Source organism: Amblyomma americanum, chromosome 3 (genome assembly GCF_052857255.1).
Source record: "Amblyomma americanum isolate KBUSLIRL-KWMA chromosome 3, ASM5285725v1, whole genome shotgun sequence".
Classification (NCBI taxonomy): Eukaryota; Metazoa; Arthropoda; class Arachnida; order Ixodida; family Ixodidae; genus Amblyomma; species Amblyomma americanum.
The window spans coordinates 163,416,289-163,560,467 of record NC_135499.1 but is presented as its reverse complement, the minus strand read 5'-3'; the positions used below and the strand labels follow the sequence as shown (position 1 = coordinate 163,560,467).

Here is a 144,179-nt window from a genome sequence, read left to right as displayed (position 1 = left end):
ATGTATCTGCACTGCCTCGTGCCTTGGCTTCCTGCTGCCCTAGAGGCGCCTGCTGTGACGTTTTTCGAGTCTTATGGCGACTAAGTGACGCGGAAGAGCTGCGGCGCATGGCGACTATTGGGGCTAGAGAGGTTGTGCAGAGCTTGCCTGTGTTTTCGCCCACTGTAGGATAGCACGCAAGCTCAAGAGCAGCCTCTTGCACTAAATCTTCTTCGTCTTCTGGAACGTGCAAAGCGTCGCTCAAGCGCTCATGCTCCGCACTCTTCTTCGCTATCGTGCTGCGCGCTTAGGCGCTAGCATCTATTGGCGCAAACAAATGTTCGAAATCGCACAGCATATAAAAAACACTGACCCACACTCTGTGGCGGCATGGAAATTTATTCGATATCTATGTCTGTACTCCGTCTCACACTTTGTTTGCAGTAGAGTGGAGGCTGTCAGCGCGTTGCGACATATGCCACAAGTGTGGCGTTTGCATGCACCCGAGAACCAACCACGCAGGCAAAGGAGCCGTCGTCTGTAGACACCATTTCACTGTTCAGAAGTTGTGATGCAAAGTATGGTGCAGGACAGCCTACTTACAAACCCTAGCTAGTACAGCGCGCAAATGCCTCACCATGGTCGGGTATATATTGCCATTGAGGAGTAGAAGGAGGGAGATTAGAAAGAAGCAAGATGTAAACGCCGGGAGATTAACGAGACAAAATGTCTGTTAGCTAGCATGCAAACATGTAGAGGGATATACAGGGTGCTTCAACTAAGACTTGTTATACAACGTCGTTTCACATGTCCAGAACCTGGTTAATGCAATAAAAATCCATTTAATGAAAGTCACTCAGATACAACACACAGAAAACTTTGTCCCGCACTAACTCACACGAGCGTCCGTCGTACTCACACGCACTCCTACGACGCTGTTTCTCGCGCTCTCGCATAGTTCCGCACTCCCCTAACAGACGTGCCGCAACACTATCCCTGCAAACAATACATCACCAAAAACACTCCACACTCACATTAACACTTCAATATATGCCAAACCATTACCGAGGAACATGAACCCCCCCCCCCCCCCCCCCCCCCCCCCCCCATGACCAAGACCTCAAGGAAGGCGCGCGCGGCAGCGCTACACAAATGGTACAGGGATGAGCCCGGTACTGTTTGGGTGTATGCTGCCTGCGATGAGCCCGGAGCCACTGCTGTTATCCACAACCCCCACATAAGGTGCCTAGCTTTCGAGCTTCCTTCAGGCACCACCTGCGAGGAAGCCGAGGAGACCGATATAGCCACTGTTCTGGCATACACCGACGCCCATTACATAATTACTGATACAAAAACCGCCAGTCTAAATTTTACCAGGGGCAGGGTTCATCCCCCTGCATAATGACTGCTGCACATGCACACCGCCCTACCTCTTCCAAACGCGCTGAGCTCATCTGGGTGCCTGCGCACTCGGGAAATCCCGCCAACGAGGCCGCCGACTCCTTGGCCCGAGGGTCTAGAAATCGGGCACAGGTGGACCTCGTGGGGGATTTCTCGAAGGAGCGTGTGTACTCGTTTGCTGAGCTCACCGCAAACTCCCTCGCTGAGCCCCTCATCTACCCACCACCCTACCCACCCATCACCACCAGAGAACAGACAATCTGGCGTCGCCTGCAGACCCCAAGACCACCCTTACTCACATCCTCCTATCATGCCCGGCGATCCCTCCCTCCGCCGGGTCCGTGCCTCTCCGAACTTGGGAGGACTGGGAGACCTTACTGCGGACAGCGGACCTGGCCAGGCAGAAGATCGCCGTCAGCCGGGCCGCATACGACATGGACTCACACCACATGGACGTTTAGACCGTGAGTGGGATCGTGCGGAGACACAGGGGCTCTGCAGGCCTCGAATTTTCTTGCGAAATAAAGTTTCGCCACCACCATGCACACTACTCAACACTAGTGTCCGTTGCAGGGGGCGTCAGCAAGCGGCTAGCAAAAAAAAAGAAAGCCTACAGAACTTACACAATTTTTAAGAACAGGCTTCTTGAGTTAGAAGAGCGCTTTTGACGGCGTAGCATCGTCAGCGGTGTAGTACATCAGAATACAGCTAAGATGTGCTAACTAGCAGGCTGGTTAACTAATATAGAACAGTTAACTTTTTACCTATTAACATTAGTCTCCTTAATTATTTAGACGCCATATCAGTTTTTAGAATTTCGAAAACGGTGTTAGCCTCGGCACTGAAGCCGAACAAATATTGGCTATTTCGACGAGTTATACGTGCAATGTAGAGGTTGCTTTGCCTGCAAGCTTCTCGAAAACCGTGGGCTTTCGGTGGGCCGTATCCTTCCCTGGCCGGCGAGGCGCGCCGTAGAGACGCAGGAAAGCGGACGTTTTCCTCCTTCCCCACGGTCGAGTAGCCAGAAGGTCAGCTCGAGAGCGCTGCGCCGCCTCCTTCCTCAAATCGGTCGCAAGAGCGCACCGCTAGGCACCGCCGGAGCGGTCGCTGATTGCCGAAAGCGACAACGGGGCGCCGAGATCGCCGGGTACCGGCGGTGGCCGGAGGGAGACTTACGCGAGCCGTGACAGCGAGAGGACGTCAGGTAATTAATGGCCTCCCTTCTTCCATCTTTGATGTCGCCACCTTGCCCCGTCAGCCGCACGACCAAGCCAGACGGCAAGGGTCGCAGATCAAGCATCCAGCAGCCAGGGATTTGGGGAGAGCCCAATGAACGTTTGGGCCCCGGGCCGAGCGTCCTGTTCCGTGTTGTGTTATTTCGCATTTCCACTTCGCCGCCGTGAGAACGGCCGCGCGTGGTGTGCGATACCGGGAGCTAGTAGTTCCCTGCCTTGACCTCAGAGGAGGCTCAATGGCCTGTAGGCCTGGAGGCTCAATGGCGGTGTAGCCAAAATTTGTTGCACCACAGCACTGAGGGTAACCGAGTTTTCGAAAGATTAGAGTACTTTCGTTTCAATTTATCTAAAGTGTCGTTAGTAAATGTATGTCTACACACATTTACTTATGCGCGCCTTTGTCGCGCCAAGTTTACTCGGTGTTCGTGCTATGATTTTAGCGCTGTATGCTTGTGTCGCCTACGGCGAAGCGTGCGCGACTTGTGTTCTTGCCATGTGAAATATTTTTATGAATAGTGTTCTTGACGCCGGTGTGGTGAAACTGGATTCGCGCTCATTGAGCCGCAGCGACACCGATGCCATCTCAAAGATTACCCCCCCCCCCCCCCCGTCCCCGTGAACACACAGTGTGAGGTCTGCCACATCACCTTGCGTACTCGGAATTCAAGTGCGAGGGTGGCAGCGGAACCAGCCGCTGGCTCGGGACGGGATGTTTCGGAGGCATAGTTTACGTTTCGTGGGTACCAGGCAACCCGTCCCTGGGCTGGCCAGGCATGGTGGAGAAGGACGCGACGGGGGGAGTGTGGAATGCATCGGAGAGTAGACTGATTGAGAACTTGGAGGCGGCTGTGTGCCAGTTAGATGTGCGCGTGTGTGCAGCACCAGCCGTCCCAAATCAGCTTGTCCCAAATTGTCCTGCCAGCTAGCAACTACATCAGGGAGTCGACGTCGACAGCCCAAAGCTCAACTCGGTTCGGACCTCGGCCACTCCGACAAGCTAAGCTCTCGCCACTCCCCGATCTTGAGAAATCCCTCCTGAAATTTTCCCTTCAAAATTGTCTTGTGCTTGCATTTCCTTTCACCTACCATATCGGATGTTGTATGTTAACTCTAAAATTTCTTCCGTCTGTCTTGTGCCACTTGTCTCGTTGTTAATGCGAGAGCATTAGGTGGCTCATCGGCACGAGGACTCGGCGTCGCCCAAAAAGTGGCGGTGTAACAAACTTTGCGATTGGTCGAACCGGTGACACGTCATCAAAGGCGGGAAAATACATGTTAACCAGTAATAGTCAGTACTATTACTTGCAACTGCACCGACTACAAAATATAATTAGAATAGAATTCCAATATAATTGGAATAAAATTAGAATATAACTGCAATAGAATTGATTCGCTCTGTTAAGTAAATTACAGAAATTCTCATTCCCGACTCCTGTGTTGTGCCTCCGGTCAGCGGCTGGTCAGGGTGGCCCGATCGCCCGCTATAACCATTTGGTCCTGCATAATATTTGGTATTTTGGTGGAGATGTTTGTTTCTTGTCCCATCTTAACTGCTAATGAAGAGTGCGGGGGCCATCGACAATGGCCCCCCATTTTCTGACAATGGCGTCTGTCTCTGTCCATCATTTTGCAGGGCTTTGGCACAGAGTCTTGGCAATTTTCGCTTGAGTTATCAGACTGTGTGTGCAAAAGAAATTTTTATGTTGTATCCTTCAGCCCTGCGACCTGGCTTCGTTAGTCCTTAAAGTGACGACTAACCGATGCTTAACTAAGTGTCAACAGAACTTATTCCCAGGTTGGTTCGACAATATGTGACTACTCAATATATCGGAGAAATCTTAGAGAGTTACTGCAACTCTTTGTATCCTGTTTCTATTGCAAAAAGGCGTATTCACTCAAATTCAACGCTGTTAATGCGGTAAAAAGAATACAAACAGTGCGTATTGTAGTGGCGTCGGTTTTACAGCTAATCCTGACGCGCACAGATGCCACAAAGTTAAACAGATTCAGTTCAGCAAGAGGTCAGCAGAGTTCCGAGCAAAGAGGGCACTGTACATCTACACATAGTTCTATAGTTGTCAGTCTGATGGCATCAGTAATATCGAATAGCAAAAAACTGTTCCATACTGAGCCCATATCTCCCTCAGTACACAACATGTTAAAGTTAGTTCTATACGTCTCACGGTTCCCTATCGGTAATCTCAGAATATGAGCTTCATTCCGAAAACAACTAACGGAAATACTATTAAACTTAGTATCCTTTACGACGTCATAAAGAACATATAGTCAAAATGTTCAGGTATTCATTAGACGCTAGACACATTGTGGTTTGCGATTACGAACTCGCTATTAACTGCCCCTCTTCAACCTACCACATCGTGCGTGCAAAAATGTTTTGTCTGGTGCAAAGTAACGCACTGAATGCCGCTGTATTCGTTTTTTCGCATCTTTTTTGCTTTCACTGCATCTTCAACCGATGTGTAATCGTAGAGCTGCCGTCAGGCTTAGCCAAAAAATGCATGACATTCTTCTAGCCATTTAAAAAGAAATATAGAGCCTGTAAAGCGTAAATATCCACAGTTTTAAAGGTACAGCAACTTGTCTACCATGTACAAGGATCTGACAACGAAGGAATTAAGCTTTGTTTGCAAGAGCAACGGAAGGACTTTCAGCACGTGCTTGGTTTAAGTGTGACTGCTTTGAGTACAATGTCACACTTAAGGGCTAAGTGCCAATGGTGTAGTTGGGCGGCTGCAGTCATATTTCGCTTTGGACATGTGCGGCAGCAAATGATTCGCACCTGCACACATGTAATAACGGAGTCGAGCCATAAAGGAAGGCAGGCTTTGAGAGAAGTGCCAGACAGGCTTTTTATGGGGGATGGGCTGTCGAAGCTGTGAACAAAAGTGCGCGTCGTTTCAGGTCTGGGGACGCGGCGACTGGGGCGCACCATCCGGTCGCTGGCATGCATAGGCAGCCCTGTTCTCGCAGTCGTAGTCATTCCAGAGGTGCGCCAGAGCCTCGATCATCTCCACGCAGATCTGCGTCCCTCCGCTGTTGTTTGGTTGGCCTGCGCAGACACCAAAAAAAGATGAACCACGCGTAAGTCTTCTTGAGTATCACGTTGAACAGTTAGTTTTCAAGAGCTTGTATTTCCCTCTCGAACTAAGACAATTTTTATCAAGAATGTTGTTATTTGCTAAAAAATAAATAAATTGACCTGCTTAGATGACCAAATGTCATATTCGGAGTCTGAAAAATTACGGTCGGTAGAACGCTGTATACTTAGTTGCTCATGCGGATCAATGATGAATGTGTTTTCTATACACGCGTCGCGAATCACTTAAAAAAATTAAATTTATTTTGGAAGTGTAAGGCTAACAGTACAATTTCGCAGTAAGTTGAAAATTAAATATAAAATTGCTAGTGTTTGACTGCAACACCACTGTTTAAAAACAGACATTTCTTTAATATATACTTGCCAGTCAACGAGTTCCATGTGCTGTACAGGGTCAGATGAGACCCCCGCAATATTTCCCAAATTTAAGAACGGAAATTAAGCACAAGCGTTATTCCGTAATTCAATCGAAGACAGGCTCCTAAACAGTTATGCAGACCCAGCAATAAATTGCACCAATGGCAGTAGCAATACCTTCTTCTAGAACGAAACGCACTGTTCCGTCAGCCTCAATCTCAAAGTGTGATTTTCTTACGGAGCAACCGTTCTTCATTAAAAGTAATCAGCACACAATGCACTGTTTTACTCTTCTTTATTTTGCTAAAACAAATCAAGCTTGAAAATACTATGCAGGACATGCAAACAGCAACTTGTGGTGCTACCTACATTTAGGGCGAAACTATGAGCCCACGCCGCTACTCTGGCTAAATTAATGTGAGTATATTATACTACCTCTAGCCCTATACCACCGTGCTGTGCCGTTATAGCAGAAATGGAGTTGAGGTTGAAGTCTGCTAAACGCCCACACATGGAGACGAGGAGAAATGGATATAGTTTACGCAAGAGTGGAGAGCTGACACCCGGAAACGCAACAGGAAAAATGGTTTCACAGGCGGAATCTCCTCATTAAACCTTCTATGCAAAAATAAAACTGCTGAAAAACCGCTGAAAAAATTTGTAGCGCTGGTTCGGCTGAAATAACAGCAGCGCAACTGCTCGGCTTTTCTACCGCACTACCTCGGAGTTAAATTCAGCATGCCTTTTAAATAAGTTCAATTTTGTAACAGGCTAAAGTTCTTTGTGATTCTACCCTGGCCTGGCCATCCTAGCGTCATATTTAAGTTTATTTAAAGCTGCATATTTTTCTATTAAGCCAATGTCGCGTGTTCCGCGTGCTCGCGGTTTAAGCGTCTCTTTTATTTTTTTCTGTGACCATGTTGAAATTTATTTGAGTCGGACCGTATGCGTGCACTCAATCCCATGCAGAAAATTTGAAAAACAATAAAAATATTGTTAACAGCAACAACAGCGGAGAAAGACGAGATATACTAGCTTATTTTTCTTAGAATGAAGATGGGGTTTCCTTTTTGCAAACAGTGAAAAAAAACGTCAGCTTGGTGGAAAGCATCTTGAAACGATCACAGTGCTTATGGCATTTCTAGGGCTTGAAACAAGCAGTTTTGAACTGAATTACAAAAGGCGTTAATGGCAACTTATAGCAACAGGTTTAGGACTGCGCTTTCTTGATGTTTCGGGTACTCGGGATAACTCGGGTACCAGGATTGTAACCTCCACACGTCCGCGATTGCGCACATGTTACAAGTGATCAGGCGGTGTTGTAAATGCGGCGTTCTTTGAATATACCTTTGCCCCATCGCCGGCTGCCCTCTGGAACCTGTTGGCCGTTCATGAAAGTGGTGTTCCCCTTCGCACTCTGTTCAAGAGGAGAAAAGTTGGAAGCCATCAGGTAGAAATAAAGGGAGAAGACCTATTGACAAAGAATGAGATCAACTAGAGATTTTAGTAATAGAATTTAGAGAGCGTTCAATTATAAAACTAAGCTGCCAAACTAACGCAATGTGTGTTACTATTTCTAAGAGTAAGTGCCTGTTTTTTAAACGATATAGAACAAAAAAAAACAATAATGATACAACTTCATAATATATGTCGCTGTGTTGTGCTTTTAGATATTTTTTTAAGGAAGAATCCTTGTTACAATGCTTAAAACAAAACCAAGGGCAGGGTTGCGAAGAAATTTAGCTCAGTTTTATGAGATTTAAAGCGCATACATGTAATGCTCTGGGCAGTCCACGTGTCTCGAGTATTATGTACCTTTGCTCTATTCGGAAGAAAACATGCAGCCACCCAAGCGTAGCTGAGTACAAATTTACCAGTAGGGAATTACTTAAATTTGCTGTACCTCCCAGCCATTACATTGTTTGCAAATTGGACCCTTGGAATTAGCTGCAGTATATGTGTAGGCGCAGCCAAGACCGCCCAGCTTGTTTCCTATATGAGCTAGGTCTCGGGACACGGCGCATGCACGCGTAAACAAGTTTGAACGGTGACTGCGAAGGAGCAAAAAAAAAGTTAAAACGCAAGCTGATGCACAACGCCGCAATATTTTACAGCGACAGGTGCATATGGCATGTTCGGAGAAATCACGGCGTCGTTGCGCGCTTGCCGTACGCCGCACCCCTCCCCCTCCCCCCCCCCCTCCCCCTCCATGACTGATGACTGCACCAGGCTAATCCAACGCTGTCACCAAAAGTAATTCACTAGAGCTTAACTGTAGCGCTAGTATGAATTTAACGCCATAAACTTAATAGACATCCCACACTCTGCCCAAAGTTACTAAAGGCTCCACTGGCCTCAGCGTTTCGCACCTACCACTGAAATTCCCATGACCGCAACGATAAACGTCTGGTGAATTTTCTGAGGAAAGTAAAAGCTGCGAAGATATCACGTTTTTTTTCTCGGTCAAAAGCTGCGAGATAAGAAACGCATGGTATAGGTAACAGTGCAAGAAAATACGAAGGACAATTAAGGCACCACAAAGGGGGGACGAGCGCTAACTCGCAACTTAAGGTTTATTCCTGGACGTACAGGTATTAAAAGGAAGTGTCGACGGAATATGACAAAAAAACACCAAACCGTCACACTGCACCAATCGTGTCCCGCCGCGGTGGCTCAGTGGTTAGGGCGCTCGACTACTGATCCGGAGTTCCCGGGTTCGAACCCGACCGCGGCGGCTGCGTTTTTATGGAGGAAAAACGCTAAGGCGCCCGTGTGCTGTGCGATGTCAGTGCACGTTAAAGATCCCCAGGTGGTCGAAATTATTCCGGAGCCCTCCACTACGGCACCTCTTCTTCCTTTCTTCTTTCACTCCCTCCTTTATCCCTTCCCTTACGGCGTGGTTCAGGTGTCCAACGATATATGAGACAGATACTGCGCCATTTACTTTCCCCCAAAACCAATTATTATTATTATTATTCACCAATCGTCAGCGAAACATATCACCAACCGGCACGAGTCAAAAGAAACACCGAAGGTGCCGCAGGGCAGATTTTCTCATTGATACCCTGGTGAAGTGGCTAGGAAATCAAACTCCCTATCAGTCAAATTGATCGACGGTTGACTGGTGCAAGATTCCTTGCACATGCGTTTGTGGAAAGTCTTCATTAATTCACGAACCAACTTGTGCTAATGTATAGGCAAATGATTAAATGAGCCCCCTCCAACAATCTGCAATGGTCCCCCCATCTCTCATTTATACATCGGGCCAGTATGGCCAATGTACGAGGCACCACATGACAGGGGCAACTTATAGACAACCCCGACGCCGCATGTGACGAACGGGCCCTATGATTGATACTGCACCCGTTTGTTCTTTTTCTTTTTCCATCTTCGCCGTGCAGCCTCCCTACTTGCGAACAAATTCTAGGCAATTTTTCTGGTGCGGAATCGACAATAGGCACGTTATACCGACCTGTGACATTTTTTAGTTCTTGTGGCATTCTATGCACATAAGGAACCGTTGCAAATCTGCGCCCTTCTCTTAGAGTATATTTTGAGTTAGACAAACCCTTGTCCCATTTAGTCAGCTTCCCGCAGGCTTGAACAATCACGTGCCTCGGGTATCCGCTGCCTCTAAGTCTGTCTACCGGCGAATCAACACTCCTTTGTAAAGAATCCTTGTCCCTGTGATTGATTCTTTGTTCTTCGTCTTTTCTTGCGCTATTACCAGTCATGAATTTCAGCCAACCCGCCCAACTTTCTGCTATAATCAGAGATAAGAAAGCAGGACTGGGAGTGAGTTGCCCACCCGCTGGACGCCTATCCACAGCCGGGGCGCCCTGTTGCGACGCATCAGGTTCACCAGGGTGGCGTGGTCCTGGGCGCTGACTGGCATGGCGAGCGCCAGGCCTTCGTCCGAGCAGGCCCGCTGTGCTGCCTCGAACGTCGTGGGACCGCGGCGGAACACGAACGTCGCTGGAAGCAGTGCGAGCAGAAACAACAGAACGTCATACTTCGCCTGTTGACTCTATTAACGCTATCGAGGGGACACACTTCGGAAAAAAGTTCACTTCGGGCTCCTAATAATAGTTAGAGCATTTTAAAGTAACACGGACGACGGTAATTCATCAAATTATTATATATGAAACCATTCATGTACAGGACGCATCAAAAGTTCCCATGCCACAGGGTTTGTTTTTTCGGCTGTGTATTAGAGCATTGATAACATCAACGAAATCTCTGCAGACGATAGGAGAACTATAACTCTCACCTCTGAGGACCTCAATAGCGTCATGGCATTTAAGCGTTAGAATATCCTGCTAAAAGACAGATCTTGCGGCTTGGTATTTTTTGATGCACCATATACGCTCTGCAAAAGGTTACGATTCGGTCTCAGAAATCTGGCCAACTGTACAGCGTAACCTGTCAGGGAAGCTCTATTCGTAGTCCTTGGTATTTTTTTTAAATCCTGTTGCTGGTTCCCTGTTGTGGCTCTTGTATCTTTGTTTTATCTTTTCTTACCTTAGGAGCAGTACTGAGCTCACTGCCCTCTGGGTTTTTGAAACTCTTCCCTTACACAAGCATGTTTTTGATTGCAGCCTCCTCTATGATCTGATGTGAGCAGTACACTTATTACTTTGTTCATTTATTACAAACACCTCAAGAGCCCTTGAGTGAGGGCCTTACATGAGGGCTGAGGGCATGGGTGAGCGCTTGTCACAACACCAGCTTGTGCTGGAAACGAACGGTAAATATTAGTCCCCTGCTATCATTACAGGACTCAGAGCCTCATGACGAATGGCAGAGCCAAACCAATTCCTATTTTTTTTTCGATCGGGAGATTACGATATCGTGGGTAGGTTATTTAACCAGTCCCATCAAACTAAAAGCTTAATCTTTAGGGCTGGAAGTGAGGACGATGGAAGTCCATAAAGGGAATGGCGGTTCCCTTTCAGTGTCACTGTGGAAGCCATATAAGAACAGAGCAGAGGCGCGCCTCGCTTCCACGCCACTCTGAAATAGTTGGTATGAAATAATTGTACGACATTTTGTTGACTATCTCTTTTGTACTCCGCTGGAAAAGAGCGCTTGCGTGCTATTTTAGATATTTCTCACTGTTTGTTATGAGATGAAGGTAGTTTAGACATTAAAATGTGTCCATGTTAAATGGGTGCTAGAGAATGAAAAATGAATCAAGTTCAATAGCTTGTAAAAAAAATAGCCATGACTTGTGTTGTGAGCCTCCGCAGTAAACTGCAGATATGCGTGCAGCCCGAAGAGCCTGGTATAATGCTCATCAAAAAGGTCTGCAGATATTTTTATATTTTCGAATTCGCCCTTATATCCTTCGACAGAGCATGAAGCTCGTCACAGCTGGCTTTAAATCGTCTGTTACTCCGAAGGCTCACAGGGTTGCCTCGAAGCAGTGCTTCCCAAACTTTCAAAGCGACAGTAATCTGTGTATATATGATCTGATTTGAAGTTCTGTGAAAATATGAAACATGTGATCTTTTCATACAGCGCCTTGAAGCAGTGCATGAAAAATTTCCACAACAAGCCACAAAAGTTCATGTCACTGTGTGCTAGTGACCGGTCAGAGAACGTGGCGTAGAGAAAATTTCGTGACTCGAACTGCTCTGAGGCGCATTCAAGTGAGCCGGAATTTTCTGCACCTCCTATTGGAGAGGTCGGCTCCATGCTTATCTGAGCGAACCAGGTGACATAATAACTACAGTTATTTTACTGTCTAATTTTAAGATGTCAGTCGCACAAGGCCGTTCGTGTATAGTTAATGTAGGGCTCTTGAGCATCTGCCCACATAGCATTATCGTCCAATAAGTGGCATTTTACTGGACAGTAGTCATGCTAAGAACAAGATTCAAGCCGCCGAGCTGCAAACGGATTGATTATCGTTTACAAAGCTAATTAGAAGCAAGATTTCGTTTCTTTTCCTCGTAACTCCACCGTTCTCCGAAACCTCAACAAGATTTCAGGAGTCAACGGAAGTCTTATCTCGCCGGTACCTATTACAACTGAAGTTTGGGAAGCAAGCTACAACAGGTCTGTCTACGATGAAAGTGTGAGTGTAGTACCTCCGTCTTGATGCTCTGATGTCAGGTCATACAAAGCTTGGGTCCCAGCTGCGTCGTCCGCCGCGAGGGGCGTGGCCAAGCCTCCAAACTCATACGTCACATCATGCAACGTAGAGCTTCTGACTGCGTCACCACTTGTGCCCGGGTCTTGATTTACAGAAACATCGAAGTACGTGACGAAGGTGGTATTAGGTATACAGTGTCGAATGATAAGATGGTTGTCGTACAACGCTCTGTGAATTGTAGCGCTAAGTGAGTAAAAGTGCATAAGTTGAAACTTTGTTAAGAATGTGCTACAGAGTGAATTTCTGGTCTCGGCGACGAAACAAAAGACGAAAGAGAAGGAGACAGGAAAGATATTGACCTTATTTATTCTATCTGGTCCTTTGTTTATTTTCGCTGTACGAAAAGTGCATTCTATTTTGAAGCACTCACTTGACCGCTAGTCAGTGTCAAAAATCCGAACTCGGCATGTTCAGCTTGACTTGTAAATAGTGTATATATGCCCTCACCCCTATCTCTTTCCTGCTATCCCCTCACCTCTTTTGTTTCACTTCTTCAAACTGCCTGCTATCCTATATTTCCGCTACCCCAGCTCAGGTGCCGCCGTTTAGTGATGGCAGATGCCGGGGTGAGCAAACATCTTTTACCTTCCTTTTTGTTATTTTAAATAAATAATCACTATATATATATATGTTCAGCGGCAGCAGGGTGAATTTGAAACTGTGCAGTAGATAAAATGTCGAGTTCTCACTTCTGAGATGTTCTTGTTTACTTTTTTACGAGACTTGATTAGTGCTCTTTTCCTTTATTCTGAACAGTTTAACACTGCACCAGCTGCATCAGAAACAGGATAGTGCCTGGTAAATACGCAGGAGCTGTTATCCGTTGAGATACGCGTCAATATTTACGGCACATTACTAAGGATTTCCTGAACTTTATTGTTGACACTTGTGTCTATGTTCGCACACCTTGGTAGCGTGTTTTAAATTTCATGCAGAGGTGTTCTATGGATTTTGTTTTACACAAAGTGAGTACTTCTAAAAGCTAATTTTTAACAGCTCATGCAATGTTTCAGCTAAAACTGCGTTCATTCATGGGCATTTCTGGTCGACCAACAACAAAGCTCAAGTCCAGGATTCATGGACAGAAATTTGAATATTGAAATATTGTAAGTTACTGTCATGGAAGTATTAAAGGTAATGGCTGGTTTTTCCGATGCGTACCTTTCATCTAAAGTTTCTCGATCGCTCGCATTAAACATTTAAGACTGCCAAAAAAAACCAATGGCAGGCTTGCAAAAAATGCAGATCGGGGGGAAATCTGCCGGTATATTGATTGTTATAGTGAAATGCTACATTAGATGACAAAACTGCGTTCATAAACTACTTTTCGTTGAAAAATACTTTTGTCCAGAATTTCTGGGCGTGTTTATGAACTATATAAACGTGGCAACGCGGTTCCGTAACAAACACTAATGCAAAATGCTATGAGTCGTACGTACTTAGTTTTTCCACCATTTTAGTTTCTTATTTAACGCTGTATCACCATGCCATGCATAAATAGGTTGATTATCATTTAACTATTTCAACTCATTGCGCTATCACGCGGGAAAACAACACTGAGTTGAGTTGCGGCAGTCTAGGTGATGACATGTTGGTATTACGCGTTCATTGTCTTCCAAAACGAAATGAAAATCGCGAGAAAAGGTTTCTTGAGAACAGTAATCTCAGGCTTGCTGCCTACGTGATGAGAGGGAGGCACCATGCTGTCATCGACAAACTACGCGAGTACTTGATGTGGGAAGGCAATGAACCACAATGCTCAGTAAGAATTGTTACTGCGGCGTGATATATCGATTAGAATCTGCAATATCCGTGAACATTCGATGTTGCTGTGTAGCTCAAGATGCAGTGAAAAGGTGTGCAGGACCATTCATACATTATGCGAAGCACTCTAATAATGCAATCCATATAGGTGTAGCCATGATTAATGCATACTTGCTGCAATTATGTTTTGTTCAACCTATATACACACAGCATCTCACACTTCTGAAAAAATGCAATAATGATTGAACACTTCTCCAGGTTCTTGTTACATGGAGAAAAAATATCATACTGCTTAACAGAGTACGCTTGTGTTCAGCATGTGTAATGGAAACATTGTAGGATCAGTGCATGAAGCCATATTCTATTCGACTCTTTAACACTGGTCTGAGGCACTTAAGAGATAAAGCTGGGGTAAGCTTTTACATCAAGCAAATTCCACGCATCACTATGTATTGAAATGCATGAATCTTATTCCAGTGCTAGGCAAATAGCTCGCAGTGCATTTTATTCTACTCTGATTACGATACAGTCTGCAGCTCTCGAGGGCATAGGGGAAAATAAGCTTCGATTCAAAGTTAAAGAAGATTAGCAAACGTTTAATTTCAGCACCAAACGAATGACAGACAAAACTAAAATATGTGTCATAACATGCTGTCTTGGCCTTTTCATTTCTTACACAACAAAGTAAATCTCTTTCTTGAGGTTACAGTCAAGCCTCGGCTGTTAAGTAACTATCTCAACATATTGACCAGACAAGTGTAGGAAAATGAGCGGCTCGTTATGACGACATTGAAGGGAGCCAAGTCATCGAAACCTAGGAGAACATTAAGGAATGTTTCTGCTTCTTAATTTTTGTTGTTAATGAATGGGTAATAATACTGTAATTATTGTATGGCTGAAAGATAACTGACTATCTATTCAATTATTTTCATCGATAAAATAGTTACACTATTAATTTCCCATTGATCAACAACACAAACAAAAAATATGGAAATATTCCTTCATGTTTTTCTTGATTCCTGTGACTGTTGGCTTCCTTCATATGTATCTAAACATAAGAATCTTTAATTCTTTGCGGGCTTATGTTCATGATTTCCTGTGCAGAGCCTTTTTTTTTTTCGCCCGTGCTACAGCATGGATATGCATCATAGGCGGCGCTGCTGAAATCGCTCTTGGTCTGCATAAGTATTGTCTGCAGTCCTCTGCTGGTCTAGCACAAGAGGTGTTAAGTAATTGTGGAACTGTTAACGAGGAGTTCTATTTGTATGTTTTTGCAGCATATGGATATTTCAATTTGCCTGTTCAAACTTGACGCCAGGGGCGCTTTTCTTGTGTAAAGGAAGCGCTATCATGTTTATGAAAGAGTGACTGAATTAAACATTACTGAAAGAAAGTGTTGAGTTTGGTTCCTTTCTGCTTTAGTGACTGGGTGAATGCCTCGTAATTATCTCATATTATCTTATTTATTCTGAACTCAACAAACAAGTAAATATACCGCCATTTTTGTGACTATATTGCGATTACATTGCGATTGAAATCTAAGGTTTGACGACATCTCGTCTGGTCGAGTAGTTAATTCATGTCAAAAGAAAAAAGGAAAGACGATTAAAGGTTGTTCAAAATTCAGAAGAAAACTAAGTGCGCCGTTACGTCAAAGGCCATCCCGTAAAGTAAAGGTTTGGGTCACATGGGGTCACACGCCTCCTGCGCACCATTCATGCACAGGCGTACCAGGGCACCCCACAATGCAGATGTAAAACACCTCACGTTGGTGGTTATTGCTGAACCTTGAAGCTTTGCGGTGCTCAAGATTTATATAAAATATGACTGCTACTCTGATGGCCGTGCCAAGTAGATTCGCTGTTTTAAGTGTCAAGCTTGTATACGTAGTCATAAGAATTCAGCCTATATATGCGCTATATTAGATGGCTAGCTGTCAATAATTTTTGTAAAGTGTCATGCATATGCAAAATACCTCAGATGTGTACTTCATCTGACCAGCATGGATGCTTTGCATATGAATCTGCCCCTTATGATGATTATGGGGGTTACATGTTTGTATATCATATGACCTGGGATGAATTTTACCGATGTCACATAATTTCATAAAATACGTCTTGAATGTTTGTTTGAAGTGATATGTTACCTGCTGTCCCCTAACGCACACGAGCTCAAACAATCGCATGGATACCAGTGCGCATAAGCAGCTGCGAACGAATAACTGTGTCAGACAAACGAACAGCTATGTCTCTACGTGAATCGATGCATTACGTGCTTGTTTAACACGGCGAAAATTTGTGATGGCCAACTTACTCGTTTCCAACGGCTATATAGTAATTTTGGAAATTATTATGGTCTGAATGGTCAACCGCCTCTCATTTATAACGCGCCTTAGATTTCACAACGCAGCTACCGATGGAATTTTCTTGGTTCTATATTGGCACCCAGCACTGCTTTTATATAAGATTCGCATAATTACTTGTCGCTTCCTATTTAAAAACAATAACCCCACTTACAATGAAAAAAAAAACCACAACAACAACAACAACAACCGCAAACAGCATTTCTGTAAGCATAGACTGACTAAAGGATAAGAAAAGAGTGTCTTATTGAAAGATGACGTCTGAGCTTACGTCCTGGCTTCTTGCCTTCTGTGGGGGTGACCGATGGCGGCGCGGTGGTCTGCACCGTGCTGGAGTAGTCGGTAGAGGTGGTGGGTGCGCAGTCCGGTGAATCCCCTTTGTTCAGCTGTGAAATGGCGCGCCGCGACACTTCCTCACTGACAGGTCGATATCGACTACAATCATCTGTCTTGGCACTGTGATCTTTCTTGGGATATTGAGACACACACGCTTCCTCACATGTCCCCAAGACCCATGCTTTTGCTGTTCAACCCAGCAAGTGGGCATTTACGACACTTGCGGCTCCTGCGAAGCTCCATGGCTCCAGAAGGGATATTTTTTTTCAATTCCGAGAGACTTGCCACAGTACTGGTGCCGTAAGTGTCCAACTGCAGGGGTGAATGGCGAATTCTCGGTACTTTTGATGAAGGCGGTACGTATTGCGAAAGATGCTTCTTTTATCTAAGTTACAAACACTATGACTCAAACGACATCAATACAGATACTTTCAAAACTCTTTACAGACAGATTCCTGCTACTGTTGTAGTTCTGGTCTAGAGAAATGCGTATCCAGGCGCTTATATGTTAAAAAATCAGATCGAACTTTTACGACGCACGCGCCAGCAGTATACGAGTACACAGCAAGCATCTCAGAGCGCTTTCTGGCCCTCGTTCGGGCGTACGTTGGGGTGATTTTAGTATCCGGACCACTGGCTTCAACGAAGGAGTAGGGAAGCTAACAATAGCATAACTACTGAACTATTTTATATTGTTATAACTAGTCTACGCTTTTATTGTCACTTTAGCCAAGTTGTAGCCTGCGAAGCAAAATTATTGTTTTGGACGAACCTACGTGCACGCACTGGAAACCTACCAGTAGCCGGTCCCTGGTGAGCACGTCGTAGTGTGCGAAGCCAGGTGCGTCGCGCATGGGCCTCCGCGAGTCGCAGGGCGAACGCTGCAGGAGGTCGCAGCTGCGGTTGCCGAAGGCGAACGCTTTGCAGCGAGGAGACTTGAGGAGGCACGCCGCTAGGCAATGCACGGGACTGGCGAGGCTGGAGAGGACCTCCAGAGGCTCCATGTCGGGCATTGCGCCTCGCCGCGACTTGCAGCTTGCGAAGCCGGTGTTGCCACCCTGCGAATGTTTGGAACGGTGACACCACATGCCCGGGGATGTTTGACAACCTCGTCATCTTGTGCGTAAAGAACTTGCCAGAAGATGCAAGAAGCGTTTCTGCATTGTGAAGTACTACCCTAGATGAGTCACTTGTTGAAAAGACGCACATAACGAAGCTTTAGTGAAAGAGACTAAGAATATGATGCATAGACGCCTGTCACGTCGGAATAAACATGGTTTGGCCCTACGTGCTAACAGAGCGTTTTATAAATTACATCAGTGGGCTCTCGAAAACGGTCTAACAATCAACACTGAAAAAAAACCAAAGCCTGACTCTTTCATTCAAAAAAATATGAATGTCGCATTATCTGGATATATTTTGCTTAACACCTGTACAATTGAAGTTGTACGATCAATCCAATGTTTGGGTGTGCACTTTGATCATGACATGTCCTGGCATTGCCGCTTACTGTCAACCTACAGAAAACAAGTAAAAATTTTTGGCGTTCTCAGCTCTCTCGCCAATCTCGCAAAACACACAGCCCCTTACACAACTCTAGCTCCCGAGACTTGGTATGTTCCTCACCTACGCACTAATTATGGTCAGCAAATGTTATTCCACCAGCTGCCCAGTTTACTGAATGACATTTCCAGATGTAATATCGATGCGCTTACTTGTTCCGCTAGAAATCTTATGAAGTGTTTTTGCGCTCATGGCTGCGCACGGTTGTGCTTGTACTTTTTTTTTCCTTTCCTTTCCTTTCTACATTTTTTTTATGAATTTCTGCATAGTTCAAATTGTTATATGAATTTTACCTTTGGTCTTTCGTTCTTCTTTTTCGTTGTTGTTTAACAAATTTCTCTCCTGCCCTGCTGCTGCCATTGTAAACGAAACTTGGGGCCAGTCAAGCTGCCTTCCTTGCAGCTTTTTCCCCTTGTTTTCCACCACAACCTTGTACCTGCTTGTTTGTGGAAATAAATAAATCAAAATCAAAATCAAATATTGCCTAGTATTTCTGCTCAGATTTCGTCGGTAATGGCATAGTAAGAGGAGAGTTAAACGCAGTCGTCTCAGGAAGAAATTCTGCTTCTCCAGAAAGTGTTCCTCCAGAAAGTGTTTCTCCAGAAAATAACCTATGGCTGTTCAGTATTACAGTGTGAAGGGTTCCGTATAGGGTCGGGAATATGTGGGTTTTAGAGGTTGGATGGTTTCGAGGTGGCAAGATACCTCCATGAGGTTCTTGGAACATTCCAAGAACAGGCTTCCCGTCAGCCACATTGAGGTTAGGGCTGCTATACTCGGGACACTAAAAGCTGTAAGACAACTAGCGCCAGTATGCAAATAGGAGGCACCGGATTGCTTACAGCTGGCCGGCGGGGACCCCTTGTGGTCGTGACTCGGCCCACCGTCGGAGCCGGCTTCTTGCTGGAGCTCGCGACTATCGGCCCACTGCCGCTGCTGGTAAGGAATATGGCCGTCGTCTTGTCCTCTCCCTGGCCGATCAGTGCGCCCGAGGGACAGGCGGCGGCTCCAAGGAGCAGCCACCTCAGCAGCACCTGGTAGCCTCGCATGTCCTGCACGTAGCGCAGCGCGTACGAGCACGCACAAGTAAATAAAACACGTCTGATGTTCTTTTAAAAACCCCTAGACACAACATCTCGACCAAATCATTACGCTAAAAATGAAAGAAAAAATTCAGCTTTTACAAACGCTAAAATCAAGGTCACTTTTTCTAGGTGGTACTATGATAGTATATTATGATGCCCACTACTGCGGACGCACGGTCATTGAGAAAAGTTTGTGAGATGCGGATTCGCGGAAAACAAATCCTTTCTCTGTTCCCTGACTAGCCAGTCAGCAGCTATTCATTCCAGCGGATAGAGCAACTATGTCTACTAATGCGTCTATGTCAAGGCGCTTTCGAAGGTCTTAAAAGATTCAGGGGTGTTATGTTATAAACTTTGAATGTGTGCCCTAGTAATGGCCTACGGACACGTGTAAAATGATCTTCCATTCCTCTCTCTCTCTCTCCATTCCCCTTCCCACGTGTAGGGTAGAATACTGGGCGTCGCCAAGTAAACCTCGCTACCCCTTTCCGTTATTCTCTCTCTCCCTCTCTCTCTTTCTCTCTCTCGCTTTAGGCTTTTCATTGACCGGCGTTTTCTGATCGCGCAGAAAGAATTGTTTTAACGCGGTATCACGCAAACTTCAGTCCATGACTATACATTCAGGTTGCGATTTGGGCAAGTTGGTATTCATTCATGATCACACATAACTGCTTGTGTTGTGTGTTCTGCGTCTTGTCTTTCTATTTCTAACAGAAAAGCACGAATACGGACGTACAGTCAGTGTCAAACTTGTGTATTAAGCTCCAGCAGTGCACGGCAGACAACAATATAGCGAAATCAAACAGGAACTGACTGTTTCCGCATAACATGATGGTGCCTCGTGTCGTTTGGTTCTGTATGCCTTAATTTTATCCTAGAACCCCATATCAGCGGTGACACTTGTTTTGCTTACATGGAGGCACGCCGATCAAGCGCTCTGCACAAGCTATTTGCCTAAATGCACATCGTAAAACCGGGAGAAAAAATAGTAATAATAATAATTGCTTTTTGGGGAAAGGAAATGGCGCAGTATCTGTCTCATATATCGTTGGACACCTGAACCGCGCCGTAAGGGAAGGGATAAAGGAGGGAGTGAAAGAAGAAAGGAAGAAAGAGGTGCCGTAATGGAGGGCTCCGGAGTAATTTCGACCACCTGGGGATCTTTAACGTGCACTGACATCGCACAGCACACGGGCGCCTTAGCGTTTTTCCTCCATAAAAACGCAGCCGCCGCGGTCGGGTTCGAACAAACCACTATCTGCCGCAGTCTTACGATGTCTGTTATTTGGGATCAGTGTGTTCAGCAGCCATTTTTTTTCTCTCTCTTTGTTAACTCTCAGTCCTCATTTTCTGAAGTCGGCTCCTATTCCCCGCCTATTCTTTTTCAATAGGATACGCAAAAAATTACTATAAGAAGGAGAATTAAATCCTGAATTTGGTTCAATCAGCGATTGTTGCCACAGCGTATTTACGGATGGTGTTGATTTATTTGGTGGACTGATATGGCATATTACAGGATTTCTCTGAAGAGGCGGTGGTGAAAACATTTATTGGAAGAGATAGGGAAAAGGTGTCGAAGATTGGTAGGGCCCTGAGTCCAGGGCTCCAATGCTGAAGGCCAACAGGGTAGTACAGTGCCCAGTCATAAAGGAGAAATGGCAACGTTTCAAGATGCCACAATGAAAATGTTAGCCAGGGTTAATTTGTGCAAAACGGAAGCGTCTCCTTTGCATTATTAGCAACTTTTCTACCAGTTTCAGCGCGACGTGAAAGGCAGCTCGTCCAAGTAAAAGAAAGCATTGCAGTCAGTGAATGTTACTGAATAGATGCATTTTTTTTTGCACTTGACGCCTATTGCCGCGTTTTCGCGACAAACCTACAAAATGCACGCAATTAAGTCAAATTGTCTGAAGCTTTTTTTTAATGTTCCCAGAACACAAACAAAAATTAGGTACAAATCAATTTTTATTAAAATAAAAAAAATTCAGGTCATAAGAGGTTAAAAGAACAGTTTAAGGGTGTGGAGCACTCAACTAGCAGGCATCAACGCCGAGACGCGTATCACGTCGCGTCGATTCCAACAGTGTTCGATTATTATTCGAGGCCTATTTCTTGCAAAAAACCTAAAACACCCGAAAGAAAGCGCTATCGGTTACATCGTGATATATTAGCGCTTCAAAAGCGAAGCTGTAATGTATGTTCTGCACTCAGGAGGTCGGTTACAAATTTTCGTCCTCATTTTATCTACCATGTCCAACGTTCTCGAAATTTTTTTTTTTTAAATTGAAAAATTCTAAGATAATCTTATGGGAATATTGTGGGTAAAGGCCCATTCTTCTGATATGTGGCAAAATATTTCTTTTGAAGTGTTTCCATCGATCGCACCGAACAGTTAACACTGCCATAGAAAACCAATGGGGAACGATTATTACGATAGCAACAACGTTAATAGAAACAAAAATTCAAAACTGCAGCCGAGTGATCTGTGGATATGCGATTGTTATTATGAAACCTTACTTTATACTAAAAAATTGAATTCATAAGCGGTTTCCCGCTCAAAAATGCTTTTGTCTAAAATCGTTGGGTATGAGCGTGCTGAAACTAGCCGTAGGGGATCTCTGGGGAACTTTGCCGAATACTCTGCATCACGAGACAAATAACGTTTTTCGAGAAGCACGGTATAACATGTTAGGCTTTCTGTTTTGTTTTGGCGTGACTTGTGTTTCAGGTCTTTGGGATGAAATATTCATGGGTACCGCTGCGTCTCGGCGCACGTGCCTGGGGTTGACCTTTCGAGCACTGTTTGAGCAAAGCATTGACGGGAACCTCTCTGCCATTGCGAGACTTTTGGGTGTTTGGCAGTGAATGTAGGTACGAAGTATCACGCACAATTCATGCTCATTGGTCCCTGCATTTTTCTTGTCATTTGCCCCGAAACACTTCGGTTACATTTCCTTGATCCTAAACTTCATAGCGATATGCCCTTATGAGGATACGGCTTTGCATAAGAAAGCTCAGTCCGGGCACCCGCTTTCACCAGCAACATACTGCGAGGCTGTCATTTTCCTTAATCGTGCCACTATCTGAGAGACTTCTACTGTCCTACATACGCCAACCGTCACCGTCATCGTCAACACGTGGTCCCTCCTGGAACTAGTCATTGGGCCTACAAGCTTTGACAGCCTATAGGCTATGGGAATTAGTCCTGAGCGAAATCCAGGTTTGAAAAGAAGGCCTCCTAAAAGTAGTAGTCAGCGAGAATCTAACGCGATTTATGAACGGGTCATTGCTCTGTCGTTCCCACTGTCTTCCCTGTCAGTGATTTTAACGTTCGCAATAAAGAAAGGCGCTTTATGATAGCGAAGTTACACATACTTGGCAAAAAGAAGCGAAAGGTCGCGCTTACCTCAGGTGCAGTGAAAAGGGCAGGCCGTGGATATGGGAGCTGCTGCCGCACGAGGCCGTCGGTAGCAGCCCGGCCGCCTCCAATGGCTGAGCCCGGAGTGCGGCCAAGCGGTGCGCTTACCGTGACGTCGACGGTCACGCCTCGCTTAGCCTTGGCCGCGGTCCGGACCCGCCGTTCCGCAACCGCGACTCAGCCCCGACGTGGACTGGTGCGCTATGGTGCGCGCGGTCGATGTGCCTTCTCCGCTCCGGTGGTTAAATTGCTCCTCCCTAAGCCTTTCTAATTACGAAGCAGGCGCGTCAAACGGTATAGCGAACCTCCAAACGCGAATTTCAGAGGCACGCCCCATACATTTCTCCACATTACTGCCGAAAGTATATGTACACACTCACGTCTGAACCATCAAAACTGTGACGAACCGCTACACCCCGCGCTAAGAGTCCAACACCGAACAGATACTGCGGAAGCGCTTTCCGAATACGCCTGGTGTGTCGCAGTCTCTCACTATCAGGGGACGCGCGCGTCAGATGAATGCAGGACACGGCGGGCCCGTCTTTGCGCTTGCGTGTGCGTACTTTGCGCCCCCTATACTTACAGTCAGGTGCCGCAGCTTCAGTATGACGACGATGCGGCTTCGCATGAAGGCGGTCTTGTGAATATGTGAGCGTCCTTTATGCAATCGAGCGCTCGTAGGGAAGATTAGCAATTACGGCAATGCGGTGGAAAAGATAACGAAAGTAGGTAGAATTGCGAGATTCGCGTAGCCTGCGAACAATTTCCGCGAGCTCTAAGCTCTGAACTGTTATAATGCTAAAGTACGACAGCAAAAGTAAAACACCTTCATTAAATTCCAGCCTGGCGTCTTTCACCACGTAGCAAAGAGATGTATATGTCGGACGTATCATCCAGGTTTGGACGGCTCTATAAAGCCGTACCAAGAAAACTGATATAAAACTGGAATAAATTTTCTAGTAGTTTTACGTGCCAAAAAGATACATTTATTGTCAGAGCTTTGCTCAGAAGCTCTAAGGCGTCCTCTAGAATGATTGGTCAGAACTTCGGCAGTGATACGTTCCAAGAAGGGGGTCTCAGGTGAAGGAGGAAGGTATGATAGTCACGTAATTTGTGGTTGTACAAAAAGGCGCTGATACACAGCTTGTGCTCCTAGCGATGTCAGCATTTTTACGGCTACCGCAGCGATGGCCTGTGGTTTCAATACCCGCCTCGCATGCCCGAGGTGCGGGGTTCGATCCCCAATTCCCCACCCGGCACCCGCCAGTGATACAATTGGTATAAGCTTTCCCCCGACCTGCTGTTCAGCTTCTTCGGGTGATATGCTTGGGAAATGGGTCTTTGATCCCACTTTGAGTATACGAAAACACCTTGTGCCATAGCGCTGTTTGGCCACGGATGCATTGTGTTTATGGCTTTGCCTAGAGCTTTGAAGGTCTCTGATTCGATACCCAGCGACCAGGTTGGCCCTATGGCCCAAGCTTTGATGACACCGTCAGTGGTTGGTGCATAACGGGGGGTCCATATACCGGGCACTGTGCAAAATTGTTCCTATGGCCCAAGCTTGGATGAAGCCGTCAGTGGTTGGTGCTTATACGGGTCCATAGTCGGTATCCAATTTCGTTCATGAGCAACCCAAAAATTAAAAAAATGAAACTGCTAGTTGCGTACGTCCATAGCTGTCATAGTTCATGCACCTATAACTAAGGCAGCAAAGAAATTAATGGACATACCACTATGCAAGACAGAAGTATAATTTACTTAATGAAGAAGATGTTACTAGGAGCGTCGTGAGCTTTCTTTTCGGTGAGACTTGTCAAGGTGCACATATGCAGCGGTCGTGTTTTACTGGTAACAAGATCGCTGGACAAGCAAAACCCTTAGCTATTTTTTTTTAATATGCACATAAAGGCCTCAATTTACACACTGTTTTGTGTTCTCCACTGTGAATTTGTTCATACAGTCAAGAACACCACACAGTTTTGTTGAATTCTGGTTGCAAACCACTGCTCGCGGACCAGCAATTCTTTTGTCTGTTGTCCTGACAAGTTTGTGGCTCCTTAGAGCCCGCTGACGCAGGTCCTCATGTGATGTGTATGGGAAACTCGACACAGGCGAGCACATCTCCTTCTTTCCCGCTCACTTGGAAGACTGCGAGAATTTCCATCTGCAGAAATAAGAGAAGAAAACTAAAGTTTGCGAAGCCTGGAGTTTTGTACTTTTAAAAGGTGATCGCGTAAATATGAGCGTACGTATGATTTTGCTTAAATTTAGCGGTAAAACTGCAAGAAATTGTTCACTTGAAGCTCATTTAATAAATAACGTTCTGCAGTGAGGTTTGACTCAAAAACTAAAACATGATATATAAGTTTTCACGGTGCAAGGAGACTCGTAGCCGCCAACCGACTTTTAACGCTGCCCGCGTCGTGCCAACACTAACCTCTGGGCGGCGTGTTAAGCTCACTCATCTCCCTTCACTCCTAAATCACTTTACATGTAAACTTCGCATCAACCCATATCGGTCCGTTTTTTGTGAACAGTGTAAGATCTTAGATCTCTCACGTCACACAAATAAAAGTATTCAAGCTTTGTAGCCGTCGAAGAAACAATTACAGAGGGTCCTCTGACTACTTATGTTCCTTGAAGGCGAAAACATCAATTTTTAATTTATATTTTTTGCTTCCTTTCTAATGACAAATCTACTCATTAGCAATCACTAGTAAGGCAGCGCACACACTAGGTTCACCTTTATTTGTGGTCGATGGGTTTTGTGGTATATTGGTTGCGTATTTGCCTCGCAATCTGAAGGCTTGGTTCAATACCCGCACCTTCGGAAGAATTTTTTTTCTTCGCTGAAGACGTCATTGGGGGTTTTCTGTACCAATTTTTCTGCACGCCGACAATGACGCCGGGTTTCATTGCTATTGGGCCATACAAAGCGTTCGCCATAATAAAAAAAAAGTACTGTCCAGGTCTCGGATCTGAGATTTGCAGTCAGAGTGCTTAGGTTAGACACCGGCACCGTCAGAGTTTATGAGGGCGAATCTGGCGTTCCTTACTGGAGAACAGAACAGATATCTGCGGTCAAAATTCCAAGGCGGGCCAACTTGACTTACCTTGGGGTAGATCCGGTAGACCTTGACTGCGCGTGTGACAGTGTAGTTCCGGCCGGCTTGTAGGGGACAGTCGAGGCCCGAGCTGATGCAGCCGTTCTTCTGGTTGAACGGTAGCGGTAGCAGCACTCCGCCCGCCTTGCCCATGATGGCTACGCTCACTCGAGACTGGTTGTTGACTGCGTGTGCAAGAGTCATTCCAACAGAAGTCGCACCGCTGTAAAGCAGCAGGCAGATTGGACGGGGTGTGAAATGCAAACACGCTCTCTATGCAATGCCAGTGCACGTTAAGGAGCCCAGAAAAGTTGAAATGAATCCGCGGCCCTCCACTACGGCGTATTTCTCAACCCGTTTGCAGCTTTGAAACGTTAAACATAACCTAACATTACATAACATGACATGACATGACATAACATAACATAGCCGTCTCCAACGTTCTTGCACAAAAATTTTGAATATTAGAAAACTGTAAGGTTTTAATATAGAAATATTGAAGGTAATGGTTTTATGGGGGTTTAACTTCCCAAAGCGACTCAGGCTTTGAGAGACGAACGTAGTGAAGGGCTCCAGAAATTTCGACCACCTGGGGTTCCTTAACGTGCACTGACATCGCGCAGAACACGGGCCTCTAGTATTTCGCCTCCACCGAAATTCGACCGCCGCGGCCGGGATCGAACCCGCGTCTTTCGGGCCAGCAGCCGAACGCCATAACCACTGATCCACCGCGGCGGCTGAAGGTAACCGTCCACTCTTCCGATAGGTGGCAAAATATTTCTTTTATAGTGTTTCCATCGCTCGCATCGAACAGTTAACACATGCCTTAGAAAACCAATAGGGAATGCTTTTAACGATAGCAAAAACGTTAATAGCAAAAAAGAACTCAAGCCTGCCGACGGCGAATCTGCGGGTATATTGACACTTATAGGAAAATTTTACAATATATGAAAAAATTTCGCTCACAAACTCTTTCTCGCTCAGAAATGATTTTGTCCAGAATTTTTTGGGTATGCATAACATAAATAACATAACATATATTAAGGTAACGATGTACCTTAATATAAGATAACGAATCGTAACATTACATAACATAACATAAGAATTTGACGTAGCATAACACACCATAATATAACATAAGATAACGTAACATAGCATACCATAGATTCAACTAACATACCAAAACGAATGTCATGTATGTCATAACGAGCCCCTCTTGTTCCTTCCCATGTCTGTTCAACATACCATGAGATAACGTAACGTAACATAACATACCAAAACATAGCATAAGATAACGTAACATGACGCAGCATAACATAAGATAACGTAACGTAACATAACTAGTTGGACATAAGGTAACGGATAGGCACTCAACTCGACAAGTATTAACACTGCTTATCATAGCTTTTCAGAACCACTCAAGAAAAAATTCATGGGGCACTTTGGCGATCTGAGGTGCGCGAGGCGAAAGCCTTTACCGCACCACTTTGACTGCCTCTGTTTGGCGAATGAAAACAACGCATTTGCTTGTAAATTCTTTGACCGTTTATTTGATCCGGATGCGTTGACTGGTTGACTGCTTCTGTTGCTGATTTTGGGAGTGGGTAGGACAAATTTGGCGGCGACCCGGGCTAAATTTGGGGGTCATCACGGTGTTCGCCTTAGTCTAATTAGGCTGGACATCGATTTGGTGCAAGTCGGCCAGGGAAAAATTTCGGGGGTGACCCGGGCTAAATTTGGGAGTCATCACGGTGTTCGCCGTAGTCGAATTAGGCTGGATATCAATTTTCGGGCAAATCGGCTGAGGTCAAATTTCGGGGGTGACCCGGGCCAAACTTGGGGGTCACCATGGTGTTCGACGTAGTCGAATTAGGCTGGACATCGATTTTGGTGCAAATCATCATCATCATCGTCATCATCAGCCTTAGTACACCCACTGCAGTGCAAAGGCCTCTCCCATGTCTCGCCAATTAACCCTGTCCTTTGCCAGCTGCATCCACCCTTTGCCTGCAAACTTCTTAATCTCATCCGCCCACCTAGCCTTCTGCCGCCTCCTGCTACGCTTACTTTCTCTTGGAATCCACTCCGTTGCCCTTAAGGACCAGCGGCTATCTTGCCTTCGCATTACATGCCCTGCCCAAGCCCATTTCTTCCTCTTGATTTCGACTAGGATGTCATTAACCCGCATTTGTTCGCTCACCCACTCTGCCCGCTTCCGGTCTCTTATCGTTAGACCTATCATTTTTCTTTTCATGGCTCGCTGCGTTGTTCTTAACTTAAGCTGAACTCTTTTCGTTAGCCTCCACGTTTCTGCCCCGTAGGTGAGTACCGGTAAGATGAAGCTGTTGTACACTTTTCTCTTGAGGGAAATTGGTAAAATGCCACTCATGATCTGAGAGAACCTGTCATATGCGCTCCACTCCGTTCTTCTCCTTCTAGTTATTTCCCTCTCCTGATCCGGATCAGCTGTCACTACCTACCCTATCCTTTACAACTTCCAGGCTCTCGCTGCCAATTGTGAACTGCTGTTCCCTTGCTAGACTGTTGAACATCACCTCGGTTTTCTACATGTTAATTTTTAGACCCAGCGTTCTGCTCTTCCTCTCTAACTCATTGGTCATGATTTGCAGTTCACCTCCTGAGTGACTCAGCAAGGCAATGTCATCAGCGAATCACAGATTATTTAGGTATTCTCCATTTACTCTTATTCCCAACTGTTCCCAATTCATGCCTCGGAATACCTCCAGCAAACAGGCGGTGAATAGCATTGGCGAATCGGCCAAGGTCAAATTTCGGGGGTGACCCGGGCCAAATTTGGGGGTCACCATGGTGTTCGACGTAGTCGAATTATTCTGGACATTGATATTGGTGCAAATCGGCCATGGTCAAAGTGTGGGTATGACGTCACTTCCGTTGTCGTGACTTCCGGCTTGCGATCTAACGGACGGACAGGATCTCGAACGGGGGTATAAGCCATTAAAAGCTTTCGCCTTAAAAAGACCTATACAAGCGCTCCTCCTTTTACGCGCTGCTGAAGTTATCAGGGACCCGAAGGGCCCCGGGGCAGCTGATCACGGGATGTATTCTTATTTTAAACGACGGCACTTTCTTCGGAGTAAATTGTGTTGCCACCGTATGTCGTTCCTGAAAACTACAGCGTTCACATCTAACAACGTTGTGGCAATGTGCTCGAAGTGGGCGTGGTGGTACGCGCACTAATAAAGGAAGGTGGGTACCCCCCGATAATATACTACCTAATGGTGTCACTTCGTGCCTGCGAGACTGGGAGAGGCGTGGAAATCCCCCCTCCCCCCCCCCTCTCCCCCCCCTCCTTTGATTTTGCAATGATATTAGGCTATGCTGGTCAGCAACTAGCCGTGATCTGCAGCGATTTATAATGCTCAGTATTTTCCAAAAGTGACCAGACTGAATGCTTTGCTTCTCAATCGTACAGTAGATCACTTATACCACATCCCAAGCTCTGAATATCTCTAGGGTGCTGAGCAACAGGAACAGTACAGCAGGGTCCTTGTCCTCACTGTTCAAGACCTTTAGATCTTTAGGGACTCCGTAAGGGCTCCACTATAAGCTCCGGAAGCAAACCATTTGGCTTGGTTACCTTCGGCAAAGACGCTACTACTATTTCGTGGCACCACGAAACAGCGCAGCGAAAACACTCGGGTGTTCAGTACTCTGCATACAGTTCCAGCAACCTGCTTTTTTAGTTATTCTGTAAAAGCTATATATGTTATTTGAAAATTTGCGGACTGTGCTGAAAAATTAAACGCAAAAGAGGGGTAATACGTTTGCTGTACTCAACTTTACCGTGCGGGCCGGGATCATGCAAGCGTAAAAATAGTTCGCGGACAAACTTACCACTGTGAAAGTCCATCTCAATCTTTGCCGACCGGCCTTTCCTGAATGTGCACGGCAGTTTATCGCAGGGGTCTACGCGGACTTGCAGCACTTCGCCACCTGCGCCGGAATCAGCCGTAGCAAGAGACAGTGAAATGAGGAGGTGAATAATGTTCAATACCGAAATAATAAATTCTGTGGAAAAATATAAAAAATTACTCTGCTGGTTAAACCATGCCACTGTTAGGTGAAACATTCGGAGAGACACATCATGTTTAACTAAGCCAGTACCTTGTTTAACCAGTAATTTTTCTTTTATTTTCGTTTATAGTCCGCCATCTTCTTATCTACTTTCCCTTCTTTCTTCGTTCTTTCCCCTTGGCTTAACTGTGGTTTGAATTGCCTTAGTTTGTTGCCGTTTCGGTTGGGCAACAAGGCAAGCTAATAATAATAATAAAAATAATAATAATAATAATAATAATAATAATAATAATAATAATAATAATAATAATAATAATAATAATAATAATTGGCTTTTTGGGGAAAGGAAATGGCGCAGTATCTGTCTCACATATCGGTGGACACCTGAACCGCGCCGTAAGGGAAGGGATAAAGGAGGGAGTGAAAGAAGAAAGGAAGAAGAGGTGCCGTAGTGGAGGGCTCCGGAATAATTTCTACCACCTGGGGATCTTTAAAGTGCACTGACATCGCACAGCACACGGGTGCCTTAGCGTTTTTCCTCCATAAAAACGCAGCCGCCGCGGTCGCGTTCGAACCCGGGAACTCCGGATCAGTAGTCGAGCGCCCTAACCGCTGAGCCACCGCTGCGGGTTGGGCAAGCTAAGCCAAGGAAGAAGAAAAACTACAACTACAAAGGCCTTCAGTTACACGACGATTCAGGGTGGTCTCCCATTAACAGCTCTCGCCGTTAAAGGGTCGTTTTTGATTGTGATGCAAGCTACCGACATCACTGGTAGATGGGTTTCTTGACAGCATAAAGTGAACAAGGGAGGTGCAAGCGCCCTGGAGCTTTCCCCTTCCTTGTTCACTTTGCGTTGACATTAAACTGGCTGGAGGCGTACGCAGTATAGCTCGATATTATGGCCCCGAAATATTTACAGAGAAAGCGAGAGTTCTGAGCCTGTGGCTGATCAGATTCCTAGGTTGGCGATTCATGAACGAATACAAAAGTGGCCCGCGAAATATTGACAGCTCACGTAAGGGTCAGCCGATAAATTAAATACAATTAATTGAAGCAGCAATTCAGAGTGGTGGTTTCAAAACAGTTGACCCAATAAGTAATTGACATAATGACTCCTAGTAAGGGTGCAAACAAAACAGAGGTCGAAGTATACCCGTAAGCAACATTTCTGGCAGAGTTCAGGTAATTTTAGCTCGGAATTCAAGTTCACAATGCCACATAGCGCCCGACCTACTCTCACCAGCAATCGCTATCCTGCTGCATGCCTCCTAACGCCACTTTAATTCGCTTACCATGCATGCTACTGCTCGCGCTCCACGCGAACGCGGCATGCAAGATTACAGCGATGCGGATGCCCATTTGGTGCGTGCTTAAAACTGTTTCTAGCATGACAGAAAATCACTTTATCCAAATACACGCAAAATGCTGTCGACCGGTGTACGCATGCCTACCGCAGGAGTTGAAATCCACGACGCTGAAGCCGGCCCTCGCCAGCAGTGCCGTGAGCAGGACGGCCAACGCTGCCACCAGCGCAGGGGCCGACGCCGAACTCCAACCGGCCATCGCTGCGGCGTTCGAGCGACGCGGCCTCCTTCTGAGTCGTATATTGAAAGCGTGCTGCTGGAGTTACGCGCGAGCAGCGCGCGCGCTTTTTAATATGACGACGACCGTCATTCGATCCCCGTCGTAGCGGAGTCAGCGCGTGAGTAATGTCGCGGCTTTTTGCTCGCTGTCGTCAGCGGCGATATGTTTCTTTGTCGCGGAGCCTGTGGACTTTAGGGTGAGAGAACGCAACGACAAATACGTGTCTTGTGACAGTTCGGTGAATCGCTTGCCCGACGATGCCTTTCGCATGATGCGGCGTGCGATGTCGGAGCTTGTCATACACACCTCGGTGTTTCTATGGCGTTCTGCTACCGATTCAAAGGTCGCTGGACCGAATCCCGACCTTGGGGACCGAATTTCGATGGAGGCGACAATCGAATAAGCCCGTGTTTTGCGTGTAGTCAGTGCACATTAAAGAATCCTTCGTGGCCAAAATTCATCCGGAGTCCTTCACTAGGGCGTACATGTAGCCCGCATGCAGCTGCGGTGCGTTGAACTTCACATGCCACGTTATGTTACGCTAAGCCTTTTCGTTCGCGCTGCCCAGGTCCTTTCCGGTTTATTTCGAAGTTGCGTGCAAGAGTATAAGCTTCAGCGCAATAAAATTTACCTTAGTGATTTATACATTTCAGAGGCTTTATCTCTATTTCGAGAAAAAATAATCTTTGCAGCCAATCAAGCAGCGTTCGATAGTTTCCGGTGTATCACACAGTCGGCAATTTACATAAGATACAAAAATATCTTCTTCCATGAAGCTAAGATTTAACAAGTAGAGATGGGGTGTGTATTTTTTGAAGCGCGGAAAAAATCTACCTAGGCGCAAATAAATTCACACAGACAAAACAAAACAGACAAGGAGACAACGGACAAGCGCCAAGCTTCAAAAAATGCTAAACCAACTAGCCCAGCAACATGCCTTACTGGGGCGTGTAGTTTAAAGAAAAACGTTTTAGTGCAACTCGAAATCTCCACTTTACGCACTCGCGTTAACACATCATGCCCTTAAGACCAGAGTAGAGAGAGCGATACAGCGGAGGCGAAAATAGCATTGGTATCAATGTATCTATAGATTTTTGCACGGAACAGAGTATAAGTACTAAATATAAAAGCGGACTGTCAAAAAATGCATCGAAGCATAACACTCCTGTATAAATCCAATTGAGGGGCGTTCAGTAAAACAGGAAGACACCATTAAAATGGGAAACATGTTTATGAAGTTAACTTGCAGAAGTACGAGTGCAAAGGTAATCGGGCCGCATCGGCTCGAAACTGGAGGACCAAACAGTCGTCGCCAATGTTGGATGAAGGTTTTGGCTGCATACTGTCTAGCGCATTGAAGTACCTGCAGTACATAATATGTTCTCGTTGCCAGAAGCATGCTATAGGCCTGGGCACGACCAAAAACTGAAAGGACATAGAAGTGGCGCTAAAAACAGGGACGACAGGATAGAAGAAGACAACACAGGCGCTAGACATCAACGGACTTTATTCTCGGAAATACCGCGTATATATAAGCTAAGATCAGGTGCCAAAAAACCAATAATCAAACCGCATGCGTGACGGCACTTCCCGATACAAGAACTTCAATTCCTTAGTAGAAAGATAAACATTAGGTATTGCTAACGCACGATTGCCTTTCCACGTGTATAAGGAAGGCTTCCAGTAAGGAAGACCATAAGGAGCGGGAGGTACTGGAAGCCTTCCTTATACACGTGGAAAGGCAATCATGCGTTAGCAAATCGAATGCTTATCTTTCTACTAAGGTATTGAAGTTCTTGCATCGGGAAGTGCCGTCGCGCATGCGGTTTGATGGTTGATTTTTTGGCACCTGATCTTAGCTTATATATGCGTGGTATTTCCGAGAAGAACGTCAGTTGATGTCTAGCGCCTGTGTTGTCTTCTTCTATCCTGTCGTCCCTGTTTTTAGCGCTGCTACTATGTCCTCCCAGTCTAAACACCAACTAGCCCAGCTTTTTTCCTTAAACAAAAGATGAAAGTCGACGTGGAACAAAAGTTCGAGCATAACGCTTAAGTACCGGGACCCAGTCCCTCGAGTAATGTGAGCGACCAACGAGCCGAACAGTGGCCGTACAAACACAAGCCAAGCGCTTAGGCGAAAGTGGACCTACGCGCTCAATAAGGGTGACCTCAATTTCCTTGCGAGCCTTCTGACGGCTCGAAATAGCTCGCGGCGCCGAGCATTCAGACGAAGAGCGAAAAACTCGTTCGCTCAACGCGCGGAATTTGAACAGAGTCGAGGAGTACTGAGCTCGCAGTGATCCTTGCTGCGGTAGTTGTATTTCGCTGGAGGCGGAATGCAAAAACGCCCGTGGGCTGTGCGATGCCAGTGCACGTTAAATAAACCCAAGCGGTCAGGATAATCTGAAGCTCTCTCCTCCCTCATCGCCCAAGTGCAGTTTCGGGACGTTACACATCATACCGCGCCATTTCATACCATACATTATCGTACCATAGCATGCCATGCCACACCATACCCTACCATACATTACTGTGCCAGACCATACCAAAGCATACCATACCGAACTATACCATACTATACCACTTAGCATGCCGGTTTAGCATGGATGCTGTACCATACTCATCATCATCAGCCTGACTACGCCCACTGCAGGGCAAAGGCCTCCCCCATGTCTCTACAATTAACCTCGTCCTTTGCCAGCTGCGGCCACCGTATCCCCTCAAACTTTTTAATCTCATCCGCCCACCGAACTTTCTGCCGCCCCCTGCTACGCATGCCTTCTCTTGGAGACCACTCTGTTACCCCTAAGGACCAGCGGTTATTTTGCCTTCTTGTGCCATACTAAACAGCGTTTATTTGGACGCCAGGTACCTTGTCGTCCAAATAACACATGTTCCAGAGTAGTGCACACTATTCGTAGGACCGCATACCGACTCCCCATGGCCACGTTTAGTCTGCTGTACCGCAGGGTCTCCATATTTGGTAGCGTTTTCCCATGTAACACGCGCTGGCAAAAAAATTTCATCTTACAAGTTATTCACTGCGCCAGGCATGATATTCAAGGGATTCCCAGAGCATCCTACGTCTTTTGCGCGGCGTTAATTCTTTGGGCCCATGATACACGATACCCTTTTTCGTCGTTTCAGCGCTGTCGTGGCTTGGTTTCCGTCGTGTATGTACGCCTGGTGAACTTTACAAAGTACCTGAGGTTATGGCTGAATACGGAGGCGGACTGCTCAGCATCTCAAGAGAAGGCAGATCAGGCATGTTTTGGCTGCAGCGGACTTTGTGGGCATGTACTTATATCACAGCTACGAGGTCACTACATGGCTCATTGAAAGAAAATGCCGTTTCCCTGCCTGACATATGCCGCGGCTGATTTGAAAGAGTTCTCTGGAAGGCGTCCGAGGGTGACTGCGCAGAATGCCACTTAGTGCTTTAGCGCACACTGGTGTAAAGTATTCAGGCGGCCATGGGACTGTCCACGCATACCGTGAAGGAGGCGGTGGCGGTTTTTAGAACCAGCTCCAACAAACCATGAGTCAAACAGTGCACGAGAGACGCTCGTACACGCCATATTTCCCGGCCCATGGACGTCAGGAACGCGCATCCTTACTTCTCCAGCAGGGCGGGCTTTCGACACTCTTAATCGCGAAGGTGCCGGAGCTCGATCACACAGCAGAGAAAACCCAGAGAGAAGAATGCAGAAAACAATAACAGAGCACCAGCAAAAATTATCTGGGAGCTGATCAATTTTGACACTGTAAAGAGCTGAAAAAATTGTGGGGCGATCAATTGGATTGATTCCGAGGAAACGCGATAGCATTCTTTTTTCACTAGCCATTCTATTCTTATTAATGCGTTTGCATTAGAAGGGCGTGTGCAAGCGTAAATGGCGACCGCCTTCAGCCTTGACGCAAAGAAAATCTTGTGACGTCATCACAACCTGATCGCAAGATTGTGAGCAAACCGCCCACCGTGACAAGTGGCCGTTACATTGATGATTGGTCACGAGCGGTTGCTCGCAGGGAGAGCAACCTGGGCTTCACAAGCCCCACCGGTGGCTGTGTTTTAAACAGCCACCTGCCGCGGAAGTGGCGCATCGCGTAGTCTGCACCACTGCGCCAACGAGTGGTATGAGGACTTTCAGTTATCAATGAATGTAAGTTAAGTAAATTAGAGAATGACCATTTTCGCATACGTCAAGGACTTGAAAAATTACAGAGCATTCATCTTACTGTCCATTGCTTACAAGGTATTTACTAAGGTAATCGCAAATAGAATCAGAACAACCTTAGATTTTAGTCAACGAAATGATCAGGCAGGTTTTCGTAAAGGATGCTCGACAATAAATCATATTCACACTATCAATCAGGTGATAAAGAAACGTGCAGAATATAACCAACTCTTATATATAGTGTTCATTGACTACGAGAAAGCATTTGACTCAGTGGAAACCTCAGCAGTCATGCAGGCATTGCGGTATCAAGGTGTAGAAGAGCCTTATGTGAAAATCCTGGAAGATATATATAACGACTGCACAGCTACCATAGTCCTCCATAAAGTCAGCAATAAAATTCCAATAAGGAAGGGCGTCAGGCAAGGAGACACGATCTCGCCAATGCTATTCACCGCCTGTTTACAGGAGGTGTTCCGAGACCTAGATTGGGAACAGTCGGAGATAAGAGTTAATGAAGAATACCTAAATAATCTACGATTCGCTGATGGCATTGCCTTGCTGAGTCACTCAGGAGGTCTGCTGCAAATCATGATCAATGAGTTAGACAGGCAGAGCAGAACAGTAGGTCTTAAAATTAACATGCAGAAAACCAAAGTAATGTTCAACAGTCTCGCCAGGGAACAGCAGTTCACAATTGGTAACGAGGTGCTGGAAGTGGTAAGGGAATACGTCTACCTAGGGTGGGTAGTGACAGCTGATCCAGATCACGAGAGGGAAATTATTAGAAGAATAGGAATCGGTTTATGGTTGATGGTGGGTTTAACGTCCCTCAGCGACTCAAGATATGAGGGACGACACATGATGAAGGTCTCCGGCAATTTCCACCACCTGGGGTTCTTTAACGTGCACTGACATCGCACAGTACACGGGCCTCCAGAATTTCGCATCCATCGAAATTCGACCGCTGTAACCGGGATAGAACCCGCGTCTTTCGAGTCAGCAGCCGAGCGCCATAACCACTGAGCCACCGCGGCGGCTCAGGATAAGAATGAAGTGGAGTGCATATAGCAGGTTCTTTCAGATCATGAGTGGCAGTTTACCAATGTCCCTCAAGAGAAAAGTATGCAGCAGCTGTATCTTAGTGGTAATCACCTGCGGGGAAGAAGCGTGGAGGCTAACGAAAAGGGATCAGCTCAAGTTAAGAAGAACGCAGCGTTCTATGGAAAGAAAAATCCTAGGTGTAACGTTAAGAGACCGGAAGTGGGAGAGTGGGTGAGGAAACAAATGCGGGTTCATGACATCCGAATCGAAATCAAGAGGAAGAAATGGGCTTGGGCAGGGCATGTAATGCGAAGGCAAGATAACCGCTGGTTATTAAGGGTAACGGACTGGATTCCAAGAGAAGGCAAGCGTAGCAGGGGGCGGCAAAAAGCTAAGTGGGCGGATGAGATTAAGAAGTTTGCGGGTATATGGTGGGCGCAGCTGGCAAAGGACAGGGTTAATTGGAGAGACATGGGGAGGCCTTTGCCCTGCTCTGGGCGTAGTCAGGCTGATGATGATGATTGTGAATTCCGCATATATCGCGTCATACCCTTAACGCTGATCTACAACAGAATCATGAGCAACAGGAAATGCTAACACATTCAGACGACCTACCCAAAATCATCTAAAAGTTTTATTTCTGATTCCATGCCAATCGTGACACCTACCCATCTCTCATTTTGTCACCTCAGGCCCAGGTAGCTTTTTAAAACGTGTAACACTGATAGCTCGCGGCCAGTCCTCGTACCACTACCGACGCAGTGGTGCAGCGGTTAAGCGGTGCGCCACTGCACCGGCACATGGCTGTCCCCGGGTCTTATGAGGCCGAGGTTGCTCTTCCCATGCAATGCGGAGACAGAATAGCTTCCACAAACCTCATTTTTGCAGAGAGAGATATTCGGGAGGCTGGCAATCTTGCAAGTAGGCCTCCTGTGATCGGAGCCATTTCCTTCTTAGTCATTGTCATTTTTTGCTGAGTCATTCTTAGTCCGGTGCCTCCCTCCAAGCAGAGAGGGGCAGGAGAGCGAGAGGGGATAGTGGCAGATGGAGAGAAGGCAATCCTTCTAAACACTGCCTGCCACGGTTGGTAAGTGTAGGCTTCGCACAGAATTTGACGCTTATGCCTACACCCGATAGTTTTTGTTGTAATGGCCCTCCTTATAATCTCGACTTTAATTATGCGGAAGGAAAAAGATGTTCTATAGCACACCGGGTCGTGTGCTACTCGCAAAGGTGCGCTATGGAGCTATGGAGCGGTGCGCACTCAGACCTGGAAAGTTTAGACATCTTTCAGACGCCATGCGCCCCCTTTGAAGCGGGAGTGAAATCAATAGGTCACGTGGCTCCACATTCCCGGCCATCTCCCTGCCTGCCCTTACGAGGTCGCTGCCTGTGCCTATTGGTTGCAGGCGCGGAGGAGACTGTCGCGTCAAAGGAACGGCGCGACTCTGGAGCTGACACTGACAAGCCAGTTGACAGATGAGCGGCAAAGAACGCCCGTCTTTATTTCCCGTTTCCTTACATACCGGCATGCTTCCAACGTGCGCCGCCTTATCACGGTTGCACATAACCGTGTGCGCACAAGTGAGGATGACACCACATCCCCCCCCTTTCTTTTCTTCGGAAAACCAATAGCAGAAAAAAGTACTACAAAGAAGAACAGATGAAAAGCCACACACGGAAAACAATGCAAACCATACACCGCAAAGACCAAGATAGTACAACTAGTTTGAAGTTTATTTCTATTTCAGTAAAAAATGAGGGACCCGAGACAAAAAGTGAACGTTAATTCACTTGCCGGCGCTCGGGCCCCATTACATGGCAAAACAGCGAGGTGTCAGTAATAACCTTTGGTGCACTTACATTTAGGCAGTACATCCCAGTACATTTACAGACACTGTAGCTCTTACTACGCATAGTTCGGTCTTTTTTGTTGGTAAAGGTAAAGGCACAATATGAGTGATAAACATGTTCAGCGAAGAACAGCAATTGTACATAGCAACAAACCCGCAAAAAATCCAAAAGACACAGGAGAAACACACTGCAGGAAAATATAATAATAGTAATAATATGTTTTGGGGGGAAAGGAAATGGCGCAGTATCTGTCTCATATATCGTTGGACACCTGAACCGCACTGTAAGGGAGGGAATAAAGGAGGGAGTGAAAGAAGAAAGGAAGAAAGAGGTGCCGTAGTGGAAGGCTCCAGAATAATTTAGACCACCTGGGGATCTTTAACGTGCACTGAAATCGCACAGCACACGGGCGCCTTAGCGTTTTTCCTCCACAAAAACGCAGCCGCCGCGGTCGGGTTCGAACCCGGGAACTCCGGATCAGTAGCCGAGCGCCCTAACCACTGCGCCACCGCGGCGGGTACTGCAGGAAAACCAGAAAAATTACATTTGCGAGAGAAAGAATGAATGTATTGTTTTCTTACTTACATTTTCAATATTAACTTTATTTTGGCGAAAATAATTTAACAGAGTGGGCAGAGTATGTGCAAGCATTTGCCGGCCAAACGTCGTTCGTACGAAAGGTACCGTCCAGTTACGAGCAGAACGCGAATGATATGTTCGTGTAAGCGTTGTTAAATTGGCGATCGAAAGCATTGTACTCTTAGAGGTTGTTATGTGCTGTTTTTAGCGAACTGCTAAGTTATACGAGTAGAGACAGTGTACTGACATTACTTTAAAATTCTTAAAAAACGGCGTAGTATGAGTGTAGTAGTCTTTTCCAGCTATATGGCGAATAGCCCTTTCTTGTAGTGCATATATTTGGTTTTAATTTGTTTGTGTAGTTCTACCCCATACGAGGAAACAGCTAGTAGTTCAGTTGATACAAGAATAACCAGTTTTAGATAAGTAGCTTAATTTTCGGCGGTAGGAATAAATGGAGTTTTGCTAAAATACCTACTGTTTTTGACAGGCGTGAAATTATTCGATTTATGTACCTATCCCAAGGCATAGTTTTGTTGAAATAAACACCAAGCGTTTTCATTTCATCAACAACTTCAATAGCAGCATGGCCAAAAATTTGATTATTATTTGAGGGCATGATAGGCATCGGAGACTGCCTTGTGGAAAAAAGCACGGCTTTTGTTTTGGTTACACTTATCTCCAGTGAATTAAGTTTGCTCCAAGCGCTTAAATGATCTAATGATTGATTTATGTTATTTAAAAGCTGGCTGTGATCATTGTTTCGAAATAAAAGTGTTGTGTCATCAGCGTATATTATATATTCTGGCTTTGTCTGCCCTGCTCGACAGATACACCTGGACGTGTAGAAGCAGGTTTGGTCGCGGGTTAAGTGATGCCATAACGCTCCGCCTTCTTTACTTCGCGGCCATAACGGGTGACATAAGCCCCAGACGTACTGTTGTCTGGTGCAGCCGGAGCAGCAGTGGAAGGAGCTGGTGGAGGGGTGGGAACTGAATTTTCCGTCCCGGAAGTTCCCCTGACACTCTGCTTACTCCTGGGGGCTCTACAGCTTGCAGTGTTCGTGGAAGCTCAGGGATTTCCCCCCGGGGGTCGTGGCTCTCCTCTGATTTTCACCTATACAGGATCAGTGAATGCCGGTTCCTCTAGTTCCAGTCCCACGTCTGTCCTGACGACGTAGGACCGCGGCCGAGAAGCCCGTCTTAAAACGGCTGCACTGACCCTACTATCTTTGACCCACACCCGATTTCCGGCTTGCAACTGTTTAAGCTGTCTAGCAGCGTGATGGCTGCCGAAGTTGTGCCGGCCGCTGCTTTTCTGTGACTGCTTCGCCTCTCCTGACAAAGATTATTAGGTTTCTCGGTTTTGAGGGTTTCTACCGGCTGAGATGCAGCGGTATTGTTGAGCGCAAAAGACTGTTCATGAGTAGTTCGGCAGGGCTTTTGCCTACGGGACCTGGAGTGCTCCTGTATGCCAACAGCGCTAAGTATGGATCTGGTGACTTTTCTAGCAATCTTTTGATGGCTGGAACTGTGCGCTCCACTGCACCGTTAGACTGCGAATACCTGGGGCTTGACGTAACATGTGTGAACCCGAACGCTTTTACAAATTCCTTGAATTCTTGTGACGAAAACTGGCTGCCGTTATCAGTCACCAATGTTTGCGGTATGCCATGCCTGGCAAAAAAAGCTTTTCAGCTGTATTATAACAGCAGTGGAATTGGACGACTTTAACAAAGCAGCCTCCGAAAAGCGCGAAAAGTAGTCCACAACCGCAAGATAATGCCTTTGGTTGAAATAAAACAGACCCGCTCCTAGTTTCTGCCCGGGAAAGGAAGTCGACTTCTACGGCATGATTGGTTCTGGCCTTTGTACTATTAGTCTGGCGCACTCTAAGCAGCTGTTCACTGCCTAAACCAACTCTGAGGTTGGTTTAGGCAGACAGATTCGCGAGCTCGAGCGCGACATCTTACGATCCCTTGATGGCCTCTATGCAACGCTGCCAGGACTCCAGCTTTCATCCCTTGAGGGATGACTGGGCGTTGATCACGCATAAGCACCCCGTCACATTCTATAAGGTGCGCTCGGTGCGGCCAAAAAGGCCTCAACCAACTGTTGACATCTGCGAAACGCGGCCAACCATTCCGGCAATAGAACAGTAGCTTTTGGCAAGTAGCATCACTTTGTGTCGCCAGCCGCACCTTATGTAGAGGGGATGATGACGTAAATTCGCTGATGGAGCCTTGAACGAAACTTGAAACCTCATCAGGCGACAACTGGCCCCACACCAGACTGACTTCTTTACAAGGAGCCCGCGAAAGGGCATCAGCAGTGACAATGTTTTCCAGGACAGACAATGGTGAAGGAAAACCTCATAAGCCTCATACGAAACCTTTGGATTCTTGGCGGTAACACGTCGATGGGGGAACCTGCGCTGCCAAGGTGGAACTGCAATTGTTCCATTCGGTGACTCAAAACTGCTTTTGTCAGCCGCTTGGGCCGCTGCGAATGCGAGAACACATTCTGCGCGATTAGATAGCGTTTGGCTGACAGCATTCATTGCCTAGCTTCTCTCGGCGTAGCCCAGATAGCTGACGCACGGCACGTGCGCCTTCGACAGAGCGCGCAGGCTCACGCCAATAAGCGCCTGAAGGTGGCGCGGGAAAGTACTAATAGTAATTGAGGAACGATTGAGAAGGATGGAGGAAAAGCGGTGGGCTAGGAAAGTTTTCAGATACCTGTATATAAAGAATGTTGACACGAAATGGAGAAAGCGAACTAGAAAATTGACAAGCAAATATCTGGACAGCAGTAAGGGGGCAAATCAGCAATTATCGGTTAAGAAAAAGGTTAAAGGAACAGAGAGAGCTTTGTGGAAAACAGGGATGCTGACGAAATCGGCACTAGAAACATACCGGACCTTTAAACAGGAAATTGTCAAAGAAAATATCTATGATAATTGTAGGGGAAGTTCTTTGTTGTTTGAGGCCAGGACTGGAGTTTTGCGGACTAAGAAGTATAGAGTCAGGTACCAGGAGATAGACACTTTGTGCATTGCGTGCGGAGAGGAGGAGGAAACGGCTGAACACTTGATACTTTTCTGTAAAGGGCTTCACCCTACAGTGGAAGGCAGCGGAGCTGACTTACCCAAGGCATTGGGGTTTAGGGATAGTGAAGGAAAAGTGGATTTTAAGAGGTTAGAAGTAACCAAGCGAAGGTTATCTGATTGGTGGCTAAAAGCAAGACAGGAGTAAAATTTCACAAGACATGGCTAGGTGGCTTGAGCCACCGCCCGATGTAAAGGGTTCAGCCGTATCCATCCATCCATCCAGTACTACCCAAAACTGCTTGCTCTTCTCGCTAGGCAGTGTGCTATAGCGCTACAATCGGCACCGCAAACTTGAGCGCAAGTTCCGCATTGGCGATTTTCCTAGGAGAGCCGGTGATCAGTTTCAAACTGGAAGTCAAGCCCTTTTAAGTAACATTCTAGGGGTTCGGCCGCCCAGATGAGAGCGAGCGCTTCTTTATCAATTTTCGCGTACCTCTGCTCAGTTGGTGTCAAGGCATGGAAGATAAAAGCAACAGGCCGTTTCTGTCCATTTGCCTGCTCTTGAAGCAGCACTGCTCCGATGACGAACGAAGATGAGTCAGCCGATAAGACTGTGGGAAGCGTAGGATCTAACTTTGCAACACACTTTACTGACGACACCAGCTGTTTCAGAGCAGCAAACGCTCTCTCCTGCGGTTGGCCCCAATGCCACTCTTTTCACTTCACGAGCAGTTCACGAGGCGGCGCAGATAGTTCGGCTAGGTTTGGAACAAACCTTCCCAAATAACTGACCATGCCCAGAAACCTGCGCACGTCCGGTACCGCTGACGGCGCATCCATTGCTTTGATTGATTGTACTTTCGCAGGGTCCGGTTTGATGCCAGTTGAATCAACAACGTAGCCCAAAAACACTTACTCGCGAACGCCAAAAGAGCATTTAGCCTGATTGAGTGTGACGCCGGTTGTAACAAGCTTCCTTGGACTGCAGGCAACCTTTCATCGTGTTCGGTCTTTGATGGACCAAAATTCAATATGTCATAGATGAGGTTTACTACTCCCGGCAGACCATCCAAGATTTCGCCCTTGCGCTTCTGAAAATATTCCGGAGCAGTAGCTACTCCAGATGGTAACCGGCAAAAATAGTAGAGTCCGAGTTAGCTTACAGTTTCGAAAAATATGATGCTCCTTCAAGAACGCCCAACACATCAACTTTCCGCAACACGAAATGCTCCTGCAACACACTCTTGTTCAGCTGGGTTAAATCTACGCAGATGCGCACTGTACCCGACTGCTTGAGCTCTGGCACCCCACTCGGTTGGCTCATCAACTTTTCTAATTACTCCTTCTCGCTCCATTTTGAGTAGTTCGGCTTTCACGGTCGGCTTCTCTTAATGGAATTGGAACACGACGAGGTGTGCTTATGGCGAAAGGTGAAGTACCCTCGTTCAGCAGAATGGTGTATTCACCAGACATTGTGCCAAGACCCGAGAACTATGTAGGGTACATGGTTTCAAATTCGTTATCCGACTGGACATCGACAAACTTCACCACACCAAGAGCCTCAATGGCTGGTAGCCCCAAATGCACAGATTCTACAACATCTGTCTGTAGTGCGACTTGCTGTTTCCAAACAACTTCTGCCTCAAAGGTCCCTTTCAAGGAGTGGCGTTGACCTCCTCCTCCCGTTAATACTGAGCGTGGCGGCTGTAACCGCGAAGGCACTCCGGGGAATTCGAGTAGAACGACCGAGACTTCCGCTCCGGGATCGATCTTAGCACATACCGGCACCCCGTTTATAGTTACCTGAACAAACTTAGCATTTGAACCACTAAGCATTCCTACAAGTAGCTTTCTGGCTCTGACTGTAGAGCAGAAACGCCTACATCATGGTTGGAAGGGTTGCTCATGCAGACCACTGCGAAGTGTTCTTTGGCTCTACAGCTGTTACACCGCACAACCCGAGCAGGGCACTTGAACGTAGAATGGTACGAGTGTCCACAAAGCCGGCATCGCTGCAAGTTCTCCTGACTCTTCTGCACTGGGCATCCCGTAGGTTGGCAAACGTCGCTGTTGCGGTAAGTTGAGGCCCCCGTCGTCTTCCGAGCTACAGCCCAAACTTCGGACTTCACCTCGCTGGGGCGTAGTTCTCGCTGTTGTCGCTGAACCGTCCCCTTGAGGCGAGCCTCTGCAGGAGCTGTGTCCAAGGTGAGACTGGAATCCATCTGGAGCGACTCTGACAGTGCGGCATCTGTAAGTCCGACGACGAACCCGTCCCGTACCAGACGAGTTCGGAGGGTGCCGAAATCGCAGCGGTCGGCCAGTACATGTAGAGCGGTTACAAACTGGTCGACTGACTCCCCGGGCTCCTCTTGCCTGCGGTGGAAACAGGCGCTTTCGTGCACATCGTTATTTGTTGCCTCGAAGTGAGCAGAAAACTTTTTGCAGACAGTCGTGTAGCTTTTCGATTCTTCTTCAGAGAGAAAAAAAGTTTGAAAAATTTTCCTGGCTCGCCTGCCCATGCTGTATACAGCAGTATCCGGACATTGACTTCTGGCCTTTCGTTCAGACCTGTGGCGTATCGGTAGTCGCCGTACTCCTGAATCCATTCTGGCCACTCGGATGTCCGGTGAAAGTTGAAGTTTCCCGGCGGAGGAATCGCCAGCGCGGCAGCCGCACTGCCGGGCGTTGACGTGGAGGTGTCGGAGGTGTTCACTGCACAATCTGGTGTGAGCCGAGAGCCACGGCGCCGCCCCTACGAACTGGATCCCACGTCTCACACCATGTCGCGTCAAGGGAACGGCGCGACTCAGGAGCAGACACAGACAAGACAGTTGACAGATGAGGGGCAAAGAACCCCCGTCTTTATTTCCCGCTTCCTTACGTACAGTGGCGATCAATATGAAGGTGATCGCTCGAGCGGCGACCGAGGAAAGGAGCAGCACCACGTTACGTCATCACCCTCCGTGGCGAGGGGAACATCAGAGTAGCTTCCCTCTCTCTTTTCGCTGTTCCTTGAGCTGCTGTCACTCCCTTCTAGCAAGTCCCAAATTTCGTTGTATTTTTTACGCGTCAGCAGAAAGATACGCACGTGTCGTAATCTTGAGCATATTGCTAGACCGGACGCAATCAATTGGAAGTTAATCGTGCTAGCGTTAGCCTATGGTAGAAAAAGCCACCTTGCGCGGCATTTTTTCAACTTTCAGGAATGAAATTACGCTAGCTTCCGTTGCACTCAGGCTCTTTCACAAAGAGCGGGCAGTCTTCTCAGTAACGATAGTATCAGGTTTCACTTTTTTCTTTAATTCCTCATTTGCACTGCACACTGCCGCATATATTAGCTCTGCGAGGGCAGCACATTTTGAAGCTCCCAGCTGATCGAAATTATTAACGCAAAAGCGATACATGAGTAATCGTCAGGAGAAAGCGACGGACGTTGCAGCGTCCAGAAAAAAAACGACACCAAAAACCGCCCATGGTAGTCGGTAATAGGAATGGAAAGTGCTTTCTCTTGCCCATTGCTTGCGTGGGCTCCGATACTTCGCTATAAGGGATAACTGCACACCTGAATTTCGGTTAGCAATAGAGTGAATGGAGGAAAATCAAGAAAGTGAAGGCATGATCTATGTCATTCTTGGGGGGGGGGGGGGGGTGATAATTGAATACTCATGATTGGGATAATTTAAGTCAACCGCTTAAAGATCAGATACTGATCTATGCCATCTCGAATCAGCACTTTCACATTAACAGCACGAATATAGTCTCAAGTGCCCCCGTATCGTTTCGGTGCCCTCTACTACGCAATTTCTCCGTCTTTTCTTCATTCCCTTCTGTACCAGGGGTAACATCTACTGTGCTTTCATTTTCCTGTAACTACAGTACCACAATATTATAATACTATCAACTGTTTCGGTGTTTAGCACTGCCGTTCGTTTCTACTCTTTGCCTGCAGCCGCAAAAGTTGCTATTAAAGAGTCAAAAAGAATTAAGGTATAACATTGATTAATATTTTATTCACTGCAAATAAAAGGATAATTTTCAGCACGCTGCACTCATCCATAACATGCAACATAAACTCTGTCGATAATGCCCGCTTTAGACATGCATTGACTTTCTATCAATACTTGATAGGGCGCCCTCCTTTCCTTTGGAGGTCTTCAATTCTCCTGGGAAAAGATGCATAGAGTGACTCTACAATGGCCGGGTCTCCTCGAATGCGATTCCATTCGCCTTCTACCGCTTGCCACAATGTTTCTGGACTCCCTGTGTCCGGATGCACGCGAGCCAGGTTAGCTTTTATAATCCCCCAAATGTTTTCAATTATGTCGAGGTCCGGACTCCGCGGAGGCCACTCCAGCTTTGCGATGCCACTGCTGTTCAGGTAGTCCTGCACTACAGATGCAGTATGTACAGGGCACCCATCATGTTGAAAATAAAAGCAGCCGTCCGGAAAGGGTACATTTATAGCATATGGAAGAAGAATGCTGCTACAAATTTCTATGTAAGCTTCCGCTGTGAGCCTCCCCGGAATGCGGTACAGCGGGCCAAGACCTGCGTAGCTGATGGCGCCCCACACGTTCACAGAGACACGTCCGCTGGCAGCAAAGTTCAGGACGTTGTCCTCATCGTACCTTGCGGAAAAGAGAAAGAAAAAATCAATTTTGAAATGCGCAAAAAGCATGCGCATTCCTATCTTACTATGCTACCTGGATCCGGAGACCCTCCAGACGCGGAGGCGCTGATTCCAGCAAGTGGAAAATGTGGACTCGTCGCTGAATATAACTTGCTGCTATTGGTGCGACGTCCAGTTTCTGTGACGCGTGGCAAATTCTAGCCGTTTCTGAAGGTGAGTTGCTGTAAGGAAGGGCTTCCTTGCGGCTACGTGACTCTTCAGTCCTGCCTAATGAAGTCGCCTTCGAATAGTGGGCAGACTAAAATCAACGTCGAGCTGCTCGGCAATTTTTTTTGCTGTTGTGAAGGGGTCTTGGACGGCTGCAGCTACGAGGAGGTGGTCTTCCTCTTCAGTCGTTTTCCTGAGCCTGCGACGATGAGGGGCATCCGCTACACGGTTCTCTCTGAAATAGGCGTTGATGACACGGTTTACAGTTTTCTGTGGACGGCCTACTATGGCAGCAATTTTTCTCTGGGAGAAGCCTGCCTTTCCAAGACCGATTATTTCGCTTCTTTCCTCCGCAGTTAACCGCCGTGGCATATTGGGAGCAATTGAAGGCGGGAACAAAAGAAACGGCATGTGTCACGAAGAGGCTCTTATAAGTCTGAAATGCTCGCCGGAAGCTGCACACTGCGGACGCCCGATGACTTTTTTTTTTCTGTGCATCACCAGTCCGGCGCATGTGGGCCGTAAAAACAGTGACAGTGTTATCAAAACCTGTGACGGCAGAAAAACCCGCCCCTGCCATATTGACAAAAATGAAAAAGAAATGATATACAATTCAGATAAACCGAAGCCCAGAGAACAAACACAGGAAAAAGGTGGCGAGGTAGTGATAGGGGTGACGGTTGTAGCCCGGAAGAGCCTACGAGGGAAAGAAGGCAACGCAATCTTTATCATCGCAGTTCCGATATAGGCCGCTATGCAGCTGGAAAGGCCCGCCGGTCAATGCTCGCGCGATCACCTTCATATTGATCGCGACTGTACCGGCATGCGGTGATCAGCTTCCAACGTGCGCCGCCTTATCACGGTTGCGCATGACCGCATGCGCACAAGTCAGAATGACACCAAAGAGACACCATGGGAAGGCACACAAGAGCGGTGGACGCCACGAAGGGACGTGGATTTTATCTGGTGAAAGCTGTGCGCGTATACGCTGCTCTTTGCATCTGCGCAGTGACTGCATGTGACAGGAAGCAAGCTTTAAGACATGTATGCTTTTAATAGCTGCGTCAGGACATTTTTTTTATCGGAAAAAAAGTCTGCAAATGAATCTATGGGAATCAAATTTTGTACAGGGTGGGTGAACTCGAAAAGTAACCGCTGTGACAGTTGTGCACACTATAGCGCCTTTGAATCTACACCTGAAGCAGATTTCACCTTACCCGGCAGACGGTATGTGCTCGACCCACTTCGCAGTTGTCGAGTAGCTTAACCAGAACTGCCGCTTCGGCTAACACAGAAGGGCAGGTAAAAGGTAGACAACACTTAGCAGGAACATTTCAGCGCATAACTTTGCGACTCGTGCTAAGCCAGCTGCTAAATCTGTGCTCAATCATTCCCGCTTAATTTGGCCTGCGGCTAGGTGCCATCAAGGGTAAGGGGTTGGATAAGTCCCAGTACTGACGCATATCGCACCGCTTAATTGATTCTGCCATAGATTTTTGTCCAGCGCAGCAATTTGCTTGCGCTCTTTTGCTCTGTTTTTGCTAGTTTTTGACCACGCCATTTCGGACCGCTTGGATGATTGAGCGGAACAGCAGCGAGGGCATGGATACTCGTTACAAAAGGCTTAGCCACCGTCACCTCATTCCATTTCACTCCACGCTAGCACTTCGTAGTGCTGATGGGTATACAGACAAAAAAAAATCACAAGAAGATCATGAAACCTGATTCATAAAGCTGCGATAGCGGTTGGACTTACACTGGGGGATTATACTTTGGTATCTGTACTCTAACGAACGCTTCTACCATAACCCGAACCTTCACACAGGCGATGGAATTTTTCTGGAGGATGAGGTTAGCGGAGGTGGCACAGTGTAAGAAAATATTTAGGTGTTGATACTCCGCCAGGCGGCGCGACCAGACAATGTCTGCCGCTCCCTGTTCTTGTTTTCAACGCGGACAGACGGCGCCATGTGATATAGGCTTGTCAAGTCGCCAAGCTGCGGCGGCTGTACTGCAGGGGTTGCGGGATGGTTTGGTGTCAAAGCGCGTCCGTGTGCTTGTTTGTGCGGAAAAGCCTGGCAAGGCTCGGAGGGATTGAAAGTACTGTCGACACTGAGTCATTTTACCGTACTTCGTGTTCTACTTGCTGGAACTGAATGACTGAGCGCAGCAACAGCGAGGACACGGGACGGTGGTCCCTCGGAGCTCGTTATCAAAATTCATTGACTGAAAAATTTTTCATTCATCCTCACAACTGGTGAGAGCATCGATAATTATAGCGTCTCAAAGATAAAGGGTCAGCCTCGACGCGCACGCTTCCGCATTTGGGCCAAAAATCCTATGCGCGCATTCAAACATTGCTTTAGCCGCCGCGGTGGCTCAGGGGTTATGCATGGTGCTCGTCTGCTGACCCGAAAGACACGACTTCGAGCCCGGCCGCGGCGGTCGCATTTCGATGAAGGCGAAATTCTGGAGGCCCGTGTGCTGTGCGATGTCAGTGCACGTTAAAGAACGCCACGTGGTCGAAATTCCAGGAGTCCTCCACTAGGGCGTCCCTCATATATCCTGAGTTGCTTTGGGACGCTAAACGCACATAAACCAAAACCAAATATTGCTTCAGCAGTGTAATGATGCGAAGCTGTGACGGGGTGAGACTCGCCGTGCGAGAACATGGTTAACGTGGTTAAACCGCAATGTACAATTTACCTTTCAAAGAAAGAAGACAGTGCATGAATTTTGCACTCGATTTGTATTTTCTAGGTATTGCTTAGATATCTTATTTTTTACACAGCTTGCCTGTGTAGTACAAGGCATGCATCGCGATCCTATGGTGGATGTAGCACCCAGTATAAAACATAAGATGTTGCGAAAGTGGTGTGGTTTGATTGCCGCTATAATGCATCTGTATGTGAACCCCAACCGTACCATTGCTTGAACTGCGACACAGTGCAGAAACCAGTACAAACCAGAAACCGGCTACCCTGTCCCTCTTAAGCTTCGTTGAAGCCGCACGCTTAAAACTCGCAGCCAAATTACATTTCCCAAGCAGTGCGTAGCGCTCGCAAACGCATCGAAAAGGTAAGCTCTCCCGTCTTTCTTACGGCTTCCCTATTGTGTAGAAATGACGGAGTTCTGCGGCCGGTTTTGCGCGCAACGCGAAGAATAGGATCTCAATGCCCGCACTTCTTGGCACCGCCGGTCAGGATAGTAGCGCTGCTCTGGAACGAGAGGCGATGCTCCCGAAGGTGCAAGTCGAAGGAGAGCGGAGAAGAGATAGCTTTATTTCGCGTCCCAGGTTCAGGTGGCTGGCTCAGATCGGTGGGTTGGAGCTGCAGCTCGGCACTGTGTGGTGTTTACCCAACACGTGGGGGATGTGGGCCACCGGAATAGAAGTGGCGAAAGCTAATGGCCGATTAAAGTAGACGATCCGAAGTGTCGCTTCAAATCCGGCGAGGAGCAGAAAATTCTCCAAGGTGTTAACATGAGGTGAGAAATTCCAAGGTGAGAAATTGAAGTAGACTATAGAAAAACAAGCCACGCTCCGTGCAACGCGAGGTAGGGTGGGGTGATACAGGGTGGCGTGCGATTGCTCCACACCCAAGCGTAAATTCTAATACAAAATCGTGTTGGTCTAATATATTCTTGTATTTGCTAGTATAGGTATCGTATTAGTCTGATACGAGTATGTATTAGTCTAATTAAGGGAAGCAACATGAACAATATGAAACAAGAACAGCCTTAAAATCTAAACGCATCAGCAAATGTTGCGGTTCTTAAACTAGCAGAACATTACATGAATACCTGCTCCGTTTTACACAACCCACAATGAATATCTGGTAAATCGTTATTTGCATAGCTGCGTCACTGATACAAAACTCGCCACCAGTATAAATGGCAGAGCATTTGACAGGGGCTATAAAATCCCAACTGCAGGGTGCCTATTTACTCGCAGTAAGGGTAGAGGACATGTAGTCTGTATGTTTTTCTTATTATGTCGAAGTGTTCCCAGAGGACGTTATTGTTCGCGTGCTTCAAATGGACACCTTTGTCATGGTAATAGCACTGCAAATGCTACACAACATAAGGAAATCTAACATTTTATTCCATTCAAATACTTAAAACCTTTTTGCTAATTTACTGTTAATTGGTGATTAGTCTAATAAGAAATGCAGCAAATGGGAATAGTTTATGAGATTTTATATTTGATACATTTCTCATTGGACTATTTTTCAATCAATTCTCGATAAGCAAATAGGGTATTAATTCTGATATTAGAATTATCACAAGGGTACAGAGAATTGGAATACAGGACCTAAGAGTGAATTGCCAAATGAAACACGGTTTCGGATTCGTGAAACAAGGAAACGTGCTCCGGAACTCCGGCTGAAATTCGCTACAAGTATTATGCATTTGACTTCCCCGTTCCTGTTGGGCGTTTAGAAACGAATTTTTTTTTATGACGACGCCTTCCAAGGCCGTTTACTTGATCGGTGACGAGATGGTTCAGGGTCCTTTCAGGCAAACTGTTGTCGTTTATACTGACGGGCCCACTCTATCTGGCCTCGTTGGTTCACTCTTCCACGACAGACTTCATTGTCGGCGATGAGATGGGCTCTTTTATTTCCTGAGGCCCTAGAATTAAAATATTGCATTTCAAGAGCATTGTTTGGACGATGTTTGCTCGAAACTGCTGAGGCCGACACACCGTTGATTCTGTCGAGCATCATTTTTGCATTTTGATGAAGGTGAAATGCTAGAGGCCCGTGTACAGTGTGGTGTCGGTGCACGTTAAAGAACTCCAGATGGCCGAAATCAACCGGAGCCCTACCATACGGCGTCCCTCATATATTAAGTAACTTTGATACGTTAAACACTTTAGATCAAACTGAACAAAATCCAACCAACCCAAGCTTCTGAAGCAGAGATTAAAACTTGCGCGAACATGATTATGAAATCAGTAAAATAATATAAACTAAGCGTTTGTTCCTGTGTTTTTTCTTTGCCGATAATCTTGAGCGGTTTCTTTCTTATACGCAACACGTTGTCATGTTTGTGGATGTGTGCGATAACTCATTTTATTTTCTTGGAGACGGAAAGACCGAGCAACTCCGCTGGCTTTGCTCGTGACCGTTATGCACCGATGCCCAATGCGACCGGCCGACCATCACACACAGCGTCGATGAACGCCGTTGGCGCATGCACCAACGCATCGAGCCAAGGTGGCGCTGGTCGCGACTAACGAAACCTCCCCCCCCCCCCCCCCCCCCCGCACTTTGGACATCTCTCTGCCGAGGAAACTTTTATCTGTCAGTTCATAGTGTGGGCGATGCGCCGTATGGAATGGAGGGAAAGGAAGCTTACCACCTTGCGCTTGAGTGACGTGCTTTTCAGTGAAAGACGTATTAGTTAAAATTTCCAAATTACAATGTCGCAAAACTCAACAATTGGCAGCATGTGCTCCCCCGTAGCAGGTGGATATTTAGAGCGCGTACTCGACAGACCGTAGTGAATAGCATCGTGCGGCAGTTTCTCCCCGCAAGAATTGGCGCACACTGTGTACAAAGCGTCACCGGTGAATTGCAGTGTGTGCTCACTTAAGACGTCGTGGAAGACGGGCCATGCTTTAATATGGTGAACATAGACACGCACATTTTCCCGTTGATAGTGGAAAACATTTTATTGTGCGAAACCTCTCCACCACCATGGTGCACTCTCCCGCACAAGTGTTTGCTGAATAACGTAGTCTGCAATGACCAAATTCACCAGGGATGGCCAGGTTGTCTTGCGTTGCAAACTAGTATGCAATTTTCTTAGATGGTATGACAAAGTACTAATGAGCGTCGTAAGATAGTACCGGGCTGATATTCCAATGACATAACTGTAGCCTCTCGCCCAAATTTGTTCACTCTGGACATGTTTAACTATTTCATGCACCTATTGTGAGATTTCTGGTATTAATCAAATACTTAAGTCCCGTTGACATTGCTATTGCCCCCAACACTGTCTTGTGAGGCCGGCAGCGATCTGTAAAAGAACAAATAGTGATTTTGAACGTGTGAACATGTGTCAACTATGTAACACATGTATTCACGGCAAAAAAAGATAAAAAAGCAGTTGTACCTTACAACTCTTAACTGTTAGCGCTTAGAACAATTTAGCCTCAGCCTAGCAACTGCATTTTTGCGGAGCAGATTCTCTCACTGAAAACGGTTGAGTGCGATGAAAGCCCACGTGCATTGCTTCAGGGTAGCATACTTCACGTGGCCTAGTGACTGTCGGTCCAGTGTTCTAGATCTAAAAACAAATGGAACAAGCTACCTTGTTCAGATGCTTGATTTAAATCATTACACATGATGAAAAACTATTTTAAATTTTATTTCACCTTCTTTAGCTCTTTGTGGTTGCGATCGTTTTCACTGATGTTCAAGATGTGAACGAAATGCAAAATGCTTGAATAATGAAACTTATTTTTCATGTTCTTTCTTTGCTGACATTTTGTTTTTCTTTTCTGTTCCTGCAGATGACATAAGGAGAGTCAGTCTTCTGTAGCGGAAGCTACTACATAGACCATCAAAAAGAAACGCATGCTCGAAGACAATGTCCCAGATAGCATGGATTATTAATAATGTTATGAAATTGCTGTACAAGTGGCAGTAACTTTACATGTTATGTTGGAACGTTGTGCTTATGTTAAAAATTAAAAAAGTGATATATGTTGCATTATAAAGTTTCGATAAACATTCAAAATAAACATTAAGCTAATCCTGTGTTCTAAATATAGGGCCCTTCGGTTTAGGTAAAACCCGATTTTACCCGATTCTGGCACCCCGAGCAAATTTGTCAAAAACGCATTACACCGGATTTCTGGCCGAAAATAAGCCTTGTGGGAAGCTTAGTTTCAGAGTGGACAAAACTGAGAACACCGCAAGAAAAGTAGCGGACATCTTGTGCGAACACTCTGAGGGTTGCTTTATGTCAAGCGATCAGTCAAGCGATCAGGTTTCGATTTATCTCGGAAATGCTGTCACAATACGACAGCTACGCGGTCCTTTGGGACTTTAAGAAGCAGCTGCAATGATCAGTTTTTAACTTCATGGCCACACATGTCCCTTCGCGTTTTTCTCTCTTTAGTTGCAAGATAGGTAAAACAAAGCAACACAGAATGGTGGGGCTCTGCTCTAACCTTCCAGTCGAATTTCCGCTCGTTTTGTCCGCACGGGCTTCCTCTTGAAAGCTGCAAGCGAAACGAGCACAGCACATATTTCACCACACTTGTCACCTGTATGCATATAGACAGCAGCAGAAGTTTACGGCATGCGAGTGGGCAGGAAAAAAATGTTTCGACGCCTTCACACTAGCGGGTCGCCTGAAGCGCAAGTGTGAGGGGACGTGCATGTTTTATTTGCTGGTAACGGTACCAGGCGACTGGGTAGCGAGCCAACGCTACAATAAATTTGTTCTCGACACAAACATCCCCTGAACTTCTGCTGCCGATTGCGTATAAAAGGCATTTTTTTTTTTTGCAGCCATTAAGAAGACTTGAAGCACATTTCTTCAAAATGTCGGCTTGTTACTACGGTTTTTTTCCCTCTTCTCGGTATTGTCAGTATGCTAGAGGCTCATCAGTGTGACAATTTAGTTTTAAGAACACTTAAACTAAATTTTCATTTCCCCTGTTTCAGTTTCACCAGTCCACTCAAGAACAAGCTTACTGTCCCTCTGCACATCAAAATTGACCAATCCAGGTGTTTGACGTTGAGTAACTTAAAAAGAGCAACATTAAAGAGTCCCCGAAACGGCTTCTGTCGGAACGAGCCGATTGGAGGCCATGAACTAATTCACATTAGCTTTGAACTTTTTCTCCTGTGGCCCCGTATAAACGAAGCTGCAATCAATGAAAATTTAATCTTCTTCCAAGTCACGGTTTTTCTTCTACATTCGTCCACCCCCGCGGCCGGGTCTGTGCTCCGCCCATTAAAATATCGTAATTATCTCACGCCAACGTCTTCGACTTTAGGTCGGGTGTGCATGAACACTGAACAAGCCCATCGGCGAAGCTGCTCCCGCTGACCGCCGTTGTGCCCAAGCCCTCCGATAAAGGAAGACCATAATTTCGCGGCTCCTACCACTTTTCCGTTCGATTCTGACAGGAATTTTACCTCTCCCCTTATGCCCTATATAACGTCACGCGCAGTTACGCAATGCAAAGATGCGGTTTCAGCCGTACACTGATTAACACGTTATCGCAGTTGTCAGCTCCACAACGACTTGAAAATGTATTGATTCATCCGGTTTTGCAAGTAAGCCACCTTTGCAGTCCACAAAACATCAAGGGTGTTTCAATGCTGCACAGAAACTCGAAGTGACACGTTTCAGGTACGGAAACGAACTAGGCTCTTACGCGAGCTCTTGTTTTCTTTCTCGCGGTCACATTCCGCGATCCGCTTGAAGTGGTGTGTTGGCTTCGAGCTATACACGCAGTTTTGAGATTGAGAGGAAAACAATAAGAGAGCTAGTATTAGAAGTAACTCTATGGCTTGGCTAGTTTGAAAGATTGCAAGGATTAGAGATAATATCGATCAGAGAGCCTAATGACATACCTTGCCCAGGTGATGTGGATAAGGAAGGCTAGAAACTCGCCTTATCTTAATCGATTGAGCAACGAAATTTACAAAACATCATTGAATTTATATAACTCATCATCATCGTCATCACCACCACCATCACCACCATCAGCCTTACAGCGCCCACTGCAGGGCAAAGGCCTCTCCCATACCTCTTCCATTAACCCGACCCTGTGCCTGCAGAGACCACCTTGTCCTCGTAAACTTTCTAATCTCATCCACCCAACTCACTTTCTACCACACCCTGCTAATCTTTCTTTCCCTTGGTATTTAGTCCGTTTCCCTTAAGAACCAGCGGTCATCTTGCCTTAGCATTACATGCCCTCTCCGTGCCCATCACCTTTCTTTATTTCGACTAGGATTTCATGAGCTCTGGATCTTTTCCTGTCCTTCTTTCCTCTCTTCTTGCCTCTTAACGTTACATCTGTCTTTTTCTCTTCCATACCTTCCTGCGCTGTCCTCACTTTAGATTGAACCCTTTCCGTCCACGTTTGTGCCCGATATGTGACTACCGGTAAGATACAGCAGTTATATGCTTTTCATTTGAGAGATACCTGCAGACCGCTATTCATAATTTTAGAATACCTCTTAAATGCGCTACAACCCAATCTTATTCTTCTAGTTATTTCACTCTCGTGGCCAGGATTTCTGGTCACTACCTGCCGTAAGTAGATGTATTTCTTTGCCACTTCCCACGCCTCGCTACTTATTGTAAACTACTGTCACTTCTGAGGCTGTTGAACTTTACTTTAGTTTTCTGCCCTTCAATTTTTAGACACACCTTTCTACTTTGCCTGTGTATGTCACTGATCATGCTTTGGGACTTGTCCCCTGAGTTTCTTAGCAAGCCAACGTCATCAGAGAATCGCAGATTGCGAAGGTATTCCCCATTAACTCTTATCCCCAACTTTTTCCAATCCAGGCCTCGAAATACCTCCTGTAAGCAAGCGGTGAATAACAGTCGAAAAATCGCGTCCCCGTGCATAACACCTTTCCTTATTGGAATTTTAGTGCTGTCTTTATGGGGGGCTATGGTAGCTGTGCAGTCGTTATAGATATCTTCCAATAGTTTTTACGTATGGCTCTTCTACACGTTGGTTCCGAATGCCTGCATGACTGCTGAGGTTTCCACTGAGCCATACGCTTTCGCGTAATCCATGAAAGCTATATATAAGAGTTGTTTATATTCTGCATATTTAGATGTCACGTTATTGATAGTGCGATTATGGTCTATTGTCGGGTACCCTTTACGAATACCTGCCTGATGCTTTGCTTGATTGAAGTCTAAGGGTGTCCTTATTCTATTAGCGATTACCTTTGTAAATGCAGTGTAGGAAACGGACAGTAAACTAATCGGTCTGTAACTTTGTAAGTCCTTGACGTCCCCTTTTTTATGTGCTATTATAACGTTAGCGTTCTTTAAGATTCCAGTGCGCTCCAGGTCATGAGGCATTGCGTAGGTAGCATGTTTTTCTTGCACAATCTCTACAGATCTTGGTGGAAAGACTTTGATACAGCGATCTTTGATCATTAAAGAAAGCATTATTTACCAGGTGGTAGACTAAAACAAAGCTGGTGCTCATGTCACGTGATGAGCTTAGCAAGTGAGATGGCTGTTCGGTAGGTTAAGTGCAAAGACAAAAGCGGGAAGAAGAACTAACGCTGCGGTTCCGTCGCGATACCGTAACTTCGTCGGCGATCGCAGGAGATTAAGAAACTTGCTGGCAGATATGGTCCTCGGGTCATGTTTTCAGCCTCGACAAACTATCAAGGTTATGCCCTTTGAAAGAAAGTCGTAGCGTGGCACAACTAAAGGAAAATGAGGATGTGGTGTTAGGCATGTATCACCGTTCGTTGCCTGCAAGGTCGGAACGGTCAAAGTTCCCTTCTGATGTGATACGGTGAACTTTGTTCAATGTGGACGTTGTTTGAATGTGCGGCTTATGGAGCATGCGAACTGCCTTGATAACGGTCACACTTGGAGCAATTTGGTGCTTTATTGTCGCAGCTGCAGCAAGCGCAAGGACGGGTATTGTCCGCTGTTCTTGGAAACGAGTGTTTTGTTCCGTCACCGGGGTCGAGTGATGCGGGAGTTAGTAGTAGCCTTTCATATATCGAAAACCGGGAAATCACGTGTTCGCGAACCATCGGTTAGGCTTTCTGGAAGGGAGATAGATCATTTCGGTGATCGAATGAAAATTTATGTTAATAGCTAATATTTCCCCGCCGGAAGTCTGACACGCGGAACGTGATTGTTCTTGGATGTAGTTGTTTTTTTGTGCATGCATGCAAACCTCCATAAAAGTCTTGAGATGCGATTAATCTCTGTTTGTCATTAATTTCGTTGTTTGCTAGAGCTTCATTTTTTCCACAGTCAACTGTGGGTTAACAAACTCGCTCAATTTTCTGCCCTCTGGCAACTAAGTTCTGTTGTGTCTGTTGACACAGGTGATTTCCTGCCTTGACGTTTCTTAATCAGATCTTTCGTCTTCTGAGGGAGAGCTTACTGGTATTAAGGTTGCCATCCTTGATTGGAGCCAAACATTTGTTCTTCAGCCAGGTCCTGAATTCGTCTACTTTCCTTCTCACTGCTAGCTCATTGATGAGCTTCTTTTCTACTAATTGCTTCAGTTCCGTTTTCAAGTTTATGCTAATTGGACACCTCGTCATCCTTTGGTCACTACATCGTACGGTTTCCAAGCACCTCCACGTCCCGCACAATACCAGCGTGAGTGCACAATATGAAGACTATTTCATTTTTAGTCTCCCTAACCGGGCTTTCACTTCCGGTTCGCCCATTTGCGGAAGAAGGTATTTGTGATCAGTAAAGTACTTCGTTCTGCGAACTCTACTAATAACTCTTCTTGCTGTTCCTAGATCCTATGCCATAGTCGCGCACTGCCTGGTCTCCAGCCTGCTTCTTGCTTAGCTTCGCATTTAAGTCGTCATTAGGTACAGTACACTGTGTTTTCTCTTTAGTCATTGCCGATTCTACGTCTTCATAGATGCATTCGGCTCTCTATTCATCATAGCCGAGGCCCGTACCACTTTCAGTCTGTGCCTCCTATTAAGCTTGATTACGATGAACTACCACTCTCTCGTTAATGCTGTAGAATTCCTATATATGTTGCCAGCTATATCATTGTGGACTAGGAGTCACTCACTAAGCCCAGTTTCATCCCATTTAATGCCCGCTAGTTCCTCAAACAACACTGCTAGACTAGCCTCACTGGATAAGGTTCTAGTGTTAAACGTTGCCAGCTTCAGTTTCCTGTGGCAGCCTGTCCGGAGCCAGAGATTATTAGCATCCTTCGCTGCGTCAGAAGACTGACCGCCGCCTTGATCTGTTGCTCCACAGCAGCTGCATACTGATGACCGGGGCTTAACTGGCGCACTCATAGAGGGAGTGCTGGCCAGTTACTACACCACGGTGACCAAATCCTAATCTGATGAGTGAGTGCATTGTCGGCTGTGGTCACCGAGATCAGACCGCAGCCCAAGCCTGTTTTTGCAATTCCACCAAAACGCGGATCTTTTTTTTGTCGCGCAGTTCTAATTGAGAAACACCGGTAATCGAACTGCGGTCCTCTTGCACGCAAGGCGGATGCGCTACCTCTACACGATCACTGCCCTTTAATCACTCACGTTTCCCCCACTTGACAAACATTCAAACTGACCTCCGTTACAGCTTCCCTGCATTAGAGTATGACCGCAACATTTGTTTCAGAGTCCTTTCAACGCCTCTAGAAAATCACGGGGAATTGCGACACAGGAAAGGGCTGACTTGTGGCAAGAGCTAATTTAAGGCGCTTTTTATTAAGCAATAGGTTTCAGAATGCATGATCTCTTATCCAAATCAAAAAGAGGATTTTTGGAGAAACTGAAGCATCAGACGGGTAGCACTTGCGTCCTTACTTGTTAGGGGGTCGTCGACAACTTCCAAGCCGTCGGTGTAGCATCCATCTTCCCTTTGCCAGCTACGAATGGCTCGAATCCACTCAGGCTTGTAGAACTCCGGGAATCCGGCAAGTCCACAAAAGCCAACTGTACAAAGAAAAAAGCACGTGACAAAGCTTCTCAGCCTAGCGATTACAGTAGGCTGCCCGTTTGGCCTCATCAAAGCAGAGATATACAGATTTTGCTTAGTACTCGCAGAGTCGGGTTCTGTCTCGGAAGAACAGCCAGGTTCTACTACCTCGTGTACGCAATATGTAGCTGTTGAAAGCACGAACCGAGGACAGAACTTCTGAATAAAGAAACGAAACGAACTACCCTGTTAGCTGACACGCAGAAAGCCACGGCAGCGTAGCGCAAAAAAAAAGAGAATTCTGACGCAGTTGCGGATTCAAAGAGTGCACGGTTCTTTGTGAAGCATTACTGGAAAGGAATTGAGAGCAGCGGTGTACAGACGGGCCACATCCAACTTTGAAAAACAGCTGCATCGCGGATTCTGACTGCTAACGCATCTGGTCATGCATTGCTCTTCGAGCTTCACAGACGAAAGTGCAGACGTGTGCTGGCACGCATCAATATATAATTTTTTTTCTCTGTTTGTGATACTAACAGTGGCGACACTTTCTGTCCTATTTTTCTGATGTTCTTCGCTAGTCCTCACTCCATCCCCATAAGCTCGCCCAGGGCCTAAGAAGCGGGAAAGAAACAAACATGAAACGATAGTGTCATCCTGTGCGTGTTAATATTTTCTTGAAGTGGGTTCAAAACAGCGCCTGCGCTTTTGAACGAACGATAAAGCAAGCGCGTATACAAAAAGTTCTGCTGTCTTCGTCCTTTAAGAGCATGCCACAGCTGTTGGCATGTTGTAGAGGTCGGCAAATGTATGCAGATGCGTTGAACGTGCCGCGCATTGCATTGCACAAAATAACCCCAAAGAAATCTCAGACGTGATGCGGGAGGTGAGAAAGAGCAGGGAACCGAAGTGGAGCTCGCAGTCACTTTGCACTGGCAGAGTTGAATGCAGCTCATTTTCGACGAAACGAGAGAGGCATACCGGCCGGGACGAATTCAAGCGCAGTTCCCACTCAATTTGCCTTTGCAAAAGATGAAATCGTAGCCGCCGGTACGCCGGACCTAATACTTTGAAACCAGGAGCAACTTGCTTACGCACGTTCTGAGTAGTGTGCGCGAGGCATCGTTCTCTCAAGGTCCTTGTGAAGTCTATAAAGTTGGAGTGGGAAGTTACATGCCATTTGGTCCTTGTATGAAGAATGGGACATGTTCACTAGCGCAAGGAAAGGGAGCGAAGACGCGGAAGACACATTCCAAGTCTAGCGTTGCTGTCCTGAAAGTGCAGCTTAATTGCTTCATGTTTTCCTAGCTGTAGCTGTTTTGAGTCCAAAAACGAGTCTTACTGCGCCTTTTGCAGACTTTTCAATGCACGTAAAATCCAAGATAAGTGTTTCTTCTTCTTCTGTTTCTTTTCAGAGAAACCTGCCTCCTGTTCATAGCATTTGACGGCTATAGCTTTTCTGTCAATGAGCAGCTTGCATGTAATACAGTGAAGCTATAGTGTGCAACGCTTTTTAAATCCGAAGAGAGCCAGCTTGCGTTGTCGAATGTGCCTCGGCTGTATAAATAACGCATCTTGCAAGGGCCGCTGATAGTCGCTTGGATTTTCGTGACTGCCAGATAACAGGCCCTGACCCCTGTCAAAGTGTGTTTGTATGTCAACTTACAGCAAGCTTTAGGTGCTTGTGCTTTTGTCAAACAAGGTGCTTATGCCAACTTGAACACGTATAGCGTCTCAACGTTTTAAACTGAAAGAATATGGTGCAAGAGCCAAGCAAATGCAAGGGTTCTAATTCACTAAATGGCGCACTATAATTTTCCTCGTGTGCAAGCGTGTCTCAAGCTATAGGCTAGCGCACTAGGAATAATATCAAGCAGCGCCAAGGGCAAGTTGCAACATGGTTCGCTACGTCCTGGGCACCAAATTCATCATGGACACTGCGCAACTAAATTGTCTGCAGCGCCATACTTGGCAATAAATTGGCACAAGAGTTCTTAGTAGAGCTCGCAAGCATGAATTAACAGTATTTTACCGCACACAAATCAGTCATATTGATTTTTTTACGCAAGTGATTAGGGAACTAGGACTTGCGTGTGAACACCTCGCTACATGGGGAATCTTTCAACCAGTTGTGAGCGGTCCACGGCGTTCCACACTAGGCGTACTGATTGACGCACGCAATGGTACCAGGTGGCAGCTTTCCCAGCAGACTAGCTCTTCACATATACCCTCCCCCCCTTCCAGTGGGGAAGAGGCCTTATCTTGTGCCTAAATCACTACGTTGCTTCCGTTGCTCTCTCTTTCTCTCCGTTCTTCCTTTAGCAGTGTGCAGTTATTTTTGTGAGCCGCAATGAGCAATTTTAGAGCGGGTTTTTAATGTTGCTCATTATCAAAAACCGCATGGGAAAGTGTTCAAAATTTCTCATACGTGTGCAAGCAGTGAAATTCCCAGCGCAAAGAGATATGCACTGGCGTGTGCGAAAAAAACAACTAATTTTTGTGAAAACATGGAAAGAACCCTGCGGCCCGCGTGAAGACATTCGCCTGCAATATTGCAGCACACTGAAAAAGTGTGACAAAAGATATGCAGCTGGCAGCTCCACGAAAGTCCGAAAGAATCGCTTAGCGGAAACATTGGCGAGTGCCGTTTCACAATTATACCTGGCTTTTACTGCTTTTCTTCACGCCATTTTTACACCAAGTGATTCGGGTGAGCAGATTTGCGCTTAAAACGCGCTGAATCTTTCTTCTTGACGCCAGTGAAAGGCTTCCTGACAGTAAACGGCCGAGCCGAGTTAAGAAAAATTTAATCCCAGCATTCCCAAAACGAGCACTTTTATGGCTCAGAATGTGCGTTCTAGCATATAAGGTATTTCTGTACAACATGACGAATAGTACCTGCTTCCTTCCTTTTAATTGCTTAATAAATGTCGAAGCGTACCCGCAGATAGAATTTTCTTTCATCTCTTTGCATTCCCATGTGTATTTTTCATTTCCTCTTATCTTCCCTCTGTGCATGCAACATGCAGGCAACAACTATAGAAAGCGATTCTATAGCACCGCTTACAGCGGCACAGATTTCTCTGAAAGAACTACAGTTCTAAAAGATCCGAAGGTATACCTGCAAAGCTGAGGACAGTTAAGAAAACTGAAATGGTGGGGTTCCCCTGGACTGACACGGTGGTAACATACACAAGATATTCTTTCAAACAATGAGAGATGGGTTTTTACAACAATAGAGTGGCGGCCCTAAAGACCACATTAAAACATCGTGAAAAAAAAAGAAGGGGACATAGAAGAAGGGGGACAGAAAAGAGGGATATATATATATATATATATATATATATATATATATATATATATATATATATATATATATATATATATATATATATATATATATATATATATATATATATATATATATATATATATATTGCCAGGTGGCGTTCGTGGCGCTCGGAAAGAAGACGACGCTCGTGGTGCTCTCGTTTTGAAAGACGTTGAAGTTCGCCGTCTCGCCAACTGAAGGACGCGCTGCCGAGCCCTGCCTTCTAACAGGTCCTCTCTTGTCACCAACACCGTGACAATATACTAATAGATAGCTGACAGACGAGTGCTGATCAGTACTAAAGCACACCGCGGCTAGTAAGCAAAAAAAAAAAGAAAGCTTACCTTGTTCCATGAAAAGATCTTGGAACCACTCTGTCAATCCCTGATCGCTTTCGAGCATCGCATCTCTGTAGATATTGCTGCATGTCTGGCGGAGAAATGTTTTTATGCTCTTCCGGCGGTGGTCGCTGAGCAGTTGCTGGAGTTGCTTTTGGCAGGGGCTCTTTGAGAGCATAAAAGAAAGAAAAAAGGAAGAAAAGAAACAAAGAGGGAAAGGAAGAAAGGGAGCTTTAAAGAAAGAGAGCCTTTGTTGCCATGTTGGCATGGCTAAAATATATAGCTCATCAGCTTTGCGTAAAGAACTGTGTTGTTTCACACAGGAAATATAGCCTCTTGATTTAAACACCAGCGCGGTTTAAATTGTTGAGGAAGACAGGTTTTTATGCATGCAAATTTTTGCAAAGCAGAAAAAAGTTTTGCAAGGTTCTGTAACCCTAATAACCACATGTATTAAATGCACCGCACATTGAACTAGATATCAATATGTATTAATTAATTAACTGAATGTAGGTGTTGGCGCCATATAATTAGTGCAAGAGTAAACGTTGTCGCGAACGACTATGCTGCATTTCGTTTCTGCTTAGTGCTTTTGAAGCATACGCGAATTTTCTTCGCTGCCATTCGTGATTGCACATCACAGAGAACCATCAAATTTCGCACTATTCTTTATTAAAGATAAGGAGGATTTCTCTAAGGCCGTTAGGCCTCAGAACACTCGACAATCTTTCAGTCTATATAATATTGCTTGCAATTTATCATCTTGCAATGTAGGGCAATATTATGATCAGCTAATACAAAATTAGAAACGATAACTAGTTCATAAGGATGACGAATGTTCTGGTCACTACTAGTCTTGGCGTTAATCGTGCAATATCCAGCGTATGAAGCAGTATGCAGACTGTACAAATAATAATAGCTTTCGCTTATTATATGAAAATAAATATCGAATCCTTGCATGGTTAGGGAGCCACCGCATTTTCTACGCATTTCTCAAAACGACCTCGATGCATCAGCTGCCAGAGGTTCAGAAGGCATGCGCTAAGATCCTTAATTGCAGAAACTGGCCCTTGCTTCCAAAAAACCTAAAATTTCAATAGACGTAGTGCTACATCATCAATTTATGGAATTAGTATATCGTATTCAGCTATCGATTTATTATTTCTTCCTGAATACGTTCGACGAGTTTAATTCTTTATAAAAGTTGATGAATGAGCCTAATAACACATATATTATTTTCCGCAAAAAATGAATTCATTTTTTTACACCTACACAGCTCAGAGGCCATTACCAACAAAATAAAGCAAGTTAACACACTTTCAATCTGCATATGCAATGTCTAGCAATTACAGGGATATTTTGGAACGAACTATCGCAACATACACGGATATTAGTTTCTGCGAGAGGTCTGTATGTGCCTATTCGCAGCCGCTGCTCGCGTACCACGTAATTGGAGGCCTGTGCCCTCGTTAGAAGACACAGAAGGTTGAGTGTTCGGTGCCATGGAATCTTTTTTTTTCCTTTTCTATCTGATGCAGGGACTAAGCGCGTTCACTTTTCACATACATCGTTTTCTCAGCCCTTTTTGCGTAAGAAATATACACGCCTTCTTGCTGCGCCTAGATTTTTCTTCTTTTTCAAAAAGCTTGAAGGCGTGACTACCTGCGTAGGTTAGAGCTACTTAATTAACCATTATTTAAACAAGAGCCATGCGCAGGTCCCTTGAAGTGTCGCGCAGACACGTGCACACTTACGACATAAGCGATGAGTGTGTAGAACACCTCATGCGTTAGCCAGTAGCCGTCAGAATATGGGTCTGTCATGAGGTCGAAGCACTTCGAGCTGATCTTGCACTCTTCCGGTACCCTGAAAACGAAAAGTGATAATAATAATAATTGGTTTTGGCGAAAAGGAAATGGCGCAGTATCTGTCTCATATATCGTTGGACACTTGAACCACGCCGTAAGGGAAGGGATAAAGGAGGGAGGAAAGAAGAAAGGAAGAAGAGGTGCCGTAGTGGAGGGCTCCGGCATAATTTCGACCACCTGGGGATCTTTAACGTGCACTGACATCGCACAGCACACGGGCGCCTTAGCGTTTTGCCTCCATAAAAACGCAGCCGCCGCGGTCGGGTTCGAACCCGGGAACTCCGGATCAGTAGTCGAGCGCCCTAACCACTGAGCCACCGCGGCGGGTAAACGAAAAGTGCAGGTTACAACTGCGGCTCAAGAAAGCACGGAGACACCCAATCATCTATAATTCTTTGAAGAGAAGGCCGAATTGTGGCGCAACCTTTTTTTGAGTATTTATGCTTTTAACATGTCTCTGAAGCCTCTTTATCACCACAGCGAATAATCATGTGACGTCTGTTGAAAAAGAAAACTTGCAAAAGTGGTATCTCTTACAAGCTCCACTTACTCTGATTTCAATAGTGAGGAAAAAAAAATTAAGTCTCTGATTGGTTCTAGCTCTTCAGTTGGAGGCGCGCCAACCAAACGAGGCGAGCAGCTCACCGTGGAGTGGATAGCTCCAAGATGCAAAAGTCGGAGAAGTCCTCCAGGAATCCCGTGGAAGCAATCGGCCTTTCTATGAGATCGGCGCTGATACGCGACACCGGAAGATCGAAAGCCCAATTTCCGATCCGTATGATGGGAAGCAAAGCTGCAAAGAATTCGATGTCAGCTTCTGCAGGAAGGTTAGCGCACTGAAACAGAACGCGGACAGGAAGCACTCGTGTGCAAGCTCGTACGGGCAGTATTTCGTGTACGCTTGAATGTCAGGAGGCAATAAGGCAGTCGAAATGAAGAAAAAAAATTTGTTGGCTGCTTTTGACATTTTGGATATTCATTCTTTCGCGGCGGAAAAAATCATATTTGTACCACAAGATAGCAAGCATATGTCACAGAGGCTAGCCACAGTCTTAGGCGCCTCGTAATATTGAACTTGTGCGTAATTCTGAATGCAAACGTTGATAGCGTTTCCTATTTTTCTACGGTAATAAATATTCCTGTTATAGTGACGTCGACGCTTACTTGCTGTTTATAGGCTGAGGTAAACTGTTTCTGCTTTTGAAACCTCATTGCAAGTGCGCCACTTGTTCACTTGAAAAACCAGTACGCAGAGTATAAATGCACTGATGGGCGTATCTAGCGCAGTTGACCTAGCAGCGCCTTGCCTTGGTGGTGGTGGTGATGATGTCTATGTTTCATGCTTTCTCTGTGCTATATCGGGCTAATTCCGGTACGAACTGGTCAAATGCTTTACCGCTTGATAATTTTAAGCGAATGTCTTCTAATGCAGCCACAGGAAAATGATGACGACGATGATGACGGTGGTGATGATTAAATTTGTAGGATGCAAGGATAGCGTTCAAGACCCATTTTCCCGACCATTTTACTCCAGGGAAGCCGTGCACCAGCCGCTTGATGTGCTCTCTTTAATGAAATGGCTACCTACCCAGGCCAGGAGAAAGCTTGTAGCTCTTGGAAAACCGGTTGCTTCACCGCGACACTAAGGACTGAAGCGCACAGATGCGCCACTTTCGCCCCAGTATCTTGCCCCCCCCCCGCCTTCCACCCACCCCAAGCTCCCCCGTTGACAAGGAGGCATTTGGTGGTAGGCGTATACTCACGCTCTACCTACACCGTGCACCCCCAACCATGTACAAAATTATTCCAGATCTTTTTCCAGTTCTGCACCACATGCAACGAATATGCCAGACAGCACATATATGTCCTTTGATACTGTCGCTCTAGCCAACACATCCAGACCCCACTTACAACCGCACTCTGCCGCACATACCTATAATGACCTTCAGGGGTGGATGACGAACTTATCAGCTGTACCTAATGCCACGTCATCCAAAAAGAAAAGATGCGAGACAGCAGCGGTTTGCCATTATCACGTCCAACGTAGTTTGCTCTATTAGCATAACTGCACTAGGGGATCTCTACAAAAAGTTGCATAGTGACGAGTGAGGCCGCTTCCCATTTCAACACCATATTCTGCAATACATTTGTATCGAAAGACTGTTTCTGTACTGTATTTAGATTTTTTCCACGTCACTTCTGCCAACTATTTCCTTAACGTGGGAAAAGAGGCAATTTCAGGGTGGTGCGCATAAAAATTTTTAACCCATTACATAAACATTTTTGTTGCAGCAAACCACAGTGTAGCTAACAGAATTCTCTTTTCAAGGATAGAAAAAAATAATCAGAATATATGTAGCTTAAGAAAGAAAAAAATCTTTCATTGCCAAAATTTTAGAGACACGAACAAAAAGTCACAAAAATAGTAAAATATCCAGTCGGAAAATAAAAGAATAAAAATCTAGAATATGCGTTTCGTGCATTACTATGCCAAGAATTAGTATTCAAAGTTACAGAACTGTTCACGCTAAACTTTGCCGTCAGCAAAAAAAAAAAAAATCTGAGCGCAGCTCTTTGGACTACTACACAGTGCAGTGCCAAGATGGACCCCTGGCCGTCTTGCAGATAACTGTGTCCTCTACACTGCTGTGGCACGCAGTCGTTCAGAAAGTACCCAGTACCCTCATAGGTGTTTTGAACGAAGTTAATCTCGGCAACTGTGGAAACGAAAGTTACAGACGGGCACCTCCGGATAGTCCGGGCTGAGCGGAGCAGTCGTTTTTGTCCGAATTAAAATAATACGAATGAACGTCACCTTTTGCGCACAAAACTACCGCTTGCAGTTGCGGAGTCCAGTGTCGATGTTGGGAAATCGCGAGAACACCGTCAATGCTGAGCAGGGTTGGTGCGAGAAGAAGATGCCACCTTGGGCGCAACGCTTGCGCGATCACTGCGTGTTGGCAGGTTTCGTGCGAAGTTTAAAAAATCTTCCTCAGGCGGCTGAAGAAAAAAAAAACGATTCACAAATTGAAGTACAGATCTGCGACATACTGAATGGCGTTACTTCTCCAATAAGCGACCAGGATTTTTCAGGCATGTCGCGCTATTGTTCGAATTGAACGATTTGAATAGGAGTGGTAATTAAGGAAAGAGCTGAAGAGAAAGAGCAGACGCAAAAAATACTCACATCAGCAGTTCGCTTTTGCTTGTGCAATATGATTGGCGAGTTTATTCGGATAAGATCTGAAAGCTTCCATCATGTCATCGTCCGGAGATGGTGCGAACAATCAAATGTTTAGGCTAAAAAAAACCCCTAAAATACCTCACACTCATTAATCTAGTCGTTACTAGGTACGGGGCAAGTATGTTTGGTGCGCGCAGTCAATTTCTGGCCTCGTTATGAGTTAATTCTCCCCCCGTGAAGGACAATTTAACGCACCGTTCGGAACGGTGGTGATCTCAGTGTGGTAGGCCGCAAGCGAATTCAACCTTGGGACGGGCTATCAGCTTTTCCGGCACCTATTATCTCCATTCTCCACACATGCACTCTCCCGGTGCCCGTGCCGTCGGAGTTGGTCTGAAGACAGCGGGGCGCGTGACACTATGCACTGTTCCAGCTTTGCTCGTGTGAGTTTGTTTATGTTTTTATATCCGGCTTCGATGAGTAAGGCCAGCCCACTGCGATTACTCATATTGGTATGGTCGCCTGCCCGCCAAGTACTAGTAGGAAACGACCTTGCCTTCTAGATTTGGTGTCCGGACATCGCAGGAAGCGTTGATATTACGCTGAATAAAACTGCTCATTTAGCAAGTACGGGGCTTTAAATTGTTAATTAAAATTAGGATTAAAACTTAATGGGACGCTCAAGCTCCGCCCGTAAGGGTATGAAGCGATGGCGAAATGGTTGAGGGGTTGAGCGGTTCCTCTGCGCACAGTGTCACTGTTCCTCGTTCACAGTCACACATTTATCACTACACAGTTTTCATGTTCTTGTCTTTGAACTATTCCACATTGCAGTCTACGCACATAATGTTCCTTCTATATACACACACATTGAGTAGTACTCACTGCACTAAAGACAGAATCACATGCACATGGCAACACAGGAGTTCAACACTGAGAAAACTTTATACTGCTCGCGCCCTCTGTTGGTACAGCGGCGTACATCAGATCACGGGGATTTTCCGGTGGCCACTGCATGCAGGCGCCGCTATGCTATATCAAAAAAAAAAAAAGAGGACATGAAACGTCAGCATGCACTTTGCTGCTCGCAAGCATACACACTCGTCAACCACGAAGCATGAAAAACCACACCGCAAACATATAAAACTCCGCTTCTGCCGAAACCGTTAAAGCATGCCTCCGCGGCAGTCAGTAGCGTGCCTGCCTGGCGGCCCAGGAGTGGCTGGTTCAAATCTTGACTGAAACTTAGAGAATGTCTTTCTTTACGTGAAGCCAATTACTTCATAAAGTTAACCCACTTGAAACATTGCATTACAAGGTCTGCACGCGTGACGTGGATTTCTGGCCACAACGCCAACGCCACCTTTTCCGCTAAATTGGAGACTTAAAATTACTGCTTTAAAATCAGTCGCAATATAGCCGCAGCTGACTGACTAACTCCCTTAATGCTTTGTTAAGCCCATATTTGTGGTCTCTTGACATAGTCAGTCGTACTCGCGGGTGATATTAATGATACAGCGGTCTATCTATTCTGTCTTGTGCCAACTTGAGCAATACGTCTTACCAGCGGCAGACTTCATGGTGAGTGTGTCCAGAAACACGGGTGCACCGCGTTGGTATATATCCAAAGCCAGCTTGAACAGCTCCCGGGTGCGGTTGAGAGCGGCAGCCGCTTTCGCGAGGCTGGTCTGTGTACTCTTTGACTGTGAAGGTGACTGGCGTTGGGCTGCAAAAGGGGCAATCACGGTTTCAGCCGAATCGGTTCGAGCCATTCGGTGTAGGTTTTCCAGAAAATAAATATATAAATTGAAATAAGGCAACGTATATACAAGGGGATCGTCTAAAGCACGAACTAGCGAGGATATCGTCTGCTGCAGATTAATATGACCTCTTTGCGAAGGAAACCGAACATACAAATAAAAAACTTGAAATGAATTCAAAAGAGTTGAAACCGGAAAGGATGAAAATCGTACTAGAGTACCAGGTCCGCATTTATCCTCTCCCCTCCCGCAATCCTGACTCTTCGGCTCGACAGCGTTTACAAGCACATCGAGGCAGGGTCCAGTTCAGTCAACCTACCCATTGCGGCGGAGTTTACTGGACCCGACTCGGTGCGCGCTTACATGAACCCAGTAACTGGTTTTCGAACCGATAACTCGACTCAACCCGGTCCTTTCCGATTCATATAAACGCAGCTCACATTTCATGTGGACCAAAAACAAACGCGGGACCCTGCGATCCGATTCCTCGGCTTGCCTGATCGCCTGAGCTGCCAAGCAATGGTACCTGTCGCTAAACACTCATGTGACGTTTTATAAGTCGAAAGTAGCTGGCTGCTGAAGACAAGTTTTGTAAATGTTCCAAAATAGCGCCTATTTTCATTATTGCTCACTGCTTGATATAAACTTCACTGCTTTTTTTAGAGCTGCCACATTAGCAAAATTTCTCTTTGTACTGAATAACCCAAACCGTTACTAGCTCTCTAACAACAAGGACAAAAACCCGAGTGCTATTGAAAAGATACCAGTGCCTACAGTTAAATGGCAGATCACTAAAATGTCATGTTGGCCTCAGGTGAAATCTCATTACGCGAAACTAGAAAAATAATGAAACGGTAAAGCGTATCTACATTTCGTATTTTTATTTTTCATCTCAGCGAAACAAGGAAAGCAAAGCAACTTTTACCCTCAGTGTTCAAAATCCACAGCCGATCGTTGGTTGATATTTTAGGTCTAATTGGCGTTAGCTATCCAGCAGAGCACCTGCGCAGAATTGATGAAACACTACACCGGGTTCTACATTTGTTCTTCTTGAAGTAAGGTGGAGACAAAAATAAAACGTGAGTGTAGTATTACCACCATATCTGATAGCATGAGAAAAAAGAACACTGCCAAGCCGGAATTGCACAAGTCTTTCGGGAAGCGATGCTATATTGGCTACGGGTCACGCAAGAAGCGTGACTGAACATGTTTTATTCCTCTTGCAGGAAAGTATCAGTTACAAAAAGTGACATTTTGATCTAACCCGGAAACATATATCGCTGAGTTCGTTTGCTGGTTTTCCAGGAGCGGCAATTCTGTCACTCAGTGCGTGTGCTTGGGAACGGAACTCGGCTTGATTGAAGCGTAACAACAAGGGTCTGTTGTCAGCAATCTTGATAGATGTTATGAATGGATCCTGAGAAGCGATAAGGTTTGATACATTTTTTTCATATAGATTACCATGAGTACTGGTTCTGCAGCATGACACCGTAGACTTTATTGTTAGCTTTTTTCTCATCGGTAAAATGAACGAGTTGCAAAAAAAACGTGCAGGCAGGAATGAACCTCCTGCTTCTTCTAAAGTACGCGCACACATTGACGGCTTGAAGCTTGTTAAGCGAATGATAGCAATAGCTACAGCCTGAGGTGTGATAACCAAATTAAAAACAACGCATTGTTTCAATATTATTGATGAATGCGTAGTTTGGATGAGCAGCAAATTAAATTTTAAATCATTTGCGGATATTTGTCTGTGTTAGCTCAGATTATTTCACAATTTAGCCAGTGAAGAAATACTGAAAACCCAAGGTCTTACGTTCCTTGCTGCGGATGCTGCACGCATTTCATTCGTTTTTAAAGCGACAAAGTTTGCAAAGATGATTTGGATATTATTGTTGCCGCTTACCTTTTAGTGCGGACTCCAGAGTCGGTTGTAGGCGGCGTATTTCAAGTCGAAGCTGGTCTAGAAAACGGAGAATGAGAAAAGATCTTTTTTTATTGTCTTGGCTAAAGTTTGATAATGCTGTGGTGAGTGTAAATAAACAAGACAGTCAGCAAAATATCTGGCTACTTGAGATCACAACCTGATGATTTTCAATACGATGATCTGAATTATTGGCAGATTTTGCGCATTTTGTCGAGTTCAATACACTACACCTTTTGCTGAGATGCTGAGTTGTTCTATGTACAACGTCCTGGTTCTGCACATTAGCAACGCAAGTAGAATACAGGGGTTGTAAAGCGAGTATAAGATCATAAATATTGACATGCCAAAAGTTAAGAAACGTGCAACAGTGTCCGGCCTACTATCATTGTTACTTGATTGCCCCAGCTTACCTGATTTTCCAATATGCCAGGCGTGGTTTAAGATTTTTGAATTTCTTAACGTAGTCTTTTTTTATCACAGGAGGCTCATTGGGCAGCATGAAAATTTTTCTATCTTCTTTATTTCTCCACGTGATGATTGGAAAAGTTAAAACAACCTATTCCTGTAGCCAGACATCGTTGTTTATAAAATATGTAGGAGTTCTTTGACTACCTCCTTCCATATTTCTCCTCCCGTTGTTTGCTACGCGATGCGGCCTTTAATAGAAGCAGGGATGAATGCACGTTTGGATGAGATAAGCATTGTCTTGATAACTCGCGTCTGTGATAAAGAAGGTTTTGTTCGCTTTTTTAAAGCTTCTTATTTCAAATATACTTGGCGCTGAGTAACTATGTGGCTGAGCAACTAGGTTCCTATTTAAATTGTTTAACTCGTATATCCTGTTTAACATTTAAGAGCTGTTCCTTCCTATCCATTTTCTCTATTCCTACCAACATATTTCTCAGGCGTTGCAGGAAACTACATTTTTCCTCTGGGCCTCCTCGCTTAAAAAGATGCCGAACCCTCGCTGCCTTGTGCACATGTCGTTAGTGATTTTTCTTTGAGTGCATACGCCTCCATTTCGACCGCCCTTTGGTTTACCTCTAGATTGGACAAAACTTTTTCTTGAGGCACAGAGCAATGTTGCCTAACTTGAGCCCTGAAACGTTGCTTCTCTTCATGCGCTTTGTACTACTTCATGCGTGTGGCACCGATAGAGGGATGTGCTACGTTGCGGCCGCATTTCTCTTGCATTTTCTATCCTCCAGAGACCGCTTGTCTTCGTTAATTAACCCTCGGACATATTTGCACCTTTTTGTACTGCATCAGCATTAAAAAAAGGTTCTGTCAGGTGTTGTCTGAAGCCAAAAACTACCACGATTTGCAAGTTTCGAAGTGGAGAGAGAGAGAGAGAGGATAGGAGGAGGGAGGCGGCGACAGGTGGTGGATAGCAAAATGAAAGAGTGAAATTATCCATTCATTTTTTCAGGCGAGAGGAGAAAGAGGAAAGACGAAGAGACGGGGATAAGATGGGTGGCATGTGGGTGAGATCTTAAACGTCTCTCTCTCACTAATTCACCACACAGAGAACACATAAACACATATAATAGAATCCAAAGAGAATGCGCCTAAAGCTAACGCATTTCTGCCTCATCAATCGCATTGATCGTCTATACATTTTTTACCACTTGGTCAGTATTTTGGTTACTGCGCTAAAATTAATCTCGAACATTGCCCTTTTTGCCGAGGGATATTTGCGAGTAGCTGATTACTTCTATAACTTATACCTAATACTGCAATTTAATCTACATATATTAGACCTGGGAGGCGCAATTCTTCTGCGGCCGCTGTTTATACGTGACTGCCATTTATACGAGACTAAACCTAGATTACCTGATTATAGCCAATGTTTCATGCTTATCAAATATATCGCAAATAGCAACGGTGTCGTACGACAATGTCGCAACCACGGCTGTATCGTAATCTGTATCGCTATTAGCGCTGTGTGTAGCGCGCACTGTGTTCGTGGCAAGATACGCCCCCCATGTGGAAAGGGCGTCTCCCTTTTCTGCATATCTTGTATAAAACCAGCGCTGAATAAACGCTGGTGGCACTTTGGCCAGCAAGTGACACATGAGGTGTCGCTGACTGATACTGCTTTCCTTTTGTGTTACGACTTTCGACAGTATCGCGAACGTTTCTTCATTTTTATTGGCTATCCTTTCGTCATCCCTACTCACTCTATACTCGAGCTGTGTTGATTTACGTAGATTCCTTAGCAGGAATATATACTGCAATTACTTACGCCCTCATCTCTCAAGATACACAGCAACAGCGCCCCCTTAACGTGGTAGTACGCGCCGTTGCCCTCAGGGTATGTTGCTGGGCGAGTTGGTTAAGAATCATTCTGAGAATAACAGCGTTGGCAGATTAAGAACCAGAACAAGGAGGATACACCACTGCGCTGACTGCCTTCCGAAATAACAAAGTTGTTAGTCAGTGCAGTTTTGTGTTCCCTTTCGTCCTTTGTCTGCCAGCGCTGTGCTTCTCAGAATGGTTGCCCTCAGGTCTAGAAAGGCTATTCACTGAAATTTTCTGCCTCATCTGGCTATTCCTAATGCATTGTGTAAGAAAAAATAAAGTTATGAGCTTTGCATTTGCCTGCATTCAGGCCATTCGGCGCTTCTCCTAATAGGCCGTATTACCCTGCCCAAGCTAGGATATTCAGTTTTATGGGTCGCGTTGTGGATCTACATACTATCGACTGAAGTGGCCTGTATGACTTAATGTCGCACGAATCTCCTTTCTCTTCGTAGAATAAGTTAATTTCACTATGCGCCGGCTTTCTGGAGTTTATCTCCTGCGGCTTTCGTAATTCGGTTATTATTTTCTTGGTTTTTGGAGTTCTTTTAGGCTAAGTTCGTTACTTAGCCTGATGATCGAGTGTTTCGTCTAGCCCGTTCGTCGTATAGTTTGAAATTTATTCCTGTGCCTCTATTCACTGAAGATTGCTCAAGGCTGATACTTTCTCCGCATATGCTTCCTGTATTTGCGGTCCACGCTACAGCCCTGTCACTACATTTAAACAATTTTACTGTATTCTCTAACGTATTTTAGCGCACCGTGTCCTCGTAAATTTTTCCTTCTTCATCCTGAATATGAACCTGTTCTGCATCATTCCTTCTTCCCTGGCGGGTTCTGTGGTCTCAGGATTTTCTTTCCCCACTCTTATACTGGCGCTTGTTCTTTTCCTTAATGATTATTAGAGCGTCTGGCGTTTTCTTTAACCAGGGTTTGTACTTCGAACTTATTCCAGAGATAAACTGTTGTGTGTATGCGTGTTTCCGTCTACGTGTGTGTGTGTGTGTGCGTGCGTGCGTGAGTGCGTGTGTGCTTCTTCTTTCTTGAACGCTGCATTCTTTTGTGCGCATTCTCACAAAATATTGTGCTCGTATCAAGTTGCTTAGCTTCCTTATTCCATCAGATCACGTTGTTAACCTCTCCAGCGGCATTTTCATGGCTCTTCCTTCATTTTCGACCTGTCCCAGTGGCTGAGTGGTTCTGGCGTTCGGCTGCTGAGCACTAGGTTGAGGGATCGAATGCCAGGAGCGGTGGCCGCACTTCGGTGGGAGCAATGTGCGAAAGAAGTCCCTGTGTTACAGACACTCCAGCAGGCTTATTCGTTTACAAGCTTTACTAACACGAAACATCGGTTCAAACGCATAAAAACTATGCAAGGGGCAGTATACAGAGAAGATGTAGACAAGAAGAGCGCATCTGCACCTCTACAACTCCTTGGTGTCTTGTCCTTGCACAGTTTTATGTTTAAATTATGCCGTACCAACTGGACCCTAATCATACGCTCCTTGAGTTCAAACAAGCTTCGCGAGGCAGGAATCCTTATGCCGACAGCGTGCAGTGGTCGTCGCCCTTGTTCCAGCTTTCTTCATGTCGCTTCTGCAGTTTAAGTTCAAAGCACTCAGTGAGCTGTCAGATTTGGCTTAATGGCTATCACTAACAACGCCATCCTCGGACGTATTGTCGTCATTTGTAAGTGCCCGCAAGAAGCTGCTGCATTGTAGATCCAGTCGAGATTAGGGTTGTGAAAGGCGAAGAAATGCGCTCATGTAAGTGTCAGACATGGCCTTCGCAAACAAGAGCTTTGTTCATCAACAGGCTGTCTCTAAAGCTGCGCCTTCATTTCTCTTGACTGCTGCGAAGTGAGTACAACAGTGTTCTGTAACCTCAAGCTGCAGGTTGATACCGTTTAGGGATTCCGAAATGGCGACCAAGTCTTTCTCATTCTTTTTTTTTCGGGGAGGGGGGGGGGGGCGAAAGGGGGTTGTTATTATTTTTGAAGATGCGGTCGGGCATCAACCTGAGAACCATGAAGAACTAGGTCCTCGCGCCTGAGAAGAAGCTGCGTGGTTGCAAGATATTTGTGTACAAAAGACCCGCTTAATGCTTTTTAAGTTTTCCCATATAAAAGCCCCCCAGCTACGTATAACCATAAAAAAAATCTGCGTTAACAGTGTAGAAAGGCATGGACAGCTGGTACGACGCGTTTCGAGCGCTCCTTTTCCTTCGCAAACATTGCGCCTACCGGAATAGCCGACCACACAATATGCATGTCGACATTTCGATGCGACTGATCTCATTATCCTTTCAAAACCGCCTAGTGAGAAACTGACAACGTCCCAGAGAACTCCGTTGGTCTAACTCAGCAAGTTTTGCTGTTAACTTCCTGCTTTTGAAAAGCAGAATTGTGCGGTAGGCGTCTTCGGCTTTATAGTCTCGCCTGTTCAGAGACGAATGGTGTCAAGGAAGACCATTAGGCTCCACGTATCCTCGTGCACGCTTCCTGAGTGCTTCAGTGACTCCGAAGTCTTATTTTCTATTTGAGATGCGCACAAAAGAGACCATCTGTGTTAGGACCATTATCCTGCTCTTCGACCTGTCTTTTGACCTGTCACTACCAGATTTCTTGTCTCCCTCACTTTGTTTTCTTCATACGTTCAGTGCGCCCATTCCTCTCCAAGCATTTTCTCTTAACTTCATTCCGGAGCACGTTGCCTTTTGTTCTGTGGCCGACACACCCGGATGTCAATCCAACAGAAAATCCGATAAAACCTCTCTGAGAGAACTGCAAGTGCCACGTTCAGGGACACTCCCCGCAGATGGCGGTTTCTGTGCTCGTTGCCCAGAGTCGAGACATACACTCTGAAGCAGAAACGAGTAAAAAAAGGGACTAAGCTGTCCTCTAGCGCACTCCTTTTCATTAAAGGAACTGCGCTAGAGGAGAGTTTACTCTCTTTTTACACCCAAATAAGCGTATTCGGGTTTAGAGTGTAAGACCCGAAGTCTCAAAGTCACAAAGGAGGATTTGAAGCAGTCAAAAGTAGTCAAGAAAAACAACACAACCATTTAAATAGAGGTATTACGAAAATTGAGTACCAAGACAGCTACTAAGCCGCGCACTGAAGTGGTGCAGATCTAATTTCAAACACATTCGATGTAGGTCTAACTTCAGCGAAGGCGTGAATGTGCAGCTTTAAAGCTACACAACTAAGTATACATTTGCGCAAGACTGTTGCCAATATGTGGGCGCACTTACAACCAAGAAGACTTGTGATTTTAGCCCTGCCTTTCTGCAACCATGATTTCCCATTCTAAGCTCCATGAAGTTTGCTTCTCGCTCCAAAAATTGTCCCAAGGCAGCTACCGACTCTACATCGGCAGGCATAAATGTACTGTTGCGTAAACAATTCATTAAAGGTATAATATTCAGCACATCGCTGAAATACTCAATTTTTTACCGTCAGTTTTCGCACTCTTTTTTTTCATCTTCCTTGCATTTCTGGGTCGTCAAAGACGAGACATTCTTTTGTACCGTTCGCAGGCCTATTTTTCGAACATCACGGACATCCCCGACAGCCGTGTGTGTACAGAAGGCTGATAATGTGAAATGGATAGTGCACCATTTGTAAACAAAGCGACAGCTTACAGAAAGAACGCAAAAATGTTGAACAGAGCGGCCACCGCGTACCGAACTCTAAGCAGACAACTCGTATCACACCGCCAATCCCTTCACTCGCCCTGAAAACGATGCTTAGAGCTTATCCAGCAACGCGTTGTTCAGGCTTACCTTGAGGCTTCGCCGCTGCACTTACCCCCGCTCACGTTAATCACCTGCGATCTCCCGTCTCCTTCCCTTCACTCTTCATTCTTCCTTCCCGCTAGCACGTGGCCTCTCTAGGAAATAGCGGGCCAACTGGACTCTCTCCTGCTCTACTTAAAGTTCTTGCCTCCCCCCTCCTCTTTTTTTTTTTTACAGTGAATCTGTTAGTGGCTCACGTGAGGCGTCAGCGGCGTCTTCGTTCGAGTAACACATCACGTGACCATGGCGCCACCATCAGGTGATTGTGACGTGGCGTCACGTGCCAGTGAGGTCGCCGTCACGTTAGTGGTCACATGACATCAAGTAATCGATGACGTCACTGGCAGAGAGGAGCCGTCCGAGCGCGCTCTGCACAGGTGTTGGCGGGGTCTATTCATTGTATCGCAAATAGAAGTATAAATCGCAAAACCAGAAAGAGCTGCGCTGGTCAAGCTCATATAACGAAAAAGCCGATATGTAGAGGCATCTTTTCTCCTTCTTACTCGGCCTGTTAACGCGCTACCGCAGAGTTTAAAAACGTATGCTGACTAGTTAGGGGTTATCAAACAATTTTAGTACTGCAATGGTTGATGCGCAACTTCTGCCTTTGAGGAAAAGACGATGTTCCATAACCCGATCGGCACTGATGTGTACAAATGATCACGATGATGGTCAGCAGGCCTGTGTTCGAACGTTATACGTCTCTGTGAGTGTACGTGTGCGTGGGTGTAACAGTACATGGCTACATTTGCGGTTGAGAAAGAGAGCAATGAAGATGCGATTCTTGACAGCATAAAATGAAGAAGCGGTGGAAGGGAAGCCTCAGTCCACTAGCTAGCGTACATGAATACATTTGTATTTCTTTTGATGGAATTTTTGAGCGACCGATTTCTCTTATTTGTTGGCACGCCGATGACTGCTTGACATAGTGTGCTGTATCATAAAAACATTATAAACGTGTATTTCCTTCAGTGCCGATGTATGCGCAAAATTTTCGATGCCCACAGCAAGACTCCTCCGCCATTTTATCCCTTCCATGTTTTCAAAATGTATATCGGAAACGTTGCCACTTGACGGAGGAGGGACTCAGCGACCCTACGCTGGCGCAAAATAAGGTACAAACACTAACATCAGTGATAAAAGAAACTCACTGCCAAGAAATTACATTGACATGTAGACGCTCTAGGATGCCCCCCCCCCCCCCCCCCCTTCCATCTTCGCTTCCCATTTCATCTATTTGGGCCGCCTCGGTGGCTGAGTGGTTACGGCGCTCGGCATCTGGCCAGAAGGACGCGGGTGCAATCCCAGCCGCGGCGGTCGAATTTCGATTGAGGTGAATTTCTAGAGGCCCGTGTACTGTGCGATGTCAGTGCACGTTAAAGAACCCCAGGTGGTTGAAATTTCCGGAGCCCCTCACTACGGCGTCTCTCATATCCTGAGTCGCTCTGGGACGTTAAACTCTCATAAACCAAACCATTTCATCTATATTTTTTATGACTTCGCCAGTTGGCCATATGGATTCAGGTGCGTTCTGCTCTAAGAATTCACAACCGTCGCGTTCTTGGCAACCTTCTGAAGGAGGTGGTTCAGGTATATGTCCCGCGATTAATGGGCTCAAGGATGCTGGCGTATTTAAATAATGTTTTCGGGGTGTTCTTGGTGAGCGACAGATAAAATTACTGTCGTTAAACTACCAGCATAAGTCTGTTGAGGGTTGCCCGTGCATTTACATTATGTGTTGCTCCATTTTGCATTAGACAGCAGCAGTTTTCTTCGCGTGCTTGTTTTAAAATATTTTTAAATATTTACTGAGGCGCTGTTCACCGGCCTGAATCAAACGAACTGAGTTATACAAACGAATGAGGAAGCGCAAAATTGCATATTTTTTCTTTTTATCAGTGACACACAGCTCTAGCAATTAGTTTGCTTATTCATCTGTTTTTCGCAATATGTGTATATATTGTCACGGCGTTGGTGACAAGACAGGGACACAGTAAGACATGGCTCGGCAATATAATTAAAAACACCGATAAAAGCAGCTTCATAGCCGCCACGGTGGCTCAGTGGCTATGGTGCTCGGCTGCTGGCCCTAAAGACGCGGGCTCGATTTCGGCCGTGGCGGTCACGTATCGATTGAGGCGAAATTCTAGAGGCCCGTGTACTGTGCAATGTCAGTGCACGTTAAAGAACCCCACGTGGTGGAAATTATCCGGAGCCCTCTACTACGGCGTTCCTCATAACCTGAGTGCTTTAGGACGCTAAGCCCTATGAAACCAGAAATAAAAAAGCAGTTTCATGACGACTTTTTTCAATTTTTTGGCTATTTATCATCATTTATGGCAGCAAGTCAACTACAGATCAGCACATAGGAAGAGAACAGGTGTTAACTGACCTTCGTTAGCGAATGGCGTAATGTAAAGCACGTATTACAAAGTTGAGCGGACTCTTAGCACAGAAGCATGCTATGCCTTTTAAAGCTTTTTTTTTCTCAGAGCATCAATGACAGTATACGTCCGGACACTTGGCGTACACACAGTACTAAACATATTGTGTACATTGTGCAGTTTCCGGTCACACAGTAAATTATGTGCCGCATCTCCTGAAGGTTTATCTTCATAATATTGAAATATCAATTTAGACTTGGCGGGAAAATATCATCTAATGACTTTTAACATTGTACGTAGAAAATCGGAAGAAAATCAAGAAGGAAAGTGTTGTCGGACCGACGTCATAAGCCAGGAAAAGCCATTTTTGCCGCATACCGGGAAACATAACGGCAAATCTTAAAGATATCCAAAAGAGACTATTTGGGAACCAAGACACATATACGGCTCTGTTGGATACAAATTTCATGTGCTTCCATTTCTCCTCTACAAAATATTGTTTCCGAGCCATTCGTTCTCAAGCCTACAAAGATCACGCGGCGTTGTAAGTTCATATATACTTGTTTCTATGTTGCGCGACTGCTCCATCGCAACCATGATTTACTGTCCTGTTCCCTCCTACGCACGAACACACTATCACTCCTGCCCGCTCTTCAAGAGAGTTTTATTCTCCCTGAAATGCAGTTTATAGCTCGAAGGCAATGGCGCATTCTTGCTTACAAGAGAGTCCGGTATGACTCCATGAGAAATGGAACTATACAACATGAATAAGAGATCGGGGATAAAAATTCTCCATTGCTTTACAGCAGAACGCATCAAGCATATCTTCGCGGCATAAAGGGTGAGTGAGCCGTGAAAATAGGATTTTTGGCGCAACTCGCCCTTCAGACACAAGAGGAATGAGCATCAGAACATCCACCGTTTTCATGTTTCTGCGCCTCACTTAGGTTTCGGGGGCACGGAGTCTAAAGCGCCTTATCTATTATTCGCATGCTTCTTTGGGGTAGTACGTAAGCCGCGCAGGAATTTTACAGCTCCTGATCCGCTGCTCTCTTGTCAAAATACTGCCTTCTGCACTTTTCAAACGCGTGCATTCTCTGCCATATATTCTGTTTTACTGTTGTCAATGTCTTGCGCGAAGATTTCGCTTTGATATCAATCTGCGTTCAAGTAGCCAGCGTGTTCCTTTATGGTGAATAAATTTCATTTCAGTGGCTCTGAAAGCACGTTGCGTAGATAAAAGAAAAGAGTCATGCACTCAGATGTTCATCGCCGGCAGCACTCGAAGCGTCTTTTTTTTTTCTTGCTGTACTCCTGAAATAAAATTTATTGCGCCCCACTATGCAGGCACCGTTCATACCGTCACAAATGGCGCACTTCAAGATTCTTTTCTCTGCACATCCACTCGAGAAGCATTTGCCTTCTTTATGATTTTTGGCGCATATAGTTTACCCCACTTCTTTCTCTCGGCTAAAAGAGGCCCTGTGTTTAAGTACCATTGTTAGGATCCTTGGTTCCGTTGCCCATACAACCGCAAGAGATACTTAAGAGCGGAAATGTGCGCTTTGAGCTAATACAGCGACTGAAATATAGCAGACTTGCTCCTAAAGCCGCCCCTTCCTTCCTCCCATAAAAAGAAGCCTTACATCTCTGCTAGTATAAAACACAGAAAATTGATTGCATGGAATTAGGCATGAATGCGACTGCACAATTTGGCTGCAGGTGCACTTGTCCAACCTTGTAGCATCGATCTTCTTCAAATGCACGGCACCATGCATATAGTGCCGCTGCGGTGGCTCAGTGGTTACAGTGCTCGTCTGCTGACCCGAAAGACGCGGGTTCGATACCAGCCGTCGCGGTCGCATTTCGGTGGAGGCGAATTGCTAGAGGCTCGAGTACTGCGCGATGTCAGTGCATGTTAAAGAACCCCAAGAAGTCGAAATTATCCGGAGCACTCCCCTACGGCGTTCCTTATAGACTTAGTCGCTTTGGAACGTTAAACCTCATAAAGCCAAACAATGCACGTAGTGCCCTTGAAATTGTACTTCGTTAGCTACAGGAGTGCTTGGAGCGATGAGTTATTTGTCCGAAAAGGAATGAGTGCTTGGCGCAGTAATGCCAGTGGACAACAACTAAAACAGAAAGCAGGACTAGATGCACTCAAGAAGTCGCTCGACGTCCATCAGTGCACCATAATGATGTTCCTATCCAGTTGGTTACTAGACAGATCGGAGGAGGAATTCACCCTTTCAAGAGGAGCTTCCAACGTGCATTCCCCTTCTTTCCAAAATTATTGCGAATATTTTGATAAGCTAACTTTTTAACGAACGATGATCCCTCCTAGGCAATACCGGTGCATATGGAGAAGTAGTATTCTTCCGAGCTTCTTTCTGTTGGCGATGATGTCGGTAGTTGTGCATAGTCGACGTCAATGAGCTTCATCCTTAATGAGCGGGCAAAACAAAAACGGACTCGCCCAGAACAATAAACAGTTTGTAGAGGAATACAGGATAGATAAATGCGCTTAACAGTTGCAGAAACAAACTGATCTAACGGGTACCTTTGATTAAAAACCAAATATTCTGACTGTGATATCCCTTAGCTCTGCAGCTGCTTTTGCTAATGATTTTCTTTTTCATTCACTTTTATTTAAGACACTTTTAGTCTGCTGCGACAAACGCCACAATTCAGGCTTCCAGCTTTTCTCAAAAAGTGGTCAAACAAAATTCAAAGAAATGAAAAAAAATCATCCGGAGTGTAAATCGCACATTAAAAATACCAAACGGAGAAGTGTGAAGGTGGCTTTCAACTTTAGACAGGTTGTCGCACTACGGAGGTCGTGGGTTCAGATCCCACCGGCGCCATGTCGTTGTTTTTTTCTCTGCTTTCTGGTCAGTTATCTTTATGTAATTACCCTATTAATCTTCCATTCATAAAGACCAGAAATTAAAGAAGAAAAAAACCTTTCCTCTATCTTCTCGGTTTCATCGACTGTTTACTTCCGTCATGCGTACCACAAGACAGATATAGATGCCATTCGCCTGGCTTTCTTTGCCTTATCTACATTCGGAAGCTCTAGTTCTCTCGCATAGTTTATCTGTTCTGCGTCAAATTAACGAGAACTGCCTTTTCATCCACAAAACATAAATTCTTTAATTGGTGACAATTAGTATTACCACTGAAAGCTCGTCCTGAGGTAACGTTCTGAGGCATTAATGTTGAATTGAAGACAGCAGTCCTCATTTGTCATAAAAAAAATGGCAGATGTAATTGTGACGCGAATAATGAGGGGGCTAAAATTCAATAACTAGGACAGGGTTAATTGGAGAGATATGGGAGAGGTCTTTGACCTGCAGTGGGCGCAGTCAGGTTGACGATGATGATGATGATGAGTTCTTCAGCAAAATGAAACGAAGATGCAATACGAACTCCCATGTGATACAGCCACATGATATAGCTGAGTACAAGCCATGCATCCGTGCCTCTCACCAAAATGTATGAAACCAGAGAAGAACTTTTCAGAGGCAGCTATTGAATTGATTGGATTCAGATCAGCTGCTTTCCAAGCGGACGCCGGAAATCCGGAAGTAATCCAGGAAATCCAGAAGATGAGAAAGCGGCGCCCGTGGCTCAGTTTAGATTTCGGGACATTAAGCTGAAGAAAGTTCTGTGGAAGCTGTACAGCTTTCCTCTCTAGCCGTATGGCGGCGCTTGGGTGGATGAATGCTAATGAGTAATTACTCCCTTATTACACACGATAAAAAGTTAATTACATCGATCAAAAATGAAAGATGACGGAGGGGGTTAGAGGAGGCGGGAAGAGGTTCGTGGGAAAATCTCGCCTCCTGCCACAAACGCCAGGACAAAGCAACAGCAGGCCAGAGCTTCTGCAGCGGTGAAGCGACAGCAGTACCTCTTTCACAAGCAGAGGGCAAAAGCCGAGAAGCGAAGAAGATGTCATACAGTGGCGCATCCAGATTGTACTTAAGGCAAGGCTTCACGACGGTCCTGGACATTCGGCTGCGGAAGAAGCTTGACCAGTACGTGAGGTTCCACTTAAGTTGACGTTCATCACTCGATCACCGTTCTGGGCGACGGCACCAACGATACAAGAAGTGAACAAAGGCTTGTTTATTGGTATGTGTGCATGACAAAAAAATAAACATAAAGTAAGCAACTGGTATGAGGAAAGGAACGGAACTGCCTCACTTCTGGTGTTACACCTCAGCCACAGCGTGAGCAAAGAGATAAAGCAAGGATTGAAAGAAATTAACCACGGCGCCGCACGGAATAGACCTTAATTTTTTTTCCAACGTGATTTCTTAATAAAAAAGCCAATGACGGCCCTTCAATGTAAAAACGCTTGCGCAGGCAGTCAGCTATCATGGACATATCCGCTTCCATCAGTGAGTCTATTTACGACGCTTCTAAGGGGGACGAAGTAATGAATGCCTGAGCGCAACACCTCGGATTACCGCAGCGTGTGGAGGGAGTGAAGGAGGGAGCGAATTTGTGGACTATAGCCGCTCCGAAGCGGTCCCTAGAAATGAGGATTACGAAACGGTTGCGGCCTTTCTAATAAACCCGTACGCAGTGCAGAACCACGATGCACTGGCACCATCTAGATAGAAACATTTAAATGCGGAGCAGCTATCGCTCTCTGACGGGCTGCTAGTCGCTTTATGACACTATATAGCATGATGCTTTGTAGATCCGGCCTCGACGAAGTGCTTTATGCATAACGACCACTGTGCAGGAAAAGCGATATATCATGCTAATGCAGTTTTTACAGCGTTCGTGTTGTATGCTTGTTCAGTACTTTGTCTACCTTCGCGCTGAGTGTATTCTTCCAGAAATGTTTCCCACTTACCTGAAAGTACGGCTTACAGATTTGTTCAATGCGGCATGAGCTATGTTCGTACATAACAACTCATACTTTGCATCCACTGATGCCTTGCTGCTTCGCGCACCTGTTTTTTTTTTTTAACAACTAGCGTTAAACAGAGTTGTGCGTTTCGAATTTCTGAGACCACGGTTGAGCACAGTGGAGCTGTTCCATGGCTAAAGTTTTTTTTTAATCCCTTTTGTATAACTGCTCCAGCTTCCGCAATATTTGTTGGCTTAAACTCATGAATGGGCAACGTGGGCAACGTGTGATCAGTTCGTTTTAAAGCATGCGGCTACAAAGAGCGAGTGAAAATTTCAGAGACTACATTCCCTTCTCTTCCTACGCACTAATCCACCGTAATTAACACTGTCGATGAATCGAACTGTGCTCGCCCACGCATATCCGTGCTTTTCCGAAAACTGTTTCCGCAACCTCACAAAGAGCAAGGACGTCGAGACGGAAAGCACACGGCGGGTTGTTGTTGTCAGCAGTTAAGTGGCAGATATCCTTCTGCCCATTCAAAGTGGCTTCCACTCATTTATAGCGTATGATCGTATCTAATGCACAATAGAGAGGTTTAGCGGGGGACGTGCGGCCATCCGGTATACACCTATGCTGGGCTTACTAAACCTCTCTAATGTTTCAGCAAGAGGAGACAACGTCCGAGTTGTTGAGTTGAGTTGAATTGCGAACAACGTCCGAGTAGCGCCCACAATACGCAGATATAACATCAACGAATAGTTCCTTGTCATACACTGTGAAATTTTCGTGATGTATCACCACTTCAAGAAAACCACAAGGCGAACACGGGAGGGAAAATCTCAGGGTGCTTGGGATGTGAGAGAAGTGGACTTCTCTTCGTCTGGGCACTTGTCGAAACGATGGAAATTACCCTGAGGTGTTCCCTCCCTTGCTCACTTTGTGATTTTCAAGAACCATCTGACCAACTTCTCCCTACCATGCACTTCAAGAAAAGGTTATCTGGCTCCTGCACACGCCCTAAATTCGGGCACGCGAACATATCAGTTTCCAGATAAGAAATCAGGCTGCCCAGACCTTGTCCATAATAGAAGGCGTCACTGGTAGCTTAGTTTTATTGCATGCAAATGATATGGCTGGTTCCTTTAGAAAGGGCAAATGGAGATATATCGCAGCGCTTAGCTACGCATCAGGTGAGGTCCCCCTTAGTCCTCGAATGTGCATGCCGACCTAATTCGACACCTCTCAGTTTAAACGCTCCTTCTGCACGGTTTTATACACAGCGCTTTATTGCCGATATCGTTATGCACAAGCCGTCGTGGCACTGAGTAGAGATTAATCGTCTGTCGACAGACAAGGCGCCCTACACGACACACGTACCGCGCCCCGCTTTCCGTCCTCAACGCTACTTTTCCCCGCCTCTCTCCTCTCGAGAACCGTTTTCAAGACTCGGCCCTTTCGGGGCCGCCTAATACGAGGTCCACGCGTGACTCAACTTAAGACGCATCTCCGCGGTGTTGGCCTCTAAACGCTCTCCTCCGCCCCCCTAAGGCATACACGCTTGTAAGTCTGGGGTACGGCGCTGAAACAAACAAAAAAATCATAAAAGGTGATTTGAAAAATCAAGATAAAAAAAGGGCGGCGGTACATGACATGCATGATCCGGACACGCGTGGATGTGATTTCACGATTCACGCAGACGCTACGCAGCGGACAGCGTTCCGGTTTTTGCAAGTGCGTTAACAACTACGTTGTTCGTTCGTTGATGTCCGTTTTCAAACGAGGCGGCTCGGTCATGACGAACCCTGGGCTGGTGCCTTAACGTGAGGTGCATATAATGCGGCAGTTGGCAGGGGGTTTAATGTGAGCTTCCAGCGAACAAAAGTTCATAGGTGTCTCCTTTTATTTTTACATCGCGTGTGGTGAAACCTCACAACAGAAACGCAACATGATACATAAAACAAAGCTCTTGTATATTGTCTGTATATGCGTAGAGATGTGCATATTGTTTCCTTACCCCTATGTTTTTCGCGATTTTTAGATTTTTTTTCCAAATTTGTTTCTCTAAAGTTAAATTATATATGCATGTACGTTCGTGTTCTTTTTTTCATCCATAATTCATTTGTCGGCTCTCCAGCAGGCACGCGGTTTAGTTCTCAGTACAGCCAGGCGCCGGCTTTTTGAGTGCATCCGTCACGTCACACCGATATTGAAATAAAAAATGCCTTTGTTTACAAAAGTGCCGTCGATGGTAAAATCATAGATGAAATTACTAGCTGATTTTATTCATTTCAGAATAAAGGAAAATACTTTGGTGGCAGATTAACGACAGTCACGGCAAGTATTACATTCAGATGAGCTTTGTTTCGCAAATATATCTTGTACTCATCTGCCACTTGTCTTCAATATTGTACGTGAAGATATTCGCGGCGCTTTGCAATTTTCAGTGATAAAAAATTAATTCGCGAACACTGCCTTGTTTTGAAAGCTGGCAAAGCTGCAAAAGTGGACAATTCTTTGTACATCCTGCAGGTTTGAGGTGCGCTGTACTTATGCACAAATCAGGCAGGAAAGGACACAGAAACGAGACTGGTTTCAATTAAATTTGACACTACAATGGTTTAAATTTAGATATTATTGTGGCAAGCCGTGTCTAACAGCATGTGTGATTATATAGCCAATAAATCATAGGTGCTTTGCTTGCAATGGTAAACGCACTTGCTCCTTAACGGTGCAGACGAGGCGTATTAAATGAATGCGTGTTTAATGAATTCAGTTTGCTAACATTATTTCACAAGTACGTGCACTCCAATAGATCATGCTCATTCCACCTAGATGTCCCATCGCGCACATCGAAAAGATTGCACAATCATCTCAGTTTTACACGCATCTATGGTGACACAATAACTGTCAATTCATCAGCACTTCCGCGAGCCATCAGATTATGGAATAACCTCCCAGACAACATCGCCTCACTGTCTAATCCTGGTACCTTCCATCACCAACTCATTGCACATTTCACTGAAGCCATCTTAACATGCTGATGCAATCTCTTTTACGTTTTCCGTTACACATTTCGTTTATTTTTTCTCTCCTTTTGTTTGTTTTTCTGTTTCCAAATTTTGTTGACACTAGTAAGCGCGCCATGTGCTTTCTAATTTTATTTTTGGTGTGATGTACCCTGGGTCCCATTTTCTGGATTTATTTCGGTGTTTCTATGTCAACTTTACCTTTACTCATCATGCGTTCCTATTTCTGTGTTCCTACGTCAACTGTTCTGTATTACATTAAAGTGTTTCAATTTTTTTACTGATCATGTATAGTTCCTTGTTTCCTTGTTTTTGTTTGTCCCCTTTTAAATTTGTTCTTGATGGTTTGCCGCCCCCCTTAAACAATGCCCTACGGGCCTGTAAGGTATTTCAAATAAATAAATAAATACGTTTCACAGGCCTTTTGTGACGTCATGCTGCGGGTTGCGTAGTGTGGTATCGAACTACCGTGTCTTCTTTCAGCAAAAAGCTAGAAAATAATGCAAATAATACTAGACGGATATGGTCGGACATGATCCTCAACTAATGTATTTTACTTTTCGTTTCTGAAGCCCTACCAATCCCGCGTTTGATAAAAAAAATACCCCGAAAGTGTTATTTGCTCACATTTTGTTCATGCCTTGTTTCAGTATGGTTTTGTGTAAACTAATGGCTCTGTCGTTGGCGTCACAGGAGCCTGCGTGTCCACTTTGCGATACGAAGGCGTGATATAAAATTCTAAAAGAGCAGATATGCGTTCACAGTTTCCTGATGAGGTCATTTTTACATTAAACCATTAGTGAACAACTTGATCAGCACCAGTTGCGCTGTTTGTGAACTTTTAGAAAACTAGAAAAAGGTAGTTTGAGTTTTAAAGCACTGGTCAGTGCAGCATTCGCCAGCTGGACGTATTTTCGGTAGCTGATTCTCGAAGTCCACGTTTTAGCGACGGTTACTGTGAGCCTTTCTTGCGCTAAGCATTCGCCGAGGCTTCGAAATAAAGGCGTAGTTGACACACATTTCAAAGCTATATGAAGTTCACCTTTAAACATCAAAATGGCCCATGTCACTGCAAGAAATTCTTTATCCGTCGTAGAATAACTGGTCTCGGAGGGTGTAAGTGTTCGACTGGCATAATTAATAACCGGTTCTGCACCGTCTTGCCACTGTATCAGCACCGCACCAAGGCCCAAATTGATGGGATCAGTGTGAATGTGCGTGGCAGCATGTTCATCGAAATGGCCGAGTATCGCTGTACTTTGATGGCGGCTGCGATATTTCACAGTTGCCTCATAATTAAAACTGATGTCCAGTTAAGTAAAATAATGTCCAGGATCCTTAACTGGACATCAGTTTTGATTATGAGGCAACTGTGAAATATCGCAGCCGCCATCAAAGTTTCTACACCAGACTTCAAAAATTGATTTACATCAAACTAGGTATGAGTCTGGACCGAGCATGGATGACGACGACGCCGCCGGATTTTATGAATAACGGGAGACTTAGCGCTATCGCGTTAAAATGATCACATTTGTTGCATTTTTGCGCTATTGAATCAGCGACACTTGCCGGCACATACAAAACATCAATTTTTTAATTGTCGCGTTAAAGAAATTTAATCACGGAGGTCTGCATCAAATTATTCTAGCCACGCCTCTACGTCGGTTAATAAAAGTGAAATGCTTAAATTTAATTCTCTTAAAAAACACCAAGAAACTTGTGAACGTTGGAAAACCTCCAAACAGATCACGCGTGCAAAAAAAAGTCAAATTCAGACATTTCGGGCTTTTCTTATGCATGAACAAAATTGTAGTTTCCTTTACTTAGCGTGTTGTTCAAAACTCTACCTCTACCGTAACGTCTAAGGTCTTGGTACAAAATTTTGCAAGAAAACATGTAACTTTTTTTATTTTGCTTGAGTCGTGTTCTTTACTTATTTTTCTATGCAGTTCTGCCTACGCAAGAATGCGTCGGTAAAGCAAAGGCTAAAATGAAATGAGCTCTAGAGCAGCATGTGATTGAAGTGACAAGGTGATTATAGGGTGGGTGCATGATGCTATCTGGCCTAAAAAGTTGACTCATTAAGCATTCAGCATAATTACGTGTGACCTTTTCAGGAAGCAGCTCGCACAAAACGAAAAAAAAACTTAGGGAGAGCGCAAGAATAATTTTTTCATGAAATTTGCTGACATACGTTAAATGTAGAGAAAATAAGCACCCGCAGACGCGAAATGAATATTGGTAGCAGCGCAAGCTGTCAGCAATAGCGTGCGGATTGCCGATTATGGCAGTCAGCGCCTAATTACCCAGAGGCCTACTAGTCCTTCACTTCGCGCTCACATTCTAAAGGCTTCTGTTTCGATGATTTCACAACATTTCACTGTTTTCACAGTACTAAAATCTAGAGTGGGCTCCCAACTCAACATCTAGTATCTGCAGTGATTCTGTGACGACGCGGGGTTTTTTACCTATTTCAAAAAGGCAATTGAACACATAGTTTTTGCTGCGTTAGCCCTAAAACCCCCCGTCTCAGATTTCGCCAAAATTTTTCTGTCCGAAGCCTCTGGCGCCTGCCCATCGGATTGTGAGCAACTTAGTTGGCCAGCTGTTCATGACCAACTGTGCAAAACACTTTATGGCAAAACTTTACGGCACTTTCTGGCCGCGAGTGGGTTTGAAACACGCGGCGACGCGAACAGACCGACCTCGCTGGCCACTGCATTAGACCACTACGTCATCGCCGCAGCTGAATATCCCGCGTGTTGACACTCTCGCACTGTGCTTTGGAAGTCATCGTCTATATCAGTTCCCATCCGTGTGCAATGGATCCAGAATACACAGCTATCGAATTGCTCAAACTGAACCGAAACCGAAGTGCGAGCGCGCCTAATTTGAATTTGGCCTATGTTAAATCGACCGGCATATTTTAAATGAAATTTACTGCATCAACCAGTTTTATGTACATGCCGTTGTAAGTTTGCATTCAGTTGGGTAATCCAACTGGGATCCGTGATTTTGAGTTTTGGCAGTACAAAACCCGGCAACGCATATTAGTGAGGGCTATTCAAGCGAATCAGCTGACGAGAGCGGCGCTTGTACTATTCAGACATGAAGTAAACAGCTTCCGACATATGTCAGCTAGTACTGCTGGCTCCCATACAATCGATTTGGAGTCGTAGCAAGAGTCGTGAAAACGCTGTATATAGATTATTAATAGTCTACCTCCTACCTGAGTTTTAAAGATGAAAAAACGATAAACAATATTCAACATTTCAGCTCACGACGTTCAGTTTGGACTTCCAAGCAGATCCTTCTTGATTGGGACCTCCTGAATACTTTCTGGCAGCAGAAATATTTAAAATTCCTCCCATTCATTACTTGTCAAGCATTGTTCTGACCGCTTCCGGCTAACCAGCTCGAGGACAGTATCCGCGCACAGGGCGATATACTCAACCACAAGGATACCGCAATGATATGCACGCGTCTAACGCGGGGTTGCCCGCGGACTCGTAATTGTAAAAGCGTGTGCGCGTGCGTCCCTCCACCAGATGGACTAGCCCGGGCGAAGGAGAGAAAGGGAGAGGGTTGCGGTGAGGCCGCTTGGTCCGCCGGACGCCTTGAGCACGCGCTCGTGATCCCACCCAGGGCGGTGCTGTGCGGGGGGAACGCACACCTGTCGGCCTCTCACGCTTCCCAGGCCGCCAAGGAGGAGGCCCGTTTTTCAATGCAGGATGTTTGTCTTCTTTCTTTTTTTTTTTTAGTTCTTAGAGCTAGCGGGAGCCTCAACGGATGAGGAAGGGTCCTGGCTCCCCCTTTCTTTTCTTCTCTTAGAGGTGCCTTGCAAGATATCCTCCCCTTTCCCTTTTCATTTCTTCACTCAACGTTGCTTCCGAACTAGAGTCCACAGCCACGTATACGGAGCGCCTGTAAGCAAGTCTTGCTGGGCAATCGCTGGACATCGCCTATCGCTGTCTCGTTCGTGCCCATCCCCTGCGCTTTAAAGACGCGGTGTTATTGGCTATAAAAGTTGGTAGACAGAATTATATGCTTTGTCAAGGCGAACGGGTCCGTTTACTTTCATCGTACAGCTTTCAGAATACATTAAGTCTTCCCTGACTGCGCTGAGGTCCGTCTCCTCCTTTGGATGTTCCCTGCTGGAACCTAAAGTTGGGCAGTCATGCCGACGGCGTCGAGCAAGAAAGTGTCCAAAAGTGAGTTGCTGCTCTCTTGGCGTCCCCGTTTTTGGGTTGGGTTGCTGCCATGAACCTAGGTTATCTAAGTGTCCACAAGGAAAACGATGGCGCGCAGTGGCCCTTGCTTATCATAACAGCAAAAAGAATTTATGTAGACAGCTGTTTATTGCGTTGTTTTTATTCATTCAATGATTTCATTCGTTTCAATTCACTTGCACACAGTGTCTGAAACTCGCCTAAACCACGAAAACAGCTGAAACTATGGAAACTAGATATTGCACAATTATTTTTTGCCTTTTCAATAGCACTGGTGAATGTTTATCTCTAAAAGGCAAAGTCTTTATCAAAGTTATATTAAAGTTACTCTGGGTATCAAGCAGCTATAATTATAAAAATTATGTTTATTTCTGTTACACCATTGAAAAAACAGATAAATGCTTTATTTAGGGCCAAGAGCGGAAGTAGCGGAATAAGAAAGAAAACAGTTATGCGGGGTAAAAGGTGGCAGCTTTTTAGCGGAGCTTGAAATGTCATCTTACAGCATTTGGGATATGTGTAGGTCATTGTTTTGGTAGTCAAAGAAAGGATTAAAAACGCCTCGTAACTTTTTGAAAGATGCATAGCCTCTGTGTGGGGCTTAATTCGTGTATAAGCTTGAGCTTGGATTTACACCTGGCATAAAACTGGATGAAAGAGCCTGCAACAGTACATGCTGTTTATAAGAACTGTAGATTTTATTTGAGAGGCTCTTCTGCCCAAATCACAAATAACACCCGAATCAAAACTAACAAACTGCACCGACGTCGAGGTTATACCTCTCCATTTCTGTTCGTTTCGCCAATAGCGTTCATGCGTTTACAGACATTGCTCGTATCATTAGACACACAATCAACTTTTTGGCCTTCCCTTCTGCCTATTAATGAGGCATAACCAACTATACAAGAAGAAACTAACGCATTGCGAAGCGAAATCTTGAAGTGCTTGACTGTTTGTACCAGAACGCAGGCGGTCTGCGTTGTTTGTCTTGTTCGTGATAAGGTCACCGTGATGTAGCAGGTCTGTCGGGCTCCACAGCTCAGAAAAGCAGAGTTTTTGGCATTTCAATTGGGGCTATATCACCCATGAGTGTAATAATGTCACTTGTTTAGCTATTTGTGATGCTTCCGTTTAACTCTCTATCGAAGTTCATCAAAAAACATTAATGTGTTGTAGGTGAGCATTGACTATATTTGCGGATAAAGTCAAGAAAAACCACGAAAGATTCTTGGAGGATCATTAAGAATCTTTTCTGAAAGTCAGAGCAATATTTTCGCCATATGGTGGCGTAATGAATGGTAAATACTCCAATAAATTTAAGTTGTACCGAAGAAGTACTCAAAACATCTTGACTTTGACAGTAGGCAGAAGACCATCGCTATAGCTTGACGAATTGAAAGGTTTCAGATCAGTGTCGCCGCGGTGGCTCAGTGGTTATGGCGCTCGGCTGCTGACCCGAAAGACGCGGGTCCGATCCCGGCCGCGGCGGTCGAATTTAGATGGAGGTGGAATCCCGCCGCAGTGGCTCAGTGGTTAGGGCGCTCGACTACTGATCCGGAGTTCCCGGGTTCGAACCCGACCGCGGCGGCTGCGTTTTTATGGAGGAAAAACGCTAAGGCGCCCGTGTGCTGTGCGATGTCAGTGAACGCTAAGGATCCCCAGGTGGTCCAAATTATTCCGAAGACCTCCACTAAGACACCTCTTTCTTCCTTTCTTCTTTCACTTCATCCTTTATCCCATCCTTACGGCGCGGTTCGGGTGCCCATCGAGATATGTGAGACAGTTACTGCACCATTTCCTTTCATAAAAAGCCAATTCTCAATTTTCAAATTCTAGAGGCCCGTGTACTGTGTGATGTCAGTGCACGTTAAAGAACCCCAGTTGGTAGAAATTTCAGGAGCCGTTCACTACGGCGTCCCTCATAGCCCAAGTCGCTTTGGGATGTTAAACCCCCATAAACAATAAACCAAACCGAAAGCTTTATCAGTAGCCCAAAACTCCATAGCATAGCTATGTCTAACTAAAAAGCACTTTTTTTCCAGTGGCTTCTGTATACTCGGTTACAGTACGTTTCACTGCAGCCATAAATGTCATCTTTCACTGTTGTTCGTCATGACGAACACTAGAGTCTGTGGCGCCTCAAAAGACCGCACAGTGCCACAGTGCTACACAAGAACCAACAACACATAAGTGCCACACGAGATCCAGGTGCCTTTACTCTTTGTGTCTTTGCTTCCTACTGTTCTATATTTCTTTCCATCTGCTATAATAAAAACCAGCTAGCCCATGTAATAACATGCCTTTTTGAGAGCCATGCACGTGCTTTGTGCCAAACTAAACCACCTTACGTACTTCAAAATTTTCCGCACAACCAGTAGGGCAGCTGGCGACTCCGAATAACTGGACAACTGCTGCAATTGTTAAGAGCCAATCACCATGTTAATCGATGCTTTGTGCACTTCGACAGACATTCGGTTCTTGGAGACGACAGCGGCCCATATTTCTACATTTCACAGAGCCAGAAAGCTCAGGAAGGCACAAAAAAAAATAATACGATAGGTGCTCATATTATTCGAGCACCCATATGGTGAGAGGACTAGTCACCCTAGTTTACACAGAGAGAGAGACATTAACTATAAAGCGAAAGAGCCTGATAAAGCTCAGCAAGTAATGTTTATGTAAGCATGCACACCCTCTAAGACCCGGTAATTATGCGTAGCACTGTGGGTTTAACAGGCGGATGCTATTTCCCCTAACTTCATTTCACACTGTCCCTAGTCCATTGGGTTTGAAAGCTCTGTCATAAAACACTACGCAGTAGGAAATACTGACATTTTATTACTATATTTTGCACTTACGTAACCAAATATATCTTTTTACCAATGTTTAATATTTTTACAATAAAAGCTTCACTGCTCGCGCACGCAGCTAGCGATGAAGAAATACAATGTGACATTAATTGCTCTCCTCGCTGACGAGATTCTCTAAGGATGTTTACTTCAAAGAAAAGAATAGAGCGAGCGAACGTGGCTTGTATCAAGAAGAATGACATGGCGTAAAATTGGATTTGCGACATCAGCACACGCGACTACCAGGAGTCGGTGCTTCGCCACTGCGCCTTTAACGTCGTTACTGGCGAAGACAAGTTCACGAACGTCCAGATATCCACCAACAAAGGGTCGTTCGCTGAGTGACATCAAGCTAATTAAGAAAAACAAACTTACGTAAAGAACACCACCAGCGGTCTTATTAGCGAAACACAACCTTACACAGTGCGTCTTAGGCCTTCAGTGAACATCTAAAGTGAACATCTGTGAACAGAAATGCTAACTGAAAGCTTATTGCGATGAAGTCAACAAAACCCTCTCTGCAACGATACAGGCCAGGCCGGCCTGAAAGTACGGAACTAAAATACGGAAATTATACAATATGTTCAGGATGCGATTATCATAGAACCCAGAAGCGTAACTTTCAAGCTGAAGGTGCCTAATAAAAAAAAACGCAGAGTTCGTTACAAGTATTGACATTTCTGGCTTAAGCTGATAATAATTTCATCTGATAACGCGGTATGGTCATGCATGTCGGGTCAATGAAAGATTTTGAGTGAACATTGCTCTAAGCTTTATTTTGTTACTTTGGACGTGAACACAGGCACATCAAGAGGTGCATACGATGGCCAACAAAAGCACTCTAAAGCGCGCAGGATTTTCACCACCGAACGCGACCACATGCTATCAACGAAGGTTCATGCGGACGGGCCTCCAGGCTGCTACTTTGACCAATTCATCCCTTCAAGCCTCTCACAAGTTCTCCCTTTTTACAGACTCACTTACCAAACGTGCGCTTAACGCTAATTTCACAACAAACAGAAGTTTAAATTAGATCGATAGACGAGTTACAGATCACATAAGATGTTCATTCTTGGCTATTATGTTTTACATTTGCCTAGAAATACAAGGCCATGACACGCAGAGGGTTTTATAAATTCTGTCGGCCAATCTACCGCTACTCACGCACTGCGTTATGGCGAAGGGGCGAAGAGGTGCCGCGATAATGAAACATAGGGCATTATGTGGGTACAAGAAGTAGGAAGAACTGAGAGGTATTTGGGAAGTAATAATGGTGTCAAGGCTTGTTTGCGGCAATGCGGTTCTGTGTCTAAGGGCAGAAGACTAGCCGAGACTACAAAATAAATCAGAGAGCTGCTGGAACATTAGCACTAGGTGCGCACGGCAAAACCATAAACGAGGCGGTACAGGGTGATATGAGTTGGGCAGAGCGTGGAGTACGGGATTCTCGGAGTAAAATGTTATATGAAGAACGCCTGAGGGGACTGGACGATAACAAATAAGCAGCTAAGATGTGTTTAAATACTTATACAGAAAGAGCTTTGACACAGTGGCGGAAAAGGACTAGAAAACTAACCAGTAAGTATGCACAACACAAGGACGGAGAAATAAAAGGTCTAAACGACAGGTAACACCTGGGGTAAAAACTGGATTAATTCAATGGAAAAGAAGCAGCGAGTAAAACTATATCGAAACCGGTAAAGACAGATCAGGAAAGAGTCGTTCTATGATAACTCAAGGGGCCGTGCTCTTTGAAGCTATATTAGGGTGTCTTAGAACGCGAAGCTACAATAAGAAATTATTCCTTCAAACCAGGTGGTGTTTTCTTTAACGCGGTAGCGTTAAGATCCCGGCTGTGCAGAAACTCCGGCGCCGGCGTTGCGAGAGAAAAAGCAGGTGGCCCTCCTGCCTCCTAGGCGTTATGAACTCGAGACGTCATCATAACCTGATGATGATGATTATGGATTTTTATGGCGCCAGGGCATCTATGGCCAAAGAGCACCACGGCTAAACGTATTCTTCGATTACTCAAGGTAGGGTCATAGACCCATTTCCCAAGCTTTTCACCCCTCACAAGACGAGCACCAGGCCAGGGGAAAGCTTGTACCCATTGTATCGCCGATGGGTACCCGGCGGCACTGGGGATCGAACCCCGCACCTCCCGCATGCGAGGCGGATGCTCAACCGCTTGACCACCGCTGCGGTGTCATCGTAACCTGCCCACCGGAGTGTAAGAAATCTGCCCACCGGGGTAGATGGCAGTTAAATTAATGATTGGTGGTGAGAGGTTGCTCATAGAGAGAGCAACTCGGGTCTCACAAGCTCCATCGATGGCTGTGTTTGAAACGGTCGTCTTCCTGGGCAGTAGCGCATCGCTTAACCTCTGCACCGTTGAGCCAGGAGTAGTATGATGAATGCAAAGTAGAGAATGACTAATTCCACATGTATGGGCATGAGAACAGAACCTAGGCGAACTGAAAGGCAAAGAGGACCGCAGACCGCTGAAGGATCACGTGTAACCCTTAAGGAGGTGCCTCAATCTTTTTTTTTTCTTGAAATTGGCAATTTGACCCATGAGAAACAAACCTGAAGCCTCTTTTCCCGCCGCTCCCGATCTGCTGCAGAAAGTGTCTGCAGTCAAACAATCCTCTTGCAACTTCTTCCCTTGCATCTTGCACTTGTCAGCAGTCTGCCGTAAAATCAGTATCTGGCTCCTTACGTCTCTTTCCGTTCTCTTTCATTTGCCTTTTCTGTAGTAACCGAAGTAGAGGCCGAATTGCTGTCGACCTGGGCGCTTGTATCGGTCTTGCAGTGGTCTACATGACGGAAGCCAACAGTCACTGAAACCAGAGAGTGTAGGGAATGTTTTTTTTTTTAATTTGTGGTGTACATCAATGAGAGATTAACGTAATTGTATAATGATAATTGATAAGAAAGCAGAAGAAAAAACAGCCAATGCCGCCTTTGGGGTCCGAACCCACGACCTCTTAATTTCGCTTTGTGGCCTAGTCAGCTTTGAGCAAGCAGTAAGGCTTTCTCTTTAAATACGCAGCACGATGGGCTACAGTGTCGCTGGCTGCGCCTGTAGTGTGCTGTACATGAGCTCCGATTCTTTAGCATCGGGATCTGCTGGTGCCAGCGTTTTACACGGCGGCTGTCGCGAGGCAGCGTTGCTACTGGCGCAAGCATTCGTCGACTGTTCGTTCGCAGCACGGGAACGTTTAGCGATGCTTGCCATTCGTCGTTCAGCTGTTACCTCGGACTGAAAATATGAATAGTAGCCTGCAAAGAATGATGGTGCTGAGTCGTTTCTGAGCCGCTGCCTTTTTCCTTCTATGTTCTCTAGTTAGGAAGTCACGGCTTATAATAAACTGCACATCTCCAACCGAAAACTTTAATTTTAACACAACGTTTCGAAGTCGACTCGGCTCCTTCATCAGGGGTGACTGAGGGCAGCAGCTAGCGTCTTTAAACTAGTGTACTTAAAGACGCTAGCTACTGCCCTCAGTCACTCCTGCTGAAGGAGCCGAGTCGGCTCGAGCGTCAGCTACGAGCGTTAGCTGTTTGATTTACTGGAATTGATGTGAATGAGACTAAAGTGAGGAACACCAATGGGAATACGAATTTGTACGTTTATTTGACGTCATCAATTAATTACCATTATTGGCCGACATCTTGGATTTATAAGTGACGTCACAAATCAATCACCAATTGGATATATTAGCGGCGTCACCAATCAATCACCAGTTCGATGTGCTAATGACGTCACCAATCAATCACCGATTAGGTTGCTATATCGATTTTACTATGGGCGCTGCCATCTTGAATTCCTCGGACTTCACGCCGATGGGAGGTGGTAGCAGACCAAGAAATTGAGAAACGTGACGAGTAAGAGCTAACGCTCTTAAAAAAGATTTACTTAAATCAACCCGTAATTCCCATGTCGTGCCGGAGTTTTCGCACCCCACAAGGTGGCCAGAAATCAGAAGCAACACCAACTGGACAATGGCACCTTTTGACAGCCAACAGACTAACAGCTCTACGGCGGGCTTAGGATTCATGTCACCACTTCATCGCCTGTTGTAGTATGTTAAAGAGCAGAAAACGTCGCCGTAATTGCGCCCCTCACGTCCCCGCCTCCCATCACCAGCCGTTACATCCGTCTATACAACTATTGATGTCCAGCTATGTATCGCAACTGCGCTCAATATTGGTGAAATTCGCGTTCCTGTTTGTAAAATTTTTCTTATTTGCGACATCAGTAAAATTTTTACATTCCACTAAAACCCCCAAGGAAAAATTCTCGCACCGTACACCATTAGCAAAATAAACGGATGCTCTAATACACACAGCGACAGAGCACACAGATCAATAATACAGTTCACAGCGCACAGCGGCATATGCAACATACTACAAACACCGCAGTACATCATAGTAAGTGCACCACAACATAAGGTAGTCATGGTTAATGATGACGATGATGATGATGGATTTTATGGCGCAAGGGAATCTGTGGCCAAAGTGAGCCGTGGCCCTAGGTTTTTGACTACTCGAGGTTGGGTCGAAGACCCATTTGCCAATATTTCACCCTAAAGGAGCCGAGCACCAGGCAGGAGAAAGCTTGTGCCCATTGTATCACCGGTGGGTACCCGGCAGTAAGTATGCACAACACTAGGATCGAACCCCGCACCTCCCGCATCCGAGGCGGATGCTCAGACCACTAGGCCACCGCTGCGGTGAGTCGTGGTTAATACACTGACAAAGTACTTGTCTCTTGAAGTCTCATTTTTTATGGGTAAAGTATTAACATATGGGGCGAATACGCCAACATCAAGAAACTAGGGCCAAAAAAAATAACCTAGATTTTCCAGTGCCCTGTGGTAAAAGCGGTGACTCAACAATTGCGTGAATTAGTCCTATGATTTCCAAGACCATCCTCCATTTCCAAGACCATGCCACTAGGACTTTGTCTTCTCGGGGCTTTCGTCCAACGAGACAAAATAAATGGTGCAGTTAGCAAAAGACAGTATTATGGTTAGTAAACGTCAAATGCAATGGTAAGATGGTAGCACCGGTGCTACCATGAGTACGCAATGCACACCCTGTGAGAGGTAGCGCCGCCATCGTCCAAACTGTATTGCCATAAGCACTGCTTTCACATTTTCTCAAACATTTCTCCTTTAGAACGGCACGCATAATGGCAGCAGAACCGCTGCCGGCATCATTTGAGGATGCTAGCATTTGCTCCGAAATGCATATTATAAAACGGAAAGATACAAAATATACCAGGTGGTTAAGTGTGCTTGCTAGAAGAAGTAAACTTGCGTGTACTGGCACGCGACAGCATATTTCTGATGGTCGCTAAGCAGAGACCTTTCTTTGATGATGGTGATGATCTGGTGGTATATTAGGTTTAGCGTCTAGATGCGTCACGTGTTCCATGAGGTACGCCGTAGTGAGTGGCCTCGGATCTATTTCGAGCACCTAGGGTCATTTAACGCGCATTGACTTCGCACAGCACACAGGCGGCTTTGCATGTCGCCTCCATCGAAATGCTGCCACCGAGGCCCGGATTCGATTCCGCGACCTTTGTCTCAGCAGCCCATCGCCATAGCCACTAAGCCACTGTGGCGGGTATACGATTATTTGATTTTGAAGGGGAGAGGACCGCAAGGCCAGTGAGCCCCGTGGCTAATGTGTTTCCGGTCTGCACGAGATAGTGTCACAGACCCTTTTGTCCAAGCACTCCATCCCCGAGAAGCAGATCACCGGACCAGAAGGAAGCTTGTACCGATTGTATCCCCGGTGGGTACCCTACGGCACAGGAGGTGGAACACCCCGGAGGTGGTACGGCAAATATCATGTTCAGAGTACAAACAAACGATCTATTCAACAACCGTACTATGCAACAAATTCTTGTATCGTAATATTACAATAATGTGAAGGCTTCCTGTTGTGTGTTTTTCAGATCTTGATGCTGAGAGAAAAAGATCATGTTGACAAACAAACGTTTCTTTCTATGCTTATAGAATTGGCTTCACCACAAGAGAAGCAGCAAGTTTTTCTGCAATGTGACTGTGCAGGTTTGCAGTGGTCGCTAGGTTAGCTTTATTAATACACTCGTGTCCTCATTTGCAACCGCAGGCCCGGACGCAAGAAGCCACGATGTCATCGTCGAGCAATCAAACTTTCAAAGACTCTGGAGCAGGTTTCTCGAGCGGAAGAAGGGTTCCACTAAGAGACAAGGTCAGTATTTTATCCACACAGAACGCAGGGCGTGTCATGTTTGCACATTCGCTTCTGGCGATACATTTGTTGCGGGAGTGATGTTTGAATGGTTTGTACAATAAACTTCAAGATAGCCTAGTTAGTTCATCTGTCGCTGATTAGTGACTACGATAATGATTATCGAAAACTAATCTGATAAATAGGAATTTGATTCAGATCTAGCGCAGCAGTCCGCGAGAGTTTCTTGACGAGGACGATGGCACTTTCTTTGCCTGGAATTCAATTCAAGAGAAGCAGTCTATTTCGCTAAATTGGCAACCTTTTTCAACCTGGTACTGTCTTCTTGATGTAATTTCTTCGTTTCCGGAGAAATTTTAGGGATGATAATTATTATTTACGCATCGCCTTGTGAATCAAACGGGATGATCAAGATATTCAGCGACATGCGCAGACAAAAGTGTCGGCATTTGTAACTGAAGTACTGGTGAACAGAACAGTGCAATCTTAGACGCACACACAGAGGACAAAAAATGGGAACGAACATAGTGAAATGCGACATGCTCACACAGCGACATGCTCACGCAGCGATATGCGACCAATTCGTCATCTGTGGTTATGACCAACACCTAAGCGAATATATGTCTCAAAATTGGTTACTGCACATTACACCGCATAGATTAAGCGCAACTTTAAAAGAAAAACAAGCGTAAGAAGAGACCTTTACGACTTTTGCGTGACTTAGAACGAATCGAAGTCATTTTTTCCGTTACAGCCAACCGGTATAGTTGGTAACCTCTAGAATCAATTATGTTATGGAAAAATTCTCCCACACATTAGCAACTACAATCACATCAGTCGTTACAAAGAAACAGGCATTAATCTTACCTCAGTGAGCTTTTAAATGTCTCGGTTTTGTGGTTTCTATACGTTTTGCCGTTTTGCTGTAATATATTATTTCGTGGAATGTTAATTTTTTTTTATCCATTTCTTTTTACTGTACTTTTGACGCCTTTTATGTGTGTTTGACACTCTGTTGATTCTTTGCTGGGCGAAATTTAGTGAAACCGTTGGGAAGCTCTAACTTTGATCAGCTTCCACGTGGTGTTCGCTTCCATCATTTCGAACCCTTACGAAGTTTGTAAACCATCCTCATCGCAGCGCCTCAAGGCTAGCTAATGACGGCAATTACGGGTTTCTTTTTTTAAGCACGAAATAAAGGAATAATACATGCGTTTCATGGCAGTAACTTAGTTCTCTGGCTGGCTCTACGTACGCATTCATGACCGTTCCGCACCTCGCCTTCGTTTGACTAAGAGCCACTGACACCATATCCTTGGACGGAGCGTAACGCGGCAAAGCCGATTGAATATTTCGGGAAAAAACAGATTGTAGATTTGGTTCAACGTCATCTGCGTCGTGACAACCGCGGCTAGCACCTGCACTATTTAACTGCGTACTTTCAAGCTGTCAGTACGTACCCACCATATAACCATGCCTTATTTCACAGTAACGCAGCACTTGAAGATGTACAAGCTTACGAGCTGTGTGCAGAAAACATGGACTTGTTGGCTGTTCTTTGTCACGAATCACCGTGCTCCGTAGGTTTTGACAAAGCACCTGATCTTTGAGCATAGATTAACAAATTATTAAGCAATTGGTGCACAATAAAAAACCGTAATTATGAAGTAGCGAAAACAGACAAACAGAAAAATTGGCGGTGGTTTAGCTCTGGTTAAACCTGAAGTGACGCGATAGCTGCAGCTGGCCGAGTGTAACTTGCTCAGTTGAACTGCAAAGTCAGTCTTTCGCCGCTCCGTTTCGCTGGAAATTCCTTCTTCCTCGTCCGACTTGACACGGCGCATGCGCACAGCTGTTGCAGCTCGGTTTCGCCGGCGCGCCGCTAGCGCCGCGCCACCAGCAGCAGCAGCAGCTGCTCCACACCACGTGATTGGTCACGTGGCCAACCAGGTGACGAGCCACGTGATCTGCCACGGCGCCGCGCCGCCGGCAGCTGCTCTGCACCACGTGACCAACCACGTGACAGCGTGGCGGCACCGCCACGCTGAAGGCTCGAAATGCTACCGTAATGTAGTTATCGCTACAAAACAACCACGCCTAGCGGGGAACCGTCACTGCTGGCTTTGATTAGTCTAACTATCCAACTGTTGTCGGGCGAAGCGTAGAAGCACGCGAGATTCAAGTGGCCGAACAGCGCACTAATTATGTAGTCTTTGTCAAAACTATACAGCCCAAGGGGTCTGCTTCTGAGCCCTGCAGTGCAGGTGCTCTTGCAGACATTAAGGCCCTAATAAACCCTCCCAACCTTAGGACTATCAAATGTGCTAAAGAGCCCCGCTACCCGGATCGGAGGCATACCCCTTGCGCTGTATATTTTTGACAATGACTGTACAAGCTTCAGAAGTTCGTCGCAGAGTATACTTGGCCCTACGCAATTCGAAGAGTACGTCTCTCAAGAAATTACTCTGCAAAACAGAGTAGAGTTGGTGGTTGAATCGCGGCGCGCCGCGCCTTACCAATTACCGGGCCACAAAATATGGAATTCGTCAGAGATCAGAGCACGAGAGAGCGGGCAATCATAGACCGATGTTGCGAAATTCCGGCGTCTCTCCCAGACGGGAGAGTCGGGTTAGCCCAAAGTGGCGGAACGATAGCTGCTCGCCGGAGGACTAGGGCCCGCCGCCCAGTCATCCACATTCGAAACCGCTTACGAGCGTGTCCGGCGAGCGTCACGTTCGGGAAAAAAAGCGGTCACGTTTGTCCCGCGGCCCGTTACGAAAAATCAAAACTCACGATAGTTGCAACAGAGCGGCGCGCGCGCGCGGCAAGCAGAGACAACGTGCTCGTCTCGGTCTCGTCCGACGGCGATAAACAAGAGCAAGTCTGCCAGCGCGTCACGACTACCCTGGCTGAGCGCCGCACTTGAAACGCCTGTCTCGCCTGTGCCGTGCAGGCCTTGAACTGTTGTTGCAGGCTGCCACATGCGACCAGTTGTATCGGGGTGCGGCTTTGTATTTAAATAAAGCGACGAGTAATAACAAATGCGTGGATTCGAGTACCGAAGCCAACGATGCAGGTGTAAGCTATAGCGTAACGCACCCAAACGTGAGAGTAGAGATGTCGTGGAGATGAGTTCCGGAATAATTTAGACCTGCCTGGAGCTCCTTGGCGTGTTTTTGCCGCCATCCTTGTGATGAGAAGCAGGAGGACTTAATTGATGTTTCGTTGAGTAGAAAAGTCGAAGTTTCGCCTGCGACGGGTTTCCGACCATAAGTGACATTTTTCCTCAACCAGCCAGTTTCGCAGCAACATTTCGTTTTGAGGTCATGATCAAACCTGAAGGCACCTGGTTTAGGAGTGCAAACTGCTAGGCTAGTTGGTTCATATTGCATAGAAGCGTTGTGGTTTGTGCCTCCTTTGTTCTTGTCTTGCGTCTATTTTCGCTGGTTCCTTTTCTATGCACCTGGTTTACAGTACTCGTCTAGTCACCGCAACAACAACAAAGGTAAGTATAAAGGTAGATTGCAATACAACTTGTTTACAGAAAAGCCTGTTCTGTGCGGAAAGAAGTGGGAGGACGGTTATGGCGGCTAGTTTTGAGTATTTTCATTTCCTGCAAATGTCATCCACGCAGCAGTGGATGTATACGTGTGGTATACGACCATCTCGGCGGCCGTGGTCATGCATATTTAGACCATTTAGCGAACAAATATAAGCGCACTTGGGAATTTAATTTGGCGTCCTGTCCGACAAATTCACCTTGGTGTCTCTCTCAATATCAGGAACAGCTACAGAGCAGTGGAGAATGAAACACGTGTTAGGTATTAGGTAAAACATGGCCTAAAACACAGCAAGGCTTATAAGTAACGATTTATGCTGCCCGAACTGTCGCAAAGGCAATTTGGATAGAGCGTCCTGCTACTCAATATCTACGGATGTAACTCTGTTTTGGCAAGACGTTGGAATCTGTCAGTGAGATGTGAGAACAGACGACAACTGCCCAGAAGCATGCGACTTTTCTTCACATGGTTCATCACAAGCAAATGACGGGGAAAAAATGAGCGTCTGCGACATGCAAAGCTTATTGCTACGACACGTACGACAGCTGGTGTCGCTCAATTTTCGCTCCAATATCCGTAGGACACTCGAAACAGCCACCAGGCATATGTTATCTTGCGTGCCGGACATACGGGGGTAGCTCAAAAATTCTCGCCGCCGACGTGAAGAAAACGCTCACCATTATTTGCTCGCTGCATAAACTGGCCAATGTGATAGTGGAATGAAATGACGCAGAAACCCGCGTGTTCTTGTTATTGATGTTGTTGCCAAGTGCGAGGCAGCTTCAAAGGAAGACATTTCGAAATCTTGTATGTGCTTTTCCTGTATATTTCAAGCTCCCTCAATGCTGCGTGAAGTCCCGTTGGGAAATACGTTGGAGCGAAAACGATTTTTTTTTTCGCACAGAAACTTATTTGAGAAAGTGGTTTCCTCCGCCAAGAATAAAGCTCCTGCGTGCCACCTCATTTACAATCCGGTTTCGATGAATAGCCGCTAGCGACAGGTTCTTCGGCATAGAGCTCTTCGGTACGAGGCATGTAGCTTTGTTACACGTACGCCGGGCTCTCATAGGAAATGATGAATTGTGACTCCCTGCGGAATGTTCTTAGTACGAAAGTTTGGGTTCTATATTGTCTTGTTTCTCGTATTTATGCGACGTAGTACTGAAGGTAGTTTATTAACGTATCTACATCTTATCTAGTTTATCAACGTATCTACAGAACTTGGCGATGTAGTATGCCAGTTGGCTTGCTCTTGGAAAATCACAGGAACTGCAAATGCACCCGATGTCAAGAGCACTTGTACTTTTTTCTTACACAGTGTCCCTCATAGTCCATGTGTTGTTTCGGGGCGATAAACCCCACAATATATATTCACAATTTTCTTTGAATTTTAATTTACTTTTACTTTTATTTCGCAAATTAGCTGGAGAGAGGTGTCTTCACCAGACAGCAGCATATTATTGGCTGCAGGAAAGTGACGTTTGTTCGGGTGAGACATCAATAGCTGCTAATGTTATCCAACTGCCAACACATAATGAAATTAGGTGTTCCTCTGCTAATTTTTTTTCTTCGTGATTGTACGTGCACTGCTTATTTGCTCCCAGTCGCTTCATCTGCTAAGAGGCACGTCCTCAGTCTTTTTTTTGTTGTTGTTGCTGCTGTTGTTTTTGATGAATCTTCACAAAAAAGTGCATGCACGAGGAACGTGAGGTGAGTTTCACGAGGAAAATAGCAAACTTAGAAATATGGATAGAGTGCTCATCGGAAGCTCTGCCAACAATTTCTTCTGAGCGAAACGGTGGCCGTCTTCCTGAGAACACCGCAAATGAAATTTCCGAAAACCTTCCGCATGAGAAATTTTACTCAACGTCATCTTATGACGTCTCTGCGAGCTGGCTTTCCAGCCAATCAGAGCGAGAACACCAAGCCTGCATCACGTGACATGACGTCTGCGAACTATTGTGACGGCGGTCGGCGAGGATAGCGACTTCGATGCTTCGGCTGGATCACGTTTTGTAGCATGCGTCAACACTCTCATGTTCGGTGCTTTTAACGCGAGAGCGTTAGGGTCCCGTATCACAGAAAAACCGGTGTCGTCGGAGTCGGCATCGTTGGCTGTGAGCAAAAACCCTCGATGAAAGCCAAGTCCTTATAATACTGAGCTGAAAAGAAAACCAGATTAGGGTGGGAACCGATCCCACGACAGACACGCTACCCATAGGCTAGGCCAAGAAGGCTCGAAAGGTAGAGCTAAGTGAATGCGTTCTCGTCTTAGAGATAGTACTGATGCGTACATGAGTAATTATAGTATGCTAATTAGGAATTATGTAATTGAGTAGGCGATGAGAACGGTACCCGATAACGCTATCGCGTTCTCAGTGTTGAGGTGTGATGCACCAGGAGTGTGGGTTTCGCCATCGATGAATCTGTGTCGCGTGCGCATGTGAACGTCACCAAGTTGGTGTTTTCGACAATAAAAGCCGCACAACGAGTGAGCGGAGAAGTTAGGCCTATAGGCCCATTTTTGCGTCATTCACCTGCTGATCCGAAAGACGCGGGTTCGATCCCGGACGCGGGGGTCGAATTTCGATGGAGGCGAAATGCTAGAAATCCCTGCACTGTGCGATGTCAGTGCACGTTAAAGAGCTCCAGGTGGTCGAAATTTCCGGAGCCCTTAACTACGGCGTCCCTCATAGCGTGAGTCACTTTGGGACGTTAAACGCACATAAACCAAATTAAGGGAAAGCAGGGACTCACTCTCCTGCAGTGTTTTCTTCGTAGTCAAGCGTGACTCGCCTACAGTACGGTCTATGCAATCGGCGAATTAGTGCACCGTGCGTCTTTGGATGCGCTCTCCTCTCTGTTTTCTGCGAGAAACATCGAACAGCGAGCGACTGAAGTGATTTGCTATTGGACTTCTTTTCGCATCGAGCCGAGGCAGTTCAGCGTTCTTGCGTGTTAGTGGTTGTTAAAGTCAAGATAAAAGTGCGGATAAAGCAACTTCCAGAGCTTGACAATTAATAACAATGAAATAAATAAGATGTCACAAACAAACTTCACCCTGTCGGCATATCCGTCAGTTTGCATCGGCCTGCATCTCACCCATTATTCTATAATGAAGTGCGAAAGCAAATTCGACCAATCCCAAAGTTGTAAACGCATTATGTATCCATATGTTACGTATTCCTATATGAAAGCTCTTATGCACATACCCAGTACGTCCGAGTTCAATATGTGGTGTGCTTGTCGTTTCGAAAACAACCTGAGATTATTTGGAATCATGCAGCCGCGGTACAAGAAGCGTACGCCGTTGCTTGTCCTTTCGTCGCAGGCAGAAAGTTGGTGCATTATTTGCGGAATATTTAAGAATATTTCGTTCTCCTGGAGTTGCAAGCGCGATTAAATTTCGTGGCAGCTTGCACTGCGACGGTCGCATATTGTTTATTCCTTCATATCCTGGTCGACTTACGAGAGTATATGGTTTGGTTCTCGTTTTTGTGGTTATATTGATCTCGTTCTTTGCACTGTGCATATCGGTGACTAGATAGGTGATTCCTCTAAACACTGCACCACCAACGGTGTGTGTAAGCCTTGCCAGCTAACGTCCGTTTCTCCCGGGCCCGTATAAGGTTCAGCACATTGACAATGATCTTGGTGGAATTACGTGCTAGAGCAAAGGGGGAGAAATATTTGAAATAGGCATCTCTATTTCCTGAGCGCTGAAGACGATAAGTGCCGCCGTGAAAGAGGCCACGCAGCGATTTCGTCGCACGCGAGCACCCGTTTTGATTGACTTTTCTGCATGACGCACGAGCCCCCTGGTTATAATACCTTTTCGCGTGAGAGTAGTGTCTTGCGACGAATGCGTACACCTTTCGCAACTTTCAGGCCAACGAAATTATTTTTTGCCACCGCTTAGCCCTGTGAAACCAGAGGGGCCTAGAGACCGTAAAACACACCAAAAACACTTCCATATTATTTGAAACATGTAGTTACACTGCTAAAACAGAAACTAAACTGCACATGACACCCGAGAAGCGGGGTATTCTCACAGCGGGCCCTGCGCAATCAGGATATTTGAGAACGGGTATACTCCAGTGACCTTCTGCAGCTTGGTACAGCATCACGCGTAGGAGCTACGGTGCAGCATAGAGCTGCGGGCCGCACACCGTTCGTTATGCATTCATCACCGATTTTCCTCAAATATCGGAGCGTCGGTGTCAAAACAAGCGTCGAAGCCGCGAATCTTCCTGTGAAACGCTCTATTCAGGCCTCGCTTGGGCGGGAAGATTTTGCGAGTTTTGTGCGGTGCTCGATAGAGAGGATTATGCGCGGTAGCATTAGTTTGCCGCACTGAATGCATGGGCTTCCTTGTGTGCTTCGAAAAGGAGCAGCTATTCCTTCGTTATATCCGTTAATTCTTTACAGCGAGTTTTGACTGTAGCGCATAAAAATTGTGCGAAAAGACGCCTACCACAATATTCCTCTTTTTTTTTCCCGAAGTGCACGCTATTACCCAAGCAACTGAGAGTGCGGGCACTTCCTGTGCAGAGGCGGACAGACACTTCTGAATTAAAAATGACTGTGGCAATGGAGCGATCGGCAGCTGAGGTCGCGCATAAATATGTACGACGTGCTTAATTACGTGTCGACGATGAAGTTGAGTTAGCGCCGTGAAAGTACGTAATTTCCTTCCGTGGCCGTAATTGTACGAGCTTGTATGGTGTTGTGCGAGTACCGGCGACACTTAGCTAAACGCTTCCAGTGGGAGACATTACGTTTCCAATAATTACTGCTTGCCAACAACACATCCTTGTTTTCAACACTTCCTATTGTGAAGCTGCGAGTTACTGCAAATATGCAGACACACCCATTATACGTATATTTTGAGCAAAAATGTCTCCCCTCGCTGCTTAAGGAATATGGGTCAACGCGTCCAGACATGAGACATTCTTACACCAAAACGTGCCGAGCCAGCGGGTGAAACAACCACAAGCAACCGCTGCATAATATTCCGTGTTAACACACTCACTGTGCAGGCGCAGTGGTCAGAAGACCTAGAATCGAGGCCGGGTGTAGGGGTAAAAATAGACCTTACTTCGCAGGTAAGACTTGGCTTGCACGGAGATGACCTCAGTCTTAGCTCTCGTGTTTCAAGTTAGGACCGCTATCCTCACGCAACGCCGAAAAAAAATTGGCATATTATAAAGCTATGGTTGGGAAGAACAGCGCATGCTTAAAGTATGAGAACCTAATGATGTTACTTATTGCAACATGGTTTTGGAGTGTAAACGCTCCGTGGTAGATGTACAAGAGCGATCACCCTTTATTCTTTTACGGGAACATCATGAAGGTGTTGACCAGCGCAGTTTTTGTTAGTGATGCTATTGCAATGTTTTGCTGAACAATACAAAGCATTACTCAAGTATTTATTCTTGATTTTTTTTTACCTGCATACCTGCCTATTTCGTGTTTTTTAGGGCCCTGATCTCCGTCCCCTACATACTACTTTTTTAAGAATGGTGTCAACCAATCGAAAAATAAATCAAGCAACACACTCACTTCCAGTTGACCGTTGTCTTTTCCTAATGTGTTCGTCTATTTTTTTTTTCTGGTTATCCTTCTGACACGCGTTACCAACTGTCTCACCATTCAGGGTTGTTATTACTTTGACCTTTTATTCATTTAAAACAAATAATAAAGAGGCGCTGCGGTCTCGCTTAAACTTTTCGCTGGCAAGATCTCGTAAAGGTCTTTACTCCTACTATTCTGCCGAGCGAGCATGGAACTGACCCGAACTCCGGCCCAAATGTACCGGAAGACGCCGGGCTGCGTCAGCATCGCGTCGTTCTTTGAAGCTAAGCACAAATGAACAAGCAAGGTGCAATTGCCTGACCCCGTACAGATAAGCCGCATGCTACATAAATTACGCACGGTCCTAATACCGCGGTGCCTTGGAGCAAATGAAGCGGAGCTGGTCCCAAGTTTAGTTAGTAAAAAAGGCGGGCTAAAGAACGCGAGGTTCGGTGAAGTTTTCCGGTCCGTCATCTTATCGTTCATTTCGGGGAAGGCGTATACGCCTGACACGGTCTTTTAATGCCAGGCGTCCGGAACGAGAGTTTCGCCATCCAACACGTTTTATACTGAAGTCTCTACATCCAGCGTGTGATTAGTGGTCTATCTTAGTAGTAAATTATGATATGTGTTCAGACCAAAGCACCCTGTGCGCGGGTGACCTCCGAAAACTTCGTAGACGCCGCACTATTAATATCTTGTTCGATGGGTATGCAACTCTTGGATCAGCCCTTAAAAAACTTCTGTAGACAGTCTATAGACTCCTATAGACTCTCCATAGACTCCTGTCTGTAAAGTTTATAGACAAACCCTAGAGAACAGGCTATAGGCAGCACAAATCCTATAGACAGTCTATAGACAATCTATCGATTTATGGTCATACACTCTTAGTAGACTTTTGTCTCTAGACAATGAATAGACAAAAAAAATATCTATAGAAATTCAATAGAGTCTATTCTATGCCCTGTCTACAGATCATTTTTATAACTGGAGTGTTGAGAATTTCAGTTTCATACCATTGTAACATTTCTTTTTAAAGTGCAATACGCGATCATGCCGGAACTCAGCATGCAACGCAGACGCTGAACATTCGCTATTGCCAAAATAAATTTTTACTCGTGCTCTGCGAGTTTTAGGTTCCTCTATTTATCCAGTTTACGCCTCAAGCAGTTGTAGTTGACTTGTACCGCCATCTGGAGACCGGCCACCCTGGAGTGATTCTTCCGGAGCCTAATTTTGATATCGCATTCAACGAGAGCTTCTGCAGTCACCTGCGCTTCGATATTAATTTCTTGTCGAGCTGTTTGAAGGATAATTGCCTTGCCAATGCCATCATAATTAGCTATGGCATCAGGGCCATGTAAGAGGGAACACACACTTTTACTGCTGAAATATTTTAATATAACCTTAATCTTCTATGTCACTTGCAAATTCTAATTATATAAATGCATAAAACGCTTGCTTGTTCGAAACAGGCGCACATGTATAAAGATGGTGCACTCTCGCGAGGAGTCAGCACATACTGCCATATTCGTGAAATATTTGTGGATAAGTGCGGTCTTCCGCTCGAAAGTTTCTTTCAGAATAGCTAGCACAACTAAGCTTCTTTGATATCTATTTTCATCTTCATGAGCTTCATGTAATTCTTCCGTCCCCAGTTTCTTGCCTTGGTCTCGGTAAAATAACGCTTACTGAATTTAGTTGCCGTAAACAGGCTGCCTAGTAATGCACAGTCTTTTTTCCTCGTTTTGCATCATGTTATCGCGATTAGTTTTTATAATATTTTGTTGGCGCTAGCCCGTTATGTTCGATTCTAACATAACTCCTAAAGGTATATTTATGGATTGTGTGATTTCATGTATTATGTAATTTATGCATTGCGCTTCTCCCCAGTGTAATTCTTTCCTTCGAGGGCCTTCAGGAGTACATTCAAGATATTTAAAAATAAAATAAAAATAACCTCAGCAAAGGGATCGCAGTATATGGTTTTTCAGTAGCTGATAAAGCCAGTATTGTTCACTGTCGATTTATTGTTGTTTTTTTCATAAATCGCGGTTTTTTTTTTTAAGGTGCTGCCTCGTCCCTGCATCCACTATTTCATCTTTTTTGTGTGTCTCTTTACATTGTTTTCTTCGGTGATTTCGACTTCACTCTTTCGTATTCAGTCTGCATTCAGAAATTTCAGATTTTTCTCACCCTCAGACATGAGCGAAACTAAGCTGGGAGCTTCGTCCTTGCTTCGAATCGCTGCTTGAATAAAATGTATCGAAATGGAAAGAACGCTTAATGCACCGCCTAGTGTATCGCGTGGGACGACGGTGAAGCACACAGCACATTGCAGGCACAGTCCTCCTATCGTTCTTTTTTCTTTTTTTTTATTCGAACGCACTCTCTTCAACTGTACGCGAATTGCGGAAAGAATTTCGAAAGAACTGTACCACTCGCTTTGCGTTTTTGCAAGCATCCAGCGCAGAAGTCCTGTCGGGATTAAGGCAAGACCTTTCTTCACATTCTTAAAGGTTCCTTTTCTACTGACACAATTTTCCAAGTCATGGCATTCATCGCAAGAGTGGCAGCCTCGAGCCAGACCAGCAGCTCTTTGCTTTTTTTTTCATTGAAATCGCAGTGCTCCCTCCGTAAATTTAGTCGAAAAGTGAATTTTTATGCAATTTCAGAAAATTTTAAGAAGCGAAATTGTCTCATTTTCCAAATTGTGAGGTTGTCGAGATTTTTCAAAAGAAAAAATGGCCTGAAATATGAATATTAGGGTCTCTAATTTCGGGAATTTTCGGTTACAACATGAAACATCACTTGCGCCATCCGGAAGCATCTTATGCCAGTGAATGGCGTGGCATGCTTTACCACAGCACAACAGGGCCTCAAGCGCTGTTCGCAAAGTTTATAGCCTCCTTAGAATCCGGTTCCTGCCGCGCATGCGAGGCGGATTCTCCGCCGCTTGGCAACCATTATTAATTTCGGCGGAACTGTGCGCGATTCCAGACGCCTCTAAAGCACTAATTTATTCCAGCACCGAACCCGTGCCAACCGGAGGGGCTAAAGAGAATGCGCGTGCCCGGAGATTTCTCGTTATCGTCCGCGCTATGAAGGCGTACTTGGTCTTAATGCATAAACGTCTGTACGGAGTATTCAGCCGCACGTGGAGATTCGGGACTATACACCCCAAATATGATTTCAAGACATGCCTGGCCGTAATATCTTTCACTACGCAAATGTGCAAAGTACCTATTCACAATGCCGTTCTCATGGTCGTCAGCAATCATCGAAGATGTGCTGTCCATTCCGCCGCGACCATAAAGCCGAGTTATGCGCCTAAAAACTACAAAAGAATAAAAACAACAGCGAACAGGATTACGCGAACGCGCGAAACTTACATAGCCAAGCTCAGCACTTCTTTTTTTTCATACCAGCCTCGAACACGACGAAGAGATGTAGTTCCTTCTATCCAAATTGTTACCTTTCTGCTTTCCTTGAGCCCCGCCGCGGTGGCTCAGTGGTTAGGGCGCTCGACTACTGATCCGGAGTTCCCGGGTTCGAACCTGACCGCGGCGGCTGCGTCTTTATGGAGGAAAAACGCTAAGGCGCCCGTGTGCTGTGCGATGTCAGTGCACGTTAAAGATCCCCAGGTGGTCGAAATTATTCCGGAGCCCTCCACTACGGCACCTATTCTTCCTTTCTTCTTTCACCCCCTCCTATATCCCTTCCCTTACGGCGCGGTTCAGGTGTCCAAAGATATATGAGACAGATACTGCGCCATTTCCTTTCCCCAAAAAACCAATTATTACTATTATTATTTCCTTGACGCCCGTGCTCGACAAGCACGCTATTTCAGTTGGCTCTCGGCGAGCTACTGGGTTTCGCTGAGTTGAGGAGGCCTAACTAATGGCCTCCCTGTCTGCTGAATATATTGGCGCTCTGTGTCATCTAATTAAAGTTGTAATTGCCAACACGCAATTAATTGCGAGCTGGTAATTAATTGTACTTTCCTCCACACTGGAAAGCTATTGAGTCTCTCAGTCTCTGCGTTGCGTTGTTCCTAGACTGGCGCCGCGATTTTTGTCTGTGATTAGTTTTCGCGCGTTCCGCGCCAACTTTGCTGATGCTGTTTATTTTATTCTCCAGCCGGCATAAATTAAAACGTGCTCAGACGCGTAGACTACTTGCTCTCATTTCTTGGTCCCTAATGGGACCTTGAATTCTTACTGCGACGATACCTATGCAAGTAGAAGCATGCTTGCCATGTGTGACGCAAAGACTGCAGTTCAGGAGCATCCCGTAGAAGACATCCCAGCATGTCAATTATGATAACTTGAAACTACCCACACTTTAAAAATTGGTTCGTGTTAACCACTCATATATTTTTGGAGAAAACGAGGTTTATCACTTCGCTGAAGGCAAGTCAGCACTACTCGTTGTCTGAAGTGATGAGCCCAAACTTAGTATTAAACCCATTCATTCTACTGAAACGGAAGAGGATCACAGGATACGATTGTCTGTACGTCCCTGCATACAACTCAGCCTTGAACAAGAAGATTAGGAGGAAGCTTCGGCCTACATTCTCGTAACGCTATCTCCCTCCAACTACCTTTCCTAATTTTCAAGTTATATATTACTTGTATGTAATTGCAAAGCAGAAGGTTAGGTGGGCGGATGAGATTAAGTAGTTTGCAGGCGTAGGGTGGGCGCAGCTAGCAAAGGACAGGGTTAATTGGAGAGACATGGGAGAGGCCTTTGGCGTGCAGCGGGTGTAGTCAGGTTGATGATGATGACGATGATGATGATGATGTTTATTATGATGATTATGATGATGATGATGATGACGACGACGACGACGACGACGATGATGATGATGATGATGAAATGTAAAGCTGCAGCCGGTTTTCTGAAATATATTTTGAATAGTGTTTAAGGCATCTTCCAGCGTGAGAGCTTTGACTGGCATTCCAGTTGCTTGCACCGTAATACAAATATGGCTGCTAACTCCCCCAGTTCCGTGTCTTAGATGTTTCTCCAGCAAATTACACGGCATCCAGTGATGTTCCATTGGGGAATTTTTTTCCTTTTTCAGGAAATATGTGGAGTAAATTTAGTCGAAAACGCAATTTTTTCGGAATTTCAGAGAATTTTAAGAAGCGAAATCGTGTCACTTTCCAAATTGGGTGGTTGTAAAGATTTTTCAATAAAAAGAGACCTGAGACAGGGAAATTAGGGTCTCTAATTTAGAGAATTTTTGGTTACAACATGAAACATCACTTGCGCCACCCGGAAGCGTCTTATGCCACTGATTTGTGTAGCATACTTGCGACGTTTGTAACGACCATGATAAGTTCCCCAAAAAGACAAAAGTATCCAGATTACAAATGATAGAGTTATTTCTGAAACTAGCTGTTACTTTCGAAGCGGCGTGCAAGGTCTTTCGGGTCTGAATTAAGAAACGAACAAAGACAAAAAGAAAAAGAACCATATACAGCTCGCTTACTGTTGCTGATAGGAGTATGTTTTTATATAATAATAAATTAAATATAAGTATTTATAAACTAATGTGAACTAAAACGTGAACGCTAATATATCCAGGGACACTCAAAAAGAACCTGTAAAAGCGTGATGGCTTGTATGCTCGGCATGCCGTACGTATAGCAACCAACTAAACAACAGTTCGTGACATAGAACGAAATTAACTCCCTGTGGCAAGGACCAACAGCGTGAATTGAGAGAAAAATGAGGTGGAGATGACGTAGTTTTCTACCCTGTATGAGAGCATGGAAAGGATAACAACGTCGCATGAACAATTGTGCTTTTGGTTGCAAACCTATTTCCTCGTATAAATGTCGGAGTACCGCACACAAGCCACATCTCACATTACAAAAGGGGACTAATCTTCTCCTATAACCAATTTCTGTTGCAAGCTTCGACTGTTTTATTGAACGTAACATAGAATGTAACATAGTCCTCGTGTTGTATCCTTAGTTCGAGTCTACGCCTTTCAGAGAATACGACTCTTCACATCAGCCGTGTCCACTTCTTGTCGAGCTTACATAGGTTCTTGCACCGCGGAACAAGCGACACCTACACGAAATTGAATACTTAATTTTGCACGTGTCGGCAGCAGTAGTGGCTTAACGTGCGCCTCCTATCGTTGCAGCCAGGGTGCGCATGTCTCACCGGCGTTGTCCTAATAAAGTTTCTCTCGGCTTTGCGCCAAACAATGGCTAGTTCATCTCAATTCCTTACCAGCGCTTCAGCTATTGCTTGGACGAGGGCGCATGCTTGAAGGGAGTAAATCTAGCGGTGCTTTAATATCACTTGGCCTTGTGACCAAGTTACAAAGACAGAGCACCATGTATCAGAAGCGGAGTCTGGGCTTAAGCTGGCAAGGATGCACAAAGGGCGCGTACTGTGGTGCGCTTTTCTTCTAGTGATGGTCCTGTTTTCGCTTGGGGAGTTTAGCTTGCTTAATTTTTCTTTTATTTGCTACTTGATGTGTCCTCATTCGTTCTTCCTTGACTTTTGTCTCGGTTATTGCTGTACCTTTCAGTCGTTGATATCCGCGGGCTCTCGCGCAATGTGTCCTTGGTACAAGATTGGAATGAACGAGGAACACAAGCGGAATCTTTTGGATTGAAATTCAATAGACTAAAGACGCTGAGAAAACAAATTACTAGAAATAATTCACTGCTCAGAAGTTTCCAGAGGTTGAAGCAAGCTTCTGCTTCAGGAACGGTAATAAGTGAGCCGATCTCGAAGCCGTCAGTAATGGAGGCGACGTAAAACACCGCCCCTTCAGCTTAAAATTTCCTTGCCGTTCTGCTTCCCTCAGCAAGTGGCTCGAAATAACGTAGGCGCTGCCTAACAACCCGATTTCTGGACCACTGATAAATGGAGCCGACAGCTAGACATTAGTATACGTATAGATATTGACAAACCGCACTAGCGACGGCCGCAAAAAAGAATTTGGAAGTCACATCGAGATTCCGGTCATACGAAATGAGCTCTTTTGGACTCCTAGATGCTGTTCAAGAGAAAGGAACCGGTATCTGTTATATCAAGAGCACAGTGTGTCAAGGGATTCAGAAGATGTTCTGAAGAAATGATGCTCCATCAGACGAGTCGAGATTCTTCACGCCTGACAAAACCCTGCGTTGACTTGTACGCATTTTGCCTGAGTCTTTTGTCTTTTTTACTTTTAGTTTCTCCTGCTGTTCTGAGGTATCGGAGTGGATGGCATGACCTATGGAACATTCGTCATGCATTATTCATCAGTTGCGTTCGACTTGAGGAAGTGGAGTAGTGTTGAAAAGCCATTTGAGCTGATTCGATGTCTTTGAAGGAACAGACACGATCCCACAGAAATAGATGGGAACTAGTATACCGAGAAGGAAATCGAACTCCGTGATTGCCTCTGAAAAAGGGGTGATATAAATACGCACAAAAGCGTGGAGGACACGTCTGTTGAAATATAACGTAGGCAAATTTGCCAATGAACATATTCAATAAGCTACCCTAGTTCTAGTAAGACGCCACTGTACGCGCAACTAAGAAGCGGCTCTTTAACAGCACGTGGAACATGTCGGAGCATGTACCCGAAAAGTGCCGCGCACAACAAATGTGTTTCCTTTGAGCTGCTCCACGTCGGCCATCGTATTTCTGCCTTCACATTAATCACACGTTAAGAACACACGTGGCCTCTCAGAAATGTGAGCATAATAATTTAGCTTTTGTAGCTTACTATAGTGTTTTGTGTACTGTAGCGAGAGAAAAATGAAAAATGAAAATTGGTTGAGGAAAGCAAAATTCCGCAGTAACTGTCTTACTTATCTCGGCGAACACCCGAACCACGCCGAAAGAGAAAAATGCGCCACAACCTTTTTTCTTCAGTTCATCTTATCTTTTTTAAGATTATGTAACATGAACTCTTCAGAGAGAGAGAGAGAGAGTTATTACCGTGGATTTTTTATTATTTTCTTTTCATTGGTCACTCTTTCTCTTCCTCGCGTCGCTGAATGAACTTTAGTTGAAATTAAAGCACGTCCCTTTATTAACTTTTTTTCTTTTTGTCGTCAGCATTCGAACATTTCAAACTCAGAATTTTCTTTTCTTCTCATCTTTCCACCTTCATCTTCAAAACAACATTCAGTGGCACTTTGCTCAACAATATGCAGAGAGGACGCTTACGCTGTTATTTAGACGATAGCGTTGAGGGCGTATCACTAAGGAGCCCGTTTGTATGCGTAAACTTCTGATATATGTTGCACGGATGTACAGTCGCGAGTAAAAAAGATTATTACTAGTGGTGTGCCACAGGAGAAGGCAGATAGCAACGCTCTGCGCTGCGATTACGAACACGCCGATAACAAAAGTGCCAGATGTGTTCGCAAAGCACGGCTCCCCGCCAGCCGCACCATGTGATTTTCGCCACTCCGGTGATGATGCGACTATACCGGAAGTTTGTGTTCAGAAAGTAAGGCTCAGTTACTATGCGGTTTCGCCGCGAGCTCTAATGTACTGAAAAGTGGAAAACGAGACAAAAAGGTCCCGCTTTTTCTTTCGTTTTTGCTTTTAACCTCCGCGTGTACCTACCGATTTTTGCACTTGGTTGTTAGTTAATAATGTAATAAGGATGCAGCTGTGACCGACGCCGAAAAAGAGATGTAATTGCTTTTGGCACAGTGCCTTCTAAATCCCAAGTGTCATCCGCAGCTGACGACTTTCAGGAAGCCCCAGGCCTAACCAATGATTTTGCAGTACCTTACGTTAACTTTTCTTAAAGTCGATTAGGTTTTCAACTTGTCGCCATCAGCCTCAGTTGACACTTGACTAAGTGAACATTTCGGCCCACTTCTTTGCTTCAACGCACCCAGCCGCACTAGTTAGTCCTTCGGTGCGCTCTAACCCACCTGAAGAGCACGCCCGCAGGCTACGCTTTGAACAGATGTGGTTCGTGGAACCACGCTAATGAACTAGCGTAGGCGGGATAAAAATAAAGACTTGTACAGATCGCATGTACAAAAGCAGCGGTTACCGGCACTCCTTCGATACAGCTTTCTTGTTCTGCAGTTTTTTTTTTGTCGAGAGGCACATTTAGTTACCACCTTATTACCACCGCTGCCAAATATGTTGTCTACAGGTCATCTTCAGCCTGTATACAGGTACGGCTCATATTTCAGCTCCCAGATCGCCATAGGCAAGGCACATCGCCACCTGCTTCACGGTGCAAGTAATCCTGAGTTTGACATAACTTTCTCAAAGCCGCACGAATGTTTCTGCTAACTGACAATCAGCGAAATTGGATACATCATCGTTCCAGCTAGATCTACATCTCATTAGACCACATTTTAGCAGCTAAAGAAAGACAGGGTCGTCAGGCCGGGTCTTAAGACATGGGTCAGCACAGCCGGCTTTAAAGGCGCTGCAGCTCTTTTTGGTGAAAATAAGATTGTGCGACGCTCGTTGGGGGTCAGGATGGGACGTGTATTTACGCTTCCCGTCTCTTTCCATACACACTGTTAAGGTTCTTTCTCTCAGAAAGCTGACCATGGTGTATAGAAATAGTAACGCTGAGTGAGGTACCAGGAGTGCTTAAGCGTTCTGAGCGGATAATGAAATAAAAAAAAAGCTCATTCAACGGGTGATCAGCGTGGTTCGACAGTGTGGCATAGCTTGGGCCATGCTACTTGGAAGAATTGGATTTGACCGAACTACATCGAATGCCAAGTTGGCATTTCTACTCAATGTGAGCACAAGCATAAGCTATAGTCAGATACAACTCAAGAACGAATAGGGCAAAGGCCTCTTAAAGGAGGCCCTCCAGCCAATGACGTCGGCTTATTTACATGACGCTTCGGTCAATTCCTTGTCACGCTAGCTTTACTGGGAATTAATCATAGAGTAACCGTGACGTCATGAAAATCAGTCAACGGCATTGGTTGGATGACAACTTTTGAGAGGAATTGGCAGCTTTGTTTCTGAGTTGCATCCGACTAGTTTTTTTCTTTTCTATGCCTGTTCATTCGACTTATTGTCACCTTTCACTCAATAGATGTCACTCCACATTACTACTCGTTATCTTCCTCCTTCCTTTGTCTCTCGTGTTAGGTGGGAGTTGCCACTGAACACTGCAGTCCTTCCTTTCCGTCCGTAGGTTTATTTTGTCTTCCTCGGAAACGCCAACAATGCCTCACTAGTCATTAAGTTGTTCAGTTACTGACCAAGATGTCGAGGGCTTCAAACCCGGTAGCTGCGGCGATTACATTCAGGTGAAGGCGAAACGCAAAAAAAAAAAATCAGGACGCGCTTTTAAAGGGTAGCGCAAAATGTTTTTCCAACATTCACACATTATCATGAAACTTGTACTGTAGATTTTTCTCCGCGTCCTGATCATTGCTACCATGTTCGGAAGCTTTGCATCAATTATTTCCTGAGTAAATTGATTTTAAAGTTTGCCTTTCCCGTGGCCTCAGTTCAGGCAATTTCTGAGCACAACACTGCGTTTGCGACGTCACAAACAGTAATCGCACGTTATTTCTCGCGCCTCCGCGTGAGCAACAAATTCTGAGGCCAGTATTAGGTCATCTTAGGGCCTGGGGAAGCGATAGAAAGTGAAAAGAAGCGATTGCTTTTTTTTTTCCTTGCCTCTTGGTGACCGTCTCTTGTGTTTTCGTGCCTTCCGGGAAATTGTCCCGCGCTTGCTATATGTGTTCATTACGTTCTGCACGTCTCCAAACTGAAAGCTTCATATCCCATTATTTGCGAAGCACAGTACAAGGTGCAAGACGTACCTGCCACAATCGTTTGTCCGGTGAACTTGTGCCCATTGTCCGTGAGCTGCGCTTTACAAACTAAGGGGAGTCAGGGGAAGCCCAATATGTGTCACATCTTCGTGTGTTCGGTGCATCAACATCGTCCTGCGTCCCTTTCTTATATTCTCTCATCCTTCTTGAATCCGCAAGCAGTAAGCAGGTAGTCCCTGGCTTATATTTCCTCATCTCTATTGTTTGCGCCAGAGTCTGTGAGCAGAGGTTAATAATGATGCAGACGCAACCCTTTAGCTGTCTTCTGATGGAGTGCGAAGAAGTGCGGAAGTCGCGAGGGAAGCACCCAGATAAATAAACGCCGCTTTCGCCTGTGCCACGTGTTTATCATGGCTACGCGTACTCCGTGAGGAGGTGTTGGCAACTGCTTATTCAGCGCACGTTGAATTATTCAGGACGATACAGAGGAAGGGTGGCCAGGGAGGCCCAAGGGAAAGCGATGGCGCCTGCTTTGTTGCACATGATTGATCCCAAGTCTCGTTCTGTCCGTAACTACGTTGGCCGATGAAGGCCTGACCTTTCCTGCTGACACCTGGCTTCTCGGAAGGCTTACTCGCGTAAATAATGAACCATTCACCTCATCAGTATTATGCTTACTTTGCCACGCGAGTACCACTTCTTTGCTTGCTTATTTTTTTTCTTTTCCTAGCCAGTTTCAGTGGCATAGTTTCGGTGAGGCACCTCGACAATGTTTCGGCGCGAACAGCTCAAACGTGTTTATTTTTCTGTTATGCGTGTTGTTAAGTCAGCGCGATCAGCGGAAGCAACTGCCTTCCATCATACTGTAATATTCACTACAGGAGAAACTTATCTTTCGTTCTTTTTAACTTTTTTTTACTCACTTCGTGAATGCAGTTTTAGCAAGAACGGGTGTCTGAAACAGCAGCATGTCCAGAACTAAAATTAAACAACAGACGGCGGACAAGCAAAACCGCCTAGAAGGATTCGGTTGTCTTCCATCCTGGGCTGACACCAAGGACAACTTCATGTAATTTTTGTTCTCAGTAAAAATGGGTTCTACAGCTCTTTCTGGGTGATTTGATAGTTTTCCGGCAGGAAAATGCACTTTCATTGCTCAGAAAATTGCATTTAAAAAGTTCTCGCCATTTCATTCAAACTCGTGACGTCTACACCTAGAAGGAAGGACTCCGTGGTCACCTCCTTGAAGTGACCGGCTCTGTAGCTAAGCCTTTAAGATCCGCACTTGAAAACCCCGATGAGCAGCAGTTTACTTGCGACACCGGCCTGTGATGGCGACAATACTGTTTCATTTTTGGTCTTTTCGAGCTTATAGAAGCTCCTTTCAAACTACGGTCTTTGTCGTTTAAAACGCGGTAATCATTAATGCTAGCCAGATTCAGTTTCTCCTCAGTGTCCCTAGAAGCCTGCGTTGCCTACCCGCTGTTAAATGCATGGCGCTCAAGTAATTAGGGCCGCTCGCGTACGTCAGTAACGAATACGGCACCAAAATTATCTACGAGTGCCTGGGTGCCTGTGCAGTACCGTTATGAGTGCTGTTTGGCTCGTAATAACTGAAAAATGCGTATTTTTATTGGACGCCTTGTTCCCATAATTATTTCCTCGCAGACAGCACAGCTAAGTCAGGTCAAGACACCGTAGTACGAAGTTAACGCAGACAAGGAAACAGGCAAACCTATCCAAGGGGTTCATATGACCTCTAAAAATGTGGCAAAAGAAAATGGTCTAGGAGAAAAGAAACGCATATTTTTGGTTGTCTTATTTTGAATGCCGTCTAAATATGAGCACAAAGGGGGATCTGGTGATTTCCGTATTGGGCGAGTAATGCCGCGCAATCGGTTTGAAGCGTTAGATCTTTTGAATTCTCAGGACTTACCACTGTAGATAATAGAGATTGTTGTAGGAATTATAAGGTTGTTTTGGGGTCAGATCACGTTATTACTGACTTTGACATTCGCTATCTCGTGCCAGCTCAGTGGGACCTGTGGGCAGTAATACGAAAGAGAAGTGAGATATTCACCAGCGCTGATGGTGTTTTTCTTGATAAAGTTAGCGTGTCTTACACATTGTCGAATTTAGGTTCCTAGTGTAAGCAAACGTAATTAATTCCCGGTATCATTTTAATATCGTGTGTAGGACCCTCAACACCTCATTTTATAAAGCGTCATCTGTAACCATTTCAAGCTGCTTCAAATATTGCGATATAAACTGTGGACTCTTTTCCCCTCGCACAAAAGCAGAGAGCTTTTTTTTCATAAACATGCATGCACTACTTTGATTTTCCTTCTTTGCTTTTTCTTCATTGCGTACATTACAGAAAGATTTACACCACAGCTATCGATACTGATAGCTGAGAGCTACATCACTTGGCTTTGCTGAAAACACGAAGAGCGCGTTCTAAGGGCAGTAAATAATGTTATCAGAGCTTTCCGTTCGTTTTGTGTGCTTTGCCAATGTTAACTTTCTTTTTCCCCAATTCTCCGCATGGTGCTGCGTCCGAGTAGCAAAGGTTATTACTGTGGATTAATTATACTTCTTACTAGAACTAGGACTAGGAAAAAAAAAACACAAGGCACAGACTACCGCTGATTTCCAACTAAGCTTTATTCCACTTGTGGGTATTTTTTGGTGCATATCTAATCACCAGTTCTGTGTGCTTATGTGCCTTCTCTAGTGCCGTCGTTTCTTGCGTTCCCTTGTCTTATTAACCACGAACCAATTAGCGCAAACTGTAATATCGCTACAGACATCGACAATTACTTCGTTCTTTCTCTCTGCTGCTCAATGGCCTGAAAATGAGTACCTTGCAACATCAGAGTGAGAAACACTGTCATCCCGTCATTGAAATAAAGCCAATAAATATGATCAGTTCGCTGGAAACACAGTGTTATATTACGCACTCCAGTACTCCGATGAGATGAATATCTCGTCTTGCACCAGTCATCATAACTCAATTAACTAATCAAAAAAGAAATTAACCCCAACTGCAGTGGCTCAAACGCATTCCTCGGATGCCGTCACAGATGTTCAAACTAACCGGGATCAAACACATAACGAGGCTGAAATAATCGAAACTCTCAAAGGATATTCACTTTTCTTTATCACTGTACGCAGCTCTGCGGATTCGTTTTTCGACAATTCATTTATTCTAGGCTTTGGAATCAGATGAATATGGATGATCACACGAGGACAATCAAGTGACGCAACATTAAATATAACCTTCGCAACTGGGCTAAGGCACATAACTGCACGCACTGATCCGTCGAGAAAAATGATAACCACATCATGCGCGTTTAAATGACTCATGTTACGCGGAGTCGCATTCGGCCCCTTTTTCGTCCAAATACAAATGAGCAATCTTCAGTAACGGTTAAATTTACTTTCAAGGAATGACAACTCGGACTCAACGTCGTTACAGTAGTAAATCCAGCAAGGTAGACACTTCTTTTTTTATGTCTTGCTTAGGCATTTGCAAAAGCTACACTAAAAAACTAAACAGCTAAATACGAATAAGTGGGCTGGAGATTAAGCCAAGTGCTAGCTAACGTTACGACAAAGACAAGTTTTCGTACCTGGTGAGCCCACCTCTGTGTTTCGCGGTGCTTCGCTGCTCGTAAAGAACCACGGTTGATCGAAATTCACCGGGAAATCCTTCCTATAGGGCGTTTCTCAAAGCCCATAGCTGTAGCGCTAAATGACGACATTTAGCGCGACGCAGACGACAGATCGAAAATACATACGAGTGGATCAGCACCCTCCCTTCCAGTCGCCTGTATCTGTCATATGTGTTGCGATCAACTTTGTCCTTTCAAAAAACTGTGAGTCAATAAGTCCGGCACACCCAGAAATTATGACACGCGCATTTTTCAACGGGAAGCTGTTAATGAACGCAATTTTTCGCATATCATAAGTTTCCACCGTAAAAATAAATATATCCGCCATTTCCTTCTCGGGACGCTTGCAGTTTCTTACTATTTATGCCAAAAATGCACTCCACTGGTTTTGTATGGCAGTTTTAACTACTCGGTACTAGCGCACAACAAACTTTAAAAGCAAGATTTTTCTCCGCATCTGAAGGTTACACGATTTCCATCAATTAGTTCAAACAGCATTTTACAATATATTTAACTCATAATTAAGAACGATTTTCAAGAAAGCTGGACTTCAAGCAAACATTGCTGAATTTGTCACACTGATGCCTCGGCAAGTAGAATTTCGTTTATATTAACCTCTCAAGCCTTCAAGGTTATTAAACACGTTCAGTATTCAACAAAACTCTGTTCGTTTCAGGGGTGTTTTGTGTTTTTTGCTCGAGCTGCAGAAAATCAGGTCACAGTATAGCCCATAAAAAAAATTGTCTAAAACATCATATTTCTGCTAATTTTCTGCAACAGACTCCTCAAGACATCAAAAAAATCAACTGGAAAGAACAAACACGAAGCTTAAAGAGACTGCGACAATACTAACGAAAACACAGGAAATGGACTATTTAATTAGCCACAATGCTTATAATATCAAGAATTAACGGCGTTAATATTCATTGAAATAATAATGCTAATGATGTTTTATTAATACAGAGAAAGCCCGGTCACTTCTCGGAAAGATTGAACGAATATAAGTCAGTCGAGGATGGCGGAGACATTCTATTCTATTCTACGCCAGAGAGAGACCAAATGAACAGAAAGTCAAGAAAAAGAAAGAGCCAGGAAGAAGCAATGAATTTGTACCGCTTCTTCAGTGATAATGTGGAATGCAGTACAAAAGACTGAACGTCGTCAACCGACAGGACAGACGCCGTATGCCCCGTAAAGACCGGAATAAGCGCATACAGTTCATCGCACCTCTACTGGCAAATGATTTGGCTACATAGTTCTGCCTGCTGCGCCTGACTTTCACGTCCTCAATAGGATGGGCAAATCTGAGGCACAGTGCCAAGCCAACCGGCTGAGTGGTTCGAAATGGAGCAGGTGGCTGCTAAAGAATCTCGTTATTCCGCCTGTAGATGTCCAGCGAACGTCCAGTCCGGGATATCTAAACAGCTATCCATACATAAAGAGACGGAATGCTCAGATATACCCGGAGACTGAAGCACACGTCGTCGGCGTCAGTTTGCCCAAACTTATTGAATGTAAATTAGAACTGTCTGCATCATACTTCCAGACAACGAAATGCAAACTAGCTTTACATGACCAATGAAAACATCTACAATTGACGCCATGGTTGCGGCAAAGTAACATGAAATCCAGCGAAAGCTGGAGGCGTCGGAGGTGTTACGCTTATGCAGCAGCTAGTTCTCCTATAGCCAGCTCTTCCATCGTGTTTTCAAATGGGAACGCTCTACGCAGCCAGTTCACGTCGGAGTATTGACGTCACTCAATTTGCATCGTACGATGGGGGTGCCGATCAATCAACTTTCTCCAATATCAACAACACTGTGCTTCCGAACTTGTCACCCTTCTCTGCCAATACCATGCTTGCTCAAAACCAGCCAGAACCCGAAGAACCTGCCCATTCAGGCGCTTACGTCGCTACTGCGAGACATTAGTTATGGCAGTGTGAAATGGGAAGGATCTGGCAGGCGCGAGCCCACACATGTAAGTACCTCCGTGAAATTTGGGAGTGAGCACGTGCGTGCTCCTATCTCATGTGCGTGCTTCCTCACTCAGCTGCCTGTGATGAGGACGCCGCCGTGACTGATATCTGACTGTTTGAGCCAGTAACATTTGCCGTTGATAAAGGATTGTTGACTTTAAACGATGGAAAATTATGCTAGCATGACGCATGGACCAAATCAACTTCCTTCATTGGCATTCGTCTGACATACTTTTTTACTAAAAAATTATCTTCTACTGATTATACTGAAGTAATGCTTGAGTTACGCACAAGTTCCAGAACAGTGGAGTAGAAATACATGCATCGAATTAGGGTACTGAGTAAATACAGGCCACTACTTCCCACGGGGCTGTCCAAGTTTCAAGCGAAAATAAAATGAAAACGGGCACATAGCTGTCGCTTCATCACATGGTGGAATGCCTTGAGACTCAAGTTTCGCACCGTCCTTTACCGGGCGAAGATGGCATTTATTCCACTTTTCTCTGTCTTGAGCGCAAGGAAATTTGAAACCTTAATGATACTATGAGCAGTATTTCCAGAATTTCTTTTCGAGAAATTCGACACGGCGACTCAAGCAGAATCTTGCTGCTATGCGGCAACGGCCGAGCTCCTTAAAAGATGTATGCGGTGAAAAATTCACAAACACGCAACCGGAGCCACAAGCGCAAATTTCAGCACGGTAAAGCATTAGCGCATACTGGACGGCTCTGAGGCTGCGACCAGGATACGGTTTCGCCGCAACTGTTTTGCGAACTTTTAAAAGAATATTTAAAAAAAACTCAGGGAGCCATAAAGAGCAACTGTGAACAATCAGCACTATCACGGTTTTTTTGATAGATTTTTCATTAAAAAAAATGTTTCACTAAGATCTATTAATGCCAAATCTCGCTCAAAATTCAATTAAGGCAAGTATGTTCGCGTTTCCACCATTTTACAAAGCCATGCGTATTATGGAAATGTATTGACCACGCATTTTGTTGTTCGACTCACTGGTTTACCACCGTTCTCTCTTGCAGAGTGTGCTTAAATTTTCCGGTCGTGTTTGACCTTCGTCAACTTCTGTTTTCTCTTCACAGCCTGTGTGCGTTGTATAACATCGATAAAGCGCGTACTGCACATTTGATTCATCTTTGTGCGCGGCTGTAAGCAAAAAGGAACATTGAATACCGGTTTCGTTTCTGACACTGACACAGATTGCACCCTGAATTTTGCGAAACGGAAAACCTCCTTGACATTAGATGTTCGCTGCGTTCGTCCCGCTTTTGCAGCTCGAGGAATCTAGGTGATCGTTTAAAAATAATTAGCGCTTATCTTGGATAGCTGGGCCAGTTGTTCCATAGTTTTGACACGGACTGAACTAGCGGGGAGAAAACCCAGGGCCAGAAATAGGTGACCAGTGGATGGTGAACACATGCACGCCGCCTTTGGACTTGCAAGCGATATATTTTGACCTTATTCTGTGGACTCAAAAGCAGTTTCTTGCGCATGCTTTCACGTCACACATAGCTGCTAAAAAACAAAAGATAAACAACTGAAAAGAGAAAAAACAAAAACTTGGTGCATCATTCTAGGATAAAGTTGTCATTCTAGGCGCCGGTAAAAAACGGCACTTTTTTTCGGCGATAACCACTGATGGGTTATTCATGCTACACTTATCATCTTTATTAAGAACACCTCAAGCAGCTCCCGCTCATGCCTTTAAACATGCCCGCAATCGATAACGCTAGCCCAGTGAAGCAAAGGCGAGTAGCGGCGACAAGCTTATCAAAACGTTATCGGTTGGGGAAAGTCTACGCATGAACAGGAGTTTTTTGAGGCGTAGAACGAGCAGTGCTGCACATGTGAACCATCAGTGGTTATCACCGAGAAAAAAAATGCCGCTTTTATCGATGCCTTGAACGAGAGCAGGATGCATCGTTTGTTGTTTTTCTTTACTTGTTGCATTGTTATTAATGATTTTTTGCAGCTATATGTGGCGTGCGCGCACATGAAAGAAGCTGCTTTTGAGCCTTCGGAATGAGGTCACATTAGATAACTTTTAAGAGAAAGGGTGGTGTGTCTGTGTGCTTACCGTCCGGCTATCCTTCATTTTGTTGTCCTGCGCCGCTTTTCTCCACGTTCTGACTGTCTGTGAACTCATCTAGGTTCATTTACATGTTTGATGTGATGTTATAGGCACTCATCAAGTGCTTTTATGAGTGCAAGAGTTATGGTTTATTGCCGGCGTGAACCGACCTGCATCGTCAAACCGGATAGATGGATAAGGCTGAACTCTTTAAATATGGCGGAGGTTCAAGCCACCTAGCCATGTCTTGTGAAATTTTACTCCTGTCTTGCTTTTAGCCACCAATCAGATAACCTTCGCTTGGTTACTTCTAACCTCTTAAAATCCACTTTCCCTTCACTATCCCTAAACCCCAATGCCTTGGGTAAGTCAGCTCCGCTGGCTTCCACTGTAGGGTGAAGCCCTTTACAGGAGAGTATCAAGTGTTCAGCCGTTTCCTCCTCCTCTCCGCACGCAATGCACAAAGTGTCTATCTCCTGGTACCTGACTGTATATGTCTTAGTCCGCAAAACTCCCGTCCTGGCCTCTAACAAAAAAAAAGCTTCGCCTACAATTATCATAGATATTTTCTTTAGCAATTTCCTGCTTAAAGATCCTGTCTGTTCCGAGCGTCGATTTCGTCAGCATCCCTGTTTTCCACAGAGCTCTCTCAGTTTCTTTAACCTTTTTCTTAACCGATAATTGCTGACTTGCCCCCCCCCCCCCCCCCCCCTGCTGTCCAGATATTTACTTGTCAATTTTCTAGTTCGCTTTCTCCATTTCATGTCAACATTCCTTATATATACAAGTATCTGAAAAGTTTCCTAGCCCACTGCTTTTCCCCCATTTTTCTCAATCGTTCCTCAAATGCTATCTTACTGCTAGCCTCTCTGCTCTCGAAAGACGCCCATCCCATATCACCCTGTACCCCCTGATTTGGTGTATTGCCATGTGCTCCCAAAGCTAGCCTCCCTACGCCGCGTTGTTTGATTTCTAGCCTTGCTTGAACATCTGGCCTCGTGCACAGGACCGCATTACCGAAGGTCAGGCTAGGAATAATCACCCCTTTCCAGATCCCTCTTACCACTTCATATCTATTGTAGTTCCACAGCGTTCCTATTGTAAATCCACAGAAATAGCGTTCAACGACCACTGGCGGCCCCGTGTTAAACCACGATTACGCACTTTCTATTCAAATGTTGATACGCTAAAGTTAATATACCATGAAGACAATGGCGTCCTTTTCCAGTTCGCTCACATAGTGCAGTCAAACACTCATAGCAGTAGACGGTTCTGCGAGGTACAACACAGGCGACAACTGCCGCTATGGGGGCTTCTGGTGCGTTTACCGCTCTCACAAGGAGCGCAGGCCATGTGGCGACTGGCGAATGCCTGCCGCTCAATTTTCACGGAGATTCCGGACAGCACTCGGGTCGTCGCAAATACGTTCACTGTCTTGCTCTTCTTATATCTGCTCGCAACTTTTGAGTGAACCGAATAAGCGAAAATCGCCGCTAACATCATACTGGGTTGTCCGCTTCCTAATTCTGACTTAGCTAGCGACAATACACCCTCCCCCCTCTCTCATCCCAATATTCCAGATGTCATCGGCGTATTTCGAAAGGCATACATGTGTCCCATTGTCAATTCACAAATAACAGAAACATATTCCAAGTGATATCCAACCGTAAAATAAAACATACGTATATGTACTCTTTCTTGTACCCCATCTAGTCATCAACTCCGTTTTAGAAATAGCATTCATAAGTGTTTGGAAGTAAAAGAGAGATGATGCGAAACATATTTGGGACCGCCAGGCAAAACTTATGCCAGCATCAGCTACCATTGGTATACTACATCGGCATAGACAACCAATGGAGGAAGTCACACGAACTAGTCTAGTAAGGCACGACGGGCGCACTTTCGTAATAACAGCAGCTCTGAAATAAGGCAGACAACCAGAAGCTTCAGGCCTACCCTGTCACCAATTTGCACAGTCATCTCTGCCTGTCGAGATTCACTGCGGCGGCGGATCAAAGGTGGCACACGTAGTTTCCAGCCAAGCACCATCTCTGGTTAAAGCTAATGAGCGTCATAAACAGTTCCACGGACTTCTTCGTTCTGCAGCCTGAAAGGTGCGAGTACGCCATTCCGCAACATTCGACGTGGTATGTCTTACCAACCACCATGGCGAGTCCGATGTAGATGTCCTCGTAGAGGTGCTCGATCCTGTGCCCGAGCGCAGCCACGCTGCCTTCGGCCACGGTCAGAGCGTCGTCCACCAGACCCCAGTCGGTGGCGTGGGTCGTCGACCACGGGTCTGCCGCCGCACTCGCGACCGCCTGGCCCAGCCGCGTATCCAGCGCGCACGCGACGATCGCCACGAGCACCAGCGCGCCGACCCCGCGCGCGCTGCTGGTCGCCGGCATCGCTCCCGCCATCCCACCAACGAGCGAGAGCGGACTCGGGGAACCCAGCTGTTCGCGAATCGACGAGTTCGCGGGTTCGGCAGGCGCGACTCTTTTAAACGAGACGCCCTTAGCTGTGGTTGGTCCGTTCGATCGAAGAGAGCGCCCACGCGGGCGAGCAGCACATGCGCCCGCCGCGCCCCCTACCCCGTTTCAACTAATCTTTGTTCGCCGCTCGACCGATTGCATGCAGTGCTGCCCAACGGCAACTGGTGCTGGTTCGACCATAGGAGACTAAGTACAAATTCAGCTGCTAACGTCGCGCGTAGGTACTTGTACCGTATTTTTAGTCGCAGATATTTCGTATAGCGTATGTCGTGTTGTGATGAGGCGTGGCCAGAACGATTTCTTTTCACCAATTCTTGCTTTTAAGTTAGTATGTTAATATTTTGCAGAAGTGGCTACCATTTTGGAAGGTTATCGTAACAATGCGCTGTTATTTCGAGCTTAGTTTTCAAATACGTAATGCATACATAGAAGCGATCCAACAAAGCTTCCACATTGTTAGACCCCTCTCATTTGCATTTCTGAGGTGATGCGAAAATTGATTAGAAAAGAAGGCCTCAAACAAGGTACTTCATTAGGCGAGTAAGGCGTTCCTTGATTTATTCGCTCACAATACAATCAACCTTTACGGGATTTTGCAGGGCTTGAAATTAACATTATGAATACATAGTGCGAAAAGCAATCCACACCCTTGTTGAAAAGTATCATCTGATTTGCATCCTGCTAACCAGGTGGCGATTCGGTTTGTTTTGTGACTAATTGTTAGAGTGAGGCATGAAAACCAGAATGCTTCGATTACAGGCATGTTAAATCATATGAGAGTGATTGTCCCAAATCGACACTCGTGCAGAAGACCACAGGTACAATTCTAGGTGAAGCCAAGCCTATTTATTTAATGTAAGAGAAGTATTGTTTATTACGGTGCATAAATACAGGAGATCCTGGAATCAGGGACTGTGTAGGAAGAATTGATTAACATGCAGATGGCGAGAAAAAATGCTCAAGAAGCAGTTGTTCAGAAAATAAGCAATAATCAACGTCCGTAGGAGGCGTTAAGTGCCACGCTCACGAATAATACAATCCAATTACAGACTTCAAGCTTCAGGTATGAAGCTTCTAAATTAATTCTCATCGGGCTGCCTTTTCACGCACAGCCAAACAATCTGCCCTATCGAGCAGTTATCCTTGACAGTGAATAATACCATGTAACTTGGATGGTAAGAGTAGAAGAAACCCGCGAGCTAGCTTAACTCCATTCTCACTGATCGGAATTGGAACGGAGTGCATGTCCCCGTTTTCCTTGTCCCCATTTCCCTATAAGTTCCCCGCCTTCCCGCTTTCCGTTTACTTGCTGCGTATACGTTCGAAATAAATGCAAGCAATCTCGTCGAAGTGAACGCCCGCGCATCACTGCGGGATGCCCCGAGGCGTCCGTACGTCGCCCTCCCAGCATGTGGCAGAGGCGCCCGCCACGACGTCTGGGACTGGAGGCAATAAACAGCTTTAGCGTCGTTTCCTGAGATTTTAGCTTGAGTTCGCTCTTGCTCCAGTTACTTGAATTCTATGTGCGCCGCCCTCCATAAGAGTTGCTATTTTAGATGGTGTGTGCAGCTTCAGCGCAATCGTAATTCCTTAATCAGAATATCTTTTTTTTTGCGTCGGAATTTCGTCTTTGGTCATTGTTCATCTCAGGCAGCACCGACGTGAAGACTTTCAAACGAGCTGAGAGAGAAACATTTCAAGCAATAAAGCATAGTCTGATGCATTGTTTGTACATATGTACGACCGCCTCCTTGCCCACGCTGACTTTCTAAAATTACTTAGGAGTTAATTATGGCGAATTTGTTATGGCGATATTCGGTTACTCTCGGTGCCCTGCATATTAAAAGAAACCTGCACACCCCGGATTTTACATCCTAAAATATCTCCCGGCGTCTTAAGTGAGCTGTTTTTTGACAACACTGTTTGCTAAAAACGATGTTTCGACCCGAGTTTAAAACCACTACCTACACCAACCACAACTGTATATGTCACAGCTCATCTTTCGAAGAAAAAATATCACTGCGTGCCAATAATGATAACACATAAGCCTGGATATTAACCGACAAACTGATTATAGATCTTTATTTTGAAGAATACCTTGATAAGGTTCTGCACCGATGAGTAATGCTTAAGATAACTGTCTCTAACCCAAATATTCTTGACGTCAAGGTTTTATCATTTTCTTCACGGAAGCAAGCAACTCTGTTTTCGGTACAGCGATCACCATGGGGCATTTTCAGTCGATTACCAAGTCTCCCATAACTGATCAAATGAATCATGCTGCGCCTCTAAGCGGCTCGTCCTCTTGATCCTGGTAGTTCTGTAACCATGATATCATGACTATAGTTTTTAAATTAACTCACATCGAAGATACAACCTTATGAAAAGGTTGTGTTAAAGGTGCACTAAAGAGGATTCAGAGGTCGCCTTTTTAACGCGGTAACTCGATCTACACGCTCCAAGCATTCTTAGAAACTTTGAATTTTTGTGCGTCGCGGCTTGCCGCTCTGCTATAGGCGGAGTGATCTGCGAAAGCAGAATTCACGCATATTTTTTTATTTCCGTGGGCATAATTTGCGGATGTGTTGTCGGCTATTGAAACTATTTATTCACGGAAAGTTTAAAAAAATAAAGGCGAAAGCAAAGCCTGCACTCGACTGGCTGAAAGGCACTCCACGCATTGGTTGACTCTCCTACTGTCAGAGGTCAGTTCAAAACAAAGGCGGGAGCCGGGACATTTAGTACCATTCAATAGGAAAATCGGCCGCACAGCACAATAATTCGAGGTTTATAAGAATTCTCGGAGCGTGCAGATCGAGTTCCGTGGTAAAAGGACGAGCTCAGAATCCTCTTTAGTGCACCTTTATGCCTGAGCAACCAGAATGGTCACTGGTAGGCGTATAGCACTATCAGGCTGGACAGAATCCAGGCGGAACTGATGGCAGATGTCTGGTAGTGTCGGTATTCCATAGCGCCGGTGATGGGGGTGCCTTCTCCGTATTTCCGTTGCGTCTTTTACGCTGCAACACATGCGTTATGATTACTGCTGGTTGCTTCAGAAGCGAAATCCTCCTTATTGAGCCCGAAGACTGAGTAATGCTTTATTTTGGTGTTGACTACACGATGCCTATGGATTCAAAGGTGAGTATACGGTTCGACCAATATTTCTGCAACTAAGGCGGACCTACCGGTCCTGTAAATGGCACAGCAGCTATATACTCCTCTTCTTTACGGAGGGTGTGGGCTGTAATGCGATTGAACATGGCTTCTTTTACAAAACATTTCAATAGACGATGCATAGAGAATCTGTAGACAGTATACAGACATTCAACTGAAATTTTTGGAAGGGTTGAGCTTAAGTGTGTATTTGATAAATAATACACACGGAGCGATACTGGCTTTGAGGAAGGAAGGGGGCTGAGTGGCTCAGGGAGCAAAAATGGGCTAACGACGTCCTATTCGAAATCAAGAGGAAGAAATGGACTTGGGCAGGCCATGTAATGCAAAGCAAAAATAACCGATGGTCGATAAGGGTAACAGACTGGATTCGAATGGAAGGAAAGCTTAGCGGGGGGCGGCAGAAAGTTAGGTGGCCGGATGAGATTAAGAAGTTTGCGGGGATAGGGTGGCCGCCGCTGGCAAAGGAGAGGGTTAATTGGAGGGACATGGGAGGAGCCTTTGTCCTGCAGTTCGCGTAGTCAGGCTGATGATGATGATAATAATATTGGCGCATTTGACGACAAAATGTCTCCTGTTATGGCGAAATTAAATTGTTGGTTTACGTTACCTTGAATGGGTATCAAATTATGGTGTGTGTTTTTTCACGATAAATACGCTAAAGGATTACTGCTGTCATACGGTATAACCAACAAATTCCAAACAATTTTTTCTCGTTCCGGAGACACTTCCCTGTGACTTTATACATAATTTATTGCGTTATCAGTCGTGCATGCTTTAATTTTTACAGTGTTTTTTTTTTCATAGCCAGTTCAATTCAACGAGTGCGTTGAATCTAACTGAACCGGTATATTAAGGCGACATTTTATTTTCAATTTGATTTCGTTGCTATCGCCTGACGTGCCAACCGGATGATGTCAGCAATAGAGGGTGCGCGGCTAGAGCTAACAGTGCAAAAGTTAAAATTGAATAGAACTGTCATAAGCCTTGCCATAAGAACAAGGTTTTGGCCCATATCTAGCGTAGGCGCAGTTGATCACAAAGCGTAATTGTTTAATTTGCCTTCTCTCTGGGAATGCTCAAATTTCCCCTGAAATTAGCATCACCATAAAAAGTTTTTCTCATGCCTTTTTCAGAAGTATCACTTTAATGCTGTCAAATATAATAATAATAATAATAATAATAATAATAATAATAATAATAATAATAATAATAATAATAATAATAATAATAATAATAATAATAAAATGTCAAATATTCGGCAAAAATGGCACACCGTCACAGCCCATATACGTTTCGCATTCATTCAGCTATGACACTGGCTTAAAGCATTAGAAAATGGCTTTGTTTGTACATAGAGCAACGTTTTTTGTGAATGGCCTTGCTTTGCGAATTGCTGATCGCAATATAAAGAAAAAAAATTGAGGCACTGATCGTTTTCCTCAAAGAAAATATGAAAGTATAAAAAAAATTATATCTCTCGACTCTGCTCGTCACAATTCACAGAAAGTTGTGTGCAGGCATGTTTTCTGCTACACCATGTTGGCTTATTCTACTAGCCCCGACATGGTTTTTCGTTTTGCGAAGGTGTTATGCAGGAGTTTTGCGCACGGGCTGAGAGATAAGCCTTTGCATCTGCAAGTATTCATACCCATAAGAAAACCCTAAGCCGATGTGCGAGAGAGTTTATAGCGGCGTACGCGGACCATAAATAACCACAGCTTTCATCGCCAGCAGTACTTGCAGATACTTTGAAGGGAAATTGGATTTGTGCAAGAAGAACGGCGCACACATTCTCAAGGCGTTCGATAATCGCGCCTAGCTTTGTCGTCCTTTTGAAGCCTGCTTCGTTTCCTGAGCTGAGCCCGAAGAAAAAATTCCTCGTCCCTGGATCTCCTGCATGAACACACCAAAGCCTTGAAGCGCTGTCACTCGGCAACCGTTGCGAGCGCAAGAATGAAATATGCAAATAATAACATGCTTATGTCTGGCGCGTCTGAGATTTGTAATGGATTTAAGTAGCGCAGTCAGTTGAGCTCGTAGGTACTACATCTTGAAAAAAGCATCAGAAACCAGACAAATAGACAACACGGCGCTTGTGGTGTCTGTTCTTAGTCCCTTTTCGCCGTTTTTTTTTTCAGTTTATACATAGATAGATAAAGAGGAGGAGGGAAAGGCAGGGATGTTAACCAGAAAGGGGTTCCGGTTGGCTACCCTGCACTGGGGAAGAGGAATTATGGGACTAAAAGGAGGAAGAGAGAAGGGAAAAAGGGCATAACACACACACACGCACAACGCTGTCACAATATGTCACTCGATCCAGTCGCTCTCAAGTAGGCAAAGAGTGCCTTGTGTGCCTTGAGGGCAGTCGACTGCTGTGGCCACGGACCGAGGATCTTTTCCTCTGTTAATGGGCGAGGATCAAGGCGGTCCAGGGCACAACACAGTGTATGTCTTGCACTCGCAAATGCAGGGCACTCACAGAGAAGATGAGCGATGGTCTCCTCACAACCGCAGCTTTCACAGGCAGGGCTGTCGGCCATCCCCACTCGGAAAGCATACACCGATCCATAAACGGCATAACAATGTTGCTTCGCGACGTGCTAAGTTACGTGGAAGACGAAGGCGCAGTCCAGGGTCCAGTGCCTTGAGACGGAGGCGGAGGTTTTCAATTTATAATGAATAATGCGACCTTCTGCAACAGCGGCAAACTGTGCAGATCGATTAGCATGAGGAGAGTAGTAAACTAGGAGCAATAACGATAATTCTACAAAATATATAAGTTGTGTTCTCGATAAATGCCTCAATAAACAACCTGGAGTTGCTTTTGTAAAGCATGTTTAATGAATACAAACAACTTAAAGCTTTCAATTTTTACAACTACCATTTCCGCCATTTGAGACACTAGAAGCACCGTTGGCTCGGTCCAATCATCCATTAGAAATTTTGTAAAGCTGCCGTTTAACGTAAGTGCACTCACTCTTTCCGATGTGTGTTTTGAGTGTCGAAGCGTCTGCCCTTTTCACTCAGCTCGGTTCGAGAAAGGCGCGTTATCCCTAGGACAGGCAGACACGTTCGTACGGCTTGGTTAAAGCGGTATTTTATATTTGTGTCATGCGGTCTTTCACACAATATGAGAACAGTGTCCATGTCCGCGTGGGCAAGAGGAGCTGCTGACGGGGACCATTAACATTATCGCGACAAGTCCTTAAAGGTAGAGCTTATGCATCCACCATTTTTTCTTTAGATGGCACCACAATGTTCTTTTAGTTTTTTTTTTTGTTTCAGCAGTGACGACCGCTTACCTATACCTATAGCGTTTCAGTGGACGTTTTACATTTCTTTCTAAACTTTTCACCACGCTCCAATATGATACGCTCTCTCCAATGCCCCTTTCCATGTAAAAAAAAAGAAAAGCTCTTCGCATCGATGAGTTGAAGTACTTTCACCGCACATGCTGTCTGCAATTCTACAACCCGCCGCCGCTACGTCATGTGCACATAGCCAACCGGCCTCATTTCGATGGAGGCGAAACGTAATAGACCCGTGTGCTATGTGATGCCCGCGCACATTAACGAATCCCAATTGGTTGAGCCCTCACCTACGGAGCCACTTTCTCTCTTCCTTCTCGACGTCACGATTGTAAGCAAATCCTCCCGCAGCTACCATCAGAAACGCAAGGCGCAAGAAGAGCCACCTTCTTTTCAAGGCACTCAGATGTGACTAGCATGAATTACGGTTGCACTTCAGCCATCGCATGCTTTTACCGCAGTCTTGGGCAACCGCACGAGAAATAAGAATTAGCAAAAGTGTTTTCGCAGCAAACAATGCTTGTAAACATGACAGTCACGCTGTCCAGGTGACGTGACGACTTGCTCCAGGTGTGCCTTGGAGCGGGAGAAGTCACGGGATTGTATAGGCCCCATGAGTTCCACACGGGAAGGCAAACTCACGAGGTGGCTAGTCCTTCAAAGTGTCTTGAAGAAGATAGATTCAGCGGGAGTGAGTCTGTCTTGAAAATATTTTACTTCAGCCGCATTAGCATGCTAATGCTTGTAGTAATTGCTATGAGAAACTGGGCCGATAGTATTGCGTAATCAGTCCATGGTTGGTGGCCTGATATTAATGATGAGGGCTGGGACCGGCTTCGCTGGTTTTATCACTGACAGACTAACCGTGTTACGTCTGCCTGCGTTCGCCAGTACGCTTATATACCGTGTGTCTATACCCGCCGGTTTCTGCAACAGCATTAATAGTTGCGTCACCCCCAGATGAAATGACAGAGATCTAGCCGCTGGGATCACCCTAGGGAAGCTTGTTAGGGCTTCCCTTAGGCTTTTCACCATCTAGGCGACGAGCTTCACTGCCTTCCTTGAGGACCAGTGGCAGACACTTAGGGCAAGCGAAACATCTGGGAGTGTCTGGTGAACCGCTGCCATGCTGACTGAACATACACTGCAGCGCCAGTAGAAGGCCCAAGAATAAATAATTAAGCGTTACGGTATGGTGGAATGCGATAATTTAGTTTACTAAGAGCCGTAATCTGTGTTTTCTGTCTTTTACATTTCAACTAATGCCTTGTCTTCATCTTGAATTTTGCTTGAATGTAGATGGAAGAGCAAACGAAAGTAGTTAGCAATATTGAAAAATAAAAAAAAGAAACAGTGCGCGAACTGGGTACTGTCAAGACGAGGAAAAGAAAAGATGACAGAAAGCACAAGTGAGAACTTACAGCTGCTTACTGAATTTCTGCTTGACACACGTGTTTTACTTCCGTTCGCTCAAATTGGTTCTCTAGGTGGCGTCGAACTTTAAAAATTCTGCTCGCCTTTACCACTTTGCAAAAAAAAAAATAAAGTGGTAATAGAGCCCAGCGAAGAATCAGCGTGCACTTTTTTCGAAACAGTGGCGTAATTCTTTCCTTTTTCCTCCCAGGCATGCCGGAACGAGAAGAGCAGAGGAAAGGACCTACCCAAAACGGCAGAGTTCTTACCTGCTCAACAAAGTCTTGCGAGTCCAAACTGCAAACAACGAGAACGGCCAGCACGCCACCCACAAGCCCTCAGACGCGCCGTACTGACCGGCTGGCAACGCCGCTGAGATCCTCAGCAACAACTCCAGAGGGCTCTCCCAGGACGCTTCGGCGGAACACGTCGTACAGCCGTACGATCACGAAGACCTTACCGCTGTTGCCCAATTCAGGGAGATGCCGAGGATTCGGCGTGGGCCCCTTTACCACTGTGTACCGCAACCGCTTCGGCACCTTCACTCGCGTCACGAGCAGTCCCCCGACGAGACCGAGACTGTCGATGTCCAGCAGCCCAGTCCTGCTCAGAACTACCGGCTCCAGAGGAACATTCACCCGAGGACGACCCACTCCCAGGGGACCCAGCCAGCTGAGACTATACCACATCGCCAGCGCCACGGCCAGCTCGGCAGCCAAGCAGCGACCACCGGTGAGACCACGTCTTCCACCACCGCCTGTGCCTCCCCCGCCCCCGCCACCTCCGCCGCCGAGGCCGAGACCGACGTTCGCGAGCCCGACGCAGAGCTCTGTGGCCAAGCAGGTCACTCCAGTCAACAAGTACGCTTCTCTGTCGGCAGCCTCCACGAGGTCTGGAAGCCCCGTGCAGCTGACGTACGGCTCGGGGAGGACCACGCAGCGCGCGCCGTCCCGAGCCACGAGCGTGTCTCTGACGTCTCTGTCGTCCAGAGCCAGGCATCTGCCCCGGAGCCCTGCGCCGTCACCCACGCCGATCAGAAGGAGCGAAACGTTTACGAGGAAGCCCGCCAGCCCAACCCCCAATGCGGCTTCTGCCGAGCCAGAGCGGCAGGCGCCGGTGCAGACCAGGGCAAGGCTGACCAGAAGCCGCACCTTCTCGAAGGATGACCGAGTGGAAATTGTCAAGAGAGACTCTTCGCCGAGGGTTTTCAAGCCGAAGTCGCCCTCACCAGCCCAGTCTCCAGAGAGGGGATCCAAAAGCCCGAAGGCATCGTCTCCTGCCCCTCCTTCAGCAGCACCGCCTTCCGTCCCACGCTCGCCGCCTAGCGCCCGAGGCAAGCTGCAGACAACCAAGGCTAAAGACTCAAAGACAGCTTCTAGGACGACCGGATCGACCCGGGCATCGGCGGAGAAGCTCTCGCCTCAGGCCGAACCCCAGGATGGCGAAGGATGCGAGATTAACGGCTCGGTCGTTGACTCACCCATCATTGTGATCGCTAATGGATCGGTGCGTAGGGCGAGCAAGGCGGCGCTTGCGAAAGCGATTTCGAACGCGGAGATTACGAAGACAGAATGCGCCACGTGCAACCCTAAGGTATCCAGAAGCATAATGGTTCAGACCACTGATATCTGAAACCTTTTCCTCGGCAGCTTTAATTGTCAACAAACACGTAACAATAACCGGGATAATTTTATGGCGCCCTATTGATACAGGGACTCAAATTCACAGCTTTTAAACCCTTGTTACCGAAGTGAAAGGTTATTACTTCTTTGATCGGATATTGGGAAGTAATGGTCTGCAAATGTCGCTTTTTCTGAAGCCCGAAAAAAATGCGACACCCACTCTTGTTCTGAACGCAGAGTGTAAGGCCCGAGGTTTTTATCTTCGTGCCGTTTGTTATCAGCGTCACAACGACTGATATTCATAAAATGATAGGCGCATACGGTTACGGATTTTAGCCTGCACATCAGGCGATTCCTTCGATGATAACGATGGAATCACACTTGAAATGCACGTCAATACATAGGCAACAGAACCAATTACCGTGCAGATTTGCAGTGCAGTCAAATCTCAGTGATTCAAATATTTTGTGAGCGTTGAAGAAGTTCATCATGCGACACCAAAAAGACAGAGAGGTAAACTATAGTAGTGGCACACATACGCCCACAATAAAAAAGAGCGCCATCATGGTGTTTAGAAGCCGTCAGCACTTTGGTGGTGCAAAGCATGCGACTAGTTCTACAATGCTTACTCGTATATTTTACGCAATTGTTAGTTACTTTTTGTCGAAGCTTATCTTACACTCCAGAGGCGCATTTCCTCAGAAGCCTCGCTCAAATTACCGCGAATGCTATATTTTCCACACCTCGCTTTTATCAACCGCTTTCAGAGTTTGGTAGCTAAAGTATTTTGTTTACTTTCTTAAGCCACAATACAATCGGATTTTTTTTTCGTCTAATACAAGCATAAAATATATCAGATTTTCAGTTGTTTGAACGTAACCAAATTTTACACTTATATTGTCTTTCTTTGCTTCTTACAACCAACGCCTAGGCACTAATTAGAGCAAGATGAATTGCCACATTATTTCCAGCAATGCGACATAAATATTCTTTATTCTCTTTACTATTAATTGCATTCACATTGTTTTGAAACTTATGCACCTTGACATATGAAGGTAATATGATGATGTCTCGCAGCCATCCAATAATCCGGTCGAAATGTAAGTCTCTAAACGGATTTGAATAAAGAATGTGCACCTTGCATGGCTTTTTTTTTGGTTATCACTGTTTCCTATTCATCAGTGCGAAAGTAAATGCGGGCTAAAAATTATCGCGTTTCGCATTAACAGAAACTTACTACATACAGTTAAGTAAACCGAAAAAGATCTTGCTGTTTCTGAAGTCCCATGCAAAAAGTGAACACTGATATTGAAATAACTGCATCATGTTCTGAACAAAGTGTCAAGTTGGAAATGCAAACATTGACTGTGACAAGTACACGCGCATCGCACTTTCACAGCAGTCATAGCTTGAGTAGTTGCGAAGAGGAATGCAGGTGTCGAAACAGCTCACTTGAGGGTGCTTTGTGTTTGACTTTAAAATGGGCTTGCCCGAAGTTGAATCAGGCCGCGGAATGTGCCAGGTCAGTGGGAATAGTGCTGTGATTGAATGCACTAGTCATTGGTTCCAAAACTTCAGCTTGGGAGATCTGCCTTTTTGGTATGCATCTTGATGTCGCGAGACACACGTGTTTGATGACAATGTCATGGAGGCGGCAATTCAAGAGGACAGTAGCAAAACAAGTTGGTGAGCGTTCCATGTTATTCAAGATTTGGGACGAAACCATCAGTCATCGCCTAAGCCGCAATGGGAAAGCGTTCAAGTTTAGCAGGTGGGTACCGTACACACTCTGTAGGATACCAACAGGCAACGGCGTATGACGAGAGCCTGTTTGTTATTGCTCTTCCGACACTGCGACACAACGAAATTTGATCTAGTGCTCACCAGTGATGAAAACTGTGCCCCGTATGAAAGTCCCAAGAGCACCTGACGTTGGCTGCCACAACGGGAACCTGCGCCAGGGTCCTCTCCTCTACAAAGGGGCCTCCTCTACACTCACGAAAGGGCTCCATTTCTCTCCGCCACTTCTCGAGCTGGCTGCTGTGAATGTGCAACACGAGTGTTTTGTTCAGTGGTCCTACGAACACCCGAAGCGCTTTTGTAGCAGACAAGACAATTATATCTGCATCAGTTCTTATGGTTCTAATGCAGCATCCAAAACGACATGAAATTTTAGAGCTCTAGCTTTCACAGCGAAGTTCCCTGCCTATCTGTCGAGAGACCACTGTCAGCATCGAGCACCCGCGATCATGCGGCAACTCAGTGCACATAGCCTCTGCCCCGTGTTTGTCATTAACTTCGTCGTTATCAGTGTGGGCGAGCGGTCGCAATAAGATGCCGCCAAATGCCCTCAAGGGTCTCTCAAGAAATTCATGAAACAACTGGATGGCACGACATCCTGCGCGCCTGCGCAGTTGCAGCTGCATCAGTTACGATAAAGCTGCCAGCGGCGATTTGTCACATCAGTGGCGTTGCGAGAGCGGCGTGGATGGAGCCGAGGCAGAGCAGCGGGCTCTGAACGCTGCTGCACGCATGCGGGAGGCCACCGCAAACGTGCAGCGTGTCGAAGAGAGGACGACACCGTGGAGACGCTGCACGCGAATGCACTCAGTATTGCACTGCGCGTCAAGATGCTGAAGACCCTGCCAACCCATTTCTCGCACCATAAAGCGCTCGTTATAATCCTCTCAAAAAAGAAACACAATCGTTACACACTCTTGC

At 45.5% G+C, this 144,179-nt stretch overlaps 4 protein-coding genes and 1 pseudogene across 5 annotated transcripts; 1 reads left to right on the top strand and 4 right to left on the bottom strand.

The window, feature by feature from the left end:
- Positions 1 to 5,495: 5,495 nt before the first annotated feature.
- On the bottom strand, positions 5,496 to 22,841 carry LOC144123443 (uncharacterized). Of its 2 annotated transcripts, XM_077656268.1 has the most exons (8): positions 22,764 to 22,841; positions 19,115 to 19,324; positions 17,507 to 17,767; positions 16,645 to 16,759; positions 12,183 to 12,329; positions 9,899 to 10,065; positions 7,438 to 7,507; positions 5,496 to 5,685 (listed from the first exon to the last, which is right to left on the bottom strand). In XM_077656268.1, exons 2-8 carry the CDS (start codon positions 19,319 to 19,321, stop codon positions 5,534 to 5,536), a joined length of 1,119 nt encoding a protein of 372 aa, XP_077512394.1. In that variant the 5' UTR covers positions 19,322 to 19,324; positions 22,764 to 22,841; the 3' UTR covers positions 5,496 to 5,533. The 2 variants fall into 2 exon arrangements, with proteins under 2 accessions (XP_077512394.1, XP_077512395.1); XM_077656269.1 differs by lacking the exon at positions 12,183 to 12,329.
- A 1,674-nt stretch (positions 22,842 to 24,515) lies between these two features.
- On the bottom strand, positions 24,516 to 31,554 carry LOC144123442 (NPC intracellular cholesterol transporter 2 homolog a-like). Its single transcript, XM_077656267.1, has 4 exons — positions 31,391 to 31,554; positions 29,759 to 29,857; positions 25,892 to 26,067; positions 24,516 to 24,942 (listed from the first exon to the last, which is right to left on the bottom strand). Exons 1-4 carry the CDS (start codon positions 31,500 to 31,502, stop codon positions 24,859 to 24,861), a joined length of 471 nt encoding a protein of 156 aa, XP_077512393.1. The 5' UTR covers positions 31,503 to 31,554; the 3' UTR covers positions 24,516 to 24,858.
- A 12,510-nt stretch (positions 31,555 to 44,064) lies between these two features.
- Positions 44,065 to 49,881, bottom strand: LOC144124229 (uncharacterized; annotated as a pseudogene).
- A 2,840-nt stretch (positions 49,882 to 52,721) lies between these two features.
- LOC144125326 (UPF0764 protein C16orf89 homolog) lies at positions 52,722 to 131,915 on the bottom strand. Its single transcript, XM_077658603.1, has 9 exons — positions 131,599 to 131,915; positions 72,102 to 72,158; positions 70,000 to 70,161; positions 65,897 to 66,044; positions 65,138 to 65,249; positions 63,390 to 63,549; positions 59,603 to 59,731; positions 54,247 to 54,297; positions 52,722 to 53,087 (listed from the first exon to the last, which is right to left on the bottom strand). The coding sequence occupies exons 1-9, from the start codon at positions 131,858 to 131,860 to the stop codon at positions 52,990 to 52,992; spliced, it is 1,179 nt and encodes a 392-aa protein (XP_077514729.1). The 5' UTR covers positions 131,861 to 131,915; the 3' UTR covers positions 52,722 to 52,989.
- On the top strand, positions 92,422 to 142,545 carry LOC144125325 (uncharacterized). Its single transcript, XM_077658602.1, has 3 exons — positions 92,422 to 92,710; positions 101,722 to 101,823; positions 140,048 to 142,545. Exons 1-3 carry the CDS (start codon positions 92,677 to 92,679, stop codon positions 141,466 to 141,468), a joined length of 1,557 nt encoding a protein of 518 aa, XP_077514728.1. The 5' UTR covers positions 92,422 to 92,676; the 3' UTR covers positions 141,469 to 142,545.
- Positions 142,546 to 144,179: the final 1,634 nt, after the last annotated feature.

Bases quoted from the DNA above. Each gene is read 5' to 3' on its own strand.
- LOC144123443 (XM_077656268.1), bottom strand. From the start codon at position 19,321: ATGCGAGGCTACCAGGTGCTGCTGAGGTGGCTGCTCCTTGGAGCCGCC. The intron at 10,066-12,182 runs GTACTACACTCA...CACTGCTTCCAG, and splicing joins ATCAGAGCATCAAGACGGAG to CGACGTTCGTGTTCCGCCGC. The intron at 7,508-9,898 runs GTGGGCAACTCA...CCTCTTGAACAG, and splicing joins TGTGGATAGGCGTCCAGCGG to AGTGCGAAGGGGAACACCAC.
- LOC144123442 (XM_077656267.1), bottom strand. From the start codon at position 31,502: ATGGCCGGTTGGAGTTCGGCGTCGGCCCCTGCGCTGGTGGCAGCGTTG. The intron at 29,858-31,390 runs GTAGGCATGCGT...ATTCCGGCGCAG, and splicing joins CGTGGATTTCAACTCCTGCG to GTGGCGAAGTGCTGCAAGTC. The intron at 26,068-29,758 runs GTAAGTTTGTCC...TTGCACACGCAG, and splicing joins TGAGATGGACTTTCACAGTG to TCAACAACCAGTCTCGAGTG.
- LOC144125325 (XM_077658602.1), top strand. From the start codon at position 92,677: ATGCCGACGGCGTCGAGCAAGAAAGTGTCCAAAA. The intron at 92,711-101,721 runs GTGAGTTGCTGC...TTGCAACCGCAG, and splicing joins GAGCAAGAAAGTGTCCAAAA to GCCCGGACGCAAGAAGCCAC. The intron at 101,824-140,047 runs GTCAGTATTTTA...TTTTCCTCCCAG, and splicing joins GGGTTCCACTAAGAGACAAG to GCATGCCGGAACGAGAAGAG.
- LOC144125326 (XM_077658603.1), bottom strand. From the start codon at position 131,860: ATGGCGGGAGCGATGCCGGCGACCAGCAGCGCGCGCGGGGTCGGCGCG. The intron at 72,159-131,598 runs GTAAGACATACC...TCCGTTTTCTAG, and splicing joins CGGACTCGCCATGGTGGTTG to ACCAGCTTCGACTTGAAATA. The intron at 63,550-65,137 runs GTAAGTGTGCAC...ATGCTCTCAAAG, and splicing joins ACACACTCATCGCTTATGTC to AGCCCCTGCCAAAAGCAACT.